The sequence below is a fragment of the Apium graveolens genome, chromosome 4, assembly GCF_009905375.1.
Source record: "Apium graveolens cultivar Ventura chromosome 4, ASM990537v1, whole genome shotgun sequence".
Classification (NCBI taxonomy): Eukaryota; Viridiplantae; Streptophyta; class Magnoliopsida; order Apiales; family Apiaceae; genus Apium; species Apium graveolens.
In genome coordinates this window covers 195615645-195759823 of record NC_133650.1, presented here as the reverse complement: position 1 = coordinate 195759823, position 144179 = coordinate 195615645, and the positions used below count along the sequence as shown (strand labels likewise).

At 35.1% G+C, this 144179-nt stretch overlaps 4 protein-coding genes, 1 long non-coding RNA gene and 1 other non-coding gene across 13 annotated transcripts; 4 read left to right on the top strand and 2 right to left on the bottom strand.

Annotated features, from left to right (window-relative positions):
• Window positions 1–47806: 47806 nt before the first annotated feature.
• LOC141723157 (small nucleolar RNA R71) lies at window positions 47807–47913 on the bottom strand. Its single transcript, XR_012576147.1, has one exon. It is a non-coding gene; the product is annotated as a small nucleolar RNA R71 (small nucleolar RNA).
• Window positions 47914–48861: 948 nt separating this feature from the next.
• Window positions 48862–49716, top strand: LOC141719264 (uncharacterized). Its single transcript, XM_074521638.1, has 2 exons — window positions 48862–49357; window positions 49418–49716. The coding sequence occupies exons 1-2, from the start codon at window positions 48862–48864 to the stop codon at window positions 49714–49716; spliced, it is 795 nt and encodes a 264-aa protein (XP_074377739.1).
• Window positions 49717–51542: 1826 nt separating this feature from the next.
• Window positions 51543–64478, top strand: LOC141719262 (uncharacterized). The gene is made up of 6 exons (XM_074521637.1): window positions 51543–51593; window positions 51697–51926; window positions 53122–53347; window positions 61574–61765; window positions 63882–64320; window positions 64438–64478. The coding sequence occupies exons 1-6, from the start codon at window positions 51543–51545 to the stop codon at window positions 64476–64478; spliced, it is 1179 nt and encodes a 392-aa protein (XP_074377738.1).
• Window positions 64479–69787: 5309 nt separating this feature from the next.
• Window positions 69788–92469, top strand: LOC141720522 (1,4-alpha-glucan-branching enzyme 2-2, chloroplastic/amyloplastic-like). 5 transcript variants are annotated; one of them, XM_074522970.1, is made up of 23 exons: window positions 69790–69971; window positions 70170–70338; window positions 70838–70995; window positions 73033–73325; window positions 75043–75141; window positions 75500–75542; window positions 76349–76408; window positions 76868–76948; window positions 78017–78133; window positions 78232–78315; window positions 79259–79380; window positions 79565–79684; window positions 80322–80451; window positions 80551–80661; window positions 81066–81194; window positions 85975–86078; window positions 87697–87841; window positions 88078–88225; window positions 88699–88799; window positions 89502–89579; window positions 90914–91069; window positions 91765–91839; window positions 91925–92469. In XM_074522970.1, the coding sequence occupies exons 2-23, from the start codon at window positions 70221–70223 to the stop codon at window positions 92027–92029; spliced, it is 2577 nt and encodes an 858-aa protein (XP_074379071.1). In that variant the 5' UTR covers window positions 69790–69971; window positions 70170–70220; the 3' UTR covers window positions 92030–92469. The 5 variants fall into 5 exon arrangements, with proteins under 5 accessions (XP_074379072.1, XP_074379073.1, XP_074379071.1 ...); XM_074522969.1 differs by having other exon boundaries at window positions 70167–70338; XM_074522968.1 differs by having other exon boundaries at window positions 69790–70338.
• A 709-nt stretch (window positions 92470–93178) lies between these two features.
• On the bottom strand, window positions 93179–95955 carry LOC141716997 (growth-regulating factor 4-like). The gene is made up of 3 exons (XM_074519126.1): window positions 94854–95955; window positions 94250–94553; window positions 93179–93679 (listed from the first exon to the last, which is right to left on the bottom strand). The coding sequence occupies exons 1-3, from the start codon at window positions 95224–95226 to the stop codon at window positions 93301–93303; spliced, it is 1056 nt and encodes a 351-aa protein (XP_074375227.1). The 5' UTR covers window positions 95227–95955; the 3' UTR covers window positions 93179–93300.
• A 42043-nt stretch (window positions 95956–137998) lies between these two features.
• On the top strand, window positions 137999–141412 carry LOC141720521 (uncharacterized). Of its 4 annotated transcripts, none has more exons than XR_012574410.1 (6): window positions 137999–138136; window positions 138393–138510; window positions 139973–140119; window positions 140401–140476; window positions 140712–140831; window positions 141198–141412. It is a non-coding gene; the product is annotated as an uncharacterized LOC141720521 (long non-coding RNA). The 4 variants fall into 4 exon arrangements; XR_012574408.1 differs by having other exon boundaries at window positions 138374–138510; XR_012574409.1 differs by lacking the exon at window positions 139973–140119.
• The last annotated feature ends 2767 nt before the right edge of the window (window positions 141413–144179 follow it).

The window sequence follows — 144179 nt, the reverse complement described above, 5'->3', positions numbered from 1 at the left end:
AAACGGGTGACAGAATCCTTTTATAAATAAAAAACTGGGTTCGGATACCCGAATCTGACTTTACAACCATTTAATAATAATTATCAAGCCTTGAACATAATTTAAAATAATATTTTAAAGCTCGAAACTATTTTTTGAAATTTTTATATCAAATTAATATTTGAATTAGTTGACCAAGTAAATAAATAATTATTAACTAAAATTAATTAATTAAATAATTCAGATTTATTTTTGAATTAAAAATAATTTTAAAAATTAAAATAATGATTTTTAGAATTTTTAAATAATAAAAATCATTCTGAAATTAAATTAAAAAGGAAATACAATTTTTGAAAGTTTTTAAAACTGAAATCCTAGTTTTACAAGTTTTGAAAACTTCAGGGCAATTTTTGTAATATTCTACAACTATGGGGTCGAAATAGTAATTTACTTTCTTCACCCCCTTCATCTCGCCGGCGGTCGCCATTAACGGAAACCCCGAGCTTTCCGTCCACCTGAAAACCCACCGAGAACCACACCAAAATTACAGGGGCTATTCTTCTTGCTTCCAGAAACACATCCATGCAATCATTTGTATGAAATAACTCAGAATTTGGCCGGAAAATCCGGTCAAAATTTTTCGCCACCATCTAGTTCTAAACTCCAGTACGCTCGAACCCATTATCCTCTGTTCTCCAAACTTATACCAATCGATTCCTCTGTAAACGATCTATCTACTGGTAACCTTCAACTCAACTAATAACCCTCAAATTAAAAACGCCCAAATTCAATTAAGAACGTTCAAACTGATTATAAACCCCAATTTCAATTATCAATAATCAAACTCAAATTTGAACATGTTATTGAACTCCAAATCACTATTATGATATTCCAAAATGACCAGAATCAAATTTCCTACAACATGCAAGCATCAAATCATACAAACAATATCAAAATCAAAAATTCATAATTAAATCCAAATTAATTCAAAATTAAATAAAAATATAGAAAAATACCTAGTGATTCTGCAGTGAAACGAGTTATGGAATCTGATAGTATTTTTCACAAGCTTTGTTTTGGTTACTCACACGTTTGATTTCGAGTTCGTTAAAGCCTTCGTTTTTAGGTTTGATTCTGAAGAACACCTTGAACTCTAGGGTTTTCTCTGAAAATTATATAATTTTACTGTTCGATTATGGTTATCTGTACAAAATAAAATACGGTAAGGGCTATTCATATTTACGGAATATTGGTACCCCGTTGGATCATACCGGAAAAAAGATAGAATACTTAATCATTAAGTATTAATAAAACTGATCTAATTCGGTACCGATTTTGGGATAATCGTCAAAACCAGGTTTTTGTAAATACAGTCTTGGTCTCAGTGCTTTGGTTACACGAATTACGAGAAGATAATATAATAGTTCAATCAAAATATCTCATTTCTCGAAAATATGGGTTTTATCGATTTACCGAAACGAAAATTGTATAGTAAAATTTACTTTTGGAACCGCACAAGTAAAACCGTACTCCGAATCGTAAAAGTCAAAACATGGAAAATGCTCGAAATAATCAAATTAGGTTAGAAAGAAGTTTTCCCGAGACTTCCGGGTTGTAAAAACGCAAAAACAGTTGAAGTTGGACGATTCCCGATTATTAAAAATAATTTATAATTTATCTGAAAAATAATTTATTAAATCTATAAATCCTTTATAAAATCATATAACAACATATAAATTAAGAGAAAAATATTAAAATTATATATACTTTATTTTAGACATATAAAAATTAAAATTCTCAAATTTTACCTCATATAAACATCCAAACACATCTACCAATTAAAAGATAATTCACCAAAAATTCATATAATCATATAATATTTATTTATTAACAAAAATAATTACACATCACATCCCAGATATTACACAATAGATATGGCACTAGTATTGTCACACATGTTAGGAATTTTATGCAACACTGGACCATAGTCCATTAGTTGATTTCTAATCCAAAACACTTGAGCAAAATAACTTCTTGCAGCTATTGATTCAGCCTCAGCTATAGAAGTTGACACAGATTACAGTTTCTCACTGTACCAAGATACAAGTCTTTGACCAAGAAATTGATAGCTTCCACTAGTACTCTTCCTGTCAACCTTGCATCCAGAAAAATCTGCATCTATTGTTCCCTTCAAATATATGAAAATTCTATTTACTGCCATCAAATATGATTCTTTGGGATTTGCTTGAAATCTTGCACAGAGACATGTTGTAAATATGATGTCAGGTCTACTAGCAGTTAAGTATAGCAAAGATTCAATCATTCCTCTATAGCCAGATATGTCTATATTTTTTCCTTTCTTATCTTCATCCAACTTGGTAGTTGTAGATATTGGTGTGAATGCAGGTAAGCAGTCAATCATTCCAAACTTCTTCAATAAATCTTTAATATATTTGGTTTGACTGATGAAGATGCGATCACTTCTTTGACTAACTTGAAGGCGAAGGAAGTAACTGAGCTCACCCAACATGCTCATCTCATATTCACTCTGCATGAGTCTTGAAAATCTTTGACATAACTTCTCATTAGTATAACCAAAAATGATATCATCCACATAGATTTGAACTAGGATAATATCATCATAATGCTTCTTGTAGAATAAATTCTTATCAAAAGTTTCTCTAGTAAATCCATGTTTGATCAAGAATTATGATACTGTATCATACCATGCTCTAGGTGCTTGATTTAAACCATAGAGAGCTTTCAATAATTTATAAACAAATTCTAGAAATTCTGGATCTTCAAAGCCAAGTGGTTGTTGTACATAGACTTCCTCTTCCATTTCACCATTGAGGAATGCACTCTTCACATCCATTTGACACACCTTAAAGTTTGAGTATACATTAAATGCAATGAATATTCTTATTGCTTCAAGTCTTGCAACTAGAGCAAAAGTTTCATTATAGTCAATTCCTTCCTCTTGTAAGTAGCCTTTGGCAACCAGTCTTACTTTGTTTCTTGTCACAATTCCATTTTCATCCATTATATTCCTATACACCCATTTTGTTCCAATAATGTTTTTGTTTCTTAGTGCAGGGACTAATTCCCAAACTTTATTTCTCTCAAACTAATTTAATTCTTCCTGCATGGCAGTTATCTAGTCTAGATCAAGCAAAGCCTCTCCAATTTTCTTTGACTCAATTTGTGACAGAAAACATGAATGCAAACATTCATCTGTAGTAGCACTTCTAGTTTTCACTCTGCTTTTTGGATCACCAAAATCTTTAGTGTGACTTCTATCCCATTTCCTGGTGTGATCTTGTTGACTCAAATTGCTTTCACCATTGGCATGACTTGCCATCAAACTCAGATGAAATTCTTTCATGATTAGAATCTTCATTTTCATGGATAACTTGTTCAGTTGTATCTTGCTCCATTTTATTTTTTGTGTTGATCTCAGCATCATCCTCAGACTCACAGTCAATATTGAGATTTTTAAACTTCAAAGTTTCAGCTTCATTTTCATCAAGACATTCCAAGCCTGGACATGTGTCATCATCAAAAGTCACATATGTGCTTTCCATAATTTTCTACTATTCAAGCACACAAACTTTGTAGGCAGTTCTCTTCATTGAATATCCCAGAAATATTGCTTCAAAAATTTTAGAGTCAAATTCTCCCACATATCCAGACTTGTCTTTTAGCACAAAGCACTTGCTTCCAAACACATGCAGATGCTTTACATTAGGCTTTCTTTTTGATAGAATTGAGTAAGGTGATTTGCCATGGTTTTTGTTGATCAAATATTTATTTTGAGAATAGCATGCAATATCCATAGCTTCTTCCCAAGAACTTATTGGCAGATTGGCATCTTGCAGCATTGTTCTGGCAGCTTCAACTAGAGTTCGGTTTTTCCTCTCAATAACACCATTTTTTTGAGGTGCTCTTGCAGCTGAAAATTCCTGAATAATGCATTTGTCTTTGCAGAATTCACTCAATGTTGTATTCCTGAATTATGTTCCATTATCACTTCTCAATCTCTTTACACAGTTTTGATCTTCAGCCTTCTTTTCAACTTTCTTTATATGTTCAATAATGATGTGTTGAGTTTCATCTTTTGAATGCATAAACTCTACCCATGTGTACCTTCAATAGTCATCCACCATCACTGGTGCATATTTCTTTCTAGAAATAGATAAGATATTAACTGGTCCAAACATGTCGATGTGAATAAGTTGCAATGGTGCACTTATGGAGTTCATAATTTTACATTTATGACTGGACCTTTTTATATTGCCTTTTTCACAAGCCTCACAAACTTCATCTTGAGCAAATTCCAAATTTGGCATGTCTATAACGACTCATGTATTTTTTTTATTTTTTTATTTTATTCCTAATATTTGGAAGTGTAATAAAGGTTTAGGTAAATAAATAAAATTTGTGTATTGGTTTTGGCAGCAGTTATGAATTGTTATTTAATTATTTATGATTGTTGTTATGTGGGATTGAATTGTGTGATTTACTAATGAGTTATATGATTTTATTTGACTTGTGATAGTGATTTTATTGTAGTTTTAATTCCATAAATATTTGGATTGTCTTTAAAATTGGTTTTCTAATTTTATAATTTCAATAATTATTTTTAGGACTTTATAAAATTGAGAAATCAATATTTTATTGATTATTTATTTTTAAATAATTTTCTGAGTGTGCTTATTTGTAAAATCCATATTTAATTCAGAAATTCTTTAAAAGTCACGAAAATTTTATTTTATCAAGTTCGTATTATTCTGAGAATTTAAAATTATCTTGGAAATTTTCGGGAATCGTTTTACCCACGCGTTGTTTCGTTATTCGTTAAAAAGCGGGTATAAAGCGTATCTTAAAAAATTGTTTTAAAATTTCGAAACTTATGATTTAAATAACTTCAGGATATATGTATCATATTAAGCCTATTTTGGCGATGTTCTGATTAATTCTTATTTACGAATTGTACCCTTAAAAATAGATTAAAACAGCGTGTTGGGCTTGTAGTCAGTTAAAACGAAAATAAAACGACACGTATCCAACGAAGTTGGACACGTGCCGTGCGTTGGTTATTTCAGGAGGGTGAGTAATCATTTTGGGGGGGGATAAACATCACTTCTCTTTGTCTCTCTTGGTTGTATCTCGATTCTCTTTGTTCTCTCTCGAATACTTCTAGTTTTGCTCGGCTCTTTCTTTTCTCGGCTATTATCTTCTTCCTTTTGCTTCCCTGGGCTTCGTTCCTCTTACTGTTTCTTTCTGGCTTGTTTTTCCGGTGAGCCGCCGCTGTTCTTCAGTTTGGCTTGGTTCAATTTTGCTCAGTTGGTATACATATATATACATACATGTGTGTGCCCTGTGTGTGCATATGTGTTGTGTTGTGTGTGCTGTGCTCTGTGTGTGTGTGGGCGGCGCATCGCCGTGTGTGATGCGGTTGCTGCTCTGTGGTTTCTCTGTTGGGCATGTACATTCGGGCCTTGGTTTTTTTTGTTGGGCCTTACGGTTGTGTTGACTGTTGGGCTGGTGGTTTGGGTTTTGTGGGCTGTTCATGTTCTGTTGGGTTGGATTATTGCAAATTTTAATTTTTAAATTCCTTTTATTGCAGGGAATTATTGATTAATATTCGTGAATTAATTATTCGTGTTGGAAATGGTTTTTAAAATAATTGGTAGAATTTGCGATGAAAACCCGAAATTAATCGGGTACCCGTAAAATTTTACCGCCATTGATGATGAACTTCGGTGAGTCAATGGTGGACCGTGATGATCATTATCTGAGTCCTAATCTTAATAAATAAATAAAAATAAATCATATATTGGAATTGTATATAATAATCGTGTGATTGTGAAATTGGTGGTATATCGAGACTTGTGATTTGTTGGTTGTTGACGTCCATTGCAATCGACGGGTAGTCCTCTAAACAAATAAGATGCTGCCAAAATTTTATAAAAATATATTGTAAATATACATAATTATGTTCTACGCGTTACCCCTATTTATGTTCGGGATATGTGATTACGTGATTATGGGTATAATAATAATACGAGTCGGATTATCGGATTGGGTTGTTGGAATCTGAGGATATCAAGCATGTCGGTATAACTAATTAGGGTATTCTGTAATTGTAGATCCCAGTCGAGTTGTCCCAGGATCAAAGTCAGCGTGAAAGCTACTTAGGGTTTTGTAAAGCGTTGCAAGGCAAGTACCCCTGACCATTCTTTTATGGTTCAGTGCATATGAATAGCTAAATGTTTTATTCTCGTAATGGAACAGAAACGTTTTAAGTTACATATCCCCTGTAGTTATAAATCACTATTTTCAAATGGTTTTGGGGAGAAGTAACTTCGAAAGGTACCTATCTCGAATGAAATGAATTGCGAACTGGATTTTATATGTGTGTTTGTTAAATAAGTGATTTTGAAAATGAGATAGGTACAAGTGTTTTGAAAACTGGATAAAACGGTCAGATATGGGATACATTGGGGCCAGAGGAGGCCTATTGAGGTGGTGTAAGAGGCTAATTCGGTTGCGCGCACTATAAAACTGATTAGTCCAGCAGGTCAGAGACCTAGCTAGTCTCTGAGTTCCGGAACAGGTAAATGGGATGGCAGTTAGAGCCGTCTGGTGTTGATAGCCTGATCAGCTGTCTTCATATATCCGCTATGTATCTTATTGGGATTTGTGATTTACATAAGAGCATAAGTAGTTGATACAACGGTTTTATAAAATGATTAGCATACTAAAATTGGACTCTGGTATTACACAACACATTACTATGTTGTTTTAACAAAGCATGCTAGTTAGTGATATCCAGTTATCTCTGATTTTCATTATGAAATGTTAATATCATGATTACAGCTCTGTTCCTATTATTGTTACATTACTGTTTTATTCTGTTATTCATATTTTGGTACTGTTGAGCGATTATGCTCACCCTTGCAAACTGTTATGTATATCTCGCAGATGCCTAGAAGACCAGTCAGACCGACCCATGTTCCCGCCCCTATTGGACCCGGCTCCTCTGAGGTAGTTTGTAGCAGGCCATGAGGTCTGAGGAGTTGCTGAATAAAGTTAGTGTGTGTTAGATGTTGAATAAAGAGTTTGTATTAGTGAGAACCTGAATTATACTTGAACCTGGATCAGATCTTGGTTTGGGGTCAAGTTAGTATATTTTAATAATAATTATGTTGTTTATATTTTTGTTAATTATGTATAGTGACGTCAACTCCTGACCCCGGGGTTGAGGCCGTCACAATGTCTCTCACTAATTCCTTTTTTACCAAGGTAATAATTGCTTTGTAATTCAGGTGAGATAGTTTTTTGTGCCACAACTTGCTTTGCTCAATAGATTCCTTGGAAGAGAAGCAACAAATACCATCCTTGTTTGCTGAACTTAAATCTTCAACAAACAGGCTTCCTTTTCTAACTCCTTTCAGGGTAGTTTCACCAGACTTTTTGCTGAAAATTGAGCAATCTTCTTTTTCAAAATTCACTTTGAATCCTTTGTCAGTAAATTGGTTGACACTTAGAAGATTTACTTCAAGTCTAGCAATCAGTGCTATATCTTCTATGGCAATATTTCCAAAAACCAGCTTGCCATATCCCATTATGAATCCTTTGTTGTTGTCTCCAAAAGTCACCAATGGGCCAGCCATCTCCTCAAATTGTGATAGCAGGTCCTTATCATCTGTCATATATCTGGAGCATCCACTGTCAATGATCCATATGACTCTCTTCACCTTGCCCTGCACACAATGAGGATTAAGTGTGTTTATCTACCCAAGCAGTGTTGAGTACTTTCTTCCTTTACAGTGAAGTAATAGAAGTAGAATTTGATGATTCTAAAAGAATAATGTTCATTGATTTATTTGTATTTTCCTTTTTAACTGTAGATCCATGATTAACTTTTTTGAGGTCTGCTCTCAGTTTATGACAACTTTTCATCACTTTTATATTGTAAGGAATGCAATCAAATTTATCACATAATAAATCGGGGTCTTCAGCCAGTGCCTCATTGTATTTGCAGGCTCCCAACTTTGGCTCACTAACAGCCTTTCTACAAAGGTGAGTTACGTGATTTTTTGAGCCACATTTTTTACACTTCTTTCTGGGGGCATCTACAACAAAGGCATAGTTGTTGCTCTTGTTCACACCTATTTTTTCACTTATGTTCTTTTTCTTTTTCCAGATATTCTTAGTTTTAATCTCCTTAGTTGGTGTCTTGATAACTTGCTTGACTATTGGCTTCTTTTCAATTTCATTCGTGGTTGTGGTTTCTGCATCCTTCTTTTCAATATCTTCATCTGCATGTTCTTACTTGATGACCAACTCAACCTCACTGAAATTAACCTCACATGCCTTGAACAAGGGTGCATCTAATTTTCTCAGCATAATTGGGACATCTTGATTTGCAATTGCTTTCCCTTTGTCACCTTCATTTTTGTTGTTACTGTTCAAGGCATCACAATCCAAACCAATAGTTGTATTAGCACATGTTTTGTTTTTCTCATGGTAATGTCCAACCAACTGAGATGCACTTTTAAAGGACTTCAATTTCACTTCAATTTTTTCCAATTTTTCCCTCAGCTCTGCTTCAACCTCACTTGCACACTTGAGCTTGTTTTTCAGATATTCATTTTCTTGCTTGACTGTTTCAAGCTCAACAAGCCGTAGTTCCAATTCTTGCTTTTCAATCTCAAGCTTCTCATTAATTTTTGACAGTCTACTAACTTCCTCGGTAGCTACCACCATGATTGTGTGGATGTGAAACATTTCTACACTCATCTTTTCAACAATTTCTTTATATTGGCTTATATTTAAATAAATGATAGTTAGAGTTGGTACTTATGATTTTGGTAAGGATGATTCTCCTTGCTCTAAAGCCATGAGTGCATAATTTCCAATTTATTTATTATCATCATCTTCATCGGTGTCATCCCGACTCTTTCCTACATCTATGTAAGCCTTTCCCTGTTGTTTCTTCAAGAGAGCTTCATACTTTGCTTCCAACTCCAGATAATCTTTATCCATCTTCACTTTCTTTGGCTTCCTACACTCAGTTGCAAAGTGGTCCAACTCATCACCGTTGAAGCACCTAATCTTTGATATGTCAAAAAATCCAGTTTTGTAGCCACCTTTTCCACCTGAGTTGTACTGAGTTTTTCCTTTCTAGTTGTTATTTGAGGTTTGAAAAACTTTGTCTTTTTCACCCTAATATTAGAAAATTTTCTAGCAAGGTAAGCCATAGATTGATCCATCTTATATAGCTCATCAAGGGTATAATACTCATCCTCCTCTAGCTCCAATATGACTTGTTTCTGAAGTTCCTTGTTCTTTTACTCAACTGCATGAGTGTTATGGATAAAAAACTAATATATATAATTGTTGTATTTAATACTAAGGAACGTGAGCTGCGAAGCTCGATTTGACTGCTCTTGTGTTTCGTGACTCAATCTGCCTTAACAAGATGCCTACGTACCTTGCTGATTGCCAAGGATCAAGTCAAAAAATGTAGTTCTTGGTTTGTGGGGTGAGACCCCTTATATAGATGTTGAGAGTCCTTGAATTGGACTTGGTATAGGAGACTTGGTGGGCAAGTCTCATAATTAGAATGGACTTTGGAGTCCTAGATAGTAGGAAACTGATTCCTTATCCTTTTAGGTCCCCTTGAGGCCAATCTACAAGGATTTATATCCCCACTAGGACTTATCTTAATAGCTATTTTCCTCCTTTATTTATTAATTACGAAATTAATAAATAATCAGGGCTTTTGGGCCTTCTTTGTTCCATCAGGCCTGATCTGGTCCATCAGGCCTAATCAATGTGTTGACCTTTTTGGTCTGAATGTCATACATCTTCTTATTGGGCCTAGCAGCCCACACCTTGCAATATTTAATTATACAATCAGGATTTATTTATCCCTATCATTTGCCCCCCAACTTTTGGGAAACATTGATTAGGTTTCGCAGAAGTTAAGTCTATCCATTCCCTTACAGGGTTTCGTTTTTGCGTAAAGTGTGGAGTGACCTACACATTTACAACAATTTTTCAGGAATTATCTTAATTTCCAGGAATTTTTCCCTAATTTTCTGGATTTTTCCCTTAATTTCTGGGTTTTTCCTAATTTTTTGGGATTTATCCTTAATTTCTGGATTTTTCCCTAATTTTCTGGGATTTATCCTTAATTTCTGGGTTTTTCCCTAATTTCCGGGATTTATCCTTAATTTCTGGATTTTTCCTTAATTTTCTGCCTCAAAATCGATCAGGATGTATAAAAAATCGATCAAGATTCCTGGCCGATTTCGATCAGGATCCTGATTGAACTAGCTCAGGAACTAACATTCTGGTCGACGGGATCTTCGATCAGGATCTATGCGGAATCGATCAGGATTCCTGATCGATTTCGATCAGGACTCTGATCGAACTGGCCTTCAAAGTGACACTCTAGTCGACTGAAACATGGGCTTAATCGACCAGAATTCCTGATCGATTTCGATCAGGATTCTGATCGAACTAGGTGGCTTTCTACCATTCTGATCGAATGAAATATCGATATGGATTCTCTTCTGTGTCGATCAGGACTCTGATCGATCTTAGTGGTTTTCTTCCTTCTTGCTTGAATGAGATATCGATCAAAATCCTTTTTGGGGTCGATCAGGACTCTGATCGAACTTAGGGGATTTCTTTCCTTCTGTTCGAATAAAGTATCGATCAGGATCCTGTTTGGCGTCGATCAGGACTCTGATCGAACTTAATAGGTTTCTTCCCTCTTGATCGATTGAAGTATCGATTAGGATTTTCTTCTTTGTCGATTAGAACTCTGATCGAACTATTTTAAAATTCTGGTCGATTTTCGACCCTTCATTTTCCACAGGAGCTTCTTGATTATTCCTGATATTTCTGGTAGATGGGCTTTTAGGTTGGACCTGGCTAAATGGGCCTAGAAATGCCTCGTATTCCGAGCTTTTCGCCTATATAAGTGTAGTGTGAAGTGAGAATCCTCACTTCACTTCACATTTCTCATTTTCTCTCATAAATCTCTCTAGAGTTCTCCCTTTGAGAAGGCGATTTCCGACGACCTCAGCCACCGCAGCTCCACCTTTCTCAGGTTTTTCTGGGTTTCAACCCTTCAATCGAAGCATATCAATGGCGGATCGTGACTTGGCTCGTTTAGAGAAGATGAATGTCTTTAAGAGAGGTACAAACATTCAAATTCAATCTCCATATACTTCCCTACTTGATATGATTAACTCGAGAGGTGATGAATATCCCTCTCTATCTGAGTTAGATTCGTATAACCATGGTAACACCTTTCATGAGTTAGATGGTAGGATAGAGTCCATGAACACCCTGTACAGACTTCCACCCCACCTTAGGATCACTCCAGCCGCCCCTGGGGATAGGACTTATAATTGGGAGGGGGATACTTTGTTTATCTATCGAGGAGCCCTGACCGCGGGTCTTAGGTTCCCATTCCATGAATTTATTCCTCGCTTACTTGCTGATGTACAAATCAACCCTTGTCAACTCCCTCCTAACACTTGGAGGAACATTATCTGTTTTATGGTCCTTTGTCTTAGGAACAATTTTCCTTTTTCTGTAGCTGTCTTTAGGAAAGTTTTCCAATTCTATAATAGCTCCATGAGTCAACCAGGTTGGGTTTTAATTCGTTAACGGCCCAAAATCCCTCATATCTTTGATAGTAATTCCATAGTTGAGAACAACCCCAAATGAAGGGACGAGTTTGTGAGGCTGACCTGGGCTGGGGGTGATTGGGCTACACTCTTCCGTAGGCCCTTTTGCAAAGTGTCAGATGGGAGTCCAGGTAGCATCAGATTATCTGATGAGGAGGTGGTGGCCTACCAAGCCTTAATTTCAGATGATGGGAAAATAGACACCTGGACCCTCTTAGAGGAGTTTTCCTTGAAGAAAGTCGGTCTCTCTCAGGCCAGTGATAAGGGTAAATTTATAACTGGATAACCATTTTTCCTTCCCTTTAATTGTAACGTTTTATCTCTCCTGCAATTTAATATTCTTTCTATCTTTCTTTTTCAGCTTGCGAGGCCATCAATAATGTCAACAGGCCCAAGGAAGGGGATTCAGGCCGCCAGAAGAGGGCCAAGCTAAACAGGGACCCCAGGAGCAAACCTGACGGTCCTTCTTTTCTTAAGCCCCACGTCCCAGTGGTCGAGCTGGGGGACGATGTGGATCCTCCACTTAAGGCACATTCCTTCAGGCCTAACTGGGGCTTCAGGAGGAGCGATACGGTGGTTGGATCTACCAAACACGCTAAGGATTGGTCGTACCATTCCATCACTCCCCACGACTTTACTGACATTGTTACGGGGAGCAATATCGAGACCATTGAGCTTCTGGGTTCTCAAGCCCAAGCTGCGGTAACTTTCTTTTTTCTCTTTTTTTTTGAATCCCAACTTTCTCATATTTCAACGAACTTGTGTTAACTCATACATATTTCTTTGCAGAGTAATACCTACTTCCAGGCGGCCCTCCATCAGGCTAGGTCCTGGAAGGGTAACTCAGATGGGTTTGAGAAGGAGATGAAGAAATGGGAGGAGAGAGCCAAGGTCCTGGAGAAGAAGCTGGACACGAAGAAAGAGGAGCTGGCTAAAGCTCATTCCGAGCTGGTGAAACTTAGGAGCGATAAGGATAAGCTCATTGATGACTACATGGATTCTGACAAGTTTAAGAATCTCATGGAGATTCATGATGAGGGTCTTTATTCCCTACAGTTTACTCAGGGATGGGATGTGGCCGTAAAGGCGGTTTCTGAGAAGCACCCGGGCTTAGTCGACCCTAAGGACTTTATAAGTCCTGAGCAGGCTGAGTCGGAGGACAGCATAGATGCCCTCTTCAACTCCCCTCAGCCAGATGATCGCATCTTGGATCCTAACACTGCTTCTCCTCCCGCTTCTCCTGCGAAGGATGCTGAAGGCGCTGATAAGGAGCAAGAGAATGAAGGCTCCCGCGTGGAGGAGTAGTTTTTTTATTTTGTAATTTTATCCTTAACTTATGTCTGGACTTTTTTTTGTATTAAAACTTATTACCCTCTGGGGTTATTTTATATGCTACTCTCCCTATTCGCATCTCTCTCCTTTATTTTTCCGATACTTTAATATGCATTCAAACTTGACCTAATGGGCCACACAAGTATTATCACAACTCAAACATCCATAGGTTGAAATAATTTCGAACTCTTCAATTTCAAGTCTGGTTTTCCAAAACCTTACATAATATGGGTTCGACCCTGATCAATAATAGCTAGAAATTACAAATCCTACGCAAACGAAGCTTCAAGGTGCTTTTAAACCTACTTATCACAATGACAAGTGAGAATCGTACTTCGACTATCTTACACGTAGTAAACCTTCAGGTTTTGCGCGTGCCAGGTTCTCGGGACTTCAAAACCATCCATAGTCTCCAGCTTGTAGGTTCCTCTACCCTGAACACTCTTGACTTTGTACGGCCCTTCCCAATTTGGGGCAAGTTTCCCTTTCTGTCCTACCCCAGAAGCTTCTATCTTCCTCAAGACTAGGTCACCTTGTTTAAAGAACCTTTCTTTAACCCTTAAGTTGTAGTAGAATGAAGCCTTCTTCTGATACTCTACTATCTTTGCATGTGCTTTATCTCGCACTTCATCGATTAAGTCTAGAGCCAACCTTTGTCCTTCCTCATTTTCCTCAGCATTGAAAGCCTGAATCCTTGGAGAGGAATGTGATATCTCCACTTGAACTACTGCTTCTGCCCCATACGCCAACATGAAGGGAGTTGCTCCTGTCGTGACTCTACAGGTAGTCCTATAGGCCCATAATATGGGAAGTATCTCATCCACCCAATTATTTCTTGACTTCTCGATCCTCTTCTTTAGTTCATCCAGGATTATTCGATTTGCTACTTCTGCTTGCCCATTGGCTTGTGGGTGAGCCACGGAGGTGAACCGTAACTCAATTTCATTTTCTTCACAATACTTCTTGAATTCCTCGTTGTTAAACTGCGTTCCATTGTCGGTGACTAGGACACGGGGAATTCCATATCGGCACATAATGTTTTCCCACAGGAATTGTGCAACCTGTTTAGTTGTGATTTTGGCCAAGGGTTTGGCTTCAATCCACTTAGTGAAATAATCAATGGCTACAATCAGAAACTTCCTTTGTGTCGTGGCCATAGGGAAGGGCCCTAGAATATCCATCCCCCACATAGCAAAGGGAATAGGCGAGTTGATAGATTTCAGCATCTCGGGAGGTTGTCTATGAAAGGAATATGTCCTAAGTCCAATCATGTATTAGGATTTAGGAATAACTTCCTGTGTAATCTATTTTGATTTCATTGATATTAATAAAAGACTTATTTTGTTTTTTATAACGGGCTTTATCTATTTAAGTGTTTAAATAAGATATACCATAGTTTAGAGTAAAGCTTTTTATGGATTATGATGAGATCATAATAGTGAGACCTAAAAGATGATAACTCTAAACTTAAATAGTTCCTGGTCGTAGGATTACTAACTGGTAATTAATAATCCGCAGAGATCGGTACATACTATGCTTGCTTCATTATGAAGGATGTCTGTTCTCATAGACATTTGTGTGGTGACACTATAGCTAGTATGTAGGTGCTTATTATGGAATAAGTTCATTGAACATGACTAGCACAGCTGAACAACTGATGGAGTTCACTCACGTGTCAGCAGTTGTTCACATAGTGATAGTTGTACAAGTATCCTTAGACTTGAGGTCATCATAGTCATCTTGCGTACACAGAACTATGCTTTGGTTTAGTTCTTAGTCTCCAGGGACAATTATTAGGGCTCTACTGGGTATAGGAATTTGTACACGAAGATAGTGTATGATCAATAAAGGATCTACCCCTTCCAGTGAAGGAAGCGAATGTTCAAGGCTGATCCACTTATGCTAGTTCAGGAATCTCTGGCCAGAGTAAATGAAATTAGAAAGGAGTTTCTAATTTGCATAGAACTACGCATAGTAAATGGTAAGCAAGTGATTGAATTAGATAGGCTTGAGACGAGATCCATACCTTGTATTTAATCGGGACATTGTAGGGTAGAAGGAGTTTATTGTACGGTAACTATTCACTGAATAGGTTCTTGGTATTCTAAGCAGTGAATTCATATTATCCGGATAGTCGCGATATGCTGAGAAGTATCCCTCACGATGTAGAATAAATGTGATTAATTAATTAATCATATTTAATAAATTAGAGAATTTATATAAATAATGATAAAATAGTTTTATTATTATTTATTTCTACTACCGGCTTAATATTGAACCTACAGGGTCACACCATAAAAAGAGAATGATTTTATGGTGGAGGAATTAATTAATAATGGCTAATAATTATTTATTTGTGAAATAAATAATTAATTGGCAAATTTAATAATTGATTAAATGAGATTTAATTGATTATAAATTAATTAAGAAAAGTTCTTAATATTATTAATTAAGGATTTAATTTTTGGAAATTAAATCAAGAGAGAGAATTATTTCTAAAGTGTTTAGAAAAAAGATTAATAATTAAAAGGTGTTTTAATTATTAATGAGAATAATAAATGGGATAATAATAATATTATTTATGGGAAAATTTTAGCTGAAAATTTTGCCTATAAATATACTATTATAGACCCTATTTTCATTCGAACCCCAAAAACCCAAAAAGTTTGGAAAACCCAATTCTCTCCACCTCCTTCCTCCTCCTTAACATCGTTTTCTTGGTGGATACCGGTGGAGTGCTTCACACTTGAGGAGCAACTGCTAAGGATCTCTGATCGTTGTCTCTGAATTATTTTAAAGGTTAGATTCGATCCTTTGAATTTTTATTCATGATCTGTATGCTTTTATTTGGATTTTGTATGTGTAAAAGTGTTTTGTCATGCCCCCGCTGCATTTAAAATCCATCAATGGTATCAGAGCATAGGTTGTATGCATATAGATCTGTGGTAAAAATTTCATAATTTTATGTGCTTGTATGAATTAATTATGATTTTTACAAGTTATATCATGGATTAATTTTGTCTGATGAGAAATCATTTCTCAGATTAATTTTGAATGTTGATATGGGTTCTACAAGTGTTGTAGATCGTCTGGGTATTTTTTTCATAATTTTAGGATGTATAGATTTTTTATTATGAATTTTTGAAGTTCTTACAATTAAATTCGTAATTAAATAATCATATATATATAAATTGTAAGTATGTATATAGAATATATCTGTTGTGTTGCTTGTCTGTTGAATGCACGGAAGCAAAGGAAAAGAACAGGTACGGCGTTCAGATGTCAGGCTCGTTTTCCGAGGAAAAAGCGGCGGCTGCTGCAAAAGAAAAAAAAAATGGGTGTCGCGCATTTCGGGAATGCGTTACACCCTGTGGCGCATTCACAAAATGCGTTACACCTTTTAATTGGTTAAAAGGGTTGTAACGCATCACCGGAATGCGTTACAGGGCTTGTAACGCGTTCCTGTAATGCGTTACAGCCCGACTGTCCACATTAAATTTGATTTTCTGGGAGTTTCGTAACTCCATTTTGGGCGTGCAATATACCGTTGGATTCGTTTTTCCGAGACGGATCTAATGGAGTGATCAATTTTAGTTTATATAAAAGTTTTGAACTGTTTATATTTCCGAAAGTGTTTTAAAGCTGTTTTTAATTGCTTTTAAATGCTTCATGTGATACATAGAGATGTATAATGCTTAGACTAATGTGCTAGATGATATAACATGCCTACCTTGATGTTTATTCATGTTTATATATGTGATATATGCTTAGTTTATCATGCGATGATAGATTTAGGTGAACTTAAATGAACATAAGGCGTTTGTTAGACAACCTAGTATAGTAAAATTGTTTCATAACCTTAATAATAATATTATGAATACAATCATGAGATTCTTGTGTTTATGAAACACGTAATTGAATATAAATTTTTGATATGAGAGAAAGGATGAATCTGTCAACAACAGATTTCTATCTGTAAGAAAGGGTTATTAAGTGACGCCTCTTGACAATGCTCCACCCGATCTGGGAATCATCTGATTATTGATTATTGATTTGAAATATTTAATCTAAAAGGAAGAATCTCTTTATAATATGATTATGATTATAACGTAATATAATCCCTCTAAAATTAAATAATATCAAGTAGTAATTGGCCAATGACACAACGGGCTTGTGTCGGTCATAGCCTTCCAACATGATAGAAAAGTAGTTCTTATTTTTGAATCATTGTCGGTTCGTGCTACAGCCGAGGGCTTTGATTTCGAAATAAGAAATACTTGTCTATTACATAGAGATGTGTACATTGAATAAGAATCTAAAGGTCGGTACGTGCTACAGTCGTGGGCCTTTGGGGACTGATTCAACTGTACAGAATGTTGGGTTAGCTTGACTTAGAATATTGAGTTTGTCGTGGCACAGCCGAGACTCAATTATTCAAGAGGCTAAAGTTTGATTAGGGAATAACATAAGATGTAATTGACAAGAGTTGTCTGCCTATTGAACATTACATGGCGGTTCATGCTACAGCCGGGGTTGTGTAATGGAATGTAGGATCCCTATTCCCACTAGCATTATGAATGATTAATTTTTCACGTAGGGGGTTGAATAAATTAGATAAACTAGTGGGAGCCACTTATGAATAAAGACCCGATTCATATAGTGTTTTAAAATGAAATCGAATATTTGCTAAGTGTTGTTATGTGTTTATCATTTACAGATTTACAATATACATTATGTCTTCTACACTATCACTCAGGAGCATACTGGATGCTCATAAATTGACTGGTCCTAATTATGCTGACTGGCTTCGAAACTTGAGAATTGTTCTCAGGATTGAGAAGCTGGAATACGTGATTGACTCACCTAAGCCAACTGAACCTGCTAGTGATGCACATAATGATGAACATGTTGTGTATCGTAAGTGGATAGATATTGCAAATGTTGCTCAATGCATCATGCTAGCTTCCATGAACATTGAGCTATAGAAGCAACATAAGCATATGGATGCTCACACTATCCTAATGCATCTACAAGAGTTGTATGATGTGGCGGGGAGGACAGCTCGATATGAGATATCGAAGGAGCTGTTCGGTTGTAGGATGTCTGAGGGATCATCTGTGAATGACCATGTACTTAAGATGATCAATTTGATTGAACGTCTTGGACAACTTGGTTTTGCCATAGATGGGGAGCTGAGCCAAGACTTGGTCTTGCAATCGCTTCCAAGTTCGTTCTCGCAGTTTATTGTGAACTTTCACATGAATAAGTTGGATGTCAGCCTGCCTGAACTCCACAACATGTTGAAGACTGCGGAATCGAATTTTCCCCCTAAGAAGAGTTATGTTCTTCTAATTGGTGAAGGTTCCAATCCTAAGAAAAGGAAGAGGAACTCTTCCAAGAAGAAGAAAGTAGGTGAAGAAAAGCCGGTTCCACCAAAAGCTGAAGACCCCAAGAGCAAAGTTGTTTGCTTTTACTGTAACAAGGTGGGGCACTGGAAGAGGAACTGCAAGGTTTACCTTGCAGAATTGAAGAAGAAGAAGGGTAGTGAGACTACCGCTTCTGATTTAGGTATGTTCATGATAGAAGTGAATATGTCATTAAATCAAATTTCTACTTGGGTATTAGATACCGCCTGTGGTTCTCAAATCTGCAATTTGTTGCATGGACCAAGGAGAAGTAGAACTCTTGAGGAAGAGGAGGTGATTCTACTGATGGGAAATGGAGCAAGAGTTGCTGCTGAAGATGTGGAATCATTTCATTTACATATGCCTATAGGCAAGACTATTGTTTTAAATAATTGTTATTTTGTTCCCTCGATTGTGAGGAATATTATTCCCATGTTAGACTTGGCTGGATTTTCATTTATTATTGAGAATAATGAATGTTCTATTCTTAGAGATAATATTCTTTATGGACGTGGTGCTTTAAATAATGGTCTGTATATATGTGACATAATTTACTTCAGATTGAACAAACTAATAAAAGAAAAGGGATGATGAAAATCTCACCTCATTGTGGCACTACAGTCTCCATTTAGTAAACATGGAGAGAGGGCTACAAATTTGCTAGGAATGGTACACACAGATGTATATGGACCAATGTCTACGCAAGCCATGGGTGGATTTTCATACTTCATTACTTTCATAGATGATAGATCTAGATTCGGATATGTGTTTGATGAAACACAAGTCTGAAGCCTTTGAATAGTTCAAAGAGAATAAGTATGAAGTGGAAAAACAAACCAAACATAGTATTATAATTCTTCGATTAGACCGAGGTGGTGAATACTTTAATGGAGTGTTTCTAGATTATCTCAAAGTAAATGGTATAGTCTCCCAGTGGACTCCTCCAGATTGGTATCTGAAAGGAGAAATCGAATTTTGTTAGACATAGTTCGGTCCATGATGAGCTATGCAAATCTTCCAGTATTCCTATGGGGTTATGCATTGGAAACCTCAGCATATTTACTGAATAAGGTGCCTTCCAAATCTGTTCCTCAAACTCTGTATGAGATATGGAAAGAAAGGAAACCGAGTCTTAAACACGTTAAGATTTGGGGATGTCCAGCTTATGTCAAGTAAGTTGACCCAGATAAGCTGGAATATCGATCTGTAAAATATAGTTTTGTGGGATATCCTAAAGATACTTTAGGGTATTACTTTTACACCAATCATCGGGTGTTTGTCTCCAGACATGCTACCTTCTTGGAAAAGGAGTTTATCCTTGAAGGAAACAGTGGGAGCAAAATTGAACTTGATGAAGTTCAAGAAGCACAAACTACTACGGATCAAGTGGAAACACCTGTTCTGACTGAACAACCTTTTGTGGAACAGCCCATTCATAGATCAGGGAGAGTGTCTCGCCAACCTGAGAGGTAATTTGGCCTTGTCATTGAGAATGACAATGAGTTGTCGATCATTGATGATGACGACCCTGTGACCTATAATGAGGCTATGAGTAGTGTTGACTCAGAGAAATGGCATAGTGCCATGAAATCCAGAATGGAATCTATGTATACAGTATATAAAAGATAGATTATAGCAGATGGCCAGGTGGAGACCTATAAGGCCAGGCTTGTGGCAAAATGATTCAAACAAAGGCAATGGATTGACTTTGATGAAACCTTTTACCTGTAGCCCTGTTAAAATCAGTTCGGATTTTGCTTGCGATTGCTACTTACTACGACTATGAGATCTGGCAATTAGCCAGATGGTTTTCTTTCCAAGAGAAATGAAAACCTAGTGTGTAAGCTGCTGCAAACCATATGTGGTTAAAGCAAGCTTCTCGAAAGATGGAACATTCGTTTTGATGAGACAATCAAAGAGTTTGATTTTATCAAAAATGAAGATGAACCATGCGTCTACAAAAGGGTTAGTGGGAGCGCGGTAACATTGTTTGTATTGTATTGAATTAGAGTTGACACACATAACAACATAGCAGACCCACTCACAAAGCTACTTTATGAAAGTCACTTTGATCGTCATAAAGACAAGATGGGTATTAGATACCAGAGTGATTGGCTTTAGTACAAGTGGAAGATTGAAAGGAATATGTCCTAAGTCCAATCATGTATTAGGATTTAGGAATAACTTCCTGTGTAATCTGTTTTGATTTCATTGATATTAATAAAAGACTTGTTTTGTTTTTTATAACGGGCTTTATCTATTTAAGTGTTTAAATAAGATATACCATAGTTTACAGTAAAGCTGTTTATGGATTATGATGAGATCATAATAGTGAGACCTAAAAGATGATAACTCTAAACTTAAATAGTTCCTGGTCGTAGGATTACTAACTGGTAATTAATAATCTGCAGAGATCGGTATATACTATGCTTGCTTCATTATGAAGGATGTCTGTTCTCATAGACATTTGTGTGGTGACACTATAGCTAGTATGTAGGTCCTTATTATGGAATAAGTTCACTGAACATGACTCGCACAACTGAACAACTGATGGAGTTCACTCACGTGTCAGCAGTTGTTCACATAGTGATAGTTGTACAAGTATCCTTAGACTTGAGGTCATCATAGTCATCTTGTGTACACTGAACTATGCTTTGGTTTAGTTCTTAGTCTCCAGGGACAATTATTAGGGCTCTACTGGGTATAGAAATTTGTACACGAAGATAGTGTATGATCAATAAAGGATCTACCCCTTCCAGTGAAGGAAGCGAATGTTCAAGGCTGATCCACTTATGCTAGTTCAGGAATCTCTGGCCAGAGTAAATGAAATTAGAAAGGAGTTTCTAATTTGCATAGAACTATGCATAGTAAATGGTAAGCAAGTGATTGAATTAGATAGGCTTGACACGAGATCCATGCCTTATATTTAATCGGGACATTGTAGGGTAGAAGGAGTTTATTGTACGGTAACTATTCACTGAATAGGTTCTTGGTATTCTAAGCAGTGAATTCATATTATCCGGATAGTCGCGATATGCTGAGAAGTATCCCTCACGATGTAGAATAAATGTGATTAATTAATTAATCATATTTAATAAATTAGAGAATTTATATAAATAATGATAAAATAGTTTTATTATTATTTATTTCTACTATCGGCTTAATATTGAACCTACAGGGTCACACCATAAAAAGAGAATGATTTTATGGTGGAGGAATTAATTAATAATGGCTAATAATTATTTATTTGTGAAATAAATAATTAATTGGCAAATTTAATAATTGATTAAATGAGATTTAATTGATTATAAATTAATTAAGAAAAGTTCTTAATATTATTAATTAAGGATTTAATTTTTGGAAATTAAATCAAGAGAGAGAATTATTTCTAAAGTGTTTAGAAAAAGGATTAATAATTAAAAGGTGTTTTAATTATTAATGAGAATAATAAATGGGATAATAATAATATTATTTATGGGAAAATTTCAGCTGAAAATTTTGCCTATAAATATACTATTATAGACCATATTTTCATTCGAACCCCAAAAACCCAAAAAGTTTGGAAAACCCAATTCTCTCCACCTACTTCCTCCTCCTTAACATCGTTTTCTTGGTGGATACCGGTGGAGTGCTTCACACTTGAGGAGCAACTGCTAAGGATCTCTGATCGTTGTCTCCGAATTATTTTAAAGGTTAGATTCGATCCCTCGAATTTTTATTCATGATCTGTATGCTTTTATTTGGATTTTGTATGTGTAAAAGTGTTTTGCCATGCCCCCGCTGCGTTTAAAATCCATCAGTCTAACAACAGGTGCATGCTTCTGACAGCGGTCACACTTCTTCACATATTCTTTGGCATCAGCCATCATTTCCGGCCAATAAAAGCCTAGACGAGTTATCTTATGAGCCAAGGCCCTGCCCCCCAAGTGTTATCCACAAATACCTTCATGCACTTCTTCAAGAGCCAAGCGTGCCTCATCGGGCCTGAGACACCTCAAGTAGGGAACCACGAAAGATCTTTTGTAAAGAATCCCATCTATCAGAGAGTACCTTAGTGCTCGAACAGTTAACTTTCGTGCTTCAGTTGCATCACTTGGCAACCAACCGGTTTGAATGTGAGCCTTGATAGGATCAATCCATGACGTCCCCAGGCCTATGGGAGCCACAAGCTTAACATCTATGCTTCGTGTCTTCAAAACACGGAAGTACACACTTCCCGAACTTTCTTCTATCTCAGATGAAGCAAACTTTGATAGCGCATCTGCCTTAGCATTTTCTTCCCTTGGAATGTGTTCAACATGGCATTCATTAAATTGGGTCATTACAGCCCTTACTAGGCGGACATACTTAGCCATCGTATCATCCATTGCCTCAAATTCTCCCTTTACCTGGGATATGATCAGCTTCGAGTCTCCCTGGACCTTTAAGTTTTTGACTCTAAGTGTCCCAGCTAGACCAAGGCCAGCTATCAGGGCTTCATATTCTGCCTCATTGTTTGTGGTTGGGAAGTCTAGCTTCATAGCATACTCAATTAAAAACCCACCAGGGTTTTGCAAAACCAATCTTGCTCCACTGGAGTTTGTTTTTGATGCTCCATCAAAATAGAGAACCCAATATTCTTTATCATCCTTCTCTTTGCCCCCATTATCGACTCCCTTGTCTTGAGGTATGGCATCTTCCTTCTCTTTGCCCCCATTATCGATTCCCTTATCTTGAGGTATGGCATCTTCCTGCCCCCCGACTTCTTGGTTGGGTATGGTACATTCCACCACGAAGTCAGCTAGTGTCTGGGCTTTTATTGCCGTACGTGGCTTATACTTGAGATCGAACTCTCCCAGCTCTATCATCCACTTAATCAATCTCCCACTTGCCTTGGGACTGTGAATGATATTTCTCAGGGGCTGATTTGTTAGCACCTCAATCTGGTGAGCCTGAAAATAAGGATGCAGCTTTCTCGAAGCCATTACCAAGGTTAAAGCGAATTTCTCAATAGTTGAATAATTCAACTCAGCACCATGCAAAATTTTGCTGACATAGTATACGGGTTTCTGAACTTTCAGTTCCTCCTTAACCAACACCGCACTCAAGGCGCTCTCTGAAGCAGCCAAGTACAAGAATAAAACTTCATTCAAAGATGGTTTGGCCAACAACGGGGCCTGAGCCATATACTTCTTTAACTCTTCGAATGCCTTCGGGTTTTCCTCATTCCATACAAAGTCCTTGATGTTCTTTAGTGACTTGAAGAATGATAGGCACTTGTCTCCTGACTTGGAGACGAATCGTCCTAGCGCAGCAACCCTTCCGGTGAGTTTCTGAACATCCTTGATAGTTTTTGGTGGTTCCATGTCCAGGATCGCCTTTATTTTGTCGGGGTTAGCCTCAATTCCTCTCTTTGAGACCATCAATCCCAAGAATTTCTCAGATCCTACTCCGAAAGCACACTTCGTAGGATTCAACATCATCTTGTGGTACCTCAGGACCTCAAAAGCTTCCCTCAAATGGGTTATATGATCAGTCTTTACTAGACTCTTGACTAACATGTCATCAACATAGACTTCCATAGTTTTTCCAATAAAGTCCTTAAAAATTTTATTCACCAACCTTTGATAGGTGGCTCCTGCATTCTTGAGACTACACGCCATAACAAGATAACAATAAACACCAAAGTCAGTGATGAATGATACCTTTGGAATGTCATCCTTATGCATTTTGATCTGGTTGTATCCGCTAAATCCATCCATGAAACTCAGCAACTCGTGCCCAGCAGTGGCATCAATCAAAGTATCAATCCTTGGCAGCGGAAAACAGTCTTTAGGGCAAGCATCATTCATATCAGTAAAGTCTATACACATCATCTACTTCCCATTAGCCTTCCTCACCATTACAGGGTTTGCTAACCACTCCGGAAATTGGATCTCCTCAATGAAACCAGCCTCTAAGAGCTTTTCTACTTCCTGTTTTATAGCCTCTTGTCTTTCCGGGGCAAAATTTCTTTTCTTTTGTTTCACTGTCTTCCCGCTTGGATCCACGTTTAACCTTTGAGTAATCAATTTCGGGTCTATGCCTGGCATATCAGCTGCTGACCATGCAAACACATCACTATTTTCTTGCAAAAATTTTACCAACTTCCCTCTAAGGGGCTCCTCTAATGTGGCTCCAATGAAAGTCATCCTCTCAGGATTCTCGGTGTCTAAAGGAACCGAAACCAAGTCTTCTGCTGGCTTTCCTCTCTTCTCGTCATTTTCTCGGACATCTATATCTTCAATAGGAAGAACCTGCCCCCGACTCCATCTGCCCTCAAAGAGGCCACATAACAGCTTCTAGCCATTTTTTGATCTCCTCTCTCTTCTCCAATCCCGTTTCGGGTGGGAAACTTCATAATTGAATGGTAGGAAGAGGGGACTGCCTTAAAGGCATGTATCCCTGTTCTCCCCATGATAGCATTATAAGTTGAACTAGCCTTTACTACCACGAAATCCAACATCTGCGTTGCTTATCTTGGTTCCGTACCTATGGTGGTTGGCAGTTTGATTATCCCTTCCACAGGACATTCTACTCCAGCAAATCCATATATCAGTATGTCAGTTGGTGTCAACTAGGAATCGTTATACCCCATCCTTAGAAAGGCGTCGTGGAGCAATATATCCACAGAAGCACCATTATCCACAAGAACCCTCTTAACCGGGCTATTTCCTATTATTGGTGTTATGACCAACGGGTCGTCATGAGGAAACTTTACGCCCTCTAGGTCAGAATTATCAAAAGCCAATGTTACTTCTGTCCTGGCCCTCTTCGGGGCTTCTCCAACAATATGCATAACCTCTCTAGTATATGCCTTTCTTGAATTTTTGGACAATCCAGCAGCAGTTGGACCTCCAAAGATCGTGTTTATCATAGGTCCTCGAGGGCGTCGCGGTCCTCCAAAAATTGCATTTATAACCGGCCCTCTAGGTTGGGGATTCCGCCCCTGATCGTCTTGGTCCCTCCTACGATCTTCAAAGTTCTTTCTTCCATTATTATTTCTGTCCCCTCCATCTCCAGTATACTTGTTCAATCTTCCTTTTCCAATCAAAAACTCAATTTCATCTTTCAATTGCCTACACTCATCGGTGTCATGGCCAACATCCTTGTGAAACCTGCAATACTTGCTCTTATCTAGCTTGGCGGGATCAGCCTTCAAAGGCTTAGGCCAGTGAATATCTCTATCTTTCTCAATCTCCATCAAAATCTGACTTCTAGGAGCATTCAGCTTAGCGTATTCAGTGAACTTTTGCCCAGGTCCTCCCTTCTTGGGGGTTGAATCAGGGTTTTGTTCGGTTCTAGGATATTTGTCCTTTGCAATATATTCTAAATCAGTTTTCCGCTTCTTGCCTCCAGTGGGCTCATTACTTACTATGGTCTTCCTCATACTTTCTTCAACCTTGATATACTTCCATGCCCTCTCTTGGAGCTGCAACATGCTTTCAGGGGGATGTTTGGCCAAGGACATCTTGAAAAACTCGTCCCTAGTTCCTTGTTACAGTGCTATCATGGCTACCTTATCATCAAGGTCCGGAACTTTAAAAGCCACCTTTGTGAAACGATTCAGGTAATCTCTCAAGCATTCTTTAGCTCCCTACACAATACTCATAAGAGATGCTGAACTTTTCTCATGGACTCTCCCGCTGATGAATTGCTTAATAAAAGCCTGACTTAACTCTCTGAACGATCCAATAGAGTTTGGGGGTAAGCGACTGTACCATCTTTGAGCCATACCCGACAGGGTTTGAGGGAAGGCCCGACACTTAATAGCATCATTCACGGGTTGCAGCAGCAGTGCATTAGAGAATGTCCTGACATGGTTAGCGGGGTCTCCAGTGCCATTATAGGCTTTGATAGTGGGCATCTTGAATTTCCTTGAGATATGGGCATTCATTATCTCTTCTGTGAAGGGTGGAGTTGGATCATCAGGATCTCCAAGGGGAAGGAGATTACTTGGATCAGTTCTTGGGACGACAGCCCTTCTTCGTACCGGACCATCCAGGTCTATGACAGGAGGAGGATTTCTCCCCCTAGGAGGTATCTGGGGTCTGGTGGCCTGGCGAGCTTCCAAGTCACGCCACAGCCTTTGGATCTCAGCCTCATGAGCCCTTATCCTTTCCTGCACTTCCTGGGGATTCGCCCCTTGGGTGCTTCGAGGGCATTGCCTTCCATCGGCCATCGACTCCTTGCCAGGACGTCTCCTTCTTGGGGCCACTTCATCATCCAAAGATTCGGAATCTCTCTCAGTGTAAGGACCAGAAAATTCCCGATCCTCGGGGATAAGAGCCAAACCTCGTATATAAGGGGCGATTGCCCTCGTGCTTCACTTCGCCCAGCATATCCACTTCCTCCAACCTCGGGGTAAAGGGGCATCCCATAAGGGCGGTTAGTTGTAACAACAGTTGAATATTCATACCCGACGGGTCGAGAATTCACAGGTATATGTACTTGTTGAACTTGAGGATTCATACCTTGAATAGTAGGGGGAATTGTCCCTTGTGGCTGAGGTTGAGTTGCCCCTATCTGGGCTTCTGCTTGAGTAGATGCATAAGTTGAGTGGGGAGGAATCTCCACGGTTGACGAAATCACCTGAGTTGTCCCTGATGGTGTTCCCTCCTCCAGAGCGCTAGTTGTTCTCCGTGTTCTCGCCATGGTTGTTGTTCAGTTTCCCACAGATGGCACCAAATGTTATGGATAAAAACTATTATATATAATTGTTGTATTTAATACTAAGGAACGTGAGCTGCGAAGCTCGATTTGACTGCTCTTGTGTTTCGTGACTCAATCTGCCTTAACAAGATGCCTACGTACCTTGCTGATTGCCAAGGATCAAGTCAAAAAACGTAGTTCTTGGTTTGTGGGGTGAGACCCCTTATATAGATGTTGAGAGTCCTTGAATTGGACTTGGTATAGGAGACTTGGTGGGCAAGTCTCATAATTAGAATGAACTTTGGAGTCCTAGATAGTAGGAAACTGATTCCTTATCCTTTTAGGTCCCCTTGAGGCCAATCTACAAGGATTTATATCCCCACTAGGACTTATCTTAATAGCTGTTTTCCTCCTTTATTTATTAATTACGAAATTAATAAATAATCAGGGATTTTGGGCCTTCTTTGTTCCATCAGGCCTGATCTGGTCCATCAGGCCTGATCAATGTGTTGACCTTTTGGTCTGAATGTCATACATCTTCTTATTGGGCCTAGCAGCCCACACCTTGCAATATTTAATTATACAGTCAGGATTTATTTATCCCTATCAATGAGTGACTGGAGTTTGAGCTTCTTGTTCATCTTCAGGTATTATACTGTCATTGACCATCAAGGAACTAGATCCATCTACTACATGTCCTTGGTTTGCCTTCAATGACTTTCTCTGCAATATTTCATGCTCATATATTTTCAGAATCCCATATAAACCTCCAGTGTCATCCTTCTCAAGTCTCTTCCTTCTCTAATAGCAGATATGTTCTATTCAAGATGGTCAGGAAGGGCAAGCAAAAACTTTAGGTTAACCTCCTCAGCTTCATAATATTTATCATGAAGTTTCAAGTTATTAATGAATTTGTTGAATCTTTCAAAAAATTCACTAATTCCTTCTTTAGGCTTGGCCATGAAACCCTCATATTGTGACACCAAGATTCTCCTTTGGTTAGATCTAACTTTCTCTGTCCCTTCACACAGTATCTCAATCTTTTCCCAAATTTGTTTAGCAGATTCACAGTTGACAATATTGTTGTACATCACATTATCAAGAGACTCAATTAATATGAGTTGGAGACTGCTATCCACTGCAACCTTTTCCTTTTTAGGCTACGTGTAGGTTGAGGGGTCTTTCGGTGTATAATGTGATGGTATGACCATATCTTCTTCTGTAGATTCAGAAACTCTCACCATAGGAATAAAAGGACCATTCTTGAGAATCTGAACATACATGAGATTTGCCATCCTTATGAAAAACATCACTTTCTTTTTTAAAGTATAGTTGACCTTGTCAAAGGCAATTATCTTGATGCTTGTCAATTTCTGAGCACTCGTTCTTCCAAGATCTTTATCTGTTTACTTTCAGATTTTGATCTAATACCACTTGTTAGATATTGAATGCTAAGAATATAACACGGATGGGGGTGAATGTGTTTCTTGGATTTTTCTTTGATTTAAGCTTTTTGGATTTTTGTTTGAACAAAGCATTTACAAAAATGTAGAGATATTGAAGTAAGCATAAATAACACAAACACACAATATCAAAAACCCACTTAATTGTATTAATTAAGTTTGTCTTGCTACAAATTTTGGGTTCTTAAGAAAATAAGAACTCAGCTTCCATCTTGAGAGAGTATAAAAAAATTTAAATCCATTTACAATTGAACTAAGGACCCATGCATGTTTTATAGACTAGCAATACGGGTTTACAAGACTTGCACTAAAATGTACTAAACCATTTTCTAAAGCAACCTTTTTCTATTTTCAATTCTGGATTAGCAAATCTGTGCAGAATCTAGCAGGTCTGTGACCACCCTTTGTCTAGTTAATCTTGGCCCTTGATCTTTTATTCTTCAAGCTGCTTTGTAGACTTTCCAATTCAGTGAATGAATTATTTGTTGACTGATAATCTTGAATTTTGAACTTGTCTGCATTCTGAATTTGGGAAGTATGTCGAGATCTCCAATTTGTTCTATAGAGAAGTGACATCTCAATAAGTATAATGACTTATCGAGATCTCTGAGTTTTCTATAGATATGCTTTACTTGTCAAGGTTTCTAAATCCTTGCATGTGAAATGACTTTTCGATATATCTGAGATCTCTACATGTAACAATGACTTGTCGATATCTCTGAGATCTCTATATATACAATTTGACTTATTGATATCTATGAGATCTCTATATGGGAAGTTGACTTATCGATATCTCCAATTCTTCACATTTTTATTTGACTTGTCGATATCTCTGAGGTCTCTATATGCTGAAATGACTTGTCGATATCTCTAGTTCTATACATCTTCATTTAACTTGTCGATATCTCTGAGACTTGTCTATAAGCCATTTTGAACTATTCTATAAGTCATTTTGGACTTCTCGAATGACTTCCCGATATAACTTGATTTGTGACTTGTCGATATCTTGACTTAGAATATTTTTCATATAACAACTTTATTCAACTCCAAGCTTCTACATCTTTTCTCTGAGGCATGATCATGGCTTGATCTTCTCCTAGAGTTTATTCCTTAGCTTAAATCTGTTCACAGAAAAATCCCCCAGTCTAATCTTTAACCTTTCTACAAACTCAAGATATACAATTACAAAATCCAAAATCGATTATCAAATTACTTAATCTTAGGGCTGTCAATGTGACTTAGTCTTGTTATTGTAAATGCATATCTTGTAAAACACTTATCTTTTGAGCACTCATTCTTCCAAGATATTTATTTGTTTACTTTCATATTTTACTTTGATACCATTTGTTAGATATTAAATGCTATAAAATGTAATACAGAGGGGGGTGAATGTGTTTCTTGAATTTTTCTTTGTTTTTAAGCTAGTTGGATTATGGTTGAACAAAGTAGACAAGATATATAGAAATATTATGTTTCACAGAATCACACAAAGACATAATATATCAAAAATTCACTTAATTGTATTAATCAAGTTTCTCTTTCTACAAATATGTGTTCTTAAAAAAATAAGAACTCAGCTTCTATCTTGAGATAATACAAGAAAATCTGAATCTGTTTGTTACTTCCAAACTAAGGACCCGTGCATGCTTTATAGACTAGCAATACGGGTTTACAAAACTTGCACTAAAATGTACTAAACCAATTTCTAAAGCAACCTTGTCTATTTCTTTTTCTGGTGTTAGAAAATCTGTGCAGAATCTCGCAGGTCTGTGACCGCCCTTTGTCCAGTAAATCTTGGTCCTTGATCTTGTATTATTCAAGTTGTTTTTGTAGACTTTCCAATTCAGTGTATAAATTATTTGTTGACTGATGATCTTGAATCTTGAACTTGTCTGTATTCTGAATTTGAGATAGTATGTCGAGATCTCCTTATGTTCTATAGAGAAGTAACATATCGATAAGTATAATGACTTATCGATATCTCTGAGTTTTCTATAGGTATATTTGACTTGTCAAGGTCTCCAGTTTTCTATATGTGAAATGACTTGTCGATATCTTTGAGATCTGTACATGTAGAAATGACTTGTTGATATCTCTGAGATCTCTATATACATAATTTGACTTATCGATATCTCTGAGATCTCTATATGAGAAATTGACTTGTCGATATCTCCAATTCTCTACATCATCATTTGACTTGTCGATATCTCTGAGATCTCTACATGCAGAAATGACTTGTCGATATCTCTAGTTCTCTATATCTTCATTTGACTTGTAGATATCTCTGAGACTTCTCTATAAGTCATTTTGGACTTCTCTACAAGTCATTTTGGACTTCTCGAATGACTTCTCGATATACCTTAATCTGTGACTTGTCGATATCTTGAATTAGAACATTTTTCATAAAACAACATTATTCAACTCCAAGCTTCTATATCTTTTCTCTAAGGCAAGATCATGACTTGATCTTCTTCCAGAGTTTATTCTTTAGCTTGAAACTGTTCACAGAAAAATCCCCCAGTTTAATCTACTAAACATTTTTACAGACTCAAGGAATACAATTACATAATACAAATATTGATTATCATGCAACTTAATCTTAGGGTTGTCAATATGACTTAGTCTTGTTATTATACAGGCATGTCTTGCACAATAGTGAGACAATCAATGTCTAAGAAAAAACACTTTCAACGGTTACGAAACTAGTTCACCTCCGGCTAGGGAATCAGCTCATCTATGACTAAGGAATGTACACTGTCAATAACTAATGTAGCAGTTGAAAATGACCAAACAAAGCACAAATATCAAATCTGATAGAGCACATGGGATGATAGAAGATCATAGTTTGAAAAATGGGAGCCAAGACAAAATGAGCATGTGATCTTGGATAGTGAAGAAGAAGAAACATTTCATTTCCATGCACATCAAATTGGAGTCCCCGGACTCTTCCGGATCATCATCATGTTCAGCTTCTTCCTGATCCCGGATCTGCTCTTCCCTGAAGAGCCGGATTGCTTCAGCCAACTCATCACTAGTTAGGTTGCCATGTGCTCTTAAGCGACCGGGACATTGGTGTACTTGTACTGATTTAACTCAATAAGGTTTCTAGCATCCCGGGGTGGTACTATTCTCTCCATGACCGGGGTGTGGGTCAATGGTTTTGTTAGATATATTTGATAATGTCATGGCTAATATGTTTTATGTTTAGATTTCAGATCTTATTTGAACAGGACAAATCAGTACTTAACTGGAGATCAGTACTTATACTGGACGTCAGGACTTAAGGGATATCAGTACTTATGTTATCAGGAGATAAGCATCAGGAGATAGATATCAGAACTTAAGTGCTGAAGGACGATCAGATAAGGACAGTAGCTGATTAAAGTTAAGAAGATCAAGATAAACATAAGAAGAGATATGCATGAAGAAGGAATTCCGTAAAGAATGGAATACTTGGAAGAAAAGATATCTGATTGATATATATTAGGAAGCAGAATTATATTCCATATCAATTAGAGATTATCTTGTAACTGTGTAATATATAAACACAGACATAGGGTTTACACTATAAGTGTTATCATTATCGAGAATATTATTTACTGTAACCCTAGCAACTCTCGTGATATTTTGTTCATCACTGAGAGATAACAGTTCCAGATTGTAACAGAGTTTATTATTTCAATAAAGTTTGTTTTATGTTACATAAGTTCTTGAAGTTTGATTTGATTGTAATAAACACTGTATTCACCCCCTCTACAGTGAAAGTGTGACCTAACAAGTGGTATCAGAGCCTTCTGTTAACACACATACAGTTAAAGATCCAAACACAATCATGTCTGACACAGAAACTCCAACTAAGCCTACCAAAACTGAGGAATCATCAAAGACATCAATTCAGAGTCGATATGAGACTATCAGAGTTCCCATATTGAGACCATCTGAATATCCCATATGGAAGGTAAGGATGACCATGTTTCTGGAAGCAACAGATCCAGAATATCTTGATAGAATCAAGGAAGGGCCTCACAAACCTACCAAGCTCGCTGTTGTAGTTGCAGGTGAAGCAGCAAAGACTGTACCAAAGGAAAAGAGTGATTACACTGCTGAAGATATAGCATCTATTGCTAAGGATGCCAAGGTACGACACTTACTGCATAGTGCCATTGATAATGTAATGTCAAACAGGGTAATCAACTGCAAGACTGCCAAGGAGATATGGGATGCACTGGAGACAAGGTGTCAAGGAACTGAAACAGTTAAGAAGAACAGGAAGACAATATTCACTCAAGAGTATGAACATTTTGACTAAATATCTAATGAGTCATTGAATGATTTATATGATAGATTTGTCAAACTTTTGAATGATTTGTCATTGGTTGATAAAGAGTATGATCTTGAAGATACCAACCTAAAATTCCTGTTAGCTCTTCCTGAATGCTGGGATTTGAAGGCAACAACAATAAGAGACAACTACAATCTTGATGAAACAACTCTTGATGAAATCTATGGAATGCTCAAGACTCATGAACTTGAGATGGAATAAAGAAGCAAGAGGAAAGGAGGAAAGTCAAGGACAGTTGCTCTCAAGGCTGAAGAGGAATCCCCCAAAGCACCTTCCTCAAAGAAAGACAAGGGTAAAGCTCTTTTCATAAAGTCTGATACTGAGTCATCAAGTTCTGAGAGTGATGATGACTCAGATTCTGAAAGCTTGCCTGAAATTGATGCTGATGAGGAGATGATGAAGCTGTGTGCTCTTATGGTGAAAGGAATCACAAAGATTGCATACAGGAAGTTCAGGAAGGGAAAGAAGTTTTCCAGGAAAGGCATAAGTTCTGATAAGAAGAATTTCAGAAGATCTGAAGGAAGAGGAGGAAAGTCTGACAGAGGAGATTACGCCAATGTTAAATGTTATAATTGTGGTGAGAAAGGCCACATATCTCCTGATTGCAAGAAGACCAAGAGTGACAAAGGCAAAGCTCTTGTCACAAAGCAGAAAAGCTGGACAGACACCTCAGACTCTGAAAGTGAGGAGAACTATGCATTGATGGCAAATGCTGATAAATCAAGTTCTGAGAGCAGTTCTGAAGCTGCTGAAACAAAGGTACCTCAGACTACTTATGCTTTTCATACTGATGATATTAATGAGTTGAGAAGATATCTTAAAACCATGTTTGTTAGTTATAGAGATCAAACTTTAACATGTGAAAGATTAACTTCTGAAAATCTTGCTTTTAGGAAAAGAAATGATTTCTTAGAAAAAGAGTTAGTCATGTTCCATCAAACTCAGAAGGATAGAGATGATGCTTTTTTATGTTAGGGATGAAGTGCTAAAAATGAATGAATCTCTAAAAACTGAGTTAGAAAAGGAGAGAGAGATTATTAGGACTTGGACTAACTCTGGCAAAACAACTCGAAATTTGCTAAGCAGTGGAAACTGGAAAGAGGGCTTAGGTTATGGAGAAAATAAAAATGAAAAAGGAACTGTAGAAATTAAGCCTGTTGATAAGCAAAAGCTGAAGTTAAAACCTGTTAAGTTTGTAACTGAAAAATCTGAAAATGGGAAATCAGAAGTTAAAAAGGAATTAGCTTCTGACAAACTAAAACAGGAAAAGACAGCTGAAGTTAACATAGGCTTAATGACAAAGAAGCAGCTTAAGCATAAGCTGAAAGATGTTAAGAATGCAAACAAGGTAAAATCACCTAGGAAAAACAGGAATGGAAAGGAAGGTGTGAATAAAAGCAATAACTATAAATCTGTTCCTGATGCTCCTAGGAAAGCATGTCATAACTGTGGAAGTTCTAACCATCTGGCTTCTTTTTGCAGGAAGAATAAGAATATTAACTCCTTATCTTCAAAATCAGGAGTTAAGAGTCAGTCTGTTAGATACAAACCACAAAATCCTTGTTTTCATTGTGGTAGTTTATGGCATTCCATTTATACTTGTAAGGAATATCATAGTTTGTACTATGATTATTATCAAATAAAACCTTCTTTAAAGAAAGTTTCTGTTGTTCCTTCTAGTGTAAGTTCTGATTCAAAGTCTGGTAGTATAAGTTCTGATAAGAAAACTGTTAACATAAAATCTGATGCTAAATCCGCTGCAAATGTTAACAAACCTAAAAAGGCCAAAGGATCCAAGCAAGTCTGGGTCCTTAAAACTAATAATTAGTGGTCTTTTTGATTGCAGGGCAACAGGAAAAATATTTTAGTTCTAGACAGTGGATGTTCAGGACATATGACTGGAAATAAGGCCCTGCTATCAGACTTTATGGAGAAAGCTGGCCCAAGTGTTTCTTATGGAGATGGCAACATTGGAAAAACTTTTGGATATGGCAATATCAATCTTGGGAATGTCATCATTAAAGATGTAGCTCTGGTCTCAGGACTTAAACACAACTTACTGAGTATAAGTCAAATCTGTGACAGAGGTTATCATGTTGATTTCTTTGCAGAACATTGTGAAATAGTTAGTAAATCTAAAGGAAAAGTTGTTCTGAAGGGATTCAGGCGTGGTAACATTTATGAAGCTAAGCTTTCAACAAGTTCTGATGGTTCTGTAATCTGTTTAGTGAGTAGAGCCTCAATTGAAGAAAGCTGGAATTGGCACAAGAAACTCTCTCATTTAAACTTCAACAAGATAAATGAACTGATCAAGAAAGATCTTGTGAGAGGACTGCCAAAATCAGTGTTTGCTCCTGATGGTCTTTGTGACTCATGTCAGAAGGCCAAACAAAGAAAATCTTCATTCAAGAGCAAGACTGAATCATCAATTCTTGAGCCTTATTATCTACTTCATGTTGATCTATTTGGTCCAGTGAATGTCATGTCTATTGCAAAGAAGAAATATGCGTTGGTCATAGTAGATGAGTTCACCAGATACACATGGGTGTATTTCTTGCACACAAAAAGTGAAACTGCATCTATCCTGATTGATCATGTCAAACATCTGGATAAATTGATAAAAGATTCTGTGAAAATTTTGAGGAGTGATAATGGCACTGAATTCAAGAATCTGATAATGGAAGAGTTCTGCAAAAATCATGGAATAAAGCAGGAATTTTCTGCTCCTGGAACTCCACAGCAAAATGGAGTTGTTGAAAGGAAGAATAGAACTCTCATTGAAGCTGCATGAACAATGCTTGAAGAAGCAAAGCTTCCAACCTATTTCTGGGCTGAAGCTGTGCAGACTGCTTGTTTTACTCAAAATGCAACACTCATTAACAAGCATGGAAAAACACCATATGAGATGGTGAAGAACAAGAAGCCAAATCTGAAATACTTTCATGTATTTGGATGTAAGTGTTTTGTTCTCAAGACTCATCCTGAACAGCTATCCAAGTTTGATCTAAAAGCTGATGAGGGAATCTTTGTTGGATATCCACTTTCCACAAAAGCCTTCAGAGTCTATAATTTGAGAACAAAAGTGGTCATGGAATCTATCAATGTCTCTTTTGATGACAAGAAGATCACTGGACTTGAAGATTACATTGATCATGATCAGCTGAGATTTGAAAATGAAGATTCATATTCTGATACCTTAAGTCCTGACAGTCTAAGTCCTGATACTGTAAACTCTGATGGATTAAACTCTGATGTTATTGAAACTGTGGTGACTACGTCAAAGGAAGATGCACCAATGCAGGGGGAGCATACTCAAGATATTATCACATCTCAAGAAGCATCAGAACATACATCTGGCTCTTCAAGTTCTGATTCGTCAAGTTCTGATAAGCCAAGTACTGACAGTGCTGAAAATCTAAATGCTGAAGGATCCAACTCAGAGAGCATAGTTTCAGGGGGAGCATCAGAAAATGAAAACGAAGACAGCATGAATCATGGGGGAGCATCCAGTTCTAGAGAAAACCTTCCATCTTCAAGGAAGTGGACAAAATCACATACACCTGATTTGATAATTGGAAATCCTGATGCAGGTGTCAGAACTAGAACAGGTACTTCGAATGAATGTCTTTACAATTCTTTTCTCTCTCAGTCTGAGCCAAAGAAAGTGGAAGAAGCTCTTCAAGATGCTGATTGGGTGCAAGCAATGCAGGAAGAGTTGAATGAATTTGAAAGAAACAAAGTCTGGACCTTAGTGCCAAGACCTAAGAATAGATCTGTTGTTGGTACAAAATGGGTATTCAGAAACAAAACTGACAGTGATGGCATAATTGTAAGGAACAAGGCAAGGCTGGTTGCAAAAGGATATTCTCAACAGGAGGGAATTGACTATGATGAAACATTTGCGCCAGTTGCTAGGTTAGAAGCCATAAGGATATTCATGGCTTATGCTGCTCACAAAAAGTTTACTGTCTTTCAAATGGATGTGAAAAGTGCTTTTCTCAATGGAGAATTGGAGGAGGAAGTATATGTTGAACAACCTCCAGGCTTTGTAGATTCCAAACATCCAGATTATGTCTACAGGCTTGATAAAGCACTTTATGGACTTAAGCAAGCTCCTAGAGCATGGTATGAGACTTTAGCTCAGTTTCTTCTGGAAAGTGGATTCAACAGAGGAACTATTGACAAAACACTGTTCTATCTCAACCATGGCAAGGACTTACTTTTGGTCCAGATTTATGTTGATGATATCATTTTTGGGTCTCCAAATGACAAACTTTGCAAAAAGTTTGCCAAACTAATGCAGTTAAGATATCAGATGAGTATGATGGGAGAACTTAGTTATTTTCTGGGCCTTCAAGTCAAGCAGAGTGAAGAAGGCACTTTTATTTGTCAATCTAAGTACACCAGAAACTTGCTGAAGAAATTTGGAATGCAAGACTGTTCAAGTGCATCCACTCCCATGGCCACTGCAACAAAACTGGATAAGGATACTGGTAATTCAGTAGATATTACTGATTACAGAGGTATGATTGGCTCACTTCTCTATCTAACTGCTAGTAGACCAGATATCATGTTTGCTACCTGTCTTTGTGCAAGATTTCAAGCAGATCCAAGAGAACCTCACTTAACAGCTGTAAAAAGAATCTTTAAGTATCTTAAAGGAACAGTTGATCTAGGATTATGGTATCCTAGAGAATCAGATTTTAAATTAATAGGTTACTCAGATGCAGATTTTGCAGGTTGCAAAATTGACAGGAAAAGCACAAGTGGAAGCTGCCAATTTCTTGGAGGCAGATTGGTTTCTTGGTATAGCAAGAAATAAAAGTCAATTTCCACATCAACTGCAGAAGCAGAGTATATTACTGCAGGAAGCTGCTGTGCACAGATTCTTTGGATGAAGAATCAGTTACTGGATTATGGGTTAACATATTTCAAAATCCCTATTTACTGTGATAATCAAAGTGCTATTGCTATGACAGGTAATCCAGTTCAACACTCTATGACAAAGCACATCAGCATCAGGTACCATTTCATCAGGGAACATGTGGATGAAGGTACAGTGGAATTGCATTTTGTTCCCACAGATCAACAAGTAGCAGATATCTTCACAAAACCACTGTGTGAAGCTAACTTTACAAGATTGGTAAATGAACTTGGAATGATTTCAGGTTCTTTCTCTAAATCTGCTTAAACTTGTTCTATGTTATCAGACTTTATGATCAGTATTTACAGAATTAATCTCTTTGTGTATTCTGTGCTTAATTGATAAATGTTTTTAAGTACTGACTGTTGTCTGATATATATCTCTTAACTCTAATAAGTGATATATCTGTTTAAGTAATCATTCAATCCTATGAGGATAATTGTGCTAGATACTGACCTACTAGTCTTCAATAAACAAATGATCCCATGAAAGAAGTAATTATTTCTGTGGAAATCTTATGACACAAGCAAATTCTGATACTTGAGCTTAGTTTAGTTTACTTTATTCATCTTATTACTAAGTCCCAAATTAGAATAATGCTACTCATCTGTTTAAGTTCTGATTCTAGTAAAACTGCTGAATGTACTAAGTGCTGATAAACCTCACTTATCAAAAGAAGAAGAAAAAGAATCAAAGAATAATATCAGGTACTCCTTTGAGATCTAGAGTAAAAATGTGAATGGGACGACCCAAGTGCATAGCTGGTATTAAGTAAATATGCATTAGAAAAGAAAAATATTTTCTTGGTGACTTTTCACACTCTATGATTACTGGAGAAATACTCTGATAATAGCATAAATTCTGATAAGCAGTCGTAACTCACTTACACTGAGAAGCCACTGTAAAATAGAATTTAAAAAGATGCATAAAATTAGCACAAAAACAGTTGAGGTGGACTCATGCATGAACTCATTTATCAGTAGGTTTCAGGATAATGACAGCTCTTTAGCAAAATTTTAATTATGACTTATTTCTAAGATGTACTGAAGTAAATCAGACTTTACTCTTTATTAGTTATTTAGCTTAATGCACACACAAATCACTCCATATGAATGATGAAATTTTTGTGGTGGTCTATGTTCTTTTAGACAAACAGTCACTGTGTCACCTTGCACAAATTCTGAGGACACGTTCTAGTTATATGTTCTGATGATTAAGTTCTGAAGACTATAACTCAGAACTTGTATGAAAACTTACTAAGATAGATATTCCTTGTTCGAGTTAAGACATTATGTTCTGATGACTGTTAAGTTCTGGTATAGGTCTAAGTTCTGATTTTTCAGTCTAACCCTTTACTTGACTTATCTGTGAGTAAAATTTGGTAACAGTCTCAGATTAATTTAGAATATGTTGAAGTGGAAGATTAATAGTCTATGGTTAGGACTAATGGCACTCGTCCTTGAACAGTTCACTCTTGTTACATGTGCACATTCCTTTTCAAATGACTGTTATTCTTTTTCAAGTCTAGGGAGACGAGGTAGACTTAACTCTATCTGTCAGCATTAAATATCTTCGCGTCTCCTGGCATTCTCTTGCCTATATAAACAGCCACTTCACATTAGCCTTTCCATCAATTTTTCTCACAATCTTAACTTCATATTCTTTTTCAAAAACATCATGGTCCGATTCAACATGTTTTTGAATTACCAAAATTTTCATATGGAGCTAAGCTGCGCCGACTGGCAGCAGGAGTGGCATGTAACTGCCATTCCTGAAGAGATATGGGGCTCTGTCCCACAGGCGGTGCTGAACCGACTTCTGTTCTTCGAGATGGACTACCAGCTTCATCTTGATCGATTGGAGGAGGAAAGGCGGGAAGCTATCCGTCAGCAAGAGCGAATCATTCGACTCGCTATCTTGTTTGTCGAAGATAGGAAGAGGAAGATGACTTAATCTCGTCTTCTTCCTGTTCTTCTTCATCCTCAGCTTTGTCAGGCTCCTTAGCTAGGACTAAGGCTGTTGATGTTAGATTTAGAAGCTTAGGACAAGATTGTAAAAGTTCTGATGTAATTTCAATTTCATCAATGTATTATTTTGATATATTAATGGAATTTGTTTTTGTCTTATGATCTTGTCTCTGAGAAATTTTGATACGCATTGATAAATCCTGATAAATATTCTGATGATCGTATAAATTGTGTCTGACTTTAAGTTCTGATAATGTTTTATCAGTACTTACTTAACTGATTGATTTTACTCATTTTCACACACAGTTTTTTTTCAGAATATTGATATTGCAGAGTAACATATTTGAATTAGTGGGAACAGTTTCAATTTTGAATTAAAACTGATTCACCTTGATTAATGGAATCTAGGTAAGTGGAACGGTTTTTCCTTGAAAAACTGCAAGTGGGTGGTAATTATTCCTTATTTACCGTGCCCATTACTTTTTGCCTTCTCTATGTATAACAGGTGTCAAGGTATTTACCACTACTTTTACATGCATGTCTGCCATGTGTCCTCAACGGTTACTTTTTGTGTATAAGTAAAAGAGAGCAAAGATTGTCAAATCTTTTATTTACCTTATATTTTATCTCTCTCTTTACTTTTCAACTCTCTCATCTACTGACGATTTTCTTTTAAGAGGCATTTTCTCAAACACATTACAGGTTACCGATTTCTTTCCAAACATAATGGCACCCAAGGACATTCTCTTTGATGGAGCAAAGTTTGTTCCTAATAACTTCTCTGCGATACTAAACACTACAGAGGCACCCTCTGAACTTCATTTCATTCAGGACTTTCTCACTAGTTCTGATATTGGGTTTGCTCTAACTGAGCCTACATCCATTTCTGGAGTTCAAGTACTGGAGTTTTGGAGGAGTGGAGTATATGACAATGGTGGTGCTCAAGGGTCCCCAAGTATAATTTTTTCATCAGGGGAAGATGAGTATGTTGTGACTTTGTCTACAGTTAGACAGGCATTACAGCTACCTGAGGACTGTGTTTATTCTACTGTTGATGACTCAGTTCTTCAAAACATGATGGTTAGTCTGGGATATGAAGGAACATTGACCAAGCTTGGACAGTTGAAGAGATCTTTCATAAGGAGGGAATGGAGTTTCTTCTTTGATTGCATTACCAAAGCTTTCGCCAACAAATGTTCAAATTTTGATGCAATTCCCATATTCAGCCAACAAATCGGGTATGCACTTCTAAATCACACTGATTTTGATTATGCACGAGCAGTCTTAGGTTTTATTGGGGATAGGATGACAGAAGATCGCAATACTGTATATTTTGCAAGATTTTGTCAGCTTATTTATAGTTTTTGTTGTAATCCGCCCCAAAATTTTGGTGATCTAATTCCATCTTTCAGAATAGCTAAGAGAGCTTTTACTGATTTATTATCTTCTGATACTAAAAAGGCTGTGTTAAGACCCCTCTTAATACCTTTATCTGTCAAACAAGCCTTAATCACCTATGATCCTGTTAAGTACACTGCACTTTATCCTGATGTTCAAACATCAGAACCTGGTTCATCAGCACCTACCACCTCTACTCAGCCACCTCAAACCTCTCTACCATCTCTCAGAACATATCTCAAGTCCTATGTGAAGCCTACATCTTCTAAGTCAAAGAGAACAAAGACTGTTTCTCAAACACCTCAGAAGAAGAGGAGGATTACTTTGAGAGATGAATCAGATTCTGAGGAACAGATTCTTTCTTCAGAACCTGTGGTAACTGCAGCTGAGAAAAAGATTTCTCAGAAGGATTCTGAACTTGGAGGATCTAAGCTTCTCAAGAGGCTTAAAAAAATGACAATTCCTGAAACTTCCAAGGACTCTAAATTACCAAGGAAATACAAGAAACAGAGGGCAAAAAGGCCAGTTTCAGATGATGAGGAGGAAGCAGCTAAGGAAGGGGATCAGGAATCTCTGATCTCACAAGAAAAAGAATTTGATCCAGTTACTTCTTCTCCATCTACTCCATCTCAGGAAACTGTATCTGACAAGGCTAATTTCCCATCTGTGTCTCCTGGTAATCAAGGCACAAGTGCTGATAATGCTGATCAACACTTAGTTGTGCCTGGAGTAATTTTCTTAGAAGCTCCAACAGCAACAAATCTTTTGCCAACACCTGTTACTGATGCTATTCAAACTCCGGAATTATCTAAGTCACCTTCTCTGCATCTAGACACTGATGATCAGACTTTAGGTGAGCATCAGGATATGGCTGTTGATCAGAACTTAGCATCAGATCAGCAATTAGAGGATGCTGACGCCTTCATTGCTACTCACACTGCTATTATATCAGATGATACTGATTCTATAAGTTCTGATGCTGCACATGCTGGAGATACTGGTGATGCTGCTCCAACTGCAAATACTGATACAGCAGGTCCTTCAGGACACATTCCTCTTTCTAAGTCTGAACTAGTAAAGAAGTTTGTTACAGAGGAACCACCAGTGCCTTGGAGTGAAACTCCTGCAGGACAGGAGTGGACTAAGGAATGGACCTCAGTCTCATGTATTCCATCTGCGTTACATCTTACTGAGCACTTGACTAAAGCTGATGAAATGTTAAATTCTGATGATTTCAAAACTCAGCTTCGTGTCACTGCATTGAGTACTAAACATCTACAAGGTCTTCATTCAACTACTCATGCAGAAATACACAAGATTCAGGAGAACTTTATCAAACAAGAACAAGTTTGAAAACTTGATAAGAAAAAGTTCTTTCAACCATCTATGGACAGGATTGCTTATATTGAGAAGACTCAAGATCGTCAACAAGCACAGATTGATAAAATTCTGCAAAATCAAGCTTCTCAGCAATCACAACTGACTGAAATCCAATCTTCAGTGGAATTGCTTATCTCTCTTCTACTTCCTGCTGATGCCAAAAAGGGGGAGAAAGTGATTAAGTCCAAATGCAAGGATGACAAGACACTGCAAGGAAAGGATGATGAAAAAGATGACCAAGGAAACTCTGGAATGGGTGGAGGTCATAGTCAAGGTAAAAGATTCTCATCAAGAAATGCTGAAATTGCAAGTCACAGGATAAGTTCTGATACTGGGAAGAGAATAAGTTCTGATACTGGTAAAAGAATAAATTCTGATGAACTTCTAGATCTTGATGAAGAAATGTCAAGACAGTTATTTCTTCAAGAAAATCCAGGAATGGACTTGGAAAGTTTAAAGGAAGAAGAAGCTAGACTTAAATCAAAGAAAGCCACATCTAAATCTGAAGCTTCTGGTAAAAAGTCACTTCCAAAACTGAAAGGTATTGTGATTAAAGAAAAGGCACAAACTGAAGCAACATTTGCTAAATCACAACCAAAGATAGATCCAAGATCCAAGGGTAAAGAAAAGGTTGGTGAACCTGTTAAAGTTTATGTACCTCCTGTTGATGAAGAAATTACTGATAAAGAAGATAATCTTGCTCTGACTTCAAGAAAAGTTCTTAAAACAACCTCTGACATGGCTCAAGTTGTTCAGAGTCAAGAAATTAAAAGTTCTGATATTCAAAAGAAGCAAGTAACCTCTGACACAGCTCAAGTTAACTTGATATCAGAAGGAAGATCAAAAACACTCCTACCAGGATTCACTAAAGCAAAACAAACTCAACCTTTGAAGACTACTGCAAGTCGTTTTGAAGCTAGAGTAGTTACTGGAAAGGAAGCAAGAGATAAAACTGGATTGGGAAGTGCTGATGAAAGAAGAGTACACAACACTACCAATGATCCAACTTCCTTGAGTGAACCAGGAATTGGAGCAACTCCTGAAAGATTGAATCAATTGGAATCTGTACAAATGGTTTACCATACCTACTTGAAGGAACACATCTTGTTGTATTTCATGACAGATGGTAGGGTTTATCATATAAGACAAAATGCCATTCCATTGAAGTATTTTGAAGAATTGGAGCATGTATTATTCTTACTTCAAGTGGATGACAGATTGACAGGGACTGCTGCAAACTATTTGAAAGAACAGATTCAGAGATAGAAAAGACTTTATTCTGTTAAGTCTGACAGCATATATGTTCCAAAGTACAGAAATCACAATGGTGATATTGTTGATATGAAGCCTAATACTGCACAGATCAGAACATATCTTGGTATTAAGGGGCTTGAATTCAATCTAGAGTCTGACAAAGCTTATGTCATAAGACTAGATCAGGAGTTGAGAAAAGCAAAGATTAATGATCTCAGAGCTGCAATATTTCAAACTGGTGAAGATACTGCAGAGCTTAAAGATGTCAAACGGAGAATGATTGATGAACTCAGATATGCTGAGAAATGTTTGTTGAAGAATTATCTCAGAATAACTCCTGACATCAGAGAGATCAGAAAATGATGAAGCCAAGTCGAAGATCTACAACTGCTTAAATTCTGATGTGTATACAGACTAAAGTTGTTATCAGAAGTTGAATTGGTAAAAGCTTTAAGGACTGTAAGTTGTAGTTATCTTGTCTAATTCTCATGCATTTGTACTTAATGTTTTTGACATCATCAAATATCTGTTAAACTTGTATATTTTGCTAATTTACAAGTTGGGGGAGATTGTTAGATATATTTGATAATGTCATGGCTAATATGTTTTATGTTTAGATTTCAGATCTTATTTGAACAGGACAAATCAGTACTTAACTGGAGATCAGTACTTATACTGGACATCAGGACTTAAGGGATATCAGTACTTATGTTATCAGGAGATAAGCATCAGGAGATAGATATTAGAACTTAAGTGCTGAAGGACGATCAGATAAGGACAGTAGCTGATTAAAGTTAAGAAGATCAAGATAAACATAAGAAGAGATATGCATGAAGAAGGAATTCCGTAAAGAATGGAATACTTGGAAGAAAAGATATCTGATTGATATATATTAGGAAGCAGAATTATATTCCATATCAATTAGCGATTATCTTGTAACTGTGTAATATATAAACACAGACATAGGGTTTACACTATAAGTGTTATCATTATCGAGAATATTATTTACTGTAACCCTAGCAACTCTCGTGATATTTTGTTCATCACTGAGAGATAACAGTTCCAGATTGTAACAGAGTTTATTGTTTCAATAAAGTTTGTTTTCTGTTACATAAGTTCTTGAAGTTTGATTTGATTGTAATAAACACTGTATTCACCCCCTCTACAGTGAAAGTGTGACCTAACAGGTTTCTCTTGGAGAGTGTCCAGTTTGATCCCGGGTCATGTGCCTATGACTGGTCCTAGTCATGGACCTGTGTGCTTTCAGAGGGTTTTCCAACCGTACTTTTGCCTGCTCTAATCATTGTCTCAAGTGTACAAACAACAACTGACCAAGATTTGAAGCTAAAAATTTAGATCTAAGGTTGTTTTTCAAAAATAGCCAAAATCACCCAGCACAATAATAAACAAGCTTGCTGGGTTGGTTAACAATATTGCAGAATGACTATAACTGGGTCTTAACCACAAAGATAGTATGCAAAATGAAGCAGACCTGGGTTTTAAAACTAACAAATCTATTTATAGCACACACAAATATGGCTTTAAAACAAATAAAATGAAGTTCACACAAACGTGGCCTAAAATGTCGAGTACACACAAAAGTGGCTTAAATAAAAAGCATTCATAGTTATAATAGAGCTGGGCTGCTTGAGTTCTTACATATTAAATAAAATGACTCTTTCAAGAGTTTGTTGATGAAGAGGAGTCCAGGGGCACCGACCCCAAGGACGGAGCCCCCTCCTTCTAGCGCCAAATGATAACTCCGGTGTGCGGGCTGCTCTTTCCGACGCCGTGCCTGGATCCTCCTTGCAGTTGTGGTATAGTTGTTGTTAGGTGTCTGTAAAACAACACTGGAGGGGGGTTTGAGCCCCGCGGCGCCTCTGGCGTGAGAGTAAGAACTCGCTTTGGAAAGATAAAGATAGATAGGCATGCAAGGTGGTTGTGTGTGTATATTTATGTGTATGTGAGATTGATTAATGATAAGTGGATTTTATATCCATTTACAACGCTTCATATCGGCTAAAGTTGATGAATTGATCTCAATTATGTGGTTTTTAATGCATTTTGTGTTGAGTATCTGCAGGGCTTTAGTTGGAGGCAGGAATGGACTTCTATATGTTTTTATGTTGGTAAGAGATCAGGAATTAAAGTACGAGTGCTTGCGAAAAGATCAGAACAAGAAACAAGAAATATGCAAGAATTTTCCAAAAGCCAGGGGCGCCCGCGCTTGACTTAGGCGCGCCCGCGCTTGACTTAGGCGCTCCCGCGCCCTATTTTCCAGAAGCAGAGCGCGCCCGCGCTAGGTCGGGCAGACTGAATCCTGATTTTAGTATGTTTTGGATATTCTGAGTGGCCAAGTCAACCTGGAGCATATAAATAAAGAAAAGGAGACGAATTAAACAAGGAACAAAGGGAGAACTCTGGAAAACCAAAAGCACACAGGACGGCTAAGAAGAAGAAGATTTAGTTCTACATCATTTTTTTTGTATTCTTATAGTTAGGCGATACTTTGGATGCTTATTTCAGATTTGTTTTCTAAACCTTAATACATTAATATTCTCTTGTAGTATTCAGAACCTTTTTACTATCATGTTTTCATCGGAACTCATGATGACGAGTCGTTCAATTATGAACTGATCGTTATCGTGGAATTCTAACGGATTTATTTATGGAGTTTAGTAGTTGATTGCCTAAAGTTTTCAGTGTGTGATGAATTATTGATTTCCAAGTATGGTTGTGTTAAATCTTCTTGGATGCATAGCTAACATCTAAGTTGTATTGTTAATCTCTATTGAATGCGATAGTGGATATAGGGGTTTAGAACTTGACATGCTAGCATAGGTTTATGGATGTTTTAATATGCATAATTCGTAGTGTAATTTTAACCATCATACGCCGCCCTATTTAATCTGAATGGATACCTTGCTCTTAAACCGTATGTTTCAAATCTTATAGACATATAGGGTCTAAACATAATTGGTTTGTGCTTAGCTTCTATCTGAATTGTGGATGCTGAGTAATATGGTAAACGTATATTGAAAGATAGCGTGTACTAAATTTGTGTTGTCTGATTTGTTATCATAACCATCACATACTATGATTAATGGCATAAACTCTGAATGAAGTATTTAATGTAGTTAGAATCCCATGTTTTATTTCATATAAGTAACTTGATTTTTAATCTCGTAGTTAATTCATTCTAGCATAATTACTTAAGATAATCAAACTCAATTTGATACTTATCATAGCAGTGAATAATAATCATACATTGTTGCATAAGTGCATATTCTGAATTAAACCAATCTTTGTGGGAATGAACTAAACATAATCTTATATTACTTATGACCGCGTACGCTTGCGTGTTTTTGTGCGAACAAGTTTTTGGCGCCGCTGCCGGGGATTGGTGTTAAATTTTGTTTATGTGCTTGTCATCAGTGGTCGTTAAAGTTCACTGACTCGGATTATTTCTCTTACCAATTTTACTTTGCTTGTGTGTTTCAGGTATTCGAGCGAGCGTGTATGCGAACACATTCTCAATCTCGTAAGGACACACTAAAAGAAGTAGAAACAGAAGTGATCATTGCAATGGGAGAACCAACAGCAGAAATGAAAGCATTGAAGGATTATTCTCAACCAAAAATCAGTGACATTTAGTCTAGCATTGTCAAACCAGCCATTGCAGCTAATACCTTTGAAATCAAGCCTGGCACGATTCAAATGGTACATAATTCAGTCCATTTTGGGGGTGCTCCAACGGAAGATCCCAATATGCACATTAGGGATTTCATCGAGATTTGCGACACCTTCAAGTTCAACGGTGTTTCGGAAGATGCTGTGAAATTAAGACTTTTCCCATTTTCTCTGAGGGATAATGTTAAGAGCTGATTGCACTCTCTACCAGCAGGTTCTATTGCGACATGGGAGGATCTTGCTCAGAAATTTCTTACTAAATTCTTCCCTACGGTAAAAACAACTGCGATCAGGAATGCTCTTACTCAATTTGCACAGAAGTCGGGAGAATCTTTCTGTGAAGCTTGGGAGCGCTACAAGGAGATGCTTAGAAAGTGTCCTCATCATGGAATGCCTGATTGAATGGTATTTAATTGCTTCTATAATGGTTTGAGAGCACAGTCAAGACCCATGCTCGATGCAGCATCATGTGGAGCCTTATGGGCTCAGAGATATGAGGAAGCTTATGATCTAATTAAAATGATGGCTACTAATGAATATCAAAACCCAACTCAGAGACTACCACAAAGCAAGGTAGAAGGAATTCTGGAGGTGGATACAGCTACGACTATAGTGGCTCAGCTAAAGGTATTGACTATGAAAGTGGATTCTCTGGCTAACTATAGAGTTCATCATATAGCAAGTATTTGTGAGTTGTGTGCAGATGCACATGCGACGGATCAATGTGCTATATCTAGTGAGCCAGCAGAGTTTGTGAGCAATTTTCAGAGACCACATCAACCAGTTCCTGCCACTTATCATCCTAACAACCGAAACCATCCTAATTTCAGCTGGAGCAATAATCAGAGTGGTATGAAACATCCACAATAACCTTATCAGCAGTTTGGAGCCAAGCCATTCAACCCTCCTGGTTTTCAACAACCGTATGCACCAAGGCAACAATTTCAGCCACCAGTAATGCAACAACAATCTCATAGAAGTGCCGGCCAATATGCTAATGAAAAATCTGAATTGGACGAATTTAGGTTAATGTGTAAAAGCCAAGCGGTTTTGATCAAAACTTTGGAGAATCAAATACGATAAATTGCTAATGCGCTGCTGAATCGACCATAATGAACTCTTCCTAGTGATAGGGAAGTTAACTCAGGCAAGAGGGAAGTTAAAGAACAGTTGAAAGCAATCACTTTGAGGTCTGAAAGGTCGCTAACCATCAAAAATCAGAATCTGAAAATTTTTGGCAGAAGCCAAGCGCGCCCGCGCTCCATATAGGCACGCCTGCCCCTGTACCAGAAATTGTAAATGTTGATGATACAACTGATTAGAAGGATGGAAAAGCGGAAATGAAGAAAATTTATGTTGAACACACTATTCCTGAGCATAATACAGGAGACAAACAGGTCTATCCGCCTCCTCCATATCCTAAAAGACTTCAGAAGCAGAAGTTTGACAAGCAATTTGCCATGTTTCTGGAGGTTTTCAAGAAATTACATATTAACATACCTTTTGCGGAAGCTCTAGAGCAGATGTCGAGCTATGTTAAGTTCATGAAGGGTATTCTATCTCGAAAGTTGAAGCTTAAGGAGTTGAAAAGCGTTGCTCTAACGGAAGAGTGCAGTGCGGTGCTGCAACGGAAACTGTCTCCTAAACTTAAAGATCCAGGAAGCTTCACGATACCATGCACCATTGGCGAGTTATCTTTCGACAATTATTTGTGTGACTTGGGAGCTAGCATTAATCTGATGTCATTGTCTGTCTTCAAGAAACTTGGTCTGTCTGATCCAAAATCTACAAACATGTCCTTACAACTAGCTGATCGGTCCATCACTTATCCGCGAGGTGGAGGATGTCTTGATTAAGGTGGATAACTCATCTTCACTGCTGATTTTGTCATCCTAGACTTTGAGGAGGATAAGAAAATTCCTATTGTCTTAGGAAGACCATTCTTAGATACAGGCCAAACTTTGATCGATGTGCAAAAGGGAGAACTTACAATGAGGTTTCAGGATCAGGATGTCACTTTTAATGTCTTCAACGCAATAAAATTCCCCGCAGATGAAGAGGAGTACTATAAAGTAGAGTTGGTCGACTCTGTAGTGAATTCGGAGCTTGATCAACTGCTAAGGTTAGATACCTTAGAGAGAGCCTTAACAGGGAAATCTAATAGTGAAGACGAAGAAGAGGCTGAGCAACTTTAATTTTTGAATGCATCTCCGTGGAAGAGGAAGTTGGATTTTCCATTCGAGTCTCTTGGATTAGCAGAGCTGAAAAATTCTCAATAGCATCTTAAACCATCGATTGAAGAAGCTCCCACACTTGAGCTCAAACCACTGTCTGATCACTTGAGGTATGCTTTTTTAGGTGATGCATCTAATTTACCTGTTATTATTGTATCTGACCTTTCAGGTAGTGATAAAGACAAGCTCTTGAGAATTCTAAGAGAGTTTAAATCAACAATTGGGTGGACTATAGCAGATATTAAGGGAATCAGCCCTTCCTATTGTATGCATAAAATTCGGCTTGAGGAAGAAAGTAAACCTATAGTTGAACATTAGAGAAGAATCAATACTATCATGAAAGAGGTGGTGAAGAAAGAAATTTTTAAATGGCCAGATGCATGGATCATTTATCCTATTTCAGATAGTTCATGGGTGAGCCCGGTGCAGTGTGTGCCCAAGAAAGGAGGCAATACAGTTGTGGCTAATGAGCTCATCCCTACTTGGACAGTCACATGGTGGAGAGTATGCATGGATTATCGGAAGCTGAATAAATCCACCAGGAAGGATCATTTTTCGCTTCCATTCATTGATCAAATGCTTGAAAGGTTGGTTGGTCATGAGTATTATTGCCTTCTGGATGGATACTCAGGTTATAATCAGATTTGCATTGCCCCTGAAGATCAGGGGAAGACCACTTTTACTTGTCATTTTGGCACTTTCGCTTTCTGTCGAGTTTCTTTTGGGCTCTGTGGAGCACCTGCTACTTTTCATAGATGCATGATGACCATATTCTCTGACATGATTGGTATTAATATGGAGGTTTTCATGGATGACTTTTTTGTTTTTGGGTCTTCTTATGATGAGTGTTTGTATAATCTGGGCTTGGTGCTAAAAAGGTGTGTTGAGACCAATCTGGTGCTTAACTGGGAAAAATGTCACTTCATGGTGCAACAGGGTATCATTCTTGGGCATAAGGTATCTAGCAAAGGGCTGGAAGTGGATAAGGCAAATGTGGGGGTTATTGAAAATATTCCTCCACCAATCTCAGTTAAAGGAATCCGCAGTTTTCTTGGTCATGCGGGTTTTTATCAGCGATTCATTAAAGACTTCTCTAAAATCTCTAAACCCTTGTGCAATTTATTGGAGAAGGATGTTTCCTTCAAGTTTGATGAAGAATGTTTAGTTGCTTTCGAGACTTTGAAAAGAGTTTGACTACAGATGTTGTTATTACTACACCTGATTGGGATGATCCATTCGAGATGATGTGTGATGCTAACGACTTTGTAGTTGGAGCTGTTCTTGGTCAAAGAAAGAAGAACATTTTTCATGTGGTTTACAATGCTAGTAAAACCCTCAATGGTGCTCAACTGAATTACACTACTACGGAGAAGGAGCTTTTAGCAATTGTCTACGGGTTCGAGAAATTCAGATCTTACTTGCTTGGGACAAAAGTGACGGTTTACACTAATCATGCTGCTATTAGATATCTGGTCTCGGAGAAAGATTTAAAACCTCGATTGATTTGATGGATTCTCTTGCTTTAGGAATTTGAGTTGGAAATCAAAGACAGGAAAGGTACAGAAAACTAGGTAGCGGATCATCTATCACGTTTGGAAGATCAAGGTAAAGCTTCATTAAGATAACACGTTAATCAATAAAAATTTTCCTGATGAGCAACTTTTTGGGGTGCAAGAAGAAGAACCATGGTTTGTAGATATTGTGAACTATCTTGTGAGTAATGTTATTCCCTCATAATTTTCTTATTCTCAAAGGAAGAAATTTTTACATGAAGTGAAGTGGTATCGATGGGACGAGTCGTTCTTGTTCAGACAGGGGGCAGATTAGATAATCAGAAGGTGCATTCCGTATAGTGAAATGGAGGGTATTTTGCGAGATTATCATGCCACTACGTATGGTGGTCATTATGGAGGAGAGAAGACAGTTGTCCGTATTTTTTAGGTGGGATTTTTCTGGCCAACTTTGTTTAAAGATGCTCATCAGTTCGTGTTGAGATGTGATCGCTGTCAACGGGTTGGAAATATGTCTAAGAGAGACGAGATGCCTCTTAATGTGCTTCTGGAAGTTGAGATTTTTGATGTGTGGGAAATAGACTTCATGAGACCATTTATCTTATCATGTAACAATCAATATATTCTTTTGGCGTGGACTATGTGTCTAAATGGGTTGAGGTTAAAGCTTTGCCAACCAACGATGCTAAGGTGGTGATATATTTTCTTCATAATAATAATTAGGATAAGGGATCACATTTCTGTAATTGCAAATTTACTACATTAATGGAAAGGTATTGTAATATCCGGAAAAATTATGTGAATATTATATGTTAAATAAATAAATATTGTGTGTTTTATAAATTTAAAGTAATTGTTGCTATGATATGAGATGTTATAACTGTTATGTATGTCTCTGTACGGGCCAGAAAATTTTTCGGTTGATTAAAATATGCTTAAACTGCAATTATATGAATCTATCTGCAATCGGGACGCGTAATTATCAGCATCTTCATTAGGATACCTATTTTATTTGATTTTATACGTGTTTGATTGTATTTTACGTGTTTTCGGGATTTTTTGGTAATTTAGGGATCGTTTCCGTTTTTCAAAAAAAATCAACGGACCGGGACCCCACCGGGACATCAAACCCCACAAAATCCGCGTTTTCATTTTTATAAAATTATTCGTATTTCAAATACCCATTATTTTTGTATTTTCGAATTATTCGCAATTTTTGGGAAATTTTGACATTAATTTTATATTTTATCAATTTTAAAATTATTCCCCGTAATTATTATTTTGGGGCTTAATTATTGTAATTTAGGTATAAAAACACCCTTAAATAATTTTAGGGATATAATTTGTTATAAGTATAAATAGCAGATTTATTGTATTTTATTTATTTTTATTTTAGAAATTATTAAAAATAAAACCAAAATTTAGGAAAAATCAAAATTGGGGATTTAGGGTTCTAGGGTTCGTTCTTGAGCCAAATCGACTGATTGACTACTGATTTCTGATCCGTTCGTTCCGATATTGATCCCATATCAAAGCCCTGAGTTTCCTCTTCAATTCGGTACCAGAATATCAACCTAAGGTTGGGTATTTTGCGATTTTCATTTTCGTCGATATGAACTCGAATTGGGTACTTCATCTGTGATGATTTTCTGTTTGATTTGATAGTTTAAATAGATTCCTGAGATGATTTTGAACTTATTTGTATATATAAACGTATCAAACGATTACTTAGATTGGTAGTTCGAATTCAATTTGGGAAGTCGAATTTTCGATTAAATTTTCCGTTATTTTTGTTGATGATTTGATGTTGGTGAATACATGAATGGATTACTGTGATTACAAGCTTCGTTTTTAGTTATATGATGTTGAGTTTGGTGGTTGCTGGGCAGCTCGCCGGAAAACCGACGAGTTCGCCGGATTTTAACTGTTTAATGGCCGGGGAAGATGAACTGGGGAAGGGTTATGGTTGCTGGGTTGATAATCCTATTATAGAACGAATTAGGCTTGTTTGGCCTCGAAATCAGGATGAACTAGAGTGTTCTTGGGCTGGCCGGAGTCCGGCAGAACCTACCGGATTCTGGGTTTAACCCCAGTTTCCGGCAGGTTTTGACCCGACCCGGTTAGGGTTCTTGCAGGACCCGAAAACCCAATACCCTGACCCGGTTTTGATCCTTATTTCCCAAAACCCAGCTTCAAAACTTGTTGTGGGATTTTCTGTTTTATTTATTTTAAAAAAAAATCATTTTCTATTTTTGAAAATCATTTATTTAATTTCAAAAATCATTTAATAATTATTTTAAATTCTAAAAATTATTTTCTTAATTATTTTAAATTCCTAAAATTATTTTCTTTTATTATTTTCAAAAATTTAATTTGATTTAATTATTTATAAATTATTTTAGTTAATTATTTATGAATTCAATTAATTGATTAAAAATCATTTAATCAGTTAATTTCATTTATAAATAGTTAAATAAATGTAAATTATTTATAATTAATTCGAATAATTTCTAAAAATTATTTTAAGGTTTTAAAAATTATATTTTGGTATTTAAAAATCAATTAATATTATTATTAATTGATTTAAATCTATTTATTTCTTATTTTATTCATAATAATTAAACCGTTCGTCCGTTTAATACGAAACGAACGCGTACAGACTCAGAAAAATATTGCGCTTCCAATAAAAATACTTTTAAGACCTAATTTCTTTTATATTGCAATCTCATTTGATTTGTGTATCAGCTTAAGTCGGTATTTGATCGGTAAATGCTAATATTGAACTGATTTTCATTCTGAACGCACTGAGACGTACCCCTTAATGATTTGACTTATGTGTTACATAAAATATGTGAGTACGTGTTATATAAATGCCATGATTACGTGTTACGTGATATACATGCTATCTGTTATAATTTTAAAATGCCATGCTAGTTGTAAACGATCGGGTAGATGTCAAGACGTATAGTTACGTCGTTTGAGTTTAGATCTGTCAATTAAGATAGTCCTTTTGTTTATAGAATCAAGTAGCAAGGAGCGCAGTCAAGTGTTAGACGGAGATAGTAGCCAGCAGATAGAAACAGAGTTAAAATAAGAGGTTATTGAGCATACCAGGCAAGTATCCCTAACTTCACTTATTGTTCAAGTGACGTTTATTTTGAATTATATTATGCAAGTACCTATATCTTCATTTATCATTCAATCGATATTGACTCTGAACTTTATTCTTTCAATTTCTCTACTATTCTAAGTTCAGAATAATTAAATATTTTACATTTCGCTATAACTTACTCTATACAGTGAAGCTTTGAATTGAGATTAGCGAATAACTAATTGTTCTGGTTATTTCGCCATTGGTTGTTGAGAAAACTCCGGACCATGAGAAATGGGGAGTTATGTGGTTAAGGATGTCATTTGATTCGACTCCATTGACGGAAAATTGTTTTTATGGGTTGGATGGTTGCGTAAGAGGCCGTGGCGGCGGTCCAGTGTGAGCTATGTGTTATACGGGATATAACACATTGCTAGGCCGATATGTGCCTTGGGTACCTTTGTTTAGTTGGATATGCTTCGGCATACCGGTGTTGCTCCGCGGCTGATCACCGGCGGCAACACACCGTCGTTCGAGGATTCCAATCCCAAAACATAATATATTGCAAATGTTGTTTATTATCAAATTTATATCAGTTTTGATACTGTTCAGTTATTGTAGTTGGTTTTGTTCATCAGATATACTGTTGTTATTCCAAATCATAAGCTATTTACTACTTGCTGAGCATTTCTTTCGCTCATACTTGTTTCTTATCTTGATTCTTTCAGCTAGGCCAGGGCAAGCTTAAGTTCCAGGTCTGACCAGAGGTTATGTGTTTGTAAATAGTTGGTGTGTTTCCAGGTAGACAGTTTGGGATACTTAATTAGTCTAGAGGTTTGTAATAAAATTTGAATAAGTTGTAAAACTAATTAGACTATGGTTTGTAATAACACTTGATTTGTAGTAGTGCTTGTTCCATACTATAACCTGTGATCGATCCAGTGCAGGTAAAGGGGTCGTATTTATTTTATTATTCCGCTGTGATTATTTTATTTTAGTTTATTGGCGAGTGACCCCCACATCTAGACCCCGGGTTTGGAGGGCATCACAGGTTGGTATCAGAGCTACAGGTTATGGTCACTGAAACAGGTGTAGGATTGTCATAGATGAGTCATAGGAAGATCACATAAGATAGGCGCGTATATTTAGCTTTTATAGGATTAAATTTAGGATATTGGGCTGGGTTATAGTTAAGTTGTTTAGGTTTCCTGTTTTGCGTTTAGCTTTAGGCCTTGTGTCATTGCCCTGCTATTTTGTTGGTTTAGTTAAGATTTCGATCAAGGATTTAAAAGGTTTGGATAATTCGGAGTAAATTTTCTTTATGTTATTATTCTCGAGATAATAAGCAGGATTATGTGATAATCATGTCGCTTGTGTTAATATGGTAGCAAGTTTATGATATTCAAGGAAGAGATATTGTTTGCCAACTTTAATATGCTAAGGAATTGCTACATATTTGACACAATGCTTGACAGATTATTATATATGTTGCTTGTTCTCTTACCAGAATAATGGCTCCAAAGAAAAGGAATAATTCAGGAGAGGATCATACCGAGAGTCGTACAGATCCAGCGATTATCCAGATGTTGGGACTGATGCAGCAGCAGATGTTACATCTTACGCAGCAGCAACAACAGCAACAACATCAACAACAGCAGCAAGCAGCAGCACCACCTACAGTGACTTTTAAGCAGTTTCAAGCAGTGAAGCCACCTGAGTTCAAGGGAAGTGCTGATCCTGTGGAAGCCAATGCATGGCTCAAGGAAATGGAAAAGGCTTTTGAATTAGTCGGAGCAGGAACTGAGCAGAAGACCAAGTTTGCAAGTTACTTTTTGAAGGGCGAGGTGAACTATTGGTGGGAATCCACGCGAGCATTGGAAGGAGGTGAGTTTATAACTTGGGAGAGATTCACAGAGTTGTTCCTGGAGAAGTATTTCCCGAGGTATATGAAGAATCAAATGGAGATTAAGTTCTTGAATCTGACCCAGGGTGATCTTACTGTGGCTGAGTACGAGGCTAAGTTTACTGAGTTAGCAAGGTTCGTGCCAGACCAGGTTGATACAGATGAAAAGAAAGCAAGAAGATTCGAACAGGGATTGAAGTTTTGGATTCAGGACAGAGTGGCCATGTTTGAGTTGACTTCATATGTGGCAATGGTTCAGAAGGCAATGGTGATTGAGAGTAGGAGTGATATGTCTCAGAAAGGAAATGATGGGAAGAAAAGGAAAATGGAAACCTCAGAGGGAGGTCAGCAGTCAAGTAATTTTCAGGGCCGTTTCAACAAAAGGCCAGGATTTCAGGGTAATAGGAATGTGGGATTCAAGAGACCACAATCAGGAAATGGAGGACAAGGCAATCGTTTTCAGAATTCAAATCAGCAGAGACCCAATCGTCCACCTGTGTCAGAGTGCAAATTTTGTGGTAGAAGGCATTTTGGGATTTGTAAGGCTAATGTGTTGTGTTATAAGTGCAATCAGAAGGGACACTATGCTAATGAGTGTCGAAGTCAGACTACAGCTCAGAGATCAGGGACAGTATGCTTTAAATGTGGAAAGATGGGGCATATTTCCAGGGACTGCCAGACAATTGAACCAACTGCTAATGTGCCAAGGATTGAAGGACCACCAACAAAGGACCAGCCAAAGGCTAGGACATTCAATATGACTATGAAGGATGCTGTTCAGAGTTCAGACGTGGTGGCAGGTACGCTTCCAGTCAATTCCGTAGATGCTAAAGTTCTATTTGACTCTGGAGCTACAAGGTCATTTATTTCTCAAAGTTTTGTCGATAAACTGCATTGTGAAGTTAAATTGTTAGAACAAGCATTAATGATAGAGCTAGCTAATAAGAATCAAGTTTTCGTCGACCGAGTGTGCCCGAGGTGCGATATTAAGATAGGAGGACATCATTTCTATGCCGACTTAATACCTTTTAAGTTGGGAGAATTTGATGTTATTTTAGGAATGGATTGGTTGTCAGAAAATAACGCCCAGATTGATTGTAAGAATAGGAAAGTGAGACTTCAGACCTTGGATAATAAGAAGAAGGTGATATTCCGAGGAAATAAGCAAGAGAAGAAGTTCTTAACGATCGCTCAAGTGAAGAAGTTATTGCGTCAGAATTGTGAAGCATATTTGGCCCATGTGATAGACACCAGTAAGGAAGTTCCAACACTAGAAGTGATTCCAATTGTCAACGAATTTTCAGATGTCTTTCCAGACGATCTACCAGGATTACCTCCCGACAGAGAAATTGAGTTTGCAATTGATCTAGCACCCGGAACAGAACCAGTTTCTAAAGCCCCGTACCGGATGGCACCAGTGGAGATGAAAGAATTGGCAACTCAGCTGCAAGATCTTTTAGAGAAAGGAGTGATAAGACCCAGTGTATCCCCATGGGGCGCACCAGTACTGTTTGTCAAAAAGAAGGATGGGAGTATGCGATTGTGTATCGACTATCGAGAACTGAATAAGCTAACCATTAAGAACAAGTATCCGTTACCAAGGATCGATGATTTGTTTGACCAATTGAGAGGCGTTGTATGGTTTTCTAAGATTGATTTAAGATCCGGATATCATCAACTAAAGATCAAGCCTGAAGACATTCCGAAGACCGCATTTAGAACCAGATATGGGCATTATGAGTTTTTAGTAATGGCATTTGGATTAACTAACGCACCAGCAGCTTTCATGGATCTGATGAATCGAGTATTTAAAAAGTATTTGGATAAATTCGTGATCGTGTTTATAGACGACATCTTGATCTATTCCAAAACAGAAGAGGAGCATGTAGAACATTTGAGGATAGTTCTGGAGATACTGCGACAGGAGAAGTTATACGCAAAGTTTTCCAAGTGTGAATTTTGGTTAAAAGAAGTACGATTTCTTGGGCACGTGATTAGCAATAAAGGAGTGGAAGTGGATCCAGCAAAGATTGAAGCCGTAATCAACTGGGAGAGGCCAAAAACACCAACGGAAGTAAGAAGTTTCATGGGATTGGCAGGTTACTACAGAAGATTTGTGCAAGATTTTACAAAGATAGCTACGCCATTGACAAAGCTTACCAGGAAGAATCAGAAATTTGAATGGGATGAGAAGTGCGAAGAAAGTTTCCAGGAATTAAAGAATAGATTAGTATCTTCTCCAGTGCTAGTCTTGCCAGATGAACAAGGAAATTTTGTGATCTACAGTGACGCGTCGTACAAAGGATTAGGATGTGTTTTGATGCAGCATGACAAGGTAATAGCTTACGCTTCAAGACAGTTGCAACCACACGAAGAGAAGTATCCAACGCATGATCTGGAATTGGCAGCTATAGTATTTGCATTGAAGATTTGGAGGCATTATCTTTATGGGGAAAAGTGCGAGATCTACACAGACCACAAGAGTTTGAAATATATCTTTACCCAGAAGGAATTGAACATGAGGCAGAGGAGATGGCTAGAACTAATCAAGGATTACGACTGTACTATTAACTATCATCCAGGCAAAGCAAATGTGGTGGCCGACGCTCTGAGCAGAAAAGAAAGGTTAAACATGATAATTTCATCAGAGGAATTGATCAGGGAATTTGAGAAGCTAGAAATAGAGGTCAGCATTCCAAGTATATCTACAGAGGTATTGTGTGTAATGTCTTTTCAACCAGAATTATTAGAGAAGATAAGAAGATGTCAGGAAGAAGTAATGAGCCATGAACGAGACAGTTTGACAGGAGAAGAAATAGGGAGTCAAAAGGATGATAAAGGGATATTAAGATTTTCTTCCAGAATATGGATACCCAACATAGCCGAGCTGAAAGATGAAATTCTTCGAGACGCTCACAACTCTAGATATTCAATTCATCCCGGGAGTACGAAGATGTACAGAGACTTAAGAGAAAACTTTTGGTGGCCAAGCATGAAGAAGGAAATTGCAGAATGGGTAAGTAAGTGTTACACTTGCCAGCGAGTCAAAGCGGAACATCAAAGGCCCAGTGGACTGATACAACCATTGGACATTCCAGAATGGAAATGGGAGCATATAGCGATGGATTTCGTAGTTGGATTACCGAGGACCAGGGCGAATCATGATGCTATTTGGGTTATTATCGACAGATTGACGAAGTCAGCGCATTTTCTTCCTATCAACGAGAGATTCTCAATGGATAAATTGGTACGGTTATATCTTAAAGAAATTGTGACAAGACACGGAGTTCCAGTATCCATAGTTTCAGACAGAGATCCTCAATTTAACTCAAGATTTTGGAGAAGTTTTCAAGATTGTCTCGGAACGAAGCTGAACATGAGTACCGCGTATCATCCGCAGACAGACGGTCAAAGTGAAAGAACGATTCAGACTATTGAAGATATGCTAAGGGTATGTACACTAGATTTTGAAGGTAGTTGGGACGAGCATTTGCCATTAGTTGAATTCTCCTACAACAACAGCTATCATGCCAGTATTGGAATGCCGCCTTACGAAGCTTTGTACGGGAGAAGATGCAGATCTCCAATATGTTGGGAAGAAGTTGGTGAAAGAAAGATTTTGGGTCCAGAATTGATTCAACAGATGAAGGAGAAAATAGAACTCATTCGGAAAAGATTAACAGCAGCTCAAGATCGTCAACGCAAATATGCTGATCCTACCAGAAAAGATATGGAATTTGAAGTTGGTGAAGCAGTGCTATTAAAAGTTTCTCCTTGGAAAGGTTTATCAAGATTTGGGAAGAAAGGAAAGCTGAGTCCGCGTTATGTTGGCCCTTTTGAGATTTTGAAGCGTGTGGGAAAGGTTGCTTACGAGTTAGCGTTACCCCCTCACATGCAGCATATTCACAACGTGTTCCACGTGTCAATGTTGAAGCGTTATTTGCCTGATTCGAATCATGTGATAGAATACGAGCCAATAGAGATCCAGCCAGATTTGTCTTTTGTAGAGCAACCAGTGCAAATTTTAGATAAGAAAGAAAGAGTACTTAGGAATAAGTCTGTATCTTTAGTGCGAGTCTTGTGGAGAAATCCCAAGGTTGAAGAGTCGACCTGGGAGTTAGAAAGCGAAATGCGATCCAAATATCCTCATTTGTTTTCCTAGGCTGATTCTGAGGACAGAATCCTGTTAAGGGGGGAAGGATGTAATATCCGGAAAAATTATGTGAATATTATATGTTAAATAAATAAATATTGTGTGTTTTATAAATTTAAAGTAATTGTTGCTATGATATGAGATGTTATAACTGTTATGTATGTCTCTGTACGGGCCAGAAAATTTTTCGGTTGATTAAAATATGCTTAAACTGCAATTATATGAATCTATCTGCAATCGGGACGCGTAATTATCAGCATCTTCATTAGGATACCTGTTTTATTTGATTTTATACGTGTTTGATTGTATTTTACGTGTTTTCGGGATTTTCTGGTAATTTAGGGATCGTTTCCGTTTTTCAAAAAAAATCAACGGACCGGGACCCCACCGGGACATCAAACCCCACAAAATCCGCGTTTTCATTTTTATAAAATTATTCGTATTTCAAATACCCATTATTTTTGTATTTTCGAATTATTCGCAATTTTTGGGAAATTTTGACATTAATTTTATATTTTATCAATTTTAAAATTATTCCCCGTAATTATTATTTTGGGGCTTAATTATTGTAATTTAGGTATAAAAACACCCTTAAATAATTTTAGGGATATAATTTGTTATAAGTATAAATAGCAGATTTATTGTATTTTATTTATTTTTATTTTAGAAATTATTAAAAATAAAACCAAAATTTAGGAAAAATCAAAATTGGGGATTTAGGGTTCTAGGGTTCGTTCTTGAGCCAAATCGACTGATTGACTACTGATTTCTGATCCGTTCGTTCCGATATTGATCCCATATCAAAGCCCTGAGTTTCCTCTTCAATTCGGTACCAGAATATCAACCTAAGGTTGGGTATTTTGCGATTTTCATTTTCGTCGATATGAACTCGAATTGGGTACTTCATCTGTGATGATTTTCTGTTTGATTTGATAGTTTAAATAGATTCCTGAGATGATTTTGAACTTATTTGTATATATAAACGTATCAAACGATTACTTAGATTGGTAGTTCGAATTCAATTTGGGAAGTCGAATTTTCGATTAAATTTTCCGTTATTTTTGTTGATGATTTGATGTTGGTGAATACATGAATGGATTACTGTGATTACAAGCTTCGTTTTTAGTTATATGATGTTGAGTTTGGTGGTTGCTGGGCAGCTCGCCGGAAAACCGACGAGTTCGCCGGATTTTAACTGTTTAATGGCCGGGGAAGATGAACTGGGGAAGGGTTATGGTTGCTGGGTTGATAATCCTATTATAGAACGAATTAGGCTTGTTTGGCCTCGAAATCAGGATGAACCAGAGTGTTCTTGGGCTGGCCGGAGTCCGGCAGAACCTACCGGATTCTGGGTTTAACCCCAGTTTCCGGCGGGTTTTGACCCGACCCGGTTAGGGTTCTTGCAGGACCCGAAAACCCAATACCATGACCCGGTTTTGATCCTTATTTCCCAAAACCCAGCTTCAAAACTTGTTGTGGGATTTTCTGTTTTATTTATTTTAAAAAAAATTCATTTTCTATTTTTGAAAATCATTTATTTAATTTCAAAAATCATTTAATAATTATTTTAAATTCTAAAAATTATTTTCTTAATTATTTTAAATTCCTAAAATTATTTTCTTTTATTATTTTCAAAAATTTAATTTGATTTAATTATTTATAAATTATTTTAGTTAATTATTTATGAATTCAATTAATTGATTAAAAATCATTTAATCAGTTAATTTCATTTATAAATAGTTAAATAAATGTAAATTATTTATAATTAATTCGAATAATTTCTAAAAATTATTTTAAGGTTTTAAAAATTATATTTTGGTATTTAAAAATCAATTAATATTATTATTAATTGATTTAAATCTATTTATTTCTTATTTTATTCATAATAATTAAACCGTTCGTCCGTTTAATACGAAACGAACGCGTACAGACTCAGAAAAATATTGCGCTTCCAATAAAAATACTTTTAAGACCTAATTTCTTTTATATTGCAATCTCATTTGATTTGTGTATTAGCTTAAGTCGGTATTTGATCGGTAAATGCTAATATTGAACTGATTTTCATTCTGAACGCACTGAGACGTACCCCTTAATGATTTGACTTATGTGTTACATAAAATATGTGAGTACGTGTTATATAAATGCCATGATTACGTGTTACGTGATATACATGCTATCTGTTATAATTTTAAAATGTCATGCTAGTTATAAACGATCGGGTAGATGTCAAGACGTATAGTTACGTCGATTGAGTTTAGATCTGTCAATTAAGATAGTCCTTTTGTTTATAGAATCAAGTAGCAAGGAGCGCAGTCAAGTGTTAGACGGAGATAGTAGCCAGCAGATAGAAACAGAGTTAAAATAAGATGTTATTGAGCATACCAGGCAAGTATCCCTAACTTCACTTATTGTTCAAGTGACGTTTATTTTGAATTATATTATGCAAGTACCTATATCTTCATTTATCATTCAATCGATATTGACTCTGAACTTTATTCTTTCAATTTCTCTACTATTCTAAGTTCAGAATAATTAAATATTTTACATTTCGCTATAACTTACTCTATACAGTGAAGCTTTGAATTGAGATTAGCGAATAACTAATTGTTCTGGTTATTTCGCCATTGGTTGTTGAGAAAACTCCGGACCATGAGAAATGGGGAGTTATGTGGTTAAGGATGTCATTTGATTCGACTCCATTGACGGAAAATTGTTTTTATGGGTTGGATGGTTGCGTAAGAGGCCGTGGCGGCGGTCCAGTGTGAGCTATGTGTTATACGGGATATAACACCTTGCTAGGCCGATATGTGCCTTGGGTACCTTTGTTTAGTTGGATATGCTTCGGCATACCGGTGTTGCTCCGCGGCTGATCACCGGCGGCAACACACCGTCGTTCGAGGATTCCAATCCCAAAACATAATATATTGCAAATGTTGTTTATTATCAAATTTATATCAGTTTTGATACTGTTCAGTTATTGTAGTTGGTTTTGTTCATCAGATATACTGTTGTTATTCCAAATCATAAGCTATTTACTACTTGCTGAGCATTTCTTTCGCTCATACTTGTTTCTTATCTTGATTCTTTCAGCTAGGCCAGGGCAAGCTTAAGTTCCAGGTCTGACCAGAGGTTATGTGTTTGTAAATAGTTGGTGTGTTTCCAGGTAGACAGTTTGGGATACTTAATTAGTCTAGAGGTTTGTAATAAAATTTGAATAAGTTGTAAAACTAATTAGACTATGGTTTGTAATAACACTTGATTTGTAGTAGTGCCTGTTCCATACTATAACCTGTGATCGATCCAGTGCAGGTAAAGGGGTCGTATTTATTTTATTATTCCGCTGTAATTATTTTATTTTAGTTTATTGGCGAGTGACCCCCACATCTAGACCCCGGGTTTGGAGGGCGTCACAGGTATCGTGTGAATCATCATGTTGCCACAACTTATCATCCTCAAACTAATGGACAGGCTGAAGTCTCTAATCGAGAGATCAAGCGAATCTTGGAGAAGGTTGTGAGTCTGTCAAAGAAGGATTGGCCATTGAAGCTAGATGAAGTTGTGTGGGCCTATAGAACAACATTCAAGACTCCTCTAGGAATGTCTCCTTTCCAGTTGGTGTATGGTAAGGCATTTCATCTGCCTGCTGAGTTAGAACATAAAGCGTACTGGGATTTGAAGAAGCTAAATCTTGATATGTCGGCGGTTGGAGAAAAGAGAATGCTTCAAATTAATGAACTCGATGAGTTTCGTCTACAGGCTTATGAGAACAACAAGTTATACAAGGAGAAGGTCAAGAGATGGCATGATAGGAGGTTAGCGCACAAGTCATTTATGCCTGGTCAGCAAGTCCTATTTTTCAATTCTCGTCTCAGACTTTTTCCAGGAAAACTTAAGTCAAGGTGGTCAGGTCCGTTCATAGTTAAGACTGTAATTCCACATGGTGCAGTGGAGGTTTTTTATAAGCATCCGGACCAAGCATTCAAGGTTAATGGTCAGATGTTAAAGCATTACTATGGTGATACAGTGAACCGTGAGGCGGTGATCCCCATTCTTGCTATGACCTGAATTCAAAATTTCACGTCAAGCTAAAGACGTAAAACATGCGCTTCGTGGGAGGTAACCCACGCATTCTGAAGTATCTTTGCTTAAAAAAATGAGATTTGTTTTACAGAAGCTAGGCGTGCCCACACCCTACCCAAGCGCGCCCGCGCTTGTTCTCTAAAAAATAGAAAAATTCAAAAAAAACAGCCTACTCCTACTCGAATTTTACCCTAACCCTACCCATTATTCTACAGCCTTTATAACTCAACCCCTATATATATATCCCTCCTACATATTCACATCTCTATATACACATCCATCATATATACATACAAACCCTAGCTCTACATACACTACTTACACCCAATTCACACTCACTTGTTTGATTATGGTACCTAAGAGAGCAAGATATACAGGTAGTAGTACTCATCCCTCTTTTGAAGAGGACTCTAGTATGGGTGGTGGTGATAACAAATTCACTTCATCGGAGGCACAAGCGAAATTTGCTCGATTGATGTCTAAACCGGTGGCAAAGGAGAGGGGATTCTTGCCTACGGCTCAAGATGGGAAGTTATTGGAGATGATTGCAGAGAAAGGTTGGGAGAGTTTTTGTGAGGTACCATCTGCGGTTCCATTGAGCATTATGCAGGAGTTTTATGCCATGGCTAAGGCCGAGAAGAATAAATTTTCTGTGGTTTGGGGTTTGACTGTGGATTGCTGGCCTGCTGCTATTCGCCGAATTTTGCATCAACTTGCGAAGCCTAGGGGTGCTGATGATTGGATGCGCAAGGGATGATTTGGATTTGGGCTATATCTTAGAGGAGCTATGTGTTCCAGGCACGGAATGGAAATACAAGGTAGGAACAAATGAGCCGCTTATCTTCCTTGCTTCTGCCATGAACAGGTATGCGAGGGCATGGAATTTATTTCTGTTTACTAATATTCTGCCTTCTTCGCATTCGTATGAGATCACTGTGGACCGCACCATACTCTTGTGGGGGATTCTAAATGAGGAATATGTTGATCTTGGTTATGTCATTCATCAGAGCATGCTTTGATTTCTGCGAGAGGGGACGATAGGGGAGATTCCTCATGCCTCTATTATTACTAAGTTGTGTACATCTGTGGGTGTTAGGTGGTCTGTGCATGAGCAGTTACAGATGCTGAGTGCCCCTATTGATGGTTCTACGATTTCTCGAATGGAGGAATGGGACGGCGGTTTTCCCCATGAGAAGGGGTTGGGATATATTATTGATGATTCAGAGGGTGGCCGCCCAGATCCTCCCAGGCCTACTGAGGGTTCTTCTCGTGCGCATCAGGCAGCTTCTAGGTCCTCTTGTGCGCAACATATAGTTGATAGGTTTGGTCTTAGTGATGTTCTATACAGACGGTTGATTTGGTGTATGGATACCATGCATGACATTCACCGCCGTTTGTAGAGGTCTTGGCATAGGCTCTAGGTACTGCATTTCGAGTCACTGGTGTCGAGGTTGATTGGCCAGTTTTTGGAGCTAGCACAGTGTATCCGCCGCCTGATTCTCCACCCAAAGAGGGTGATCCTGCCGACAACTAGGTATGCTCTTGTTATCCTTATTATTGCCTTTAATGAGGTCATTGAATATTTTAAGTTTGGGGGAGGTAATTTAAGGATTAGTAGTAGTAGAGTAGTGTTCATATAGGAATCATATTGCATGTGTAGTAGTAGTTCATTCATAATTTTGCATAATTGTTCATATGGGCCAAAATTGTTTGTATAATTGTTCATGCTTATTATGTGAGTCCATTTAGTTGCATTTGCATAGCATATAGCATGATCTCGTAGGATGAGCTATTTTTGGTTGGTAGGTCAGTGTTGATTTGGGTGTAGTGATGATGAATAGAGGGATGATTAAGTTCTTATGAATTGACTTGCATGTCCAGAAGCAAAACCTATTCACAAGTCTCATCGGGTGCTTTTGGGATAGATCAGGGCCATACTTGTTTGGTTGTTGGAATTTAATCGCTTGTTTACATTTAGAATGTTTGTTATTCTCCTAATGACTAAGGAGCACTAAAGTATAAATTGGGGAAAACCAGGGATTTTATTGCTAGTTGTTAATAAAAGTTAGGCGTCAAAAGGCTAGTAGCCGCTCATATTTATGAGTAGTCTATGGTTGGATGAGATGGAGCGAGACATTCCAGAAATGAAAAAGAAAGAAAAAAGAAAGAAAAAAAAGAAAAAAAGAGAAAAAAAAGAAAAAAATTGTTTTAGTATCTATTTATGGAGAATTGATCACGGGTGAGCTCTTTAATACTCGAGCAATTAAGTTACAGGGGACTTTGTGCCTAGTGATCTAAGGCTTGTTCAATCTGGGATCCGCTAACCTAACGCTCGCTACATGGATATTATTGCATAAGTCTTTCGGGGCCTCATCCATTGCATGGTCAAATAAGTATTTGTGTTAATGTGTTCAGTGTTGTAGCATGAATCCTTGTCCAACCCAGTGATGATGGAGGTGTTTTGGAGTCGTGATGTGTTTAGCGTTCATTCTACTTATAAACTTGTGATTGTTTTGGCGAAGAATAGGATATAGTTTTAATCTAGTTTTGGGAGTATTTTTGATAAACAAAGCACACACTCACGCTTCTGTGCTTGTAAGTTAGTGCATTGGATTTAGTCGAGCTCTGTTTAGATTTATTGCATTCCTAGAGACATGGACTTATTGATTTGGTTATGGTTATTCTGAGGGGATCTTTGTATTGTCATGTATTTGCATTCATTCAATTAGTTGCATTCATGCATTAGTAGTAGTAGTTGTCGAGTCTGTTTATGCTTGTGGACAAGTATCGATTTAAGTTTGGGGGTGTGATAAATGGATTTTAGATCCATTTAGAACGCTTCATATCGGATTAAGTTGATGATTTGACCTCAAGTATGTGGTGTTTTTAATACATTTTGTGTTGAGTATGTGCAGGGCTTTAGTTGGAGGCATGAATGGACTTTTATATGCTTTTATGTTGGTAAGAGATCCGGAATTGAAGTGCGAGCGCTTGCGAGAAGATCAGAACGAGAAACAAGAAATCTGCATAAATTTTCCAGAAGCCAAGCGCGCCCGCGCTTGACTTAGGCGCGCCCGCGCCCTATTTTCCAGAAGCAGAGCGCGCCCGGGCTCCATACAGGCACGCCCGGGCTAGATCGGGCGGACAAAATCCTGATTTTAGTACGTTTTGGATATTTTGAGCGGCCAAGTCAACCTGGAGCATATAAATAAAGAAAAGGAGACGAATTAAACAACAAGGAACAAAGGGAGAACTCTGGAAAACCAAAAGCACACAAGACAGCTAAGAAGAAGAAGATTTAGTTCTACATCGTTCTTTTATATTCTTCTAATTAGGCGATACTTTGGATGCTTGTTTCAGATTTATTTTCTAAACCTTAATACTTTAATATTCTCTTGCAGTATTCAGAACCTTTTTACTATCATGTTTTCATCAGAACCCATGATGACGAGCCTAAAGTTTTCAGTGTGTGATGAATTATTGATTTCCTAGTATTGTTGTGCTTAATCTTCTTGGATGCGTAGCTAACATCTAAGTTGTATTGTTAATCTCTATTGAATGCGAAAGTAGATATAGGGGTTTAGAACTTGCCATGCTCGCATAGGTTTATGAATGTTTTAACATGCATAATTCGTAGTGTAATTTTAACCATCTTACGCTGTCCTATGTAATCTGAATGGATAACTTGCTCTTAAACCGTTATGTTTTCAAATCTTATAGACATATAGGGTCTAAACATAATTGGTTTGTGCCTAACTTCTATCTGAATTGTGGATGCTGAGTAATATGGTACACATATTGAAAGATAGTGTGTACTAAATTAGTGTTGTTTGATTTGTTATCATAACCATCACATACTATAATTAATGGCATAAACTCTGAACGAAGTATTTAATGAAGTTAGAATCTCATGTTTTATTTCATATAAGTAACTTGATTTTTAACCTCGTAGTTAATTCATTCTAGCATAATTACTTAAGATAATCAAACTCAATTTGATACTTGTCTTAGCAGTGAATAATAATTATACATTGTTGCATAAGTGCATATTCTGAATTAAACCAATCTCTGCAGGAATGAACTAAACTTAATCTTATACTTCTTGTGATCGCGTATGCTTGCATATTTTTGTGCGAACAATTAACCCCAAAAATTTTCCTCATTGGGTTATTTATAGCCCAAGGGTAGGGTTTGAGGGTTGGTACCTTTGAATCATAGTTGTCGGTTATGGGAGTGGAGGGCACTTGGCTAGAATGGATGTCTTACACGTGTCTAGGTGGAAATGTCTGAGAAATATTCCAAGGATTCTCTCACACGTGTTTTGATTATTCTCATGATTGATCAATAATAGATGTTATTGTCACGCGTTTGGACATATGCCTCACGTGTTAGGCTTCCTAAGACTTGGGCCGCGAAAAAAGTCCTGGTCCAGGTTAAGGTTGAGCCGGACCTAATTGGAGCCGGACCTGGATGATGTTGAACTTGTCTGGACCTGAACTAGGCGGCTCAGACCCGTGTCCAAGGATTTTATATCCTATCAGTATCGAAAATGGTAAAATATGTGCCTGTTTGGGAAATCTTAAAATAAATAACCTATGACTTAAAATGCATAAGTAACTTATAAGTGATAAATAGATAAAAACTTATAAGTTATATAAGTGTTTGGATATCTACTTATAAGTCAGTTTTTTTTACTTCAATGAACTAAAACAAATAATTTTCAAATACAATTCTCTTAATTCGTGAAATTTTAAATTTAAATAACATTTACAAACATAAATTTTAACATAAAAATTAATAAAAAAAATGAAAAATCAAACTAAGTTGACAAAAGTACGTCGTTACTAACATTTAACTTATCAGTTTATAAGTTCGAAATTTAACTTATAAATTGAGCGACAAACATTCGTCGATAAGTAATTACGGGATTATAAGTCAATAGGCCGCTTATTTTGTAGCAGCCAAACAGGCCTATGTCTGAATCTCCTTTACATGGGAATGAGACGTTCCGGACCCAAAGCTTAAGAAGATATTAGATATAACAAAAAGAAGAAAAATGAATAAGATGAGAATTACTGAAATTAGCGGTAAAAATAGGGAAAAATAAATAAAGTCTTAAGAATTGGTTTAGAGGGTATAATTTTACAGCGTTATGATTTTTAATATAGCACATGAGAAATGGGAGCCTTTCATTCCTCATCTTTTGAGATCCCAACTTTCCCAAGAAGGGGCCATGTGTACCGAGGCTAGTTTTTTCCCATTAAACAAAAAGGAGTAATTAAAAACAGGACAGCACTTTCCAAACGCATCAAGCGCTGTATTTTACATAAATAAAAACACTCGAGGGATGGACGGACGACTGAAAAGAGCACAGGAACAAGTGCGGAGCCCACATCCCCTATCTCCATGCAACTGATGATCAACTACTAGCAGCACCTCACTCATAATCACATGGCCTCTGTTTCTATCGTTCTGATAGTAATACATTTACATACATTCCAGCAATAATAATATTTATAAAAATAAAAATAATTGAGGGGGAGGAGGTTACTGAATTTGCACACTGTCTATCCTTCACGTTATTCCTGGTGTCTTGAAACTAACACCTATATATCTTAATTTATATTTATATATACTTAGATCTCATTTTTATTGTTGTTATTTTGGTTGAAGAAGCTACTTAATCAAAATTCATAGAAGAGGAAGAAGAGGAGTAGATATATAGCTATGGTTTTTACAATTCGATTGCCAACTGCCGCTTCTTCTGTACCATCACTCTACAACAACTCTAGTTATGCTCATCGCAACTCCCTTTCCTTGCTCATGACAAATTACTCCTTTTCCGGTAAATCTCTCTCTCTCTCTCTCTCTCCCTCTCTCACTCTCCACCTCAACAGTATCATGTAATTATTTATATATATACATATTGTTATATGTTGTAATATGTAGGCTTGGTAGGAAAGCTAAAAGAAAATAGTAGCTGTAAAGTGTTTGATATTGTTCCCCTTGCTTTTTTTAATGTCAATTTATACCATCGTTTATTTGTTTATTCAACCATTTGTTTCTACTTCAATATTTTTTCCCTCTATAGGTCTCTAGTCACCTTTGCAAGATCAATTTATATGCATACATATATATTCATATTCTTATAGATTTTCTTTTTTATACAGTGATTTTGATTTCATATTGGTATCAATTTATGGTCAATTGGTTGTCTTAAGTTGAGACTTGATTTTGGATATTTTATAGAATCAGCATTACTGTATTAGAATCTTTCGTCAGATGCCAAAAGGATTAAAATTCGTGTGTTGTCAAGCTGTAGCTAATTTATGGTTTGTTTTCAGGAAAGACTTTTGCAGGCAAGTATTCTCAAGAATCTAAATCTTCATCTTTTGTGGTTGGTGCATCTGAAAAAGTTCTTGTTCCCGGCAGTCAAAGTGATGGTTCTTCATCCTTTAAGGGCAAATTTGAAGCTTCTGACTTGGCTGTCGAAGATCCCCTAGTATGTGAATATTGGCCTAATCTATGAAATCACACGGACACACACATACTCACTTATTGATATTGCATGAAGTCAAGTCTGCGTTGTTTAGTTTGAACTGTGAAGACAAGACCATCGCCATGCATTCCCTTAATATCCAGTACTTGATCTGAATTTTGCATTTTTAATCAATAACGCAGAATCTGAAGTGTACAAGGATAAAGAAATAATTTTAAGGTTTTAACTGGTGCTTACTCCATTCACTTAGACCTTAGCATTAATGATCTTTCGTTATGCTATGTTAATCATTTAAAAGTACAAACATATTATAAGTATGTAAGTATCAATCAGTTTAAACAAAAGTTACAAAACACAGGGATTCGTGTATCAATTCAATAACAATTTGACTGCTCATATACTCATGATATCAATGGTATGAAAGATACTTGTACACAAAGCTAGATTTTCTTATCAAATTGAATTAGTTTACTTTCAGAATTCCACATGTTATTGTATGTTTCATTCCTTTATCCTTTATTTACGCTCTAACACCAAATCATTACAAGTTACAGCTAGTGCTATACTTACTATTTGACAACTCTGCAACACTAAATTTAGAGCAAGCTATGTTTTGTATATCATGGCTAAGAATGTAGCTTTAGTTCACAATGAGCTTGTGATGTAGGACAAGGTACTAAAAACAAGGAAAAAGATTAAAGGAATGGATTTTAGTGGATTTTCTGCTGAAAAACCACTAGACCTCGTAGAAGAAACACTACCCCTATGATTTTTTAATCGCAGAATAGAGAGTTTGTATTGATCGCAAAATTGCATATTTGCATCACATAACAAGAGAAACAGTTCTCAGTTTAGATAATTATTCCAAGTCTTCCAGTAATAAATTAATACATCTCCTTATCTATATAGCCGAGTGGAGCCGTAATACCTGACTAACAGATAAATATTAATAAAAAGAAACTAGTAACTTACAAATCCTGTTTATTATTATAGTACTATGATATGGAATATTCCTAATAATATATTTATCAAGTATAATTAAATTTTATTATCATCTCTATTTCATCTCTATTCCTAATAATAAAACTAAATTAATATGAATTAATATTTCCATTATGTGCTCCGCATGAACTTTGATTATCATCTTTGTTATCCTTTGTCTGGGTAGCACTTTCCTTTAACTCCTCCTTATATACATGATAGATGCTACCATTTCTCTTATAAGTTATAACATATAAACCTGTTCTTTAATCGTTCTGTCTTGAAAGCTTTGGTTGAAGGTTCAAATTAAATTTGAAATTCTTTTCAAGTGTCTATGATGGAATTTGTTAGTGTAATTACTTCTTTTAAATTCTTTTAAACATCAAATTAGTATGAGACCTTTGGAATTTATATCAATTTCGTATTTTTTGGGATACACCTACTTTTGTAAAAAAAAGATATTTCATTGTAGTCTTGTTCAGCAAAGTCACTGTTTATGGATGAGATTGTTCACTAAGAAAACATGCATGCTGAAAACATTTTTGCGCTGCTGCCAAATTTACGGTCACGCGAAAACTGTCTTTTTGGAGGCACCTGATGTGCGGTTGAAGAAAACTGTGTGGTCATTGGTAATTTTATCCTATGGCACACGCAATAGACACGAAGTTGAAATAGACTGTGTAGTCTTTTTCTCTCTACGATCTGTGCAGCATGTGCGTTTTTAGTGTCTCGGGATGGAGAGGCAATTCTTAAGGTTCCTTGTTCTCGACACATTTAACGACATTAAGTTTGACGACACCTTATTAAACTAAAGTGCTTTAGGAAGTCAAATCCGGACCATATTTAGGTCGGTACCTGTCTTTTAGATAGTATCAAATATTTCATTTAAAAAACTATAAGCATGTAGTAATTAGCAAAAAAAACTATAAGCATGCAGTACTTATTTCAAGCTATCTTACTTCATAGCCTATTCTGCATGCTACATGCAATCAATTCATCATTTGCTAATGCAGGGTATGAAACTTCATGATTAATCAGCTCTTTTTGCCATCTTTTAAGGTATCACATAACGATAATCAACCAGAGTCGGAGCATGTCGATACAATCTTGACTGACGACGAAGATAGAGAACCTGCAACAGAGTATAGTGAAATTGATGAAACTATTTCTTCACTCGTTTTAGGTGAAGATGGTACTACTTTAGGTTCAAAAGCTGTTCTTTCCCTAAATGGGACAATAAGTAGAGAAAGTGAAATGATTAGGGAAATTTCTATTCGTCCACCGGGAACTGGCCAGAAAATATATGAAATCGACCCACTTTTGAAGAGCCATAAAGAACATCTTGATTATCGGTGAGTTGTTTCTGTAAAGGCTTCTATTGCCTCTTATGGTTTTTTTAGTCTTATAGCTGCGAAGTTAGACATAGGATGTTGCATACTGATTTAATTTTTGGCGGATCGCCTACAGTCACTGGTGTTTTGGCTGTAGGTTATAAACATGCTTTGCTAGTTATATGAGCAGAAATTTTACCTTCAAATTCTGTTGGAACTGTTACTATAAAAACTATTGGTGTCCTTGAACAGAGCATATACCTTCTGTATGGCAAACTGTTCACTTTGTCTAGTATGACATATTGCACAGTATTCTATTGTATGACTGTAATATGTGCATCATGAATCTTACTGTAATAATTATATATATAGAGAAAATAAGAAAAAGAAGGCAAAACACTTTATTCTAAATCAGCGTACAGAGAACTAAGTACATGGGCAATGTGATATTTTACTTTGTGATGTTATACGAGTCTTTAGTCTTGTATATGATATCTGTAGAAAAGAGGATTGATTGTGCACTGTGGAGTAAATTTGATAGATATTGCAAACCGGAGAATAAAATTTAAATCCTTAGCTATGTATAAATGCCTTTTGTAAGTACAGAATCTAGTATCATATTGTTATGAATAGATAAAAACTTGTATGAAGCATTTTGGTTTGTTATACCTCTTTGGGTGAAGGGGCTAGAATATGTAGTCAAAGTCTTATGGTGTTCATCCTTAACTTGATACCAATGAACATGTACATGTACATGTGTATCAGACAATACATGTCGTAGGAGTCAATTTTGTATGGTATGGCTGTAAGATACTGAAATTTTTAATCATAACTCATTGGGAATAGTTTTTTCTAGAAGCACCTAATAAGTATACTAGCAGCAAATATAAAACACGAATTGAATGTACTTCTTTGTAAACATGAATCTAGATGGAGTGGGACATGTAAGTCCCGATGACACCGTAAGGTTGCTTGAATTACTTGTAAATTCAAATTTCCAAGATTCAGGCCAGTTCTTGGATAATCGACTTTATTTTCTTCACTTGCAGCCTGTTTAGGAGTATGTAAGGGAAGTAAAAGAAAAGAAGCGTATACTTTTCTAGAATTAGAAGAGAAAATATTGAAAACAAATTTATGTTTCCTGAGTTTTCTTCTAGGAAAAAGGATACAAGTATAATTTATGTATTTAGCTTTTAGACTTTTTTGATATTTCCTCTTTACATCATCCTACTTCTGGGAAGATCTTCTATCTATTTTTTTTATTATCTCCTAATCTAAATTCGGTAACACCATTAGCATTTAGCCTATACTAAATTATCTTCATGAAAATCTAATGTTAAGGATTGCTTTCTGCAACCACTTAGTTTTACACTTGGTATTGGCATGCTTATGTTCACAACATTGATTGTTATACATTTGTAAGTTTATCTTAATGACCTGTAAGACTCGGCTGGTACTTATATATTCTCCTATTATGAAATTTCTATGACTTAAATGTGAAGACCATATTTAGTTTGATATATGCCACAGTAAGTGCTCTTTTGGATGCATGACTGATGGTAGTAAATTATAGGCTGGTTACAAATTTACAATTCTTGCATGCGATGACATGGGTATTGCTCCATGTCATCAAAGGTTTAGGTATTTGTTCTTGTGGACCTTTATGCACCCTCGTCCTGCTTAATTCTAATTTGTAACATCTGATCTAACATAGTTCATTCTTTTACCTCTAATACAGATATGGACACTACAAGAAAATGCGCGAGGAAATTGACAAGTATGAAGGTGGTTTAGAACAGTTTTCACGTGGCTATGAGAAGTTTGGCTTTGTCCGTAGGTAAACCACTTTGTACTTGCACAAATAAAAATAATACTTTTGTAAATGGGTTCTATGTATGTCTCATTTTCATCCAAAGAAAACATCATATTTCAAAATTGGAGACAACTATAGGGTATAGAGGTTACTGATATGTTACCACTTATCAGTTCGGTAATACTGTTGTGCAAAACAAGTGAAATTGTCAAGATGTTTACATAATAAATTATTTTGTTCACAATTAAAGAAATTTGGTTCTAAAAGTTTTTTGAATTTTACAGCCCTCTAAACAGGACAGGACTTAGTTCCACAGAAATTGATGCTAATTACTTAGAATTATGTCATAGTTGCTAATTTTTCTTTTCACATGTTTTTCTAGTGACACAGGTATCACCTACAGGGAGTGGGCTCCCGGAGCCAAGGTGTGTCACAATTATTATCTTGTCATATCTTTTCTTGTAGTTTTAAAGCATTGCTGCATGGTTTTTTTTCCAAACTTGGCTTTAATTAGATCTAGATTTAAATGTCGATCCAACAAGTCCTGAGAACTATTGGGTCAATTTCCGAGTGGTGTATCTGGGCACTGTAGCCTACATCTATGGAATGTGTTTTATATTTGCACAGATGTTGATTTCATTCTTTGTGTCAACGATCCAAGCTCTGTTTTGTGAAAACACCTATCAGATTCCTAGGTCTGTCGAGTGATGTTCACTTTTTATTGATAAATAGAACTGAGTGAAGTTCACTTGTGATATGTATTATTACTCAATTGACCATCTTTCGAACATCTTCACTGTTACCTCTTTGGTTGTTTAAGCTAATATTTTAGCTTTACATATATCTTTATTTGTTTTCATGTTCCTAGTTTCTTGTCTATATATATCCTGACTCGATTATCTCACCTTGGAAATTATTGCACTCTCTTACGTTTTATTCTTTTTAGAAGTAATATCATATGCTAATGCTTGCCTATTCAAGCAATGTTTGCTGTGCATGTGAAAATTTTATGATAGATGAGTAAAATATTTGTTTATTATGTGTCTCTATTATTTTGTTACAACTATATACAAGTGATTAATTTTGAGGCCCAATCTGTGAATGTAAACTATTTCTTAATATATGTTGTATTCGTGTTGCTTACTTCCTTATTCTAATGGCTGCCATTTTTTTGCATATATCTTGTTTTAGAAATTTACAGTCACATAACCTTTTCATAATGCATATGTAGTCAGCAGCATTGATTGGTGATTTCAACAACTGGAATCCTAACGCCGATGTAATGACCCGGGTATGTCATATCTCTTATTTGCATGATATATTCTAAATGTATTCTGCAACATTTTATGTTAAAACTTGAAAGACGTTAATGATAAGATCGTTTTCAGAAGTGGAAACACAATGTGGCCTTCTGCTACTAGCACACAGTTATGTATAATCTTCACTTTTTTATGCACTCTCTTTTGAATATGCACCTGACTGTAACACATTATTATGGTTATTGCTTTCTTTGCTGCATTTAATTTGATTGTACTTCTGTTGACATTGCACAAGGTAATTGTAAAGTCAGGATGATCTGTTTCTAGAAGCACTTTAGCAAATTGAGTACATTACAGCATCATATTCGTTCAATGTGTTATTTGGTAGCAAACAGCTAGTGGTATAGTTAAATTGTTATTTTTCATGGATGGTGCTTTACTGCTTGAACAATTACATAATGCAACATAGAATTTCTTTTGTGGACGAACAGAATGAATTTGGTGTCTGGGAGATCTTTTTGCCAAACAATGTAGATGGCTCGCCACCAATTCCCCATGGCTCAAGAGTGAAGGTAATTCATTGTATTAATGTTTTATTTTCAACTTCAAAAATAAAGCTGGCAGTCTCCTATATACAACTCTATCTAACTTTCTGGCAAAATTATACATACTCAATGTGAGGAATATGCGACAGAAATTTCAGATCCACATCACACAATATTCTATTTAAGTATGATATATGTGTGGAATGTACATTGTACAATCTCAATTTTAGCTTTTTTTGGGGTCAGTTTCCAAAACTTCATATATTTCCATTTGCTTTGTAGACGTGGAAAGGGGGTCCCTTCTAAAGTCTTTGTCTGGTCACTGGTTTCACAAATATTTACAATATGTTCTTTCTGGGATATACAGTAATAAGGCATTATTCCTCTATATCTTTAAATTTGAAATCATGGTGACTCAGCATTCCGTTTCTTGTTGCATGGCTCTGTGAACTGTTATCTCTGGGGTGTCATTTGGGTTACATGGGTTTACCCTGCTTCAGCTGAATTAGGTTGCTAAGCCAGTTAAAGGATTTAAAAGGGCACTGCAGTTTTTCTTCTTTGTAGTAGGTAATGATGAAAGAAATGACATACTTCCTTTAAGGGGAGAAACCTTAATGTTTAGAAGGTATAACGGGTGTGCTTTTAAAGAAAAATCCTGAGAGGATTGATGACCTACTTCAATGCCTCTTCCATTTCTGTATCCTGTTTTACTGTATTTGCACTTTCTTTACTCTATGTGCTTCACAAGTTGACAGTTCTATTATTAAGGTATCTAATATTAAAGATTTAAAGTGAGACATTATCAATGTGGGAAACTAAAACTGAAGAAGTTTATCTAAGTTTATAATCTACAATTTCAAATTAGTAATATGTTTCTGTTTGGCCAAAGCAAATAATGAGTTGCATTCTAAAATTGAGAGTATGTAGCAGCTGGCTAATAAACTATGTAGCAGCTGGCTAATAAAATATGCTTAAAAGTATTTTTACCATTTTGTTCTGTAAATATCAAAACATATTTATTTATCAATGTCCTGCTGCATAACCTGCAAGGTTTTAATCTCTTTAAAACTTACAATCCTAATCATGGAATGGTAGATTCGCATGGATACTCCATCTGGCATTAAAGACTCAATACCTGCGTGGATTAAGTTCTCAGTACAGGCTCCTGGTGAAATTCCATATAATGGAATATACTATGATCCCCCTGAAGAGGTATGGAATGCACTTCGCTACCTTTAAAGATTTGATTTGATATCTGTACCATGTTTTCACATGTTATGATAAAATGCTTTTGTATATGACCTTCACAGGACAAGCATGTATTTCGACATCCTCGTCCAATGAAACCAATGTCACTTAGGATTTATGAAGCACATGTCGGAATGAGTAGCACTGTAAGAAGCTTTTTTCCTCTCTAGTGTAAATAATTTTGAATACAGTGAATATACCTTTTCTAGTTTCTATTATGTTCTGTAATCTTTTTTTGCAATGCATTACGAGTCATTTTCTGTCATTTTTTCTGTATTGCCTTTTCCTTGTGTAGTAAACTTCTTCTGCTGTAGTGTCTGTTCTGCAAAATAATGGTTAGTGTTTGGGCAGTGTAACCAGTTAAATTACACTAATTGGAACAACATACTAGGACAATAATTTATAATATATTGAAAATTTAAATTTGCAGAGGTTAAAATTAATATCGGTACTTGTCAATATAAAATAAATCTGCCTCTCTTTCTTCTTTTGAACCGTTTTATTTTACCGAGTACAAACCATATTTACTCTTAATTGGGGGAGATCTACCATTAAATTGATCTTCTGCGGAAATGTATTCGAACAGGCATGAAAATACAGGAAAGGGCTCGTTTTCTAATGCCACTTGGTAATAAATATATAAAAGTAAAATAATAATAAAAAAGGTTGTTATAAAATGAAATATTGATAAGATTGCGTAAATTATGTTCATCTTAAAAAACCTATAAGTAAAATTTTCATAATTTAATAAAGTTGGATAATAGATGATAAGATTTGTTTAGTAAGCTATCGATGTGAGATATATGTGAAATCTGAGAAAAAGATGAGATAGCGGCTGATTAAAGAAAAAAATTGTTAACATAGTAGACATGGTTTAGTGTTGAAATTTTGTGCCGAGTTATTAAGAATAATTATTGCCTGGGAGCGTGATTGTTTATGGCTTCCAATTTTTCTCAATGTCGTCCTTCTGAAATGTGCATGTAATTTACGGATTTTTTTTATTAGCGACTTCATCGCAATAGTTACAATAACCTGTGTTGTTTCTAAACTTAACTAGCTATAACAGTGTTGGCTGACTTTATGATGCAGGAGCCAACCATAAACACATATGCAAATTTCAGAGATGATGTGCTCCCTCGAATTAAAAAACTTGGTTATAATGCAGTCCAGATAATGGCTATTCAAGAGCATTCATATTATGCTAGTTTTGGGTATGTCACCTGTTGCCCGTATCATTTTACAACGCGCGTTACATAATTATATTTAGAATTGTTGGCTTGCTTGTTACAATACCTAACTATCTTATAAATAGATTATACTCGCATATAGCTTGGTGGATTAAAGCAAGCATGTCTGACTTAGAGAACCTCAAATTGTATAACTTTTGTGCATCAGGTACCATGTGACAAACTTTTTTGCTCCAAGTAGTCGTTGTGGCACCCCTGATGAGCTAAAGTCAATGATAGATAAAGCTCATGAGCTAGGTCTGGTTGTTCTTATGGATATTGTGCACAGGTAAATGTTAATATAATTGCCGTCAGGATTTTTTTCTGAAATAATTTTACAGTATTGGACAGTAAATTTGATTTTTGCAGTATTATATGATTACTTGTCTTTAAAAACATTTTTGTCACATTAAAAAAAATATTCAATAGAGGTGTGTATTTTTAATTTACGAACTCGGGGAGACACCAAACTCTCACTTTGTGAATGAAGACAGCCTTTCATTCGGATCGAAGATTTTTTTTCAATAATGACCCAACAATGACATGGGCTACATAGCAGTTAATATAAAAGCAGAATCCCTTACTATACTCATTGCTCACCTCCTCTTGTTTGAAGAAGCTGTGACAGATATTAACTATAATGTGAAGGTAAAAACTTGTTTGACATCCCAACACCAAGCTTTAAGGTGAATCAAGGAGGCTCCAGTACTCGCTTCTTTATATGTATAGCTGCTTTGTTGTTTGTGCATGAATCATATTTTTTTTATAATTTTTTTGTGATGTAAATTCAATAATATTGGGGGCAAGTAACTTCTTCCGCGGAGTCTCTGCTAATTGTGAATTCTAGTCATGTCTAATAGTCTTATTCCGCCTTCACTACATTACGCATTTCTTTGCTGTATAAAATTTCTGACTTTTGTTTTCAGTCATTCATCAAATAACACTCTAGATGGGCTTAACATGTTTGATGGAACGGATAGTCATTACTTTCATTCTGGATCACGAGGTTATCACTGGATGTGGGACTCTCGCCTTTTTAACTATGGCCATTGGGAAGTATGTGATAATATGCCCAATATGGAGCACTTTATACTGTTTAATAGTATCAATAAAAAATCTGTACAGGATCGTATTGATTTAAAACTGGTGTGTTAGGTACTAAGGTATCTACTTTCAAATGCAAGATGGTGGTTGGATGAGTACAAGTTCGACGGGTTCAGATTTGATGGTGTGACTTCTATGATGTATACCCACCATGGTTTGCAGGTAAATAAGAGGACATTTGAAACACTATTAACATATGTCCGTGCTGGATATTTTTTTCCCGTCCACAGTGGAGGCAAGAGCTCACTTATCACTGAAGGAATTACATGACCAAATTTTTTAAAGAAAAAAAGCAATTTATAATGTTAATTTCCTCAGAGAACCTCATATTCAGTTTCTATATGTAGGTCATTCGAGTTTTTTTCTAAATCTCTAGACTCAGTCGATATGAATAGGCTGTCAAAATATTTTTTTATAAATCTTCAAAACTTTAAATGAATCATCTTTTAAGGTATGGAAATAGATACCTACAAAATATGTACTGTACAACTTATGTAGCTTTTGTTTTAGTATCACATCCATTAGCGATTATAAGCCTTACATGTTCACATTTTTCTTATTCCAAGGTGGCTTTTACTGGAAACTACAATGAGTACTTTGGGTTTACAACTGATGTTGATGCTGTGGTTTATTTGATGCTGGTTAATGATGTTATACATGGGCTCTTTCCCCAAGCTATTTCCATTGGTGAAGATGTAAGTTTAACTCTCGCGATAAGTTCATGTTTTGGGTTTTAACTTTTAAGAGTGTTCTCATATATGTAAATGTGGGTATGCTATTACTTATTGTTTGTACAATATATATATATATATATATATATATATTAGCCTAAAATCCGTGTTATGCACAAATTATTTTTAATATTATATAATTTTTGAATTTAATTTGAAGTGATAATTTTAAATTCTGAAATTCATTTATTAGAATTTTTGATAATATGATTTGATAATTATTTTAAATATGTACGTGTATAATTTAGTGAAATTTTAGTTTTTGAATAAATATCACGGATTAAAAGATTTAATTTTGTTCAAATTCATAGGTGTATTTATAAAAGATAACTATGTTTTAATTAAAAGATAAATATTAGCTCACATTAGTAGTAAACGAATTATCTTTACTTTGGTATACCGAACAAATCTAACTAATTATATTCAAATTTATTTTGATTTAATTTGTTTAAACCCCGATCAATGATAAAAAGTTTATATATCAATTATAAAAAAATTATGTTAACCCGAACAAAAGTACATATTATTTTATTTTAGCTGGTATAGTTATTTTCTTATTTTAATTTTGATTTGTCATTAATCAATTGTATTATTTTTTTAGCCCAGATGAATAGCATATTATACTAACTAATCAATCATATCTATTTTAATTTCTATTAAAATAGTTTTATATATTATAGAAATTGAAAAAACCCGTAATTATATTAACCTGATAATTTTACACACAGATCTATAATCAAATTTTAATATTTCAGCTATTAGAGTCGGATCTCAATTATCACACAATCACTATACCTAACAACAAATTAGGTGAACTTTAATTTTATTTTAACACGAATTAATAATATAAGAATTACCTTTAGTTCAAATTTAATACTTTAGTTTGAATTTAATTTTAGTTTTAGCGTAGATCAATAATATACATTATTTTGTTTTAGCTTTAGACCCGTTATATCAACCATCTAATTACATCTAGTTTGTTTTTAATTTTATTTTAGCTCTGGTTAAATATTATTTTGTTTTAAGCCGAATAGATAACATATTTTATTATGATGTTATTATATCGACCAATGCATTATGTTGTAACCCAGTTTAATAAAATACTTTTTAGCTAGATCGGTAATATTTATTATATTTTTTACCCTGAGATAACAAATCTTTGTTTTAGTTTCAGACCCGTTATGTCAATCAAATCCAGCTAATTATATTTAGTTTTTTTGCTTAATTTCATTTTAGCCTGAAATGAATATTATTATATTTTAGACCGAATTGATAATATGTATAATTTTATTTTTGTCCGATGACATTATATCTTCCAGACTACCAACCAAAATATATTATTTTGTTTATCCTAGTTCAATGGTATAATTTTTAAGTCGGATCAGTAGTATTTATTATTTTCTCTTAACCCGAGTCACATTGTATCAACTAAATTGAACTAATTGTATTTAGTTTGCTTAAACTGATTTTAGTCTGAAATACCAATTAAAATAATATAGAATTAAATATGAATTAAAATTTAAAATTGGTAAAAGAAGTTGACTTTAATATCAATTAATAATGATATAGAGTTGGATGTGAATATAATTTAAATTGGTAGAGGAAGTTGACTCAAATATCAATTAGAATTTGAATTGACCGATCGACCAACTGACCAATTAGAATTAGAATAATTAATTAATGGTAATTAAATAATTTCAGCAAGTACCGACGAATACGAATTATAATTAATTTAATATTAATTTGATTTATCCCATATAAGCGATTTACATTATTTTATATTGTCCTGAGGCCCGTTTCAGACCCGTTATGTCAATCAAATCCAGCTAATTATATTTAGTTTTTTGCTTAATTTCATTTTAGCCTGAAATGAATATTATTATATTTTAGACCGAATTGATAATATGTATAATTTTATTTTTGTCCGATGACATTATATCTTCCAGACTACCAACCAAACTATATTATTTTGTTTATCCTAGTTCAATGGTATAATTTTTAAGCCGGATCAGTAGTATTTATTATTTTTCTCTTAACCCGAGTAACATTGTATCAACTAAATTCAACTAATTGTATTTAGTTTGCTTAAACTGATTTTAGTCTGAAATACTAATTAAAATAATATAGAATTAAATATGAATTAAAATTTAAAATTGGTAAAAGAAGTTGACTTTAATATCAATTAATAATGATATAGAGTTGGATGTGAATATAATTTAAATTGGTAGAGGAAGTTGACTCAAATATCAATTAGAATTTGAATTGACCGATCGACCAACTAACCAATTAGAATTAGAATAATTAATTAATGGTAATTAAATAATTTCAGCAAGTACCGACGAATACGAATTATGATTAATTTAATATTAATTTGATTTATCCCATATAAGCGATTTACATTATTTTATATTGTCCTGAGACCCATTTCTACGACCAAATTCAACTAATTATTTTTAGTTTAATTTTGACTTTTTATGTCCGCATCAATAAGTTAATTTTGTTTTAGCTCAGATAATTAATATATATGATTTTGTTTTAGTTGGTTGAATTATATTTTGATTATAATTTTGTGTTAGTTTGGATCAATTGTATAATATTATTTTTTTCACTCAGATAACTAATATATATTATTTTTTATCCTAGTTTAATGATATAATTTTTTAGTCTTATAAGTAGTATTCGGACACGTGGATTCTTCCACCATACTAATATGAACTTTATCTTCAAAAATTGTACTCAAAATCTATTTTAGTAAACTACATTCACAAGTATTCATGTCTATTAGTTACTACAAAAATATTGATTATCATATTCATTCAATTCTATGTAAAATAAAAGATTTTACTTGTAATTCTATGTTTTAGATTAATATATTATGCATTTGATTCATTTTTCATGCAATTTTCGGATTTGTTAATAGGTTTTATTATGATTAACATGAAATATATATGATTTTTTTATTTATTTTTCCCTTGTCTCCCCGCACCCGTATTCCCATATTATTATATTTGTCGAATTCCTGTATACACGCACTATGCACTCGCACTCCCGCACCCGTGTCCTTGCTTCCTAGGTTGATTGAATATTTATTTTTTGGGCTAAATGGCCTATTTTTTGACGACTAAGCTCGGAAATAGGTGAATAATTCACTCCAAAAAATCGAGCTGAACCATTTAAATATCTTAACCATGCAGAATTTTAGATTTAATCATTCAGATTTTACAAAGGCCCCTTAATAAATGGAATGTTCGTCATGTCAGTCTAATTTTACATCAGCAAGTCTAATTTTACATCAGCAGTAACCATTATACTTTATAACTGCAAATGTTAATTAATATAGAGAAATGATAAATAAACTCTAAACTAAACTGCATCACAGTGTTGTACGTTGGACTTTAATTAGTGAAGAATTAAGCCTTCTAAAATATTAAACATTAATATTGTTTATAAATTAATGAAAATACATATAGTACCAACTACCAACCTTGTCTTCGAAGCCTCGACATGCCATAAAGGAACGAGAAACGCTTGATCAAGAGGTCATTGTTATGTACGGTTAAACCTCGATTAAGAAATATCCGATAAGTAATAACCTCGATTAAGTAATAAATTTGTTAAGTCCAAGTCAATGTTGTAAAGTAATAATTTCGCTAAATGTGTTGGATAATAAAAAAAGTTGAAAATAATTAAAGGCTCGACAATAATATGAAGTAATAATTCATCTCATAGATAGTTTATATATTTGATGTTCGATTTTAATTTTTTTTATGAACCTAAAGTCACTTGGATCTTCTTTCCACCAAAACCAAATTTAACCTCGTCCTTGACTTTTTGTAAAATATACATGACCTCCGGTATATTTTGTTCATGTTGCAACAAATAATTCTTCAAGGTGTTGATTACTTAAATTGCTTCCTTTGATGACACATTTCAGACAACTTTACTTTTATCCGATTAGGGATTACTGATCAGTCTCTCCATCATAAGTGTTCATCACTAACTGAATAGTTACAAATAATATTAGAAAAAAAACATCCAAAGCAATAAATATTACTTTATTAATGAAGTAATAAAATATCAATATATTGATGAAATGATAAATTCGTAAAAGTAATATTTTTTTTGTCCCAACAATTTACTTTAAAGAGGTTCAACTATAGTATTATCTTTAAGTTGTGCAATTGAACTATAATATTTATAATTATTCATTAAATAGTTGATGTAAGTAGTATTATCTAAACCGATTACACAGTTTACTGTATAATATTTATGGGAAATAATCACATTAAATTTTATTGTTATACTTTTAAAAAATATTATATTTAAAAAAATAACTGATGATTACCAGTCCTAGTTTTTTTTAAGATTATATCATTAAATGTATAAAAAGTGCACTATAAATACTGTTGTTTATATTTAAAATTAGAAGATAATAAATCATTCTCAGACAGAAAATAAATGTGTAATTTATTGTATTATTAATGAAATTAATTTTTATATATGAAATAAAGATTTTTTAATAATCTATGCAACAGTATAATGTAAATTTTGGTGTAGAAGTTAGACCAAATCCAGTGGAACACTTTTCATTGACAATAAATTGTTGTAACGTATATTGTCTAGTTGGGGTAAATTTTGCACCCAAATGGTGTAAAAGTTGCAGCATTTGGTGTTGAATGTCCTCCTTAGTTGCTCTAAAGATGTTTGTTTTTGTTGAGTATGATATGAGATTTTTTGTTAACAGGTTAGTGGAATGCCAACATTTGGTCTTCCTGTACAAGATGGCGGTGTTGGATTCGACTATCGCTTGCATATGGCAATTGCTGATAAATGGATTGAGCTTTTAAAGTACACAATTTCTCACCTCTCCATCCCCCTCGCGTTGCCACAATTCCATTTTAATTAATGAATTTTTTTCGAAACTTAAATGGACAAACAACAGAAATAATACCCAGCTGATTGTTGCCCTCTTAATTGTTTTATTGAAAGGAAAGTGAGTGGAGATATCAAATATAATATAGCTTCCTAATTTTCGTGATAATAATTGAAGCGTAAGGCTTTAAGCTGATGGCGTGCATAGTAACTTCTTTCTGCTCTTAGTCGTTGCAGGTTTTTTGGGGGGTTAAATGGCGTTTTAGTCACTCAATTGGCTGAAAACTTACAGTTGGGTCATCCAACTTAAAAAACTTTCAGTCACATCATTTTACTCTTAAAAATTTTCATTCAGGTCACTCGCCATAACATTCCGTTAAAAACTTGACGGATTGCTGATTAAGGCTGGTGACTTGGCTTTAATAAATCCACTGTGGCATGTACAGTCAGATGAAGCGGCGTATTGGTCACTCAACTGGCTCAAAACTTGCAATTTGGTCATCAAACTAAAGAAATTTTCATTTAGTTCACTGACCATTACGTCTACTAAAAACTACAAGAAAACCGAACAAAGAGCTCTTTTATGAACCCTCTTTTATCTCTTAAAAAATTTTGAAACATGTAAATAAATGCGACAAATACAAAAACATAACATCAATAGTTTTACACACAATTTTTTTAAAAGAAGTTTGTTTTACAAACATAACATCAATGATTTTACAAACATAACATCAATGGTTTTTACAAACATAAAATAACATCAATGGTTTCTAAAAATTCAGTGTTTATCGTAGCCCACAAGCTGCACAAAACCATTTTTCCAATTGACCTTCTTTGTCGTATCTTAGCTTTTTGCATTTTTAAATTTAAATCCTAACCAGTACTAGTACATCGTCATCTATATTTTCTCTAATTTATCTTCCCTAAATCTGTTTAGAGCTTGTCGAATAGTTATCCTATTTTGCTTTCCAATTTAACTTTAAGAAAGTTATACAAAACAATTATAATATAGTGTCGAGTCATTCCCTAAACTATAATATTTTTACCTACATCTCAATTTTTTTATTTATTAATAAAAAATTTAGCTCTTAATTGATCTTGGTTAAATAAATAAGCACGAATTTTTTAAGAGAGAAAATAGGGGTTGTCGAAGAACTCCTCGTTTGGTTTTCTTTTGAGTTTTTAAAGGACGTAATGTTTAGTGGCCTGAATGAAAATTTCTTCAGTTTGATGACCAAATTGTAAGTTCTGAGCCAGTTGAGTGACCAAAATGTTGTTTTATCTGATTGTACATGCCACTGTGAATTTATTTAATCCTAGTCACTAAGCTTAGTCAGCAATCTGTCAAGTTTTTAACGAAATGTAACGGCGAGTGACCTGAATGAAAATTTTTAAGACTAAAATGATGTGGCTGAAGGTTTTTGAGTTGGATGACCCAACTGCAAGTTTTTGGTCAGTAGAGTGACCAAAATGCCATTTAACCCTTTTTTGGGGCTTATATATTGTGTTGTATCTATATGAATCTTTAAGCAATTCCTTACGTATGTGACTTTGACTTGTTTTCACATTTGGTTTCCTGCTTTGTTTTGTGCAGAAAAAGGGATGAAGACTGGCAAATGGGTGATATTACTCACACTCTTACTAACAGACGGTGGTCAGAGAAATGTGTTTCTTATGCTGAAAGTCACGATCAAGCATTGGTTGGTGACAAAACCATCGCATTCTGGTTGATGGATAAGGTCATAAGAGCTCATATTTATTATTTTCTTTAGTTAATTACTGGTATTAACTAATATATTATTAGTATCCTTCAAGCTATGTAGCTACAATTTTAATACTGAAATTAAGCAGAAACGATACACGACTTTTCAGTATCTTAGGATTAAAGTTATTATAGTTTACTAAATTCTATACATGTGAATTTGTGGATGATGTTGTTAAAGAGCTGTCGCTGATATCTTCCTGTAATTTTCAGGATATGTATGACTTCATGGCTTTAGATAGACCATCAACTCCCCTGATAGACCGTGGAATAGCTTTGCACAAGATGATCAGGCTTATTACTATGGGTTTAGGAGGAGAGGGTTATTTGAATTTCATGGGAAACGAATTTGGACATCCTGGTAAGGATGGGCCATCTGATTTCTTAAATTTAGCAGCTATGCACATGATTCGCTTCTTTTATTGAGTTAAATGCAGTTTGCATCCCTTAACTTCTCAACAAATGAGTTTTGATCTACACACTTTCCAAAAATCTTTTTGCATCCCCTAAATATAAAAAGGCGGGTTATACTGCTACTCATCACCCTTTTTTGTTAAGGTGCATCGTTAACGTTAAATTGTAAAACATGGGGAAAGCGAATTTCAAACTGAAAAGTGTGTTGGGTTAACGCTAAATCATTAATTGAAAAGTGTGTTGGGCTGCAATATGACCCGCTCTTTCAAACTTGGGAATTGCAAAATGATTTATTGAGAGTATTTATTTTAAAACTCATTTGTTGAGAGTTAGGGGATGCAAACTGCTTTTAACTCCCTTTTATATTCGATTTTCACATGGTACATGTGCTTAATAATCTTTGGAATACCAATCTATCAGAATGGATAGATTTTCCGAGGGCTGACCAGCATCTTCCAGATGGAAAATTTCTTCCAGGCAATGGTAATAGTTTCGACAAGTGTAGGAGGAGATTTGACCTGGTAAGGTTTTTGTTAATTCTAAATAGGAAATATATAATAATGTTCTTATGTTGGGAACTTTCACCTATTCTTCTTTCGTTTTTGCCAGTTCTTTTTTTTGTTTTTGTTTGTGTGTGTGTGTGTTATCTAGATTCTGCAAGTCTAATATTTTTATGATCTGTAAATTCCATAACCATATATCTAATCACCAACTTCCATGACATACACACTCCCGATTATTTTGGCATGTGAAGGCTGAATATCAAGCTACTGAAACTCATGATATCTTGATTATTGAAATATGTACTGTGTGCAAAATATGTGTACATCTTTTGATATGTTGATATTTCATGGAATCTTTGCTTCATCCCTAATCAAATAAATTTTAATTTTAACCGAGGAAATGATTTATTATATTTTTGAAATGAAAAGTCAGGGTTTAGGTGCTTGCTGCATGCAGGTTTAATTCTTTATATGCTTTCTTCTTTGTCTGAGATGGTTTAAAACTAAGGTATTCACAGATATGTCTTATTATGTCTAGACTGAAAAATGAACTTTAATGTATACATATCAAGAAAGACTGCAAGGTTTTCCTATAGGTCTTTTACAGGATTATCATCACGCAGTTATGACTTCTGAGTAGCAGTAAATGTTTTGTACATGCGACATCTATTATGCTTGATATAGTTTCTAAATTATTTTTAATTGTTGCATAATGTTCAGGGTGATGCAGATTATCTAAGATATCACGGGTTGCAAGAATTTGATGTGGCAATGCAACATCTTGAAGGAACGCATGGTGTATGTTATCTAAATGTCTTGCACTGGTTCATCTTCTACTCTATATGATTATTTGAGACAAGTGGAAGCCTGGTTTGTTACAATGATAAATATGTTTCTTTAATAGAAAGACTGGCAGGAGCATGGAAAATTGATTAAACCCTTTGTTAGTGGAGGGCTCATCTTAAACAACATGAAACTACATTAATAGGCTGCATTCGTCTAGGTAAGGCTTCATTATCTGGACCTTCCCTGGACCTGTTAATGTGGGAGCCTTTTGCAGTAGGTTAATATGATTTTTTAGGCTTACTTCCAAGTTCCTATGCAGTTTGACTCAGCTCAATTTTATATGGCGTGCATCGGTCATCTTTAACCACCGGATGAGTGAAAAATTTAAAATATATTCCACCAAAACATGGCACATTTGCAGTCTGTTGCCGCGACTTTCAATGGTTTGAAAATGGATCAGCGTAAAACTCCACATGCCTGTACATGAAACAGAAGCTTGATCTTAGGAATAAATGTAGCGGTATAAAATGGAAGTATTGGTATCTCAAATTATAGCTGCTTTCTAATTTTCAACTCTGGCATCTAAGTTTGGTGTCAGGGAAAGTATTTTCTATTTATTGGGTGCATTTTGGTCATGTTAAAAGGACGTGTTTAGATATTTTGCACTTTTTGCCTTTTGCTCAAATTATTCTGCATCCCTAAGTCCTCGGGGTTCATAAAATTTTACACCTGTCCTACATCCTCCCCCTAGTGTCTTTAATAGATTGTACTACTTTCTTGTGTTATGTTACTACATTTATAGCGCCCCAACCCAATGCATACCCGACGTCCGGACCCAACAATCCACGTTGGGTTTGCCCAAAAAAGAGCTGGCAATTTTGGTTTATGTTAATTGTTTACTTGTCCTTATGAAGGCCTCAATTATATTCATTCTAATTGATGTGTGATATTATATACATCCCACCTTGTGTCGACATCGTCGTCAAATACACAGACAAACTAATAAATCCCAAGAAATGCAAATGGCCTTCAGGCGGGATAGACTTTGATGCCATTTAAATCCCAAACCCACAAACTAATGCATATGGGACCTAAAAAACCCCGCAAGTCGTCAGGCCTGTTCATTTAGTTTCAGTGAGACAACCCTTTGTAGAACACCTAATCTAAAACTTGGTTCGAAATAAGCATGCACAGTGTCTGCTACAAATGTTTAAACTTTCTCTCTTTCCTATTGATTTTACTACATTTGTATATAAATATATGTGTTTTCTTCCTATTATTTGACTTATTTTTTACATTTAATTTTATAGTCCTTGTGATAATAATCAGTTCATGTTTTGTTGCAGTTTATGACTTCAGACCACCAATATATATCGCGCAAGGATGAAAGAGACAGGGTTATTGTTTTTGAAAAAGGAAACTTAGTTTTTGTTTTTAATTTTCATTGGACAAACAGCTACTCGGACTACCGCGTGGGCTGTTTAAAGTCGGGAAAATATAAGGTATGGTACCAGACTTCTCCGCACATAAAATATTTTTTTTATAGCACATCTGTCTCTGTCTATCGTTTTTCAAGTAGTGCAACTTGTTTACAAACTATATATGATCAGTGTAAGAGGATATGTTATTCTATTTCCAGAATCTGAAGTTGAAGTAGGAACTTTCTTGAATAATCATTGTGTTTTTAGTCCAAGCATGTACTATATATAATGACGAATTTAACGTGTAATTAAGATTACTATTCCTCTATGGAACCTAAAGTTAAAGAGAAGTGTTCTTTTTAGTGGCAGAAAGCTTTTTCTACATGTAACTAGTAGTTCAAAACTTTTAACAAAAATTTCCTTGGATTTTTTGGTCAGAAGTATAATTTGAAATTAAATCATGGCAGTCTTTCATCTTCAGACAGATCCTCAACAGAAGGTGTAAAGCACAGGGTGTTGATCACCAACTAAATTAAACATTCCATATAACTTAAAAAATAGATCTTATGGAACAGAGTTCATTATTATTATTATTTGCAAGTGTAATTGTAGTTAATGATATGTATAAATAGAAATTTATTTTTTCTCTCTTTACCTGATTTCACAGGTCTCATGTCCCTTCTACTTTTCTTCAGAACAAAAGGACTGATCTTTATCCCATATAAATTAAACATGATTTTGCTATCCACATTAACCTTGTGCTTTTCTCATTTCAGATTGTGCTGGATTCAGATGACAAGCTGTTTGGAGGTTTTAGCCGAATTGATCACAGCGCAGATTTTTTCTCTTTTGTAAGAATATGGACTCAGGATTCAGAGCCACTACATAATTATATACTGTTTTGGAAGTCTTTTAACATAACCTGGTTATCTGCAGGAAGGAGTCTATGATAATAGACCGCGTTCATTTATGGTATATGCACCATCTAGAACAGCAGTGGTGTATCATCTAGTAGAGGATGGAGTGAAGCCAATTAAGTGAAGAAGTATATATCATGTGAACTCTTCCCTGAGTAAAACATTGTATTCACCTCTCTTGGATTCTTCAAGATATAAGTGGACCATATCTGAGGCCATCTTCCATGGTTGATAAAAGAATATGAAGAGCTAAGATGGAAAAGTTGTATATAAAACCTGTCAGCACCTAGTAGTAAGTTACCAATGATTTTGGTACTAATATTTTGTAGGCCACTAAGAGGTTGGGGAAATGAAGTAGTAATAATAAAATTCTATTATGTTGTCAGGTATATTTTATGATAATCTGTACAGTATGAGTCCAGTGCTGTAGGGTGTTTTGATTTTTCTTAGTGCAGCTTAATAAGTGCACCAAGTTGACTGCTGTATCTATAATCTAGCTGCAGGTTTTTATGGACTCATCGTTAACATTATTCCAACCAATTGCTAATGTCTCTGTTTTGAGCACGGCAAAACCTCCTTTATTCCTTTTTTTTTTTGGTTCCATGTAATATGTGGTAGATACTTGACAAATTGTTTCTTAAACTTCTTGATATGGTGCACATAGGGTCTTGGCTCGTTTCGTCACATTCTTACACAAGTTTGCTCAGGATAATACAATTTAAAACTTTGTAAAAATATCTGTGCATCTGTGGGGAGACAGAAGTGTATTTAATTATATACACCCACCTGTGGTTGTGTACAATGTGCAACATACATAAAGATTCTTCTGGTGATCACTTTGCTGCTTTTTTTTCTTGACGAGGAAAGGTATTCACATTTGTAAAAAAAAGTACCTAAAAATTCTAGCATTTTAGTAATTTATTGCAACTTAAACTCTAGGTTATGGCCGTGTTTCTGTTTCATCTTCCAAATTGCCTGAACTGATGTGCTTAGACTCTCAGAAATAGTGTTTTTGCACATGAAAAGAACTGAGCCAGAAATCTTCTGGGTTTAAGCTTTTAGCATCCCCCCTTATAGCTAATTTCAGTGTTCAGGACTAGTAACATGTTCTGCCAGTAACCGATTATCTTGGCATTGGATCCTTCTCCCTAATAGAGGAACTCTGTTGTTGGACAATTGTTGAGAGCTCATGTTTTTTTATGCCTGGTAGAAACCCTGTCCAAATGCACAAACCTAAACTTTATACAGCTCATGATTTTCAAATCCCAATTGCTCTAACAAATACGAAACACATTTAATCTGGGGGACACAAGCATATCCATATACAACTGATATCAACTGACTGATAAACATGGTAGTTAAATGGAATAGAAAATAGTACATTTGAAAATTTGATTAATGATCAGTCAGGAGCGTGGACGTGGTGGTTGATGATCTAAATGCTTCAGCCAGTGGTCCTCCCATTTGATTTGTGCCCCAGGAAGAAGTAGAGCTACCCCATTGTAACTGGGGTTGCTCTCTTTTAACATTCCCTTCAGGTCCAGCATTGCCCCTAGCACCACCAGTAGACAACTTCAATGAAACATCTGATGATTGGTTTCCAGGTACAGAAATAGAGAGTGAAGCTCCGAGGTTTTCTGATTCTTGTTGAGATCTCGGCCAATCATCAAACAAGGGACGTAGAACCTGATTGCTGCTCGATTTATTATTCTCTGACATCTCACTTGTTGGCATTCTATATAGAATTTTAGTTTCATTATCAGTTTCAGAGGGCCTGTAATGAAAAAACAACGTCCATGCCAATGTTAGGGCTACTAGTTTTCGTAATTCTACATATGAACAATTCTCAAAATGACCAGAAAATAGTATATTTTGACATGGTTTTTGCTTGGTGCTTTAGCTGGCTTAAAGTCTCACATACTGATCTATCTCATTCAGAACTGCAGAAAAGGAAGTAAGATCAGATATGTTCCTCAACAGCCATACTTGAGGGACCTACCGAGTTCATTTTTTGGCTACTCAGCTGGGGCTCAACAAAAAAAATTTAACAATTTCAAGTACATTGATTCTGTTATTTAAAGGAGCCAACCCCGATCGACCAAATTCAATTCTACACAAGTTAAATGGAAGAAAAGATGGAATGTAGCAAGGCAAGCCAGTATGTGATGAGGGCATCTCATCTTTTAGTAACATATTCCTTTCTCACCGATTGGGAAACAAACATTTTGATTCTAAAGCAATTTCCAATTAGATCCTGTTGGCTTTAATAAAATGCAACAAGAAACAGAGACAACAATAAAAAAACTGAAAAAAAAAACAACAAGGGTGGCCTGAGGATGGATACCTTTGCTTGAGAGGAAGCAAATCAAAGGGATGTGAAGGTCCGTAAAGCCGAAAAGGAGTGGCTGTCGGGGGATGAGCAGCAAAGGATTGATTTGTGTTGTCATGAGCAACAGCAGTTGAGGAAGCGGTGGGAATTTCCACAGGCTTTCTTGAACGGTTGCGGCCACGGTGCATGTGGCGCTCACAGTATTTATAGCCACCCACAACATCTCTCGAACACCTCCATTTTTTGCCATCAGTCCTCCTGCAACGCCCTGGTTCCGGATCCATTCCACCTCTTCCCCAGTATCCTCCTGATTGCATCACTGTCATTTCCACACACATAAAATTCAGTCATTCTCACTAAAACTCTCTCTCTCTCTCTCTCTCTCTCACTAAAACTCTCTCTCTCTCTCTCTCTCTCTCTCTCTCTGTCGCAGTAATACAAATCACTGGTTGTGTTTTAGCGCTCGTGCACACACACATGTATATGTTTGCTATCATATTATGCAACAACAAAGTCAAGAAAAAGAAAAAAAAATATAAGCAGTCCTGAAGCCTAGAATACAAACACAAAAAAATGTAACAAAAGCTAGTAAAGAGTGTAAGCTGGGAATTAAACTTACAAGCTGTGTGATAAGGAGAAGAGTGATAATATGCAGAAGAAGCATGAGAGTTGAGAATGAGACTCTTCTTGACCAAGTGAAGTAGTTGAGGAGGAACAGGAGCACCAGCTATGAGATGCCTATAAATACAAGCCTGTACTTCAAGTTCTTGCCACTGAGCCATGCTAAAGTAACTACTATGAGTTGTAGGTGGTGGTGCTGAATGGAGGTTAATTTTGGTAGTAGAAGATTGATGAGGTGAAGTGAACAAAGGAAGTTCTGAACAGTTAGAACGGTGTTGCTTATAGTAACAGTCATTCAGAATTAATCTTGTTAAGTCTGACTGTTGATCTGACTCATGGTTCTGCTCATGCTTAAGATGCTGCAAATCCATATGGAATCAGTCTTGTTGGGTTTATTTTAGCCTTTTAGGATTGTTGGTGTGGTGAGGTGAGAGTATTAATAAAGTTACTTAAGACTAGATTCTGAGTTGAAACTGAACATGTTAAAAGTTAAGAAAGGCTCTTCTTTTGCAGACTGGTTCATAAAACACAGTGCCTTTTTTGATTGTTTGTGGATGGTGTAAGAAATAGCATTACATGCCTAAGGCTAAGACTAGGTGCAAGGGGAGGTGGCTCTTTGAGTCAGACAACACAGGGATAAGAAAATTTGAAAGAGATCAGGTCAAAAGATTAGAGTATATATTAGTATATGTATGTCAGAATATACTGACACAAGAGGGTGGATACACACTGACATAAACTTTAAAGGCAGGGGGAGAAAGACTAGTAAAAACTCTCCTAATGGGGTGTGGTCATTTTGCGCTCAAATTATTATTTATGGTATTCGGTTTGGATTCAAATTTTTTTAGAAATTTTGACTAGTTCAAATATCTGGATTCTCAATTACATATTTTATATGCATTCAGGCCAGTTGATGGTTGTTGAAATTATCTGTTGATACGTTAGCGTCGGAATCAGGATTTCGAAGTAGCAAAGAGAGACGGAAGAAGAAAGGTTTATGAGATCATGAACAAGGAAGAAGCTTTGTCAGTTGAGAAAAGTGCAAGTTGTGACAATATAAGTAGTCAGCTTCAGCCCAACTCAGGCGCTCAGGGCTTTTACTCTGTATTAAATTTTACTGTGGCTACTAGAAACTTCAAATACTTGTTTGTTTCATCTCATCCACATTGAGATTCTAAATGCAGTCTCATAATTTAGCCCCCCCCCCACCAGAAATTTAATAAACAATAATTAATCCCCTTTCTAACTCATAGAATTTGTATAAATAATTTGTTGGAAAATTTGTTTTAAAGTTCATGGTTTTATAATATCAAACGCCTACAAAATATCTCTCTTTCATAAATCCCCATATTTCCATTTTTACACGTATCCTTCGCTTTATTATTTTGTCATTCTCCTCAGCCTTGCGTGCATAGCACGTGTTCCTGTAACCCTACTGATTTAGAGGATACATGACTATTAATATGGAGAATGAAACAAGAGACCAAGTACATAAATACAATAAGCATAGTAAATTTAATGCTAGATGCAAAATAATTATAGTTATTGTTATAATACAGCATTATAGATTTCGAAAATCGGAATTATTCGGTTGAGTTATCGATTTACGATTTATCGGCCGATTTTTAAAAAATCGGATGATTTATCGGGAATCGGTCAAATGGGATTATTATTTTTAACCGATTTTTGAGCGATTTATCAGCGATTTTTGAAAAATCGACCGATTTCTATAACAGAGCTATAATATAGTATTAAAAAATGTATTTTGATTCTAAAATAAAACTTACTCTCCAATGCTAGTTGCATAACTAGTTTTAAATTTTCATAAATCTTTTAACTTCTACTTAATTTAATATTATTTTGATACTTTAAGATGTACAAGATAATAATTATTTAACTTTTTCCTTCTATTTATAGTAATAGATGATATGGTAAGGATGCATATATGCATCCTTGATTTCAAATATAGAACCAAGGGTACGTATATGCATATTTGATTTCAAATATAAAACCAAAAATACATATATATATATATATATATTTGCATCTAAATATAACACTCGTTCGGAGTTGATTATTTTTATATTCGGTGCTATAATATAACAATAGCACCGAAAATAGCATTGTATTGTACTTACTCTAACAATTAAATTTTTTTTAGCAATCACTGCCGACCAAAACTCAAAACCAAAATTGCCACCATCACCATCATAAGTAAAGAAAAGGTTTGTTTAAAATGTGAGAGAACATGGACATAAAATGCGATGTAGTAGTATCTTTTAAAGAAAGACAAATAAATTGAATAGTACGAGATATGCTGTCTACTTTAGAGATGTGAAATGTTCATCTCCATCGAGGTCGAGGTCCTTATTACAAAAGGCCTTGCATTGTTTTACTCCTATTACCCATTGCCTTGAGCCCCTAATATATGACGTCTCCCATATTCCCTTGCACGCTCATCAATTACTTCTTTTATTATTATTGAGTATTAGATTTTAAATACCACATGTTATTTTTTCAAAAATATATAATTCACGTTTAAGTTTGTAAATTTGACATTCCCCTCTGAATTCAACTATCCTCATGTTTTGTAAAAGGATTTTTGATACAGCAAATTAGTAAATACTTGCTCAAATAACGCCGTAGATTATGTTTTTTTTTTTTAATTTTTGCCGAACGTAAATTATGAAATTTAAGTCGGCCGAGAAAAGACTCACAGTTGGAACGTTTGAGATGGGTATTCAAGAAATGGGACTGAATTTATGGGATTGAATTAAATCTCAATACTTTAGGGCAAGTCAATGATGTGCTGTATACTTTTAACATAGAATAAAGATTAAAATTTATTACTTCAATAATATTTTATATTTTCTGTTAAAATAATATAATACTATAATTTATACTAAATATAGAATAAAAGATAGATACGATTATAATTCATACCTCATCAAAAAATAAAAAATTAGATAGATAATTTAATTTTGTATTCAAAATAAGAGGGCTTTTAGAGAGTCTGTGAAATTCAAAACAAAATATTGAACTATTAGAATCATGATAATCAAGTGCTAAATTATTCTGAGGCCACCATTCCACCCGCCAACAATGTGCTATTACATGCCTTATAAATATAACTAGCTTTATAATACCCGCGAGGCATGAACATTTTCTAAACTCACATATTAATTAATAATGTATATATTATATAGATGAAATATAAATTATGTTGTAAGATACATTTTTTTCTATTTTATATCGGATAATTAATATATAATATTTGTAAAAGTTGTACTTGTTTTATATTTTGAACACAATTGTTAAATTGTCGTCATTGAGCACTTGAAAATATCAAGTTGACCGATTGCTTTATAACTCGTGCAATTGCTTTATAACTCGTGCAATGTAGCATGCTCTTGATTGTGAGTTTTTAATTCAGTTGTTGACAGTGTATTTGTGTTGTTTCTAGGTGAATTGATGAAATTAACCTATTTATACGAGTAGTTTTTGACTTTCTGGGGTGTGGTTATATCGATGTAAAATAAGTTTTTCGACATTTAATATTAAGGTGAAACAATAGAGAAATGTAGTGGTGTTCTATGCCCAAAATATGAATAAATAATTTTTTAAATACCTAATGTATTTGAATGCTAAAAGTGCGATAAACGAGGTTCATGATTGTGAATCTTGACTGGAAGTATGTGTTGTTAGACTAATGATCCCATCAACTCGAAGTATATGTAATATTAATGATCCTCGAGTTTTTTCAACCATTTTTCTTATATGCATGAATGCTCAATATTTGTTATATATAAATACGGTTAAAAAAGTATGCATTATATCCTTTATACCTTTAAAATTTCAATATAATCATTGTTTATGTATAATTTTAACCATTTTATGAATTCCCATATTGTTAGAATAAAAAAATATTTTTTACTATTTGTATTTCGATCTTCGTACACTAATATTATTTTTCTCCTTAAAAATGTATTTAATTTATTCATATGGTTATAAATTGTTATTATTAAATAATTAAGTAGTAATAAATATACGTAATAATGAGACATAATACTTAATACATACATATTAAGTTAGAGTTAATTAATGCATGCATATTAAATTATAAAATAATTATTAACGTACAATTATGAGGGGCAATTCAGTAATTTTAATATGATTAAATTATCTCATCTAACCCCCTATTTGCTCTATTATATAGATAATAGATGAAATATAATGTTCTAGTGATTTAAGACATCATTTTTGCATATTAATTCCAACAATATGCCTAATAATGGTGCCTTATTATTAGTATAATATTATATTTGAATTACAATTGGAGAGAAAGAAAAGATGAAAGAGAAGAGATTTGTAAAAAAATAGGGAAATAAATTTTTTATTGATATAATTTAATAGAGCATGCCTAGTGATACCTTAAAAATGAGGCATTTGATTTGATGAATGAACATTGTTAGAGAACTTATTTATACAAAATATCTCAAATTCTAATTTAGAATATGAGTTTAGAGCACTGTTGGACTTGGACTTGCTCTTATGTATTCATCCCCTCCGGTATTTGGCAGCTTCTTAAAGTGAGTAATTCTAATAATTTGGTCCAAATTTGGACCCACTTCATTCAAATTTGAACCTTCAAATTTGAACCTTCAAATTTGAACCAAAATTCTCTTCATTTTAAATTTCGGTCCAAATTATAAAATGATTTTTTTAATATTTTAAATTTTATGATAAAAAATATTTCATTGTTGTATGATATTAAATTTTATCTTAATATTTGGTTATTACTATTATTAATTAAATGTATTGTTTTAAATATAAAATTAATAACATAAAATATAATTTTAATTAAACTTTAAATATATATTAAAAATAGTAAATACATTTATTTCTATTTTTATAATAAAAACATTATTAATAAACATCACAAGCAAATAAGAAAGGTACAAATATTAATTAAATAATAAAATATTATTAATTAATACTAATTCTCAAAATTAGTATATTTTTCCCAAAAATGCTCAATTAGACTAGAATTATGCAAAAAATATCTGAGGAACAACATTCATCATTTCAAAGTCCAGAATCTAAAGACGAAGGCCAAGAATCACAAAATATCCTAAACTTTTACGGGCAATATTTTGACTATCATGGAGAAAGTCGATTTAATTTATCGGTCTAAATTGATAATTCAGTTCATGTCGCATTTTTATTTAAGTTGTATGTTAAATTATGTTTTATGTGTTGTAACCCTTATTTCATACGTTGTAATGTATTTTCGGTTTGAATTAAGAAATGTAAGCATTTTTAATTTAGTTATGTTTAGTATTTTAATAATATTATTATTATAAATAAATAATAATAAATTCAAATATTAGTTAATAACATTTATAAATATCCAAAATTAAAATTATATGTAAAAAACTTAATAAGAAAAATTAAAAACAATTATTTTAATTTTGATCCAAATTTGGACCGATGAATAATGTCGGTCCAAGTTTAGGCCGACACTATTCATCGGTCCAAATTTGGACCGAGATTTAGGCCACTGTTGGGTGAATTTAGACCGAAATCGGTCCAAATTTGGACCTTTAGGCCAATGTTGGAGTTGCTCTTAGTATTTATACCTGCGACATTATTTCGCTTTTTCGACAATTGCTTCCTAATTTTTTCTATCAAAATGTTACTATAATATGAAGTATAATACAAAATAAGTTTTTACTTAAAATTTGTCTTGTATATAATATGTTACTCCGTCCGTTTTATAATACATGTCCATTTACTTTACGACATCATTTTGCCTATTCCAACAACTGCTTCCTAATTTCTTCTATCAAAATTTTATTACAATAAATAAAATCAAACCAAACATATCCACTAAATCTTGTTTATCACAGGGTGTGTGGACGGTAAGATGTACGCAACTTTGTAAAAAAATTAAAAGGCTATTTTCCGAAAAACTCCCGACTTATATGCGAATGTGCACTAAATATTAAAAGTGAAGCAATTTCATATAAAGAAAAGTTTGATAGCACAAAATAAATGTAGGTCGAGACAAATCTTAGCACATAATTTTATTCACACCGAGCTTATCAAAATTCGAGTGCAATTCTCTCCTGAACACGAAATTACTATAATTTATGATAAGTGTTGACAATAATACAAAACGAAACTCAAACTTCAAAACAATACACGAACCACGTCCGAGAGACAAATCAGTTGCAAATTCAGAAACTTCATTCCCCAAAAAAACAAAATTTAGTGCTCGTTTGAGAAATTTTAAAATAAGTAAATTATGACTCAAAATGAATAATTAACTTATAAATGATAAGTAGATAAATACTAATATATTATATAAGTGTTTGGATAGTTTTACTTATAACTCAAAAATTTTATTACTTAAATAAATTAAAATAAATAATTTTTAAATATAATTATCTTAACTCGTGAGTTTTAAATTAGAAAAATATTTACAAAGATATATTTTAAAGCAAAAGTTAATTAGAAACGAATAAATCAAAATAAGTTGTGAAAAAGTACGTCGTTACCAATATTTCACTTATCAGCTTATAAGTTATTTATTCGACTTATAAATTAGGATCGACAAACAGTCGTCGATAAGTATTTATGAGCTTATAAGTCGATAAGCAGCTTATAAGCTGTTCGCCAAAAAAGCCCTAAATTAGATTGTGGTAACCCCAAATCAGCTTAACCCCCGTAATCCCATATGTCACCGTGTTCACGAGAAGCATTATCTCTTTATGTTTCCTTGTGAGTATCACCGCCAAATTTATTTACAATATGAAGTACAATACAAAATAAGTGTTTACTTAAAATTTGTATTGTATACAATATGTTACTCCCTCCGTTTCATTATAAATATCCATTTTGTAGAAATTTTTTATTTAAAAATTGTTGTACACTTCAAATTTTAATTTAAGTGTATGTTTCTAATGTAGCTTTTATAAGTGTTAAGAATGTATAAACTCTAATTTATATTTCTGAAATTAACCATATACCAACATATTTTATTCTTTTAATGTAATTAATATACTTTCTTATTTTCAAATCTCACTTTTCTTAATATATATATATATATATATTTTTTTTTTTAAAATGTATATGTAATTTAAAAGGGAGAAAGTAGCTTTTATAAGTGGTAAGAATGGGTAAACTCTTCTTAAAAAAAAGGTGTAAACCCTACGACATTAGAACTCGTAAATATATATATATATATATATATATATATATATATCCGATGGTAATAGTTATACTTGGCTAAAATAATTTAAAATAGAAAATAGTTAAATTTTATATAAGGAAAAGACTTAATAACCTTTTGGCCCTTAAGTATATACATTTATATCCATAAACCCCTGAACTCTGCGAGCGTACCCTTTGATCCCCAACGTATTTATATTCGCATACCCTTTAGCTCTTTTTACCGTTATGGTGAAAAATCAGAGGAGCAAAAAAGATATTTGACCTCCGAGTTGTACCGTTATAAGGGTTAAAAGGTACATTTCTCATATCTTGTGGGCGAAAAGGTATAATTGAAAAAAAGTTTTTAATTGGTTCAGGAAAATGAGTGCATATCCTTTTCTTTGCTTGCACTAGTTTGTAAAGTCCACACCATCAAGTTAAGTTAACTTGTAAGGTCCTGTAAGTGCTATATTAAGCTAGAAGGGGGTTAAATAACTTAATTACCAATTAAAAAATTATAATGACATTTTAAAATAATTTATCCCTCTTTAAAACTTTACCGAATAGTTATGCAGTTTATATGTGCGGAAAATAAAATAAAGTGCAAGGAAAGAAAATACCACACGGTGATTTAATCCTGGTTCGCGATGGCGCAACCTCTAATAGATTCGCTCACCCCTACGTCCACTCCCCGAGCTCCTCTCCAGGACTCGGGATTTTCCCTTATAATAAACTTGCTCCTTTAGTAGGTGGAGAAGCCTTTACACCCTTATAAGTATTTGTCTTGGTGCGTAACACAAGGGTTACCACCTCAAAATAAATATAATACCTACACAACTTATCTTAGACAATAACTCCCCACTATTTCTTCGAAGTTGATGTAGAATCCTTTGTGCGGACTTTGCTTCCTTAGCTTTTGTCGGTCTTGGATCTTAGTTATCAGGTCTTGGGTCTTTCCTCTTCTTCACGGTGCAAAGTCTACTAACTCCCCGTTAGCACGTCTAAGACTTGGGTCTTAGAAAAAGAATCAACTCATGTCACTTCACCTCACTACAAAACTAATAAAACAATTCATGAAACAAACCAAGTAGAGAAAAGTCGTTTTGAACTAGTATGTTACAGTACTAGACCAAAGATAATATAATATTCAAATAAGAATATTAAAACTAAATACATATACTTGACTTAAGATAATAAGTAATAGTTCAAGTATACTTATAATTACTACTTTAAAGATTAAGTTAATTTGTGGAGTGATATGAGAAGTCTTTTATATAAAGCATTTATGGCTTATGACTTCTTTTGTATTCTTCTTCTTAAGATATATATTTATGAATCGAAAAATACTTTTAATTACAATTTCGGAGTTGTAATTATCCTTTAAGCTTGTTGGCTTAAGGATTTAATGTATACTTGCATATTGATGATTATATAGTAAAAGTATACTTTTAACTTCAAGCACGATTTATAATATTTATTAGTCTTAGCCAAGATCCAAATAAATGAAGTGCAAGTAATTGGTTTAAGATTTGTGCTTTTGAAGTTTAGATGAATAATTACGAGTAGTTTATATATCAGATTATATCCCCACGGAACACTAAAGATGTTAGAAGGGATTACACAATACTTCGTAATGTTTTATGTTCACGATATTTATTAGACAAGATCAAAATAAGTTAAGTGCAAGTAATTGGCTAACTCGTGAACTTATGTCAAATAAAATCTCACCCTTGGAGATTAAGTACTTTTCTTTGTAGATCTTTCTTGTGAAATAATTTTTTGAAGATCAAGTACTTATTCGAATTCCAAGTTCGAATCTTAGTTCCCTTTTCACTTGAGAACTTTCTTCATAAGAGATCTTGTATTAGAGTTTAGGATGAAGTAGAGAAGTTAAATATAAAGTTCAAATAAAAAAAACTCAAATAAGAAGCTAAAAGTTACCACTTTTGAAAATTGGTCGGAAAAGTTTGCCGAAAAAATTCGCCGGAGGTTCGGCCAGATTTCGGCACTTTGGTCGAACTTGGGCAGCCCTTCGGGAGGCCGAAGAGTGGTAGTGGATGAGCTCACTTGGTGCGATGAAGCTTGGTTGGGTGAAGCTAATCTTCAATTTCAAAAACCTTTATATATGTATATAAATATATATATATATATGTTAGATATATTTGATAATGTCATGACTAATATGATTTATGTTTAGTTTTCAGATCTTACTTAAACATGACAAATCAGTACTTAACTCAAATCAACACTTATACTGAAGTCATAACTTAAGTCATCAGTACTTAAGGTTCAGGAGATATTTATCAGAAGATAATATAGGACTTAAAGGAAACGTTCAGATAAGGAAGGCGACTGATTAAATGAAGAGAAGATCGAGACAAATGTAAGAAGAGATATGCATGAAGAAGGAATTCTATGAAGAATAGAATACTTGGAAGAAAAGATATCTGATTGATATATTTTAGGAAGCAGAATTATATTCCATATCAATTAGCGATTATCTTGTAACTGTGTAGTATATAAACACAGACATAGGGTTTACACTATAAGTGTTATCATTATCAAGAATATTATTCATTGTAACCCTAGCAGCTCTCGTGATATTTGTTCATCACTGAGAGAGGACAGTTCCATACTGTAACAGAGTTTATTGCTTTGAATAAAGTCTGTTTTCTGTTACTTGTGTTATTAGAATTTGATTTGATTGTGCTATACACTGTATTCACTCCCCTCTACAGTGTGTGTGACCTAACAAGTGGTATCAGAGCCTATCTGTTAACACAAAAACAGTTTAAGATCCAAAAACAATCATGTCTGAAGTAGAAACTCCAACTAAGCCCACCAAAACTGAAGAATCTCCAAAGACACAAATCCATAGTCGATATGAGACTATTAGAGTTCCCATTCTGAAGCCATCTGAATATCCAGTATGGAAGGTGAGGATGACCATGTTTCTGGAAGCATCTGATCCAGAATATCTTGACAGAATCAATGAATGGCCTCACAAACCAACCAAGCTCGCAGTTGCAGTTGCAGGTGAAGCAGCAAAGTCAGTACCAAAGGAGAAGAGCGACCACACTGCTGAAGATATCGCTTCAATTGCTAAGGATGCTAAGGTACGACACTTACTGCATAGTGCCATTGATAATGTAATGTCAAATAGGGTAATTAACTGCAAGACTGCAAAGGAGATATGGGATGCCTTGGAAACAAGGTGTCAGTGAACTGATTTGATTAAGAAGAACAGGAAGACAATACTCACTCAAGAGTATGAACACTTTGACTCAAAGGCTAATAAGTCATTGACTGATTTATATGATAGATTTGTCAAACTCTTGAACGATTTGTCACTGGTTGATAAGGAGTATGATCTTGAAGATTCAAACCTTAAATTCCTGTTAGCTCTTCCTGAAAGCTGGGATTTGAAGGCAACAACTATAAGAGACAACTATAAACTTGATGAAACGACTCTTGATGAAATTTATGGGATGCTCAAGACTCATGAACTTGAGATGGAATAAAGAAGCAAGAGGAAAGGAGGAAAGTCAAGGACAGTTGCTCTTAAGGCTGAAGAAGAATCCCCCAAGGCAGCTACCTCAAGGAAAGGCAAGGGAAAAGCGCTCATCACAAAGTCTGATACTGAGTCATCAAGTTCTGATAGTGATGATGACTCAAAATCTGAAAGCTTGCCTGAGACGGATGCTGATGAAGAGATGATGAAGCTGTGTGCTCTTATGGTCAAAGAAATCACAAAGATTGCATACAGGAAGTTCAGGAAGGGAAAGAAGTTTTCCAGGAAAGGTGCAAGTTCTGATAAGAAGAATTTCAGAAAATCTGAAGGCAAAGGAGGGAAGTCTGACAGAGGAGATTACACAAATGTCAATTGCTACAATTATGGTGAAAAATGTCACATATCTCCTGATTGCAAGAAAGTAAAGAGTGACAAAGGCAAGGCTCTTGTCACAAAGAAGAAAAATTGGACATATACCTCAGATTCTGAAAGTGAGGAGAATTATGCCTTGATGGAAAATGCTGACATGACAAGTGCCGAAAGCAGTTCTGAAGCTGCTGAGTTAAAGGTACCTCAAACTACTTATGCCTTTCATACTGATGATATTAATGAGTTGAGAAGATATCTTAAAACCATGTTCATTAGCTATAGAGATCAAACTTTAACATGTGAAAGATTAACTTCTGAAAATCTTGCTTGTAAAAAGAGGAATGATTATTTAGAAAAAGAGTTAGTCATGTTCCATCAAACCCAGAAAGATAGAGATGATGCTTTCTATGTTAGGGATGAATTACTTAAAATGAATGAATCTCTAAAAATTGAGTTAGAGAAGGGAAGAGAGATTATCAGGACTTGGACTAACTCTGGCAGAACAACTCAGAATTTTTTAAGTAGTGGAAACTGGAAAGAGGGCTTAGGTTATGGAGATGATAAGAATGATAAAGGAACTGTAGAAATTAAGCCTATAGTTGTTAAACAAAAATCAAAGTTAAAACCTGTTAAGTTTGTAGCTGTAAAGTCTGATACTGAGAAATCAGAAGTTAAAAAGGAATTAACTTCTGACAAACTAAAACAGGAAAAGACAATTAAAGTAAACGTAGGCTTAATGCCAAAGAAGCAGCTTAACCATAAGCTGAAAGAAGTTAAGAATGCAAACAAGGTAAAATCACCTAGGAAAAATAGGAATGGAAAGGAATGTGTGAATAAAAGCAATGATTATAAGCCTGTTCCTGATGCTCCTAGAAAAATGTGTCATAACTGTGGAAGTTCTAACCATCTGGCTTCTTTTTGCAGGAAGAATAAGAACATAAACTCCTTACCTTCAAAGTCAGGAGTTAAGAGTCAGTCTGTTAGATATAAGCCACAAAATCCTTGTTTTCATTGTGGTAGTTTATGGCATTCTATTTATACTTGTAAGGAATATCATAGTTTGTACTATGATTATTATCAATTAAAACCTTCTTTAAAGAAAGTTAGCATTGTTCCTTCTAGTATAAGTTCTGATACAAAGTCTGATAGTGTAAATGCTGATAAGAAAAATGTTAACATAAACTCTGATGCTAAATCCGCTGCAAATGTTAACAAACTTAATAAGGCCACAGGATCCAAGCAAGTCTGGGTCCTTAAAACTAATCATTAGTGGTCGTTGTGATTGCAGGGCAACAAGAAAAACATCCTAGTTCTGGATATTGTATGCTCAGGACATATGACTGGAAATAAAGCCCTGCTATCAGACTTTGTGGAGAAGGCTGGCCCAAGTGTTTCTTATGGAGATGGCAATATTGGAAAAACATTGGGATATGGCAATATCAATCTTGGGAATGTCATCATTAAAGAAGTAGCTCTGGTCTCAGGACTTAAACACAATCTGCTGAGTGTTAGTCAAATCTGTGACAGAGGTTATCATGTGGATTTCTTTGAAGAACACTGTGAAGTTGTAAGTAAATCTACAGGCAAAGTTGTTCAGCAAGGTTACAGGCGTGGTAACATTTATGAAGCCAAGCTTTCAACAAGTACTGATGGTTCTGCAATCTGTCTGATGAGTAGAGCATCAATTGAAAAAAGCTGGAAATGGTACAAGAAACTCTCTCATTTAAATTTCAACAATATAAATGAACTGGTCAAGAAAGATCTTGTGAGAGGACTGCCAAAGTCAGTATTTGCTCCTGATGGCCTTTGTGATTCTTGTCAGAAGGCTAAACAAAGGAAATCTTCATTCAAGAGCAAGACTGAATCATCAATTCTTGAGCCTTATCACCTACTACATGTTGATCTATTTGGTCCAGTGAATGTCATGTCTATTTAAAAGAAGAAATATGCTATGGTCATAATGGATGAGTTCACCAGATACACATGGGTGTATTTCTTGCACACTAAAAATGAAACTCCATCTATCTTGATTGATCATGTCAAGCAACTGGATAAATTGGTCAAAGATTCTGTGAAGATAATAAGAAGTGATAATGGCACGGAGTTCAAGAATTTGATCATGGAAGAGTTCTGCAAAGACCATGGAATTAAGCAGGAATTCTCTGCTCCTGGAACTCCACAGCAAAATGGAGTTGTTGAAAGAAAGAATAGAACTCTCATTGAAGCTGCACGAACTATACTTGATGAAGCAAAGCTACCAACATATTTTTGGGCTGAAGCTGTGCAGACTACTTATTTTACTCAGAATGCAACACTCATTAACAAGCATGGAAAGACACCATATGAGATGGTAAAGAAAAAGAAGCCAAATCTGAAGTATTTTCATGTATTTGGATGCAAGTGTTTTGTTCTTAAGACTCACCCTGAACAGCTATCCAAATTTGACTTAAAAGTTGATGAAGGAATTTTTGTTGGATATCCACTTTCCACAAAAGCCTTCAGAGTCTACAATTTAAGAACAAGGGTTATCATGGAATCTATCAATGTCTCTTTTGATGATAAGAAGATTACCGGACTTGAAGATTTCAATTGTAACACCCCCAAATTCGGGGTCGGGGATCCGGGTTGTCACGAGTTCCATTTCCCTTAGTAACACCCAACCTTAATAATTAATCAACTACTCTGTACTGTGACCCCACAATAAACACACACACCACACGTTATAGTCTCAGAGATGAACATCCAAAAATAATCACAAGTCATTTTATTCCACAATTATCTGCCAATACACCTTAGAAGGTTTTCTGAATAAATTTACATTTTCTTTGCCATTATTACAATTCGTAAATATACATAATCTGGTACATCAAAAGTTGAAGCCTAGTCTATTGGTATTTCCCTACCTCAGCTACAGTGACTTCAACACCTATAGGAAACTGCGGAATGCTTCCTATCCGCTCGCGAATTGGGAGCTTGGTCCTGTTCATCTTGTCTATCTGATGTTGTGTGATGAAAGAAGAAAGCAAGGGTGAGCAGCAAGCCCACCAAAATAATATGTATAATGATTAACAATATATGAGCCTTCTCATAGTACTCATGAAAGTCTTGGTCAAAAGAAATGAACCAAGTTTGATATCTTAATGCGATGAAGTCACAAAATATTCAGTATATATATACATATATACTTTTCAAAATATTGGAAGTCCTCTTCCATGCAAAATATACATAAAGTCCCAGTGTATAACTGTATAAAAAAATATCGTTGCAAGGTGATCTCATATATCTAACCTTGTCTCAACGTTTTTCTGAAAATCTTTGTCATATATAAGACAATTATTAATTAGATATAAGTTTAAAAGACGAAGTTACAAGATACCCCAATATACTTATATCTTTCCCAATACTACTTGAACTATCACCGTTCAAGTTATAATCAGTTTCAAAAGTTCATCACATAGATGAGACTACAAGACAAGATTTGAATAGATTAAATCTTTGAAATTTTATTAAAGGAAATGAAGTTATGATATACTTCATTAAGTTCTGATATATATATATATATATATCCACATATACATCTTCCTTTATACATTTCCTGAAAACCTCTGTCATGTAAAGTATGAACAGAATTGCAATATCCAATAAGTTTGGAAAGGAAAAGAATTTTGGCATAAACCAGATATCTTGCTGATCAGGCAAAGATACCCATAAGTAACCTTTTCTACTAGTAGATGGACGAATTCCCCACTGGTCATCACCCTGGTCGTAATAGGACCTTATGCTGGACTGCCACTCAGTCACTTATGCATTTGATGGACTCCCACTGAGCCACTTACACTATCATGGACGCCCACTGAGCCCATGTTGCTTATGCCGACTCAATAGATGGACTTACTTTCCGAACGTTGGGTAAGTAATCAATTCATTTACCAAAACTGCAACCGTGTTGCGAATATAAAATACACCACAGAGTCGGATCCCTCAGGTTTTAAGCGAGTATTTAAATCCCCTTAAAAAGGAAGATCTTAAATATAAAAATGAGTTTTGGGATCCGCTCTAACTTTTAAAAATCATTTTGAAGACTCGAAAACACTTTATAGAGTGTTTGGAGTAAAGCTGATTTAATGAAGTAAATCAGTCCCCAGAATATTTAGAAAATGACTGAATATTATTATTTAAATAATATTCCCATAAAGAATAATCTTTATAAAAATAATTGAAGTAGAAGTATTAAAACTTATACTTGAAACGAGTATTAAATAACCAAAGATATACTTATATGAAAGTACTATCTTTATTTGAATAATCGAAAATAAGTTTGATTATTGACACCTTATTCTTTAATAAAATAAAGAATATATCTCAGCAAATAATCGGAGTCATAGATCCTCAAATGAATATTCAAATAATATTCATTAAATAATATAAACTGAGTCATAAGCCCTCGAATGAATATTCAAATAATATTCAATAAATAATATAAAAGAGTCATAAGCCCTCGAATGAATATTCAAATAATATTCAGATAATAAAATAAAAGGAGTCATAAGTCCTCGAATGAATATTCAAAATAATATTCATTTAATATAAAAGAGTCATACGCCTTCGAATAATATTCGAAATAATATTCAATAATAAAATAAAGTTAAAGTTATCGAATAAACCTTATTCGATTAATAGTTTTGAAAACTATGACCATATATATATAAGTATATATATATATATATATTTATATCCATATATACAAAATCTACTCGGGATCCTCGACTCCCGGTTTTAGAAAATATTTTCACCTTTGGGTCCCTATACTAAGGGTATATGCAAATTACTGCTATCCTCTAGCATTGGTATTATCAACTGAATCAACATATATATATGGAAAGAATACGAAACAGGCATGCATATATATATACCATAGCAGCATGCTTCAATATATTGCAACATTTGCTAATTAACCAACATGCATCTATCGCAAGATAATGCAAATACATATATACATCACAACAACAGTTATAACTGGTAGAAAACTTGCCTGAGCGACTTGGGGTGAAAAAAGGCTCGGGACGAGTTTGGTAACCTATAAACAACAAGTAAGTTGGAATTAAACCAAAGTCACTTGTAAATCTATACTTTAACTAACTTAGACTCTAACGCTTATTTTGCGCTTACTGATTCACTTAAGTCACTCGAGTACCCTCGGCTCCACCATTTTTAATAATTTAACCTTTACGAGTTTTAAGGCGATTCCTTCGCGAGTGTCTTACCAACTGCCTAACACACTTACCATAAATGTTTCATACTTCAATTAGTCCTTTTTGGTCTTTAACCTATGTTTCAAAGTAAGGCGAGGGGAAAAGTTTCGTTCGCGAAATGCCGTTACTTGAAACGGTCGTTTCTCCTAAACCGTGCATCGGAATCGAACGAACTACATATCAAAACGAAGCTCGTAACATGAGCTATCTAAACATAGCAATGGTAATAATTTAGCAGGGGGTTCTCGGGTCCTAATGTTATGCACAAAAACAGTCTAAAGAAAATCGGACGTTACGACGGCTATGTTTACGCGATTTCCCAATTTTAAACCATTCAAAACCAACCACAAACCAACCTCAAATCCAACATACAACCAACATCCATCCTTACCACATCATAACAACCCCAACCAATTCAATTTTAACATTCATACTTATGCCTAAGCTTGAATTTAACTATACTACATTCTTTTAACCAAAATAACAAGATTTACCAATCCGATTCAATACCATTTCAATCCCAAACTCTAAATCACAAACACTAAGCTACAATATCACCCTACTAATCAAAAACATCTTATAATACATAGGAATCTAGGGTTTGGAGATGATATACCTTCCTTGAAGTGGTGGGAGGAGCTAGGAAGCCTTAAGAAGCTTTGAGAAGTCTTAGGAATGCTTGGATCTTCAAGGAAAACAAGAAAAACTTCAAGTTAAAAACTTGAAAACACTATTCATTGTCTTCTTCTTTGATTAAATGAAGAAGATTGAGAAGGAATTGATGGCTTAAACTCATGATATAGTCCTAACTAAGCATGAAGATGATTAGGGAATTATCTTACCAATTTAGGAGGCTTGGATCTTGAGTTTTTGAATTCTTGCCCATTTGCAATAGTAAAAAGCCGAGAGCATGAAGAACCATGCCTTGGTTTCTTTTTGATTTTGATGAAAAATGATTTGCTTGGCTTGGTTGGTTTGATTTTTGTGTTTTTTTTAGTCAATTACCTTGTTGCCCTTGAATTTGTGTGGTTCTCATTCAACCACAGCTCCTTCCTTCCCATGTCATGCCTATGTTATGTGGTGATGTCATCCTTCCCTCCTTGTCCTCTTCTCATTGGTTGGGTGACATCACTCTCTCTAATCCCTTTAATTAACTTCCTAATTGTTTGCCTAATGACCGCTGATCTGTTATACGGTTTGCTTAACTTTCGTTCTCGTTTATCGTTTGAAGGATCATACCCGGGATCTTATTACTTAGGTTCCCTTAACCTTTCTCAATACATTATATTCCTTTTTATGATCCTCTATTATAATCCTTTAATTTAAATCCTTTTTATCCTGTTACCTTATACTCAATTCTCTCCGTATCTAGTGTATTTCCGGGAAAATCAAAGTGTTCGGATTTGGATTCTGACGATCTTTACATACACTTATATCCCATATAAAGTACTAATAAAATCTCAGAATATCCATATCAGAACCCCTACATAGTGTGGCATGAAAAGTTTTCTCATTCAGCAAAAACACTATTCATAAGGGTTTCAAAATTTCCCAAAAATTGGGGTTATTACATCAATGATCATGATCAGCTGAGATTCGAAAATGAAGACTCAAATTCGATACTGAAAATCCTGAAAGTCTAAATCCTGATAATGCAAACTCTGATGGATTAAACTCTGATGTTATTGAAACTGTGGTGACTACGTCAAAGGAAGATGCACCTGTGCAGGGGAAGCATACTGAAGATATATCCACATCTCAAGAAGTATCAGAACATACAACTGGCTCTTCAAGTTCTGATTCATCAAGTTCTGATAAGCCAAGTTCATATAGTTCTGAAAACTTAAATTTTGAAGGATCCAACTCAGAGAGCATAGTTTCAGGGGGAGCATCAGAAAATGTTGATGAAGATAGCATGGATCATGGGGGAGCATCCAGTTCTAGGGAAAACCTTCCATCTGCAAGGAAGTGGACTAAATCACATACACTTGACTTAATTATTGGAAATCCTGATGCAGGTGTCAGAACTAGAACAACTACTTCAAGTGAATGTCTTTACAATTCTTTTCTTTCTCAGACTGAACCAAAGAAAGTGGAAGAAGCTCTTCAAGATGCTAATTGGGTGCAAGCAATGCAGGAAGAGTTGAATGAATTTGAAAGAAACAAAGTCCGGACCCTAGTGCCAAGACCAAAGAACAGATCTGTTGTTGGTACAAAGTGGGTATTCAGAAACAAAACTGATAGTGATGGCATAATTACAAGGAATAAAGCAATGTTGGTTGCAAAAGGATATTCTCAACATGAGGGAATTGATTATGATGAAACATTTGCACCAGTAGCTAGATTGGAAGCCATAAGGATATTTTTGGCTTATGCTGCTCACAAAAAGTTTACTGTCTTTCAAATGGATGTGAAAAGTACTTTTCTTAATGGAGAATTGGAGGAGGAAGTATATGTGGAACAACCTCCAGGCTTTGTAGATCCCAAATATCCAGATCATGTCTACAGGCTTGATAAAGCACTTTATGGCCTTAAGCAAGCTCCAAGAGCATGGTATGAGACTTTAACTCAGTTTCTTCTGGAAAGTGGATTTAACAGAGGAACTATAAACAAAACACTGTTCTACCTCAACCATGGAAAGGACATACTTCTGGTTCAGATATACGTTGATGATATCATCTTTGGTTCTACAAATGACAGAATTTGCAAGAAGTTTGCTAAACTGATGCAGTCAATATATCAAATGAGTATGATGGGGGAACTTAGCTATTTTCTGGGCCTTCAAGTCAAGCAGAATGAAGAAGGCACTTTTATTTGTCAAACCAAGTACACCAGAAATTTGCTGAAGAAATTTGGAATGCAAGATTGTTGAAGTGCATCCACTCCCATGGCCACTGCAACAAAACTGGATAAGGATACTGGTAAATCAGTAGATATTACTGATTACAGAGGTATGATTGGCTCTTTACTTTATCTAACTGCTAGTAGACCTGATATCATGTATGCTACCTGTCTTTGTGCAAGATTTCAAGCAGATCCAAGAGAACCTCACTTAACAGCTGTGAAAAGAATTTTCAAGTATCTTAAAGGAACAGCTGATCTGGGATTATGGTATCCCAGAGAATCAGATTTTAAACTAATAGATTACTCAGATGCAGATTTTGCAGGTTGCAAAATTGACAGGAAAAGCACAAGTAGAAGCTGCCAATTTCTTGGAGGCAGATTGGTTTCTTGGTTTAGAAAGAAATAAAAGTCAATTTCCACATCAACTGCAGAAGCAGAAAACATTATTGCAGGAAGCTGCTGTGCACAAATTCTTTGGATGAAGAATCAATTACTGGATTATGGGTTAACATATTTTAAAATCCCTATCTACTGTGATAATCAAAGTGCTATTGCTATGACAGGTAATCCAGTTCAACACTCAATGACAAAGCACATCAACATTAGGTACCACTTCATAAGGGAACATGTGGATGAAGGTACAGTGGAATTGCACTTTGTTCCAACAGATCAACAACTAGCAGATACCTTCACAAAACCACTATGTGATGCTACTTTTAAAAGATTGGTAAATGAACTTGGAATGGTTTCAGGTTCTTTCTCTAAATCTGCTTAGCTTTTATTTTGATGCATCAGACTTTATGATCAGTATTTACAGATATTACTCTCTTTGTATATTCTGTGCCTAATTGAAAATTGCTTAAGTACTGATTATTGTCTGATGTAAATTTCTAAACTCTGATAGTGAAATGACTGTTTCTGTGACTATTCAATCCTATGAGGATAACTGTGCTAGATGCTGACCAAGTAGTCTTTAATATACTAAAGATCCCATGTTCGAAGTAATTATTTATGTAGAAATCTCTTAACACAAGCAAACTCTGATATTGACCTTAGTTCAATTTACTTTGTGTATCTTATTACTAAGTCAAAAACTAGAATAGTGCTTCTTATCTGTTAAGTTCTGATGTTAGTAAATCTGATGGATGTACTAAGTGCTGATAAACCTCACTTATCAAAAGAAAAAGGAAAAGAAAAGGGGATAAAAATCAGGTACTCCTTTGAGATCTAGAGAAAAAAAATGTGGAAGGGACGACCCAAGTGCATTGTTGGTATTAAGTAATATGCATCAGAAAAGCAAAAATAAATATTTTTCTTGCTGACTTTTCACACTCTATGATTACTGGAGAAATACTCTGATAATAGCATAAATTCTGATAAGCAGTCGTGACTCACTTACACTGAGAAGCCACTGTAAAATGGAATTTCGAAAGATGCATAAGCACAAAATAGTTGAGGTGGACTCATGCATGAACTCATTCAATAGTAGGCTTCAGAATAATGACAAATTTTAAGTAAAGTTCTTAGTTATGCCTTATTTCTAAGATGTCCTGAAGTGAATCAGACTTTACTCTTTGTCTGATATTTCGCTTAATGCACACACTTACACTCCATATGAATGATGAAATTTACTGTGGCGATCAATGTTGTTTTCGATGAACAGTTTATGTGTCAGATTGCATAAATTCTGAGGACAGGTTCGATGGAAGTTCTGAAGATTAAGTTCTGAAGAACCGAAATCAGAATTTGTGTGAAGAATTACAGAAATAGGCAGTCAACTTTTTGAGTTAAGAAATCATGTTCTGATGACTGTTAAGTTCTGATATAAGTCTAAGTGCTGATATTAAATTCTGATTCTTTCCTTGACTTATTTGTGGTTAAAATCTGAAACAGTCTTATTTTAAATCAGAATATGTTTGGGTGGAATATTAACAGTCAATACAATTAGGGTTAGTGGTACACGTCCATGCACAATAATATTTACTTGTTTCTTGTGCGCATTAAACCCTGTTTTACACTTCCAATGGCTGTTTTTATTCTCCTCAGTCTAGGGAGACGAGGTAGAATTATTTCTACCTGTCAGCATTAAATTTTCCTTGCGTCTCCTGGCATTCTATTGCCTATATAAACCAACACTTCACTCCAGCCAGCACATCTCTAAATTCCTCACAAACTCACTCAATTTCCAGAGGTTATTAAACGTGATCAGTTGACAGTTCGAAGAGAACTTCATCTCCGTCGTCTTTGACAGCAGGAGCGAATCATACGACTCGCTATTCTCTTTGTTGAGAGCAGGAAGAAGAAATAGTTTCTGCTCCCTATTTCTCTTCACCATCAGCTTTGTCAGGCTTCTTAGCTTAGGACAATAGTTGATGCTGATAGGATTTGTAGCTTAGGACAATCTTGTAATGTTGTGATGTAAATTTAAATTTCATGAATGTATTTTCTCAATATATTAATGGAATTTTATATTTTTGCAAGATTTTGTTTCTGAGTCGTTTGAAATTCTGATGCATTTTTAAATCCTGATTTATCCATATTCTGATGACCATTTTATTACTGATACAAATCAAGTTCTGATTCTGACGTGGCAGTACCTGTTTACTTGATTTATTTTTTGGTCATTCTCTCACTTGGTGTATTTTTACAGAATATTGGTTTCGCAGTGAAAATGATTTAATAAGTGGGAACAGTTTAAATTTTAAATTAAAACTGAATTACCTTAATTAATGGGATTACTTGGTAAGTGGAACGGTTTTTCCTTGAAAAACTGCATGTGATAAGTAATGATTACTGTTTTCCCGTGCCCATTAATTATTCTTTATTTCTGCATGTCTGACAGGTGTCCAACGGTTACTTTTTCTACCGTGTATAAGTAAAAGAGAGAGGAGATTGTAAAATCTTTTATTTACTTTCACACTTTATCTCTCTTTCTTTACTTCTATTCTCTCTCATCTCCTGACGTTGTTTTTCATACATACATTTTATCAAACACCTTACAGGCAACCTTAATTCTCAATTTTTCTCATGGCACCTAAGAATTTGATCATAGATGGAGCCAAGTTCGTTCCCAACAACTATGCTGCAATCTTAAATCATGATGAAGCTCCATCTGAGTTGCACTTTGTGCAAGATCTTCTAGCACACAGTGAAATTGGGTATGCATTGACCCAGCCTCAAGTCATTTCCAGCCAACAAGTTCTGACGTTTTGGCGGACTGGGCATTTTGACAATGGTGGTGCAACTGGTACTCCCAGTATTATTTTCGAAGTAAATAATGTTGAGCATGTGGTAACTCCTGGAGCAGTTCGTAAAGCTCTACATTTACCAGAAGGCTGCATTTTCTCAACAGCGGAGGAACCAGTTCTACAGCAGCTCATGGCCAATTTGGGGTATGAGAAGAGTTTGGCCAAGCTTGGACAGTTGAAAAGAGCACATATCAGAAAGGAATGGAGCTTTTTATTCGACTGCATCACTAAAGCCTTCGAGAATAAGTGTTCCAACTTTGATGCCATTCCAATCATGAGTCAGCACATCGGGTATGCTATTATTCACCAAACTCATTTTGATTTTGCAAGTGCTGTGCTAGGCTTTATTGGGGATAGGATGACAGAGGATAGAAATGTAGTTTACTTTTCTAGATTCTGTCAGCTTATATATACCTTTTGCTGTGATAATGAACCCCAACCAGCCAGTTCTTTATTTCCACCTTTTAAACTTGCAAAACGTGCTTTTAATGACTTAGTAAATGCTGACCTTAAGAAAAAGGTGGTTAGACCCTTACAGATACCTCAGTCTGTAAAACAGATCTTGGTAAATGCTGATCCTCTAACCTACAGATCTGTTTACCCTGATGTACAACCCACCACCACAACCCAGACAACTCAACAACCATCAGAACATACCACACATACACCTCACTCTACTCAACCTTCTGTCAGAACACATCTCAAAACTTCACAGATACCTCAACCATCATCATCATCAGCACATACTGTGAAGCCTTCATCTTTCAAGCCCAAGAGGACAAAGACTGTACCTCAAACACCACAGAAGAGAAGGAGGATTGTTCTGAGAGATGAATCAAACAGTGAGGAACAGGTTCCTGTATCAGAACCTGTCATGAAAGAAGCTGAGAAGGTCTCTTCTCAGAAGGATACTGGTATTGAGGGATCTAAGCTTCTCAAAAGGCTTAGAAGAATGTCTTATGCTGAAACTCCCAAAGAATCTCCATCTTCAAAGAGATACAAGAAACAGAGAGCTCACAGGCCAGTTTCAGAGGATGAGGATGAAGCAGTTATGGAAGGAGATCAGGAATCTCTGATCTCAAAAGAGCCAGAAATTGCTACAGCTACTGCTTCTACACCTCCATTGTCACCAACTCAGGAAGCTACTACAGATAAAGCAACTACACCACCTGTGTCTCCTATTCATGAACCAGCATCTACTGTAGACCCAGGCACAAGTGCTAAAATTGATATTCACAACCTGGTTGTGCCTGAGGTTCTCTACTTAGAAGCTCCAACAGCTCAAATTAATCCATCAACAACACCACTTACTGATGCTAATGAAACTCCAGAATTGTATACAACACCTTCTCTGCATCTAGATACTGATGATCAGAATATAGGTGAGCATCAGACTATGGATGTTGATCAGAACTTGGAAGCAGATCAGCACTTAGAGGATGATGTTGATACCTCAATAGCTTCTCATACTGTTCTTTTATCAGAAGATGTTGATTCTGTAAGTTCTGATGCTGCAAATGCTGATGATACTGGTGATGCTGCTATAAATGCAGATGCTGATAAAGCTGGTCCTTCAGAACTTGCACCTCAACAGACTGTTCCTAAATCTGAACTAGTCAAGAAGTTTGTTCGAGGAGAAGCACCAGTACCTTGGAGTGAAACTCCTAGAGGACATGAGTGGACTAAGGAATGGAACACACTTACTTTTGTTCCATCTGAAAAGATTCTTGCTGAGCATCTTGCAAAAGATGATGAGTTCTTAGTTAATGAAGATTTCAAGACACAGCTAAGAGTTACTGCACTTACCACAAGGCACCTTCAAGGTCAACAGTCTGTTACTCAGAACAAGTTGAACAGGGTTTAAGAACTCTTAATGCAGCAAGATACACTTGTCAAGCTGGACAAGAAAAACTTTTTCAAACCTACCTTTGACAGAGTTGCTTACATTGAGAAGACCCAAGAGAAGCAACAGTCTTCGATTGATGAAATTTTGAAAAATCAAGCTTCTCAGCAATCTCAACTAAACGAAATCCAATCCTCAGTGGAATTACTTGTCTCTCTTCTCTTACCTGCTGATGCCAAAAAGGGGGAGAAAGTAATTAAGTCCAAATGCAAAACTGTTAAGACACTGAAGGGGAAGGATGATGAAAAAGATGACCAGGGAAACTCTGGAATGGGTGGAGGTCATGGTCAAGGTAGTGGTTTCTCATCAAGAAGAGCTGAAGCTACAAGTCATAGAACAAGTTCTGATACTGGAAAAAGAATTACTTCTGATACTGGTAAAAGAATAAGTTCTGATGAACTTTTGGATCTTGATGAAGAAATATCAAGACAGTTATTTCTGAAGGAAAATCCAGGAATGGACTTTGAGAGTCTGATGGAAGAAGAAGCTAGACTAAAGTCAGAAAAAGTCAATTCTAAATCTGAAGCTTCTGTTGGTAAAAAGAAACTTCCTAAGGCCAAAGGCATTGTGATAAGAGAAAGGACAAATGTTGAGACAACCAAGGATAAATCACAATTGCAGATAGATCCAAGGTCCAAAGGCAAAGAAAAAGTTGGTGAACCTATAAAGGTTTATGTGCCTCCTGTGGATGAAGAAATTACTGTTGAAGATTCTGATCTTACTCTGACTTCAAGGAAGATTTCTAAGACAACCTCTGACATGACACAAGTTGTTCAGAGTCAAGAGATAGTTAGTTCTGATATTACAAAGAAACAAGTAACCTCTGACATAGATCAAGTTGACTTGATATGAGAAGATAAGGAAAAGGAAACCTCTGACATTGCTCATGTTAAACCTTCAAAGATACTCCTACCAGGATTCAACAAAGCCAAACAGACTCAACCTTTGAAGACTGCATCAAGTGGTTTTGAAGCAAGAGTGGTTACTGGAAATGAAGCAAGAGATAAATCTGGATTGGGTAGTGCTGATGAAAGAAGAGTACAGAACACAACCAATGATCCAACTTCCTTAAGTGAACCAGGTATTGGAGCAACTCCTGAAAGATTGAATCAACTTGAATCTGTACAGATGGTTTACCATACCTAATTGAAAGAACACATCTTGTTGTACTTCATGACATATGGTAGGGTTTACCATATAAGGGAAAATGCTATTCCACTGAAGTATTTTGAAGAATTGGAACATGTTTTATTTTTACTTCAAGTGAATGACAGAATAACAGAAAGTGCTGCAAACTATTTGAAGACTCAAATTCAGAGACAGAAAAGGCTTTATTCTGTAAAATCTGACAGCACATATCTTCCAAAGTACAGAGATCACAAGGGTGATGTTGTTGATATGAAGCCTAACTCTGTTAAGATTATAACTACCTTTCTGGGTTACAAGGCTGTAGAATTCAATCTTGAGTCTGACAAGGCATATTTGATCAGACTGGATCAGGACATAAGGAAAGCTAGAATTAATGATCTCAGGGCTGCTATCTTCCAAACCGGTGAAGATTCTGTAGAGCTTAAAGATGCTAAAAGGAGGATGATTGATGAACTCAGATATGCTAAGAGATGTTTGTTAAAGAACTATCTCAGAATAACTCCTGAAATCAGAGAGATCAGAAGGTGAAGCCAAGTGAAGATCTACAACTGCTCAAATTCTGATATCTATACAGACTGAAGTTGTTATCAGAAGTTATTAAGGACTGTAAGTTGTAGTTATCTAGTCAAATTCTCATGCATTTGTACTTAATGTTTTTGACATCATCAAATATCTGTTAAACTTGTATATTATGCTAATTTACAAGTTGGGGGAGATTGTTAAATATATTTGATAATGTCATGACTAATATGATTTATGTTTAGTTTTCAGATCTTACTTAAACAGGACAAATCAGTACTTAACTCAAATCAACACTTATACTGAAGTCATAACTTAAGTCATCAGTACTTAAGGTTCAGGAGATATTTATCAGAAGATAATATCAGGACTTAAAGGAAATGTTCAGATAAGGAAGGCGGCTGATTAAAGGAAGTGAAGATCGAGACAAATGTAAGAAGAGATATGCATGAAGAAGGAATTCTATGAAGAATAGAATACTTGGAAGAAAAGATATCTGATTGATATATTTTAGGAAGCAGAATTATATTCCATATCAATTAGCGATTATCTTGTAACTGTGTAGTATATAAACACATACATAGGGTTTACACTATAAGTGTTATCATTATCAAGAATATTATTCATTGTAACCCTATTAACTCTCGTGATATTTGTTCATCACTGAGAGATGACAGTTCCATACTGTAACAGAGTTTATTGCTTTGAATAAAGTCTGTTTTCTATTACTTGTGTTATTAGAATTCGATTTGATTGTGCTATACACTGTATTCACCCCTCTCTATAGTGTGTGTGACCTAACAATATATATATATATATATATATATATATATATATATATATAAGAGAAGGGTTTTGTGAAGAAGTATGTATTTAGAATTTGAAAGAGATGAAGAGGGGATACTTCTTGAAAAAATCCCAGAAAATTTGTGGTTGTTTAGATTAAAGAAAATGGATTGGGGTGGGGGTTTATTTATAGGAGAAGTTGGGTGGATTGAATGGTGGAGATTTGAGAAGAATGGATGATGGATGATGTAAGTGGCATGGATTGATGATATGGAAAGCAAAGTGTGTAAGTTGTGTTTCTTTACCACTTGAAATATGAGACAAACAAGTTTATGGAGCTTCAAATCTTATGTGATTTATGATATATATTTTCCTTTTTCTTTTAATCATTGTTTAATCACTTAATTAAGCATTAAGCACCAATAATTATGACCACCTTAAAAACTGCAAAATAAATACCATAAAAATATGATAAATACATAAATATTATAAAATGATGTCTTGCAAGTTTTGGTCAACCTTGATCAATGGTAACTAGGTCAAACATGATCAACCGTGGGACCAACTGCCTCGATTTTTGTGCCCGAACAAAAATTCTCGAAATATTATGAAATTTTTACCATACTTAGAAAATATCATTTAAATGATCCATACCAAATTTCAAGTCATTTTAGCATGTGAAAGTGTTTTATCTAAAATTAAAACTGTTCAGTCGGCATTTTCTTCCGAGTAAAAATATCATTATTCTTGAAATTAAATATATGGATCTTTCGACCAAAGTTTTGACTTGAATAAATACTAAAAATATATTTACTAATATATAAAATATATTTGGATGGTAGGAAATATTTTTGAGTATTTCTGAATAATTTTCTCCGAGAAATGCTGATTTTACGAAACGAGAGAAAATTACAATAAGTAAACATGGAATGGGTTCTAAAACTGGATATTAATATTCCAATAATGAATATTAATAAACTTTGAATAAAAATCTTTTTATTGAAGTGAGAATATATTTTGGAGCAAAGAGTGAAATATTTTTGATATAGCACGAGACCTCTAAAGAATATTTCCGTAATATTCATTTTTTGAGCTTGTCGCTGTATTGATGTTGCAACAAAGATCTAAGAAATATCATGACTTGATTATTTATTCTTTGATCATATTTCCTTAGAGATATATTCCAAAAGAGATAAAATTTGATGATTCAGTATACTGGAATATCTCTTTTATATTTATATCTGTAATATAAATATATATGAAAAATAATTTTTCTATTTTGACCATTTGACTTTGATTTGGATCAATTACATTCATTTCCTAATGGAGAGGATCTACGTGTATTTAAATTTTATGTTTAATCGTACAAATACCATAATAAATAACATATCGAAGATATCCTTTCAATCTTCCCCTTTTTGGTATTTGCCAAATAAATATAAAATTTAAATTTTTAAGTGTGTGATTCCCCTTGATGTATGCATGAATTTTTGAAAAAGTATTTTGCACATAAAATATTTAATCACTTAGAGATTTTAAGCTCTTCCTTAAAATCTTGCAAAATAATTTGTTAGATGTATTATAAAATATAGAAGCACAAATAAATCCTTGTCTAGCTAGCAAAACTTAAAATTAGGGTTCTAAGTTCTCTTCCCCTTTTGTTTGGGACATGCCAAAAAGAATGTACATAGTTATATTAGGGAATGTTTGTGGAAGAATTTAACAATGATCATATATTAACTTTAGAAGCATGGCATTTAGTTGTACTTCAGATATACATTGAAATAACAATTTGATTTACTAAGTCAAGAAGATACAACTCAATTAAGATATATATATATATATATATATATATATATATATATATATATATACGACTTAGTGCATGCCCAAAAAGACAACTGTGTGTATTGACTGTGAAAATCGACTTGAGAGAAGAAAATTTTAATAATATTTAAATCAAGTGTAAATAGTGGATGCTTTTATTGTTTGACGCAAATAATAAGCTGTTCAGTTTAGTTCTAGAGTCAAGTGATAATGTAGTCTTGTATGAAAGTGTGATTATTTTTCCCGATATTCATTATCAAGTTTAGATAAGTGTGGGACTGAAAGCATCAAACTTGTGCGTTTATATATAGATTGTACAATTTCAAATACACACGCCACTTAGTCAAAAATTTTGTTTGTAACGGAAATTTTTTTATTGTTCTTTTGCAAACTAGAATATCTATTCAAATTAAGTAATGAGGAATTTAGAATACATCCTAACTTTGTTACTTTCATGTTACAAAAACTATCACTAATACATTCTACTTTCAGTACAATTTAGCATAGATCAAAGTCTCAAGACAAGAATGTGTTACACAAGAGAATACCTAATACATTCTATTTTAACAGTTATACCAAACAGAGACTATCACTAGTACAACTTGTTCTATGACTTAATTTTTATACTGATTGTTTCTAATACATTCTAAATTGGACGGGATTAAGTTCATACCTCTAATACATTCCAATTGACTTTCATTACATGGTCTATCACTACTATAATCTATCATGACATACCACTAATACTAGTACATTCTGACTGATCCAAATTTACAAGTATAAGAATCTAATACAATCTAAGAAGTCATTTTGTAAACAAGAGCTGTCATCACTACAAACTAATTTTTACGATAAAATTGTACATATATTTTCTTCTAATATATTCTACTTGAGTAAGATGGAATAAAGGCCTGGCTTGATTCTAAAATCCAATGTATCAATCTAGTATGCATAGGGAAATGAAACTAGAAGGATTAAAGAATTTTACCTTTTATACCTTAGCCGAGAGGTCTGAGAGTAGGGCTTGCTGATTTAATCTGAGTGCTTGAGGAAACTGAGCTGATCAGACTTGCATTAGGAGTTCCTTAGGTGCATATGGTTTACCTGCAGTTTAGATTAGATGGTGCAAGAATACCAGCCTTCTACATCTTTCATTTTTTAACTAATAATTCTGCTGCAGGGTTATCAGAAAGGTCAAGAATAAGTGAATCAGGATAACATTGGAATCAAGTTACTGATGATATCAAGAATTACTAGGTACATTTATGTTGTCATTGACAAATGGAGATATACATTTTCAGAACACAGACATAACTCAAAGGCTAACAATGGAAATAACATGCAAATTATATATGTCTAGAATAACTGTAAATTTAGATATCATGCTAAGTTCATAATCCTTGTATTTTCTATAAATATCCTTGCTACTGGATTTATATCATGAGTTATTTAATACAATTACTAATTTTTTTTTACAAATCATAATAATTTATATATTCAGAGTAAGATTGGCAAGGCAACTGTAATTGACATATAAGATTATATCAAGGGTCAAAATTACAGAATAAGTCAGAATTACACTAATATACCAACCACCGACATATCAGATTATATCAATACAATTGCACATTTTATCAAAGTAACTCATATGATCAGGAAAGTTAGAAAAATCACTGATAGATCATTTAAAAGTGCATTTTAACCTTGTTCCTGCATATAGATATTAAGAACAAGACAAATTTATCCGGTTGATACATAGAGTTAAGATCAGAAGAGTAAGATAGCAGGCCATGATATTTAACCAAAAGTTTATCAATAATCAGTGTGGTTCACTAATTATAGAACAAAATCCTGAACCCGTTTTAAGTCAGTACAAACCATGGAAGTGCATTCACTTCTTAAATTCAAGTACCAAATAACAAAGTCATTATAGTCATCCAACATAATTAAAGAGTACAAACCAAATCAACTTGAAATTTTACATAGTTCTCAAGTGTTAGGTCCCGAATTATCGTAGAAGGGGGGGTTGAATATGATAATCACTAAATTAAAGAATTCTTTCGAATCTTTTGCAGATATAAAATTTAGTGCTCGGTTATTGGTTTCGTGTTCTTGAGATGAATAATGTTTGGGAATATAAAATGAGGAACACAAGATATTCGGGGAAGTATATATTCGTATATAAATCCGCGAGGGGTATTGCTACAATCCGGTAAAAATAAATTAACCGGATACAATCTAGAACAACAAAGTTCCTAGCTTCTACAAAGATTTATAAATCTAATCCTATACAATGATCTAGCTTTTGTTTGTACAAGGATTTAATTACTGGGTAACGCTTATAATGCCCCTATGAATATACAAGAGTTAAACCGGGCATTATAACGTTACTCCAGTGAGAAGTTAAATGGATATACAATGAGCTTGAGCTTCTCTATATTTTCTTTGCTACTTTTTTCACCAGCTCGTTTGGTAGAGAAGATGGACATAACAAACTTAATTGCTGAATGCTTCTGCTGCTTGTTTAGACTTAAATCAATTAAATTGTGTGGCTGAAATTGAACCACGCAAATTAATTGATTGTATCAACAAAGATGTGGCTGAGGAGTAAGTTGCGACCGGGAATATTCTTGCAACTTGCGACCAGTAAATTTGCAACATCAACTGGCGACCATGAGGGTATAACCTGCGATTAGTATTTTATAAACCAACAAAAATGGTAACTTGCGACCATGTTTTTTTCAACTTGCGACTAATTGTACAAGAATTGTAAAACTAAAACAAACAACCTGATCTCCTTTACTTTTGCTAACTTGCGACAGGTTATTTTTTTTTCTTTTGTTTTTACAACTTGCGACCAACAACTTGGTTGCTTGTTGTTTTTTGATTTCCATTTTTCTTTTTGTTTTTTTGTTCTTTTGTTTTCTTTTTCTCTTTTTTTGTTTTTTTTTTATTTTTGTTTAATTTTGTTTAATTTTTTTTATTTTTTTTCTTTAAGTTTAAATTGTAACTAAATTAATTTAACTTAAATATAACTTTTATAAATAATCTAATTTAGATTTATAAAATAAACTTATTTAAAGTTTATAAAATAAATCATTTTAAGTTTATTAATTAAATTATAATAAAGTTCACTAAATAAATTTATTTAATTTAACAATTAAACTTTGAGCTAGGCCAATCCCTCGAGCAGTTTAGCTGTATACCCCGCGCACCTCTTCTCGTACTTTAACAGATAAACGTTCAATCCAAGTATGTTCCTCAACTTAACAATTCTTCTAAAATTAATACCCAGATTCCTTTCACGAGCTATTGACGCCTAGTGCAACTGGTCTGGTTTACAGATGACTAACCTCGATTCAGGTCTTCATATTATAGCCTTGATTACATTGTTAAGCTTGCAACAACTTTATCGCTTCAGACACTGACTGTCAATAAAAAATTTACTTTCACTGGAATCCTTTCTGGTACTTTAGACAACGTCTTCATTACTACTACAATCTTGAATACTTCATTCACTATTCTTCTCCGACGCTTGAACATATAAATGAACTCATGTCAGCGAGTATAACTTCAAGACTGCAGCTGTCCTCTTTAACCTCTGTCTATACCATATCTTCAATTCTTCAGATTCCTATGCTTCGAACACTGTCTATCTTCAATCAATGCCATTACACTGAAATCTTCTTGTAGCACTTATACACTAAATCTTTTTACCATTTCTGAAACCCTGAAAGTCTTTAACCTTTATTCTTCATTGAGGCATGATCATATTAATGAACTTCTTTCAGTGACCTGTAAATAGACTTCAAGCTTTCTTCTAATCTTTTGATTCTTTGTATTTGCCTTGTCTTCATTTCTTCTGATTTCTTGTGTAGTCGTAGTATTATAACCTGTCCTGTTCTAGTGTTGTTCTCGTGTTGAGTTATCCTGTATACTGTTCATATAGTTACGCAGTCTCACCAACAATCTCCCCATATTTGATTGTTAAACCTAACAAACAAATTAAATAGAGAGGATAACTCAACTAACAACTTGGAAAAAGTAAAGTACCTGGATTTGTAAATAATGTTACTGGTTTTCTGGATCAAATACTGCATTTCCAGATTTCTTGAGTTACTGAAATGAAAGATGCTTGTTCCTCTAACACTGAACCGATCTTTAAGTAGTTTCATCTTCATTTCATTGGTTCTTCAAATCTCTTCCAGATAACACTTTTCAGTTGTGAAGTAATCATCAGCATCTTCCTTTGTACAACCACATTTCCTATTGAGAAGCACATATCTCTCTTGCTTCTCCCCCTATGAGACTCAACTGCTTAAAAGAGATCACCTTCGTTTACCACCTCTCTCGTATAATAGGATCCGCAGATAAAAACCAATGGTACTCCCCTTTTGGAAAATAGCTTCTCCCCTTATGAAGAATAGTGATGAGCCAAACCACTTCTTCTGATCACTAGGAAATCACCTTCGTGTTTACCACCTCTCCCATAAAATAGGATCCGTAGTTACAAAAAACAATGGTGTTGTGGTTATATGCTTTACCTTTTTCCTCATGCCTGCTATTTCCCCCTTAGTTGAGGAATCCTCCAAACTATTACTTAAGCTTTTATCTCCCCCTTAGAAAAGGAATGTATGTTGTTGTCTGAAGGAGTTCTTATATTTTACTTGGTTGGAAAAGAAATAACAAGTCATAGTCTGATCAACCATTTCCCTTTAAATTCTGCAGAAATGGCTTCACCGTTGATCATCCTGTTAACCAATATTCCCAACTCCTTATACTTCCCAACTGTGAGATCACCAATTGTTACCAATTTTTAGCTCCCAACTGATTAGGTCCCGAAGTATTCTAATCTAATATGTAAATTTTATGTCCCGAAGTATCAAGAACCAGTGTTTAGGGATAGGGAATGGGATATGGTGTTTCTCTTTCTTCCTCACTGTGAGTGTGTGATTCTGTTTCGTGTACCTCACAAGTGTTTCACTCTTCTCTCCACTCGTGTTTACACTCATTCTCACAAATGTATCACTCCTCTCATAGCTCCAAAATCCAGCTGTACGTGCAAGGAAAATCACCTTAGCCATCCTTAAGGAGGTCACAGGTGGTGCAATGGGAATTCGCAAATACCCATCCTTGTTAGACTCGTTAAATGAATCTGAGTCATACTCTACAAGTTGCTAGTTTCCCGTTAAGGGTTCTAGATTTGAACTCTGGGAAGGTGAACAATGATCCAAAGAATTTAACATAAAGATCAAAATTTCCTTCTAATGTCTGTGAAGACATTTCCTTGTGACTCACCAGGTAAATCTGAATCATTGTCAATAAGTTGCCGATCTGCACCTATGTCAGATCCACTATCCGCAGATGCATCCATGGGATTTAAGCCTAGGGAGGTAGACACTGACCACTGACGTATGGCTATTAAATAAGTATCTTCTCCAAACACCTGTAAAGGCAATTGGTCCATTAAAGAACCTTGAATCAATCGAATCTGACCGTAAAATGGTCAAAACTCTTGTTTCCGTCAACTCATCCTTTTTTGTGTAACCTATCCTTGTACATCAAGAATTGTTTATGTTTGAGGTGGTAACACTACATCGAATACCCTGGCCGACAGGCAAATTTTGATAGATGCACCCTGTTGAGAGGATGAATCTAGTAACTGTTTTTGTGCCTTTTCAGCCATTACATCTTTTTGAGAAGATGTATAGGAGCTAGCAGTTGCCTTGGTTTAAATACTACTCATCTTTGTAGGAGACAGAGCTGCTGGATTGACTTCAAAACCTTCCTTATGTGGTGCACTAAGGAACTTTCTCCCTCACGCTCATTCATACTTCATTTTAGTGGTAAGAGAGTGTTGGTTGGTTCTGTTTCTGTGGTTATCTTTACAGTCTGGGATATAAGTTGTGGGTTTTCAACCGCATGACTATCAATGAAAGAAGGCCATCTGAGGATGAACCTGTATCACAAGACATATGGAAATATAGAGATAAAATGCATTTAATATCTATTATGAATGAAAATTATGCATTTAATATTTTGAGAGAAATGATGTACAATAGTGATTTCAAAAGATTTTAATGAAATAAGCAATCACCAATGTAGAAAGAAGTTTAGTTTTCTCCTAAAACTGTCGAGTGCACAAGTCAGTTTTTATGCCTAAAAAGATAAATGATTTGATAAGACACAGGCTGATGACCTAGCAGTATTAAGAAGAGAAAGAAAGATTTGTCTTTTAATATGAATGAGTTTTTGTAAAAGTATTGATCACTTAGGGTAAAGTCTAAACAATTCTCATTCATGTCAAAAGCTTCATAATCTATCTTTGTAAAATTATTACCAACAACATTGTTTATTGATAAATAATCTTAATAAGAATGAATATGCTGCTAATTTTAAATTATAGTGAATCTGTCAGATATAGCAAAGCATATAAATTCACTAGAACGTAAAATCTCACAATTATCTGCAATAAAATATTAACAATATATCATTGACTGATACTTGTCAAATACTTTAGATATCAATAATTATGTTGCACCCTATTTTAAATATTAAAATAAGATATCAATGAATTAAATACCAATTATCTATCAAATAGACATCAGCATTTAATTTCATATATCATACAATTGTTAACTGCTAAAGACTGTAGGATCTCAAACAATATTGGTTCGATAAATAAAGCAACATTAACCAACATTGTCTTGTTTGCAATCTTAGAAAGATATTCTAAGTTCCATATACTTTGATCCATTGAGTATGACATTTATTATCAAAGTGTTAAGGAATTTGTAAATAAGTATAAAAATTATTCTAAGTTGACAACATATGGTTATTTCTAATAAAGTATCAAACACTGTAACCATAGTTGTACCTTAAGAAAGATTTTTATACTTTTTATATTATTATAAGTGACTGAGGATAAACATTGATTACTTAGAGGAGTTCTAAGTAATGCCACAAATACTAATACTTCACAATTAGTTCATAGTTAAACTCTTATTCAAATATCATTAACTGATATAAATCAAGAATTAGCATACGACTAATCATGCTACAATCATAATTTTGATTTGAGTGAATTCCGGAGATATAAGCATTGTTGAATTCACTAAAACCAAAATCTCATAATTAATTTATAACACATAAGTTACAATCAATATACTAGATATCAATTGTTGACATATTTAGTTATAATCAATGATGCTGCTTATATATTTTAAGTTAGATTGAATTATGGAGCAAATAAAATCATTGAATTGCTTCAATTTCCATAATCCAAACTACCCAAAATAAATATTAAGTAAATAAATACTAAATATCTATGAGTTAGATACTAGCACTTAAATATTTATAATTATCCTTGAATAATCACCATTAGGATATATGACTGATATACATGGCAATCACTCTATGGATAATTATTAATTTTAGAAATACTTTCTAAGCATATAAAATATTGAGAGTTTTATACACATAACTTAGAAAATACTTCAACTTTCAATATTAGTGATTTTAGAAATAAGCATTGATTACTTAGAACAAAAATTTTAAATAACATCACTAATACTAAAAGTATCACAATTATTCGTACATGAAACAAATAAATATGCCGCATATTATTTTAATACAATTAAAATAATATTCAAACTTAATGATATAATATTTAATTACCACAAATGTATATGACATTGTAAATATGATAATCAAGATAGTAGCACTAAGTACGAGGTACTGGATTACTGATAAATTCACAAGTCCTTTAAATATTGAAGATTTAATACTTGTGAACTTATACTAAGAATTCCTTACAGATGGGATTTCCAACTAATATGCAATGAATGATATCCCACACTTACAAACCAGTCTTGAAAGATTAACTTTAATAAGTGATTTAATAAGTGTTTCTGCAAGTGACCTTTTAACTAAAAGACATGCTCTCTAAAGTAATGATACCTGGTGTGAAGGTGCCTTGACTTAGAGTGTGCCACAGAGTTGTTGGAGTTGAAGTTATTTCTCATCATAGCAAGAAATCCATCTTATTCCATGAAGTTGACAGCTTCCTGAGATGCTTCTCCTATCACTTAAGTTGACATCTTCAGAGATGCTTCTCCTGTTTTTCTTATAACCTGCGTAATATATATCTATATATCCAAACATGTTAAGCATAATATCTTTAGGGTACTATACTCCAAGAGTTGATAGTCCCTTAATATATCTAATAATTTTGTTAATAGCTATACGATTGGATTCTCTAGGATCCACTTGGAACCTTGCACTTTGCCATCTTGAGAACATTATATCACTAAACTTATATAATATTATGTTTATGCCTAGTGATAAGAGAGTTATTAATATGACGACTCTACTAATTTATATTAAACTGTAGCTTCAGTTAGAGTGCCATACTATGTCCTTGATGATTTCTTGAGTAGTATACTAGTTCATACCAACCTGAAGTGAGCTTGTGAAGAAGAGATATACATAGTCCAATAGATCTACAACTGCAAAGTCCATGAACTATTATGCATTAACTTCCTCTTTTGACTCACCGACTAGGAGTGCACTTATAGACATCTACTAGAGTCCAATTCCAAGTTTGAATGTGCATCAGGTGTCTGATATATCGTAATATCCTCAAGTCTCGTCACTGGTGCTTTTTATTAGATATTGCTTCCAGATAATAACCTAGCAACCAGTTTGGCCTTATCCCTCGCAATAATACCATTGTCATCCAGTTTTGACTTCTGGTTATCCTTGTACCAATTACAAAATTGTCATTTGATTTAGATACCAGCTTCCCTTCAATCTTCTTGCTGACTGATTGAGTTCATCTTGCTTTACAATCTTCCAATCAATCCGGATCTATCAGAGCTTCTATAACTTTCTCAATTCCTTATTTAGATAGAAAACTAGAGAAATAATCATTCACACTCATTAGCCCTGCTAATCATTACTCCACCATATGGATAACTTAAGAACTAGACTCTAGGAATAATACTGACATCAAACCCTTTATCTTAACAGATATGTTCTTTATTTTCCTTTGATTTTCAATGTGGTGTAGTGTCTGACTAGTTGATCCTTATATTGCTCCCCCTAAGCTGTTGCTGGGATTTCTTGAAAATCCTTACCCTTGCTGACCGGCTTTATTGAAATAATGAGTTGTGTTATACACTGCCATTCCATTGCTTGGATATGAATCTTTAATACCATTAATTTCTCCTTTAACATCTTGGAGCATTGAGTTGTTGAACTGTGCACTTAGACTGTCTATCATCTTCTGTTGATCAACCACAAATGCCCTGTAGGTTGTAGACTCCACTGAGTAGACATGAAGAATATCCTTACAAGTCTTAGCTGTAAATGCCAAGATCTTCAAACAACTGAAAGCGTTTCATTGTTTGCTACTGTAGAATATTCTCTCCAAACACTTTCAGGTTATCCAGTGTTTGCTTCCGTTGGCCATTAACTCATTAGTGGTCTTTCATGTATACATCCTGATCGAGGCTTGATCTTACTTGTTGTAAACTGTGTTGACTACTTCATCCCTTTGGTATTTAGAATGTCTTGATTAGCTTGATATTGTCCTTGTTGCTTTAATCAAGTTCTGGTTCTTCCTTTGTACCACTCCATTATGACACGAAGCTTCCAGTGCAGAATATGTCTCAGTATGTTCTTGATGTTACAGATATTAATCAGAACCGCTTCTTGATTCAGTCCCATTATCTGACCACAAGATCATTTCTTTTACAGTTGCTTCCATCTTGATCTTCTGATATGATCAATCACCATCTGTGATGTCTTGTCTTGAGAATGCATGAACAACAACTTTATTCATGAAGAGTAGTCATTCACCATCACTGAGGTGTATCTTTGCTTAGTTGTGATGTTGTCTTTGACTCGTCTTTCTGACATGCCTCACATTTATCATCCTTCTGAATTCCAGATGAGGTAGTCCTCTCACTAAACCCTTTTCACAAAAGAGTTCCTTGTGTTGATGTTCAAGGGTGAGAGCTTCTAATGCCATAGCTAAACATTTGTCAGATGAAGCTTTACGGTAGAAACCATTGACTTTACCTTATCTTGTGATTCCAGTTTAGCTACGAGCATATCCTTTCCTTACTATAAGAAGAGTAAGCTTCTCAACCTTCCTGCTTCGGATGAGACACTAATCTTTCATTGAGTTAACATTTTGTCCTTTGATGCAGAACTATCTGATAAGAGGATTTGTGTCTTAATTCTCCAGCAAGAAAGATGCTTCAATTGTTATCACTGACTCCAATGATAAATTGTTATCAGTGAACAATTGTTGAATCCACGATGATATTCCTTTTTCTTTATAGCTTGTCCCATGATGAAAACCTTTGTTGTTATCTCCAAAGATTATTGAAGGAATAGCTTTTGTTGATCATATTTGATTGTGAGGCTCTTTCTTTGATCATATGCCTTAAGTATGAATTACCAAGAGTACATATGAATAAAATAACTTATTATATCCCGCACTCTCAAATGGATTAACAGTTCTCTGTACCCAACTTATCAGTCTGGGGCCAGATGGATTAGAGATTTTACTATAAACGGAGATAACAACAGCTGCAACCTTATCATGCTAATTCTTATCTTTGACTGACCATTTTATCTATTTTAATACCTTTGACAAATTTGTCTCTAGGCTAGGGGAAAATTGGTTCCAACCTTACATAAGGAGAACTAGCAGTCTTTGCCCTATTGTAATACTAAACATGCTTCTTTTATAATTAATGCAAGTACTAAGAGATGCATTCATGGCATAAAAATAAGCAAGCATTGAAATAGGAGTACATGGCATTCATTCAGAAACATTATGCATAAGAATTAAGCAATATAGGCATGATATGGAACAAACATAATTAATAAATAAATCACTAATTCTATCTAGTCCAATCCTGTTGATGTATCTCATCTAGCTGTCTCAATCCAATTATAAACTAATACATCTTAACAAATAATTCAGATTAAAAGAATAAATCACATTGTAATAGGATACAGAGAGTAAGCATAAACACAGGTCTTAAGTGCTGGAAAATATATATCTCACTAAAGAAATTAATCATGTTCAACAAATACTCAAACACATATTTAAGATCATCTAAAGTATCAAACACAAGTTAGACATCAATCCTAGTTACTAGAAAAATGATCTAGTGAACTAGTTCAACATTATCTATGTGTGATGTTATCATGCTTGTGCGAGTGTTAAGCATTTAAACACTAAGATCTTAATCATGCATTGAATATTGAAAACAAAATATTGCAGTGGTTCAAGAATTTGAAACCTGAGATATGTGAGTTAGACCATCTTCAAAGATTGCTACGAAAGCAAGATATTCACGATTCTCGTCATCTGATCCATCCCAACTCTTTCCTGTGCACTATAAGTTTTGACTGGTTGCTTCCCTAAGAAAACATTCCACCTTTATCTCAACTCTTCAACTGAATCCCTACTTATCCTTATTTGTCAAGCTTCTTGTTCTGTTGTAGCAAAACCCCTGATAGTTACTTGACACATATATCTTGTCATACCTGTAGCTATCAAATCTTGTTTATGTCCCAACCTCAGTCTTGTAATCACCTCTTGAACTGAATCTTGTTTAGGCACAAAGCATGCGCTAAATAAATCACGCAAGTATACGCGTTTACAAGTAATATAAAATGATTTCTAGTTCGTTCGCACAGAGACTCTGATTAATTATATTTAATTAACACTTACTCACCAATGTATGATTATTCTTCAATGTCAAGACAATAACAATTAAGGTTGATTAACTAATAATAACTAAAAGAATTAAACACTTGAATTAACAATATTAAACACACATGAGATCATAACTTCATTACTACTTCATTCAATAGTTATTGTTATTACCCTTAGCATGTAATGGTGATGATATTAATCGAACAACACGAAACTGATAAATGCCAACTTTCGTTGTACGAATACCATTCTACCAAGCATCCACAATTAAGATAGGAGTTGAATATGCATCAATTATGTTGAGACCCTATATGTCTACAGAATTTGACAACATAATGATTTAAGTGCAAGTTATTCATTATGATTACACAGGGCAAGTAAAACGGTTAGAGTTACCCACTAATCATGCATACAATACACGAACCTATGCTAGCATGGCAAGTTCTAAATCTCAAGATTCACTGTCGCTTCACAAGAGATTAACAGGCTATCTTACATGTTCGCGACATACATAAGATGAATAAGCACAACCTATGGTAGATATCATACAATCACCACATACAAAGGTATTAAACAATTAACTAAAGAAATCCATAGTAAATCCACTATGATCCCATGATCACGATTAGCCCATAATAGAACTCATCGTCACCATGGGTTTATATGAAAGCATGATAAAAACACAACGATATAAACTAATAAAAATACTTAATAAATAATGAAGTACTTCACAATAGTATTAAGGTTCAAAGTATAAAGAAAACTGGCATCCACTGTTACAACGAATTAAAAGAATCACAAGATAACGTATGCTTCCTCTTCTTCGTTGTTGCGTGCTAAAACGGTTTTCTCGATCTTCTTGCCTTCGCTCTTGATTATCTTCTATGAAGATAACATCTTCGCAAAATGTTTATATAATAACCCAAAAGAACCAGCGCTAATAGAATCCCAATTGTAATAGAATTATAAAATCCAGATTCTGAAAATCCGCACCCAGACGGCCGCCTCCTTCTTCCAGGCGGGCGTCTGCTACCAGGCGGTCGCCTGCTCCCATCAGGCGGGCGCCTGCATCACTTCTGGAAAATTCCTATTTTTGCTTCTATTTTTGCTGAATTCTTCGCACATCAACCCGGGACTGATTCCAAGCACTTTTTAGGCTTTATTCGATGAAAACACCCTATCTAAGCAAGTATTACCCTGAAATGCAAAAACACTCGAAAATGCGTCAAATACATAAAATACTCAAGTTCAAGACACCAATCAGGCGGGCGCCTGCATCACTTCTGGAAAATTCCTATTTTTGCTTCTGTTTTTGCTGAATTCTTCGCATATCAACCCGGGACTGATTCCAAGCACTTCCTTAGGCTTTATTCGATGAAAACACCCTATCTAAGCAAGTATTACCCTGAAATGCAAAAACACTCGAAAATGCGTCAAATACACAAAATACTCAAGTTCAAACACCAATTCAAGCCGTTATGAGACGCTCTAAGTGGTATAAAATGCCACTTATCACACCCCCAAACTTAAATCGATGCTTGTCCTCAAGCGTCACAAACTCAAACTCAGAATAAAACATGCATGAATGCAAACTATATGAATACAGCGATCCCCATCGCGATGACTAAACCAACCAACACATGACATATCAACAAATACAATTAGGCGACTAAAGATCAATTAAATCTCACAAGCTAACATACAACTAGAAATATGGTGTGTGCAAATGCTTAACAGATATGCTTCGAAACTAGATCAATCACCATAACTTAATTATCCTTAAGGCAATCACAAGCTTATACGAAGAATATATTCTAGACACAAAATAACTTATAACACTTCAAGAATATTCGAGTTTATTACGGAATCATGCTTTTATTCAACACATAAATAAATGCTTATTTGATCGTGTAATGAGTGGGGTACACAAAAGACTTATGCAATGGTACCCATTTGGCGAGCGTTAGGTTAGCGGATCCCAGACTATAAAAGCCTTAGGTCACTAGGCACAAAGTCCCCTAAGAACTTAATAACTCGAATACCAAATAGCTCACTCGTGATCAATTGTGCATTAAACCATATTTTTTTTTCTATTTTTTTTCTTTTTTTCTATTTTTTTTCTGAGCAAGTGCGTTTCGCTCCATCTTGCTCAACCCTAGACGACTCGTATACAATACGAGCCGGCTACTAGCCGACGCCCACAACTAGCAATGAATTCCAATTTTTTTTTCCAATTTTTATCTTTCCATGTCTTTTATCATTAAGAGCCTATCATGCATTCTATGCATAAGCAATAGATTAACCTCAAAAACCATCAAAACATGATAACAATCTCACTACGCCATAAGTGGGCTACTGTAATACAAGTGTTACAAGCAGCGTTACAATAGGTAAGAAATTTTTGTTCTATTATAACACCTCTCAATTAATGTTACAATAGCAATAAATCTAGTGTTGCACCGAAATACCGGTGTTGCACATCATGTAACACCAGCACCTGGTATTACATTAATTACTTTTTTATTTTTAAAAATATTAAAGTGAAAATATTATTATAAATTACTATTAAAATTATTTTGTGGTTCTTTTAGTGAATAAAAAATGTAACATATAATATAATTCAAATTTTATAATTTCTTGTACATGAATACAAAGATATATTTATTTTATATAATAAATAATAATTAAATAATTGAAATAAAAAAATTAAAATAAAAAATTATGCACCATTCCCTAAGTGAAATATTTGGGCGGTATTTTCCCCACAGATGAAAAGACACTTATATTCCTTCCCAGAGAAAAGACTTCGGAAAAGTCTCTCTCAACCCGCTCTCGAATACTCTCTCTCAATCCCCTCTCTTTGCTCCGTCTTTCTTCAAACAGCGTCTCAAAAGTAAGATCGACCCTCCTTATTCTCGGTGTGTACACCCTCTCTCTCTCTCCTTGACTGAATACAAAAACAGTTACAAACTTTTCATTCTTCAATCTTGTTAGACTTCTCATTTTTAATTTTTTATTTGATTTGGAGGTTATATTTAGGGCTTTGTATTTCTTAGCATTTTCTTCCCTCCGTTTTGATTAGTAATTTATTTACATTTGACTAATTAGGGTGTTTGAGTAATTAGGTTACTAACTAGGATTTTTTGAATGATTAGGCGTCTCAATTGATTTCAGGTATTGAAAATTTGATGAAAAGACAAAAACTCGAGGTATACAGTTTTGGGATTGGGCTACTTTGCTTCCTTTCCATGGGATGATGCCTGTACAAGCTATTTTTGTTGTCTCGGGAAAGGTAAGCTTCATTTAAATTGAACACTTCTGTCTTTGAATTAATGAGAATATGTGTGAATAGATACATAAATCTATGCCTGACACTTCACCCAATTTTTTAAAAAATATAGAATTTTTATGTCATGTGCTTGCTTTTCTTATTTTTTTAAAAAATTTGGTAGAACGAACGACCACCACTACCACAAATCTGTCTACCTGCGCTTGCGCATCTCATAAACCACTGTTGGGCATTTCGTAACACTAGTTGGATTGGTTTTCATTTATATGCATTTATATCTTTTATTTTGATATGAATATTTGTGCCCTTTTAATTAGATATCTCTTTGTAGCTTTAATTTTATAATAGTGTTACTTGTTGCCGTATACTATTGTTCATGCTTTAGAGAAAATAAAATATTCTGGTTTGGACATCCATCGGGAGAAATTTAATAAAAAATATCACTTCACCGGTCAATTCACAGCTGAACTTATTGCTATAAATCATACTAATCTCATCATTAGCATGTACATTCTAGGTTATAGCTGGAAGGTAGTACTTAACTCAATTTGTTTGCTATTACTAAATAAATTTATTGACAAGATACATCTTTAACTATAAGTTCTGTTTTTTGATTTTAAACATTGTAGCAAGGATACTGTTGGACAGTATGAGAGTCATACACCCTTTACATAGCAAACATTGTAATTTTCCTTTTTCTCACTAATGCACACCTTTTAGCCTAAATTATATAGCATCTAACTCGGTTATTATTATTTTCCATTTTTAGTTGTGTAATAAAGAATAAAAATAAGCCTGTACTATTTACCATGGCAAGGTTGGATAATGTGAAGAACTTAACATGATTTCTTGAGTGGTATGCTAAAAATCCCAAGCTATGTATGTGGGAGATGTATACCCAAAGTCATTCTATGTTTTTAATGGAAAGCTTATGACCTTATATTACTAACAATATATTTGTTTTCATAGATATCACTGACAATGGTTTATTCTTTCTTTATTAGTTTATTATATTTTTGGTGAGTAATGCTCACTCAAATCTGAAATGCATATTAGATGTGTGAATTTTTAACATTTATTTCAAGAGTTTTTGATATGTCATTTACAGATTTCATTAATTTTTGAAAGCAGGATTTAGTTTCTAATAACATTAGTTAGCTTCTTGTTAATTTATAAATAGATATATTTTTTATTTGAGTTGAGGTGTCTAATACAGTTTTGTTCTTTTAAATATAATATAAATAAAAAGTTTTGTGATGTATTGTTTAATAATAACAATGCAATTTTTTTAAAACTAAATGCTATTTTGACGATAACAGAAATTGCATGAGAAAAAATGTCAGACTTCAAATTTTGTTGTCAGTGTTTTAACTGTTTAAGTTGCATTATTTTAAGGATAACACCTGATTGATTCTTCTGGGCTAATTGTTGTGGTGTTCTGAACTGCCTCACTTTTTTTACTCAGGAGGAGAAAATACAAAATAGGATCATGTATAATTTGTTATACATCAGTCCTTATCATTCATTATCTCTCATATAATCTCATACTACAAATTCGTTAACTAAATGCCTGTAAACCAAAGAATTCCCTGGCCAATCGACTATATGTAAGGTTAGTGTCTAACTTTTGTCTGCTGTGTTTTCTTGCAAAAAATTAATAAATTTGTTTGATTATACCTTAATTTATTCTTTTATTTGTCGCAATATTGTAGTAGTGGAATGAATGGATTGATTTTTTGGTGCGAGTGGAATGAATGTAGAATTATATTTCCTTCATCTGTTCATGAACTACTAGACAATAGTAATAAATGTGTTCTGTAAGTTCTTGGATTGTGGTTACTAAACCAAACACTAAGATTTTTTATTTCTGACTTTTTTATTTTTACTGGACAGTAAAGTATCATTTTTTAACCTGGCACCTCATCAACACCTTAAATTTCCTCCTAAAAGGGTAGCCACGCCCAGAAAGGTATGTGCATCATAAATTTTTGTGAATAATTTTTTGTAATCTCTGTAAATCAAAGTGATGTATTTGATAATATAAGCTCTTTTTTACTAAAACCAAATTGAACATTTAACTAATCTGATGGGTCTTTTAGATATATAAGTTTCACGCGGTTACGCTAATTTATTCTTTTAAGTGGCAACTTCTTAGTTCTGAAGAGTTCAAGCTTAACTTGTAGAAGTAAATCTTTTTCCTACAGATTTTAAAATAGTTCAACATAAAGTCGTTGGCTGTTCTATGGCATGATGATGATACTCGTCGGCATTAACAAAGCCGAGATTGGTAATTATAAACATTGGCTTATACACTCTCCCTATACGTAAGTTCCTTATATGTAGCCATCTACTTTTAGGCCATAATTACCAGAGTCAAGTTTTATAAAGAGATTTCAACCCCACATATGTATACTTTACATTATTGAATTAACATGTCAACCTTGTGCTAATTCGGCTTGCAGGTACAAGTTTACAAACCATCAGTTTTTTCATTAAATTTGGTTTGTTACAACTGAAATATCTACCAATATGAAAAAAAGGATGTATTTTGAACTCTTTATACATGAACCTAGACCCACAACAGACTTGTTACAACTTACAACAATGCCTAACCGACACATAATATTATATTAATTCTTTCTTTTACTTGTTTTTGTTTACCTTTTTCCCGTTCGTCTTCCAATGTGCAGATTCGGGGACAAGGTCAAGAATGGCACAATAACAGGACAGAAGCAACATAAAAAGAACTTGGATAAAAGATATTTGTATACGTGGAAAGAAAGTCAAATACAGCAAAAAAATATGTTCGTAGCAAGGCTTTTCTTTTTCTTCTTATTTTCTTTAAATCATAGAACACTTATGTAAAACATCTGAATATGTAATTTTACTTGTTGGGTTGTTCTTAGTTATGTTCAAGTAATTTTACTTGTTTTTCTTGTCAATACATAAAATTGCAATGAAATGGAAAGCTAGGCTACTGAGAATAAGATTTAAAAATAATAATAATATATAAAATTAATATACCCCCATTAGTCGTGGGCCTCATTTATATAATCTTGATCAAAGTATTGTATCACTCATTTTGCGTTACATTTGGGTCTTTTAGTGTTACAGTGTTGCCTATTGTAACGTTTTCTTCTCTGTTACAATACATCAGTGAAGTGGTACATTAGGGTGTCTATTGTAATGCTCGTATACGTAACACCCCCTGGTGTTACAATAAACCTATTGTAACGCTTTTGGGGCTTATTGTATCACTATTTAGGCATTATAATAACCAACTTATGGCGTAGTGTCTAGTCCTTAAGCATACTCTAAGACTTAGTGAAATTACAACTGTTTCTAGCATGCATACCAAACTAACAAGATTCAACATCACTCTAACGCTATCACTACACTCGCATCAATATCATATATTAATTAGTAAAGCAATATAAAGGGATCATGGTATATGCATGAGCTATATGACATTATAAATAAAGCTATAAAATAAAAAAAATTATATAAAGAAACTATATGGCAAAAATATGCAACTATATGAACTAAACTAACATGAAAATAAACTAACATGAAAATGCAACTATATGACACACACACAAATATGTTCCTTAACTACCACCCCAAACTTAAAATCTTCGCTTTCCCCAGTGAAGGTAATAGAAAGGAACACATGGTATACCTACTCAGACGAATCATCCTCATCATCACCCTCAGAGGGTGGAGTGTCAGGAGGTTGATAAATAGAATCCTCACCATAAACGAGCCACTGGATGTCAGCTCCAAGGCCTCTAAATGCAGTCCCAAGTGCTTGGGTGAGCTCCTGCACAAACCGACTCTTCGACTCATACATCACATCCATCCTCCTGGAAAGCCTCCTGTACTGAACATCAGCCAATCCCGAACCATCTCCTCCCTAGGCTCTCGAAGGAACTGCCTCTCCCCGAGCCTGACTGGGCCTAGCCATGGTACCACCAGCTGCTGGAACTCCTCTTGGGAGGTGATATCCCAAACCATGTGACTCGGGCTCTCCACCCGTCCACTCCTGTATCGCATTGAATGTCGATGAATCAATATGAGCGACCGGCATCTGCAGCTGCTCATAAAAAGGCCACTGGACTCCACATGACTTGCAAAGCTTCATGACAATAGAGGCATACAGGATAGAGTACTGCGATTTCCCCTCAAAAACTTCAAAATCCCTTGGTTGATATACTCACCAAGGTCCACATAATATTCCTCATTCAGAATTCCCCATAACAACCTCGCCCTATCCACTGTAACCTCATGTGCATGCACAGAAGGAAGAATATTAGCACACATAAATGCATTCCAAGCACGAGCATACCTGTTCATCGCGATAGCAGGGAAATTACGATACTCGTTGGTTCCCCTTTTGAACTTCCATACTGTGCACGACCGACAGAGAGTAGCAATAATCAAGTCCATATCAAAGTCCTCAGGGGACTTTTCATTCCAATTCTCCTCCTGTGGTTTCCTTTGTCTCTGTCCAATTACCCGGTGAATCGCCTCGGGCTGATAATCAAAAGTAAGCCCATGAACAACAGAAAATCCATTCTTGTCGGCCTTGGCGTTCGCATAGAACTCGCGAATGATACTCATCGGAACCGCCTCAGGTGACTCACATAATATAATTCATCCCTTCTCAGCAATCATCGGTGGCAAATCACCATCCCTCCCTGAAGGCAAGAACCCCCTCTCCCTCATAATAGGCTTAGTCAAAAGCTTGGTGTACTCTTCTTCAGCAGCCCCATCTAACAATCGGGGCCTCACAGCAGTGTTCCTCGAAGAATCAGCAGTCAGAATGGTGTTGTTGCTCCCTACAGTTCGTGATCTCTTTAGGGCCATTAGAACTAAAAATAAGGGTTAGAGAGTTGTGTTTGGTGTGGAGGAGAGATTTCGTAGAGTTGAAAGTGTGTGGGATGTGTATGTAGAGGTTGTATGTATTTATAGGGCAAATTAGGGTTAGAATTTGATTAGGAGTGGGGATTGTGGCTCAGTATGGGGGGTAAAATCGTGGGTTAGTGGTGATATGCTGCCGTGGTTTTTGTTTTATGTTTTTGTGTGTTATTTTATATAGGCTAAAAACGAATTTTTTAAAATTCAGGGACGCAGGCGGTCGCCTGGCACCAGTAGGCGGGCGCCTGCTAGCGCGCGACCGCCTGATCCTAGCAGGCGGGCGCCTGCAAGGTCTCCGGAATTTTTTTTTTCTGCCAACTTTTTTCTGATTTTTTTGGGTTTTTGCATAAAGTACTAAATTCTAAGGTGTCTTATGGTCTCATATCTTGGGTTGCCTCCCAAGAAGCGCTTCTTTTACGTCATTAGCTTGACGTAGAGTAATGCGATCAAGTTGACAATAAAATGGCACTAACCGCTTCACGGTTTGCCGTATTCCCATAATAGTGCTTCAATCTCTGACCATTTACTTTGAATGCTTGGTCCGAATCATTCTAAAAAATCTCCACCGCTCCATGTGGAAACACAGTTTTGACGGTCCAGACCACCTTGATTTCAACTTTCCAGGAAAAAGTCGGAGACGAGAGTTGAATAAAAGAACTTGTTGCCCCGACACGAATGACTAAGGCGATAGCTTCCTGTCATGCCACCTTTTTACCTTTTCCTTGTATATTTTATTGTTTTTGTACGCTTGAAGT

Coding starts and splice junctions, on each gene's coding strand:
- LOC141720522 (XM_074522970.1), top strand. CDS start 70,221: ATGGTTTTTACAATTCGATTGCCAACTGCCGCTTCTTCTGTACCATCA. Junction 78,134..78,231: donor ACTATGATCCCCCTGAAGAG/GTATGGAATGCA, acceptor TGACCTTCACAG/GACAAGCATGTATTTCGACA. Junction 78,316..79,258: donor ATGTCGGAATGAGTAGCACT/GTAAGAAGCTTT, acceptor TTTATGATGCAG/GAGCCAACCATAAACACATA.
- LOC141719264 (XM_074521638.1), top strand. CDS start 48,862: ATGAAGAAAATTTATGTTGAACACACTATTCCTGAGCATAATACAGGA. Junction 49,358..49,417: donor GTCCATCACTTATCCGCGAG/GTGGAGGATGTC, acceptor TTGTCATCCTAG/ACTTTGAGGAGGATAAGAAA.
- LOC141719262 (XM_074521637.1), top strand. CDS start 51,543: ATGGGACGAGTCGTTCTTGTTCAGACAGGGGGCAGATTAGATAATCAG. Junction 51,927..53,121: donor ATGTGTCTAAATGGGTTGAG/GTTAAAGCTTTG, acceptor CTTCGTTTTTAG/TTATATGATGTTGAGTTTGG. Junction 53,348..61,573: donor CAGAACCTACCGGATTCTGG/GTTTAACCCCAG, acceptor GTTGCTGGGCAG/CTCGCCGGAAAACCGACGAG.
- LOC141716997 (XM_074519126.1), bottom strand. CDS start 95,226: ATGGATTTGCAGCATCTTAAGCATGAGCAGAACCATGAGTCAGATCAA. Junction 94,554..94,853: donor TTCTCCTTATCACACAGCTT/GTAAGTTTAATT, acceptor TGGAAATGACAG/TGATGCAATCAGGAGGATAC. Junction 93,680..94,249: donor TTGCTTCCTCTCAAGCAAAG/GTATCCATCCTC, acceptor TTTTCATTACAG/GCCCTCTGAAACTGATAATG.